Source organism: Stegostoma tigrinum, chromosome 4, assembly GCF_030684315.1.
Source record: "Stegostoma tigrinum isolate sSteTig4 chromosome 4, sSteTig4.hap1, whole genome shotgun sequence".
NCBI lineage: Eukaryota > Metazoa > Chordata > Chondrichthyes > Orectolobiformes > Stegostomatidae > Stegostoma > Stegostoma tigrinum.
Genome location: NC_081357.1, coordinates 116,348,233 through 116,492,411, shown reverse-complemented (window position 1 = coordinate 116,492,411; position 144,179 = coordinate 116,348,233). Strand labels below are relative to the sequence as shown.

The 144,179-nt window shown below is 41.5% G+C and overlaps 2 protein-coding genes across 3 annotated transcripts; one reads left to right on the top strand and one right to left on the bottom strand.

Moving 5' to 3' along the window:
• Nucleotides 1-49,879: 49,879 nt before the first annotated feature.
• Nucleotides 49,880-54,414, bottom strand: kcnf1a (potassium voltage-gated channel, subfamily F, member 1a). Of its 2 annotated transcripts, none has more exons than XM_048531251.1 (2): nucleotides 54,263-54,414; nucleotides 49,880-52,919 (listed from the first exon to the last, which is right to left on the bottom strand). In XM_048531251.1, exon 2 carries the CDS (start codon nucleotides 52,812-52,814, stop codon nucleotides 51,357-51,359), a length of 1,458 nt encoding a protein of 485 aa, XP_048387208.1. In that variant the 5' UTR covers nucleotides 52,815-52,919; nucleotides 54,263-54,414; the 3' UTR covers nucleotides 49,880-51,356. The 2 variants fall into 2 exon arrangements, with proteins under 2 accessions (XP_048387208.1, XP_048387207.1); XM_048531250.2 differs by lacking the exon at nucleotides 54,263-54,414 and adding an exon at nucleotides 53,042-53,702.
• Nucleotides 54,415-73,329: 18,915 nt separating this feature from the next.
• Nucleotides 73,330-143,758, top strand: LOC125452225 (protein disulfide-isomerase A6-like). Its single transcript, XM_059645707.1, has 11 exons — nucleotides 73,330-74,698; nucleotides 98,748-98,886; nucleotides 98,972-99,029; nucleotides 99,134-99,260; nucleotides 99,379-99,485; nucleotides 110,813-110,937; nucleotides 113,747-113,861; nucleotides 130,799-130,936; nucleotides 133,672-133,759; nucleotides 133,862-133,934; nucleotides 143,596-143,758. The coding sequence occupies exons 1-11, from the start codon at nucleotides 74,590-74,592 to the stop codon at nucleotides 143,756-143,758; spliced, it is 1,242 nt and encodes a 413-aa protein (XP_059501690.1). The 5' UTR covers nucleotides 73,330-74,589.
• The last annotated feature ends 421 nt before the right edge of the window (nucleotides 143,759-144,179 follow it).

The following is a 144,179-nucleotide window of genomic DNA, read 5'->3' as shown; positions in this document are numbered from 1 at the left end:
AATATTTAAGATTTTATTAAAGTTATATTTATCTTTATTGCAATGATTAGCTGCTCAAATAAATAATGCATATCAGTTTTAGACTGTGAGAATTTGACCAGTAGATGTTTTTCTGTTACTGATGCTGCAAGTGGTGGATGGAGTCTTTCTTTGCTAACTGCACTTCATGATATGAATATCCACTAAAGTGGGAGCCCTGAATCTGCCATTAGATTCTCAGCTGAAAGGAGCAATGTAAAAATAGGAAGCTGGGGCATGGCATTACTTCTTCATGGTCTGAACTGTTGAAGTGCCAAAAAAGAAGCATTATATTGAACAAACAGAGGCACTTCTACTCTCAAACATCTTAAATACCTGCTGAGTACAATTAATTTCTTATTCCAATAGTGTTGTAGCTAAATCTCATTTGTTGCCTTTCTGAATTTCAAGAAAAACAGAGACTTGAAACATTTTAGAAACAATGAGAGTTTGGGATTGAGGGAAGAATCAAGGTTGCTAAAAGTTCCACCACTTTCAAGGGCAAAGGGAAGCTGAAACCAACTAAAAGTAAAATGCTGCAGATGCTGGAGATCTGAAATAGAGTGCTCGAGAAACTCGGCGGGTCTGGCAGCATCTATGAAGGGTAAAAGAGAGTTAATGGTACAAGTCCAATGGCTTTTCTTCAGTTAGATTCTTTCAGGGAAGATAGGGAGGTCAAAATATTTTGTTTGAACTGGTCTCTTCTGTGTTACCTCAGCAACTAACTGACTTAAATTTGTAATTTTTAATTTGTTCAGAAAATTGCATTGCTGAACATTGAGTTGCATTCAACATAGCTTGTTCAATTGTCTCAAATGTATGCCGTTCACAGGTTCGCACATTGCATTTTTCCTTGCAAACCTTCCTTGTTCTTGCAATCTGTTCATTTTCAATGGCAGTGGAGAATCTACCAGTCTAGTCTAGTCACAGGTCCCGATGTTGACAACAGTGCAGGATAAATTTCTAATGCCAGCTTTGTTGATCTGGATTCATTCATTTGTTTAGGTTCCACCATGAGTTTAGTGAGCAGTATGAAATCTTTTTTACTGACTGTCCTTTGACTACTGGTTGTTCCTTGACTTTATATAGCTTGTCTCCTTCTGCCATTTGAAGCTGATCAAGATCAAGACATGCCTTCCCGCTCAATTGGGGGTTTGCATAGATTCCTACAGTATGCAAACAGGCTATTCAGCCCAACAAGCCCACATCAATTCTCCAGAGAGTATCCCACCCCCCTACTGTACCCCTGTAATCCTACATTTCCTTTGGTTAATCTACCTAACCTACACATCCCTGGGCACTATGGGTAATTTAGTATGATCAATCCACCTAACCTACACATCTTTGGACTGTGGGAGGAAACTGGAGCACCTGGAGGAAACCCACACAGACACGTGGACAACATGCAAGCTCCACACAGACAGTCACCTGAGGCTGGAATTGAACCTGGGCCCCTGGCACTGTGAAACTGTAGTGCTAACTACTGAGCCACTGTGCCGCCCAATCTTGATCTCCTAGTTCATGTAGGTTTTCTATTTTCTATGCCCTTTACTGAAGTGCTACTAGTCATGTACCTTTAATTTTAAGTGCCAAGCTTCCCAAATAGCAGGGGTTAAAATTGGTTATACAAGCTCTTGTTATATTTTCCTTATCAGTTGTGTTTCTAGTTCACAAACCATAAACTCCTTCAACATTGATGATGACTTGATCCACATAAATACACCCAGTTCTCACTCAAATATCCTTATTAACTTATAACAGTAGCCTGTATTGTGACTCAATCAGGCCTTGGGCATTCTTGTCAGACCTGACTCAATGATAATGGCTTGGATAAGAGTCACAATATTGTCGGCTGTAGACAATGTTTACTTAACTATAGCTCACTATCTGGCAATATAGTTGCCACTTTAATGATAATGGTCTTAAAATCAAATGCTCAGTGATTAATTCCATCAGTTATTTATTTGAATCATAACACTCATATTATGTTGTAGAAATTACAGGAAACAATTGACTTCTGTTGGCAGCTTGCAAACAAAAAGCAGGCCATTTGCCAGGAAGAGTTACAACATTGCATACTCAGTACCGAGTGCTAAAGGTGAATTCTCTTAAAGGGCAACATTGCCCTACTGAAAGTGTTTAACTATTCACAAAAAAAAAATTAAACCTACGAATCTTTAATATGTCGGTAACATGCTGATAAATGTGATGGTAACTTTATCTGCAGGACCCATCAGTTTTTCTCTCATGGACTGTAGTTGCTGTTTCAGAATTTTCTTTTCCTGATACATGACAACCAAGTTTGGTTCCAGATTAGGCACTGACTGATCTCATTCCTCAGGCAGCTTCAAATGGTTTCAACCTTCTTGATATGTATTGTTTTGTTCCTTTGGTCTTCTAGCTCACTTTGAACCTTCTGCTTTTACACCCTGGGTTCTTCTACTTCTATCAGTGATTCAGTGCAGCATATTTTCTCTTTCAATACCTACTGTTATAACTGTCTAACTTCTTCAACATTCCCTTTCTCCTCTGAAGTTTGAATCCTTTGCACTTATTAATTTGTTTTACTTCCTCTGCCTTGTTCAAGTTCTTTAAGGACTTCATTGCTGACATTTATTTCTATGAAAGGACACTGCTTGCAGCACCTTATTGTGTGCATGATGTATTCCCACCTGCTTTTGTAGGTCTGTAATTTTCTCCAGTACTGCTGTGGGCTCAAGCCAACTTTTCTATATTTGCTCCTGCTGATTTAAATCTGTTCACATGTGGAGTTGCTCCAGATTTTCCCCTAAACATCTTTATTGATGATTGAGCTTGTAGCTGTCTCTTTCACTCTTTATTACCCCTTTGTGAGTTGAGTGGGACTATCCTCTAAAGACATTCAAGAGGTAGAATTGTCAAGCCTGAATTTATCCTGAATTAATTGTTCAGTGTTCTTGTTTCCAAAGCAGAGAGCCAATGGATTTTAGCTCCACTAATTCAGAAGAAAGAGATCTTCTGTTCTTTCACATTCTGTTCTGTATGTGATTCTTGAATAATCAGCTGCAATTTCTGTTGTATATCTTCCTGTTGGACTGATTCCAAGAATTGTGACTAGTGTTAGGTCATGGTCTGCTGGTGGACCTGCAGGTTCAGTGTCTACAATGTAGAACAGCTGCAGTGTCCAGGCATTTTGACCAGACTTCCTCTCCAGCTCAAGTTTATTAGTGTTTCGAATTAGTGGAATATCAAAACACTTGGAAATGATGAGCATTGTTATGCTGTAAGTTGAAAATTTTTAGGCATTGTCATGGCTTCCCCTGTCTGTTTGCCTATGGCTACACATGTTTTTCAGAATTCTCAGGAGTAGTACATTCTTGCCACACCCCAAGCAAAGATGTTACAGTACAGTTACAACACTAGCATTTTCCCAAAAATGTGGAAAATTGCCCACGTATGTCCTGTACATAAATAGTAGGATAAATCCAATCCGGCCAATTACTGCACCATTAGTCCACTTTCGATCATCAGCAAAGTGATGGAAGTTGTCATCAACAGCACTACCAAGCAGCACCTGCTCCGCAATAACCTGCTCAGTGACGCTCAGTTTGGGTTCCGCCAGGGCCATTCAGCTCCTGGCCTCATTACAGCCTTGTTTCTAACATGGGAAACAAAAGAGCTGAATTCCAGAGGCGAGTTGAGTGTTACAGCCTTTGATATCAAGGTGCATTTAACTGAGCATGCCCTCAAAGACCCCAAGCAAAACTGGAATCAATGGGTATTGGGGAAATCTCTCCACTGGTTGAAGTCATACCTGTCACATAAGAAGATGGTTATGGTTGTTGAAGGTCAATCAGCTCAGCTCCAGGACATCTTTGCAGGAGTTCCTCAGAGTAGTGTCCTAGGCCCAACCATTTTTAGCTGCTTCATTAATGGCATTCTCTCCATCATAAGGTCTGAAGTGAGGATGTTTTCTGATGATTACACAATGTTCAGCACTATTCGTGCCACATCAGATACTGAAGTAGTCCATGTTCAAATGCAGCAAGATCTGGGCAATATCCAGGCTTGGGCTGATGAATGGCAAGTGACATTTGTGCCCCACAAATGCCAGGCTGCAGCCATCACCAAAAAGACACAATCTAACCACCTCCCCTTAACATTCAATGCTGAATCCCCCACTATCAACATCCTGAGGGTCATCATTGACTAGAAATTCAACTGGACTCAGCACACAAACAGTGGTTACAAGAGCAGGTCAGAGGCTAGCAATACTGTGGTAAGTAATTCACATCCTGATTCCCCAAAGCCTGACCACCATCTACAAGGCACAATTCAAGACTGTGATGAAATGCTCCCCACTTACCTGGATGAGTGCAGCTCTATCAACACTCAAGAAGCTTAACACCATCCAAGACAAAACAACGTACTTGATTGGCACTACAAGCATCCACTCCCTCCACCACCGATGCTCAGTAGCAGCTGTGTGGATTATATTCTTACTTAGAGTCCCTACAGTGTAGAAACAGGCCATTCAGCCCAACAAGTCCATACTGATTCCTTGGAAAGCACCCCCTTAACCTATCCCTGTAACCCTGTATTTCCCCCAGCTAACTCATCTAGCCTGCATATGCCTGGATGCTACAGGAAATTTAGCTTTGCCAGTCCACCTAACCTGCACATCTTTGGCCTGTGGGAGGAAACTGGAGCACCCAGAGGAAACCCATGCAAACATGAGGAGAATATGCAACCTCCACATCTACAAGCTGCACTACAGAAATTCACCAACAACCCTAAGATAACACCTTCAAACCTGCGACCACTTCCATTTAGAAGGGCAAGGGCAACAGATACATGGGAACACCACCAATTTCATGTTTCGCTCCAAGCCACTTGCCACCCTGACTTGGAAATATATCACTGTTCCTTCACTGTAGCTGGGTCAAAATCCTGGAATTCCGCCCCTAATGGCATTGTGGGTCAACCCACAGCAGGTGGACTGCAGCGGCTCAAGAAGGCAGCTCACCACCACCTTCTCAAGGGCAACTAGGGATGGGCAAGAAATGCTGGCCCAGCTAGTGATTCCCACATCCCACAAATCAATTCGTAACAATTTTGACATGGCAACTACCAATTTTTACCAATTATTAATAGTCGGTTTTCTGAGATGCCTCAGCTCAAACAGAGCTGTAGTTAATTTTTAAATTTGTCATTTTTCTAGCATGTATTACTGTGCTACTCTAAATATTCCCTGGGTCACCAAGAATATTTTAGCTATACACATGGAATCTTTTTTGCTTCAACTTGGATCTGCTCCCAAAAGCGGATGATGTGATGCAGCCTGTGTCCGTATTCAAGTCACTTTGCCTGGGAGTTGCTAACCCTCCCGTCACAATGCTTTCCCATTCACTGGGATATTCTCTCTTGTTGAGAACTGCCACAGGAGTTTCATCTGCACCATTCTTAAATCTTCAATTGTCCCCCACTGCTGACTGTTCTCAGTGAGCAAACAATTTAAAGCTGGGTCTGAAGACCTCACACCTCTGTTCACCAGCTAGTAAAAAAAGAGTCAAATCAAATCTGTACCATTACTCCTATGTTGTCTGAGCATACCTGCTGCACACTGGCATGCTGCTCATCATGAAGGTCATTGACACCGTTCTCCCGTGAACATAAGAAACCACAGAGCCTGCTTGACCTACTCTGATAGAGGAAAACCAGCTCCTATACTAACTAGAAGAGCTTGTTTTATTGAACAAGATGTGATTATTTGCACATTAGAATCTATTGGTATGTTGCGTTGACATGATAGACATTGTTACAGAGACTTTGAGGAGGACTGTTTTGGCCTTATCCTCTAATCTTAAGCTGTCCTGTCCACAAGTCCATATGACATCGTAGTTGGTAGTGATCATGTCATTCCTCAGTGATAAGCTTCTCAGATCCGTATAGAACAGATTACACTCTGCTGGGAAGAGCTCAAGGTTTAATGGAAGCTCATCAAAGGTGACAGAGGGAAGGTCAAAATAAACTTAAGGGAAAGAACAGGGTAATGGCTTCCAGCTTCTTGTGGCAGTTTGAAAGGGGATATTTGCAGTTCTAGTTTCAAAAATAGTCCTGAAAATCAGCAGTGATAAGTAGGCAAATTAAAGGTAGCTTTGTAATTTACATACACCAGTACCATGGTCGACGCTGAAATTAAAAGTAAGATCTGACTGATGCCTGGCAAAGATTCATTTATCTTCCCTGGAGAGAGCAATTAAATAAGACATTGAAATTTTTTTCACATTTCAGGATCCTTCAAAGGGTAGAATATTGGAAAGAAAAAAGACCAAATTTGTAATGATGAACTGTTGGGCAGTTTACCAGCTTGACAATTTTGGTTGAGAGAAGAAAATTGGCATTGAGGCCCAACACATAGTTTTATATCCTTCATGAATTACAAGAAATTCTAATCCATCAACACTTCCCAGAATTTAGTTTGTAGTCTTGCAGGTTTTCTTTTTCATTCTTACTCACACGTGGGATGGGAGCATCTCTGTCTAGGGCAGCATTTATTGCCGGTCCCTAACTGCCCTTGAGAAGGGCAAACTGCCATCTTGAACTGTTGCAGTCCATGCGATGCAAGTGGACCCACATGGGCATTAGGGAAGGAATACCAGGATATTGACCTAACTGCAGTGAAGGAATGTAGGCAGTATGAAGGCAGTATGTTTCCAAGTTAGGATGGTGTTATGGCATGCAGGGAAACTTGCAGGCAGTGGTGTTCCCATATATCTGCTATCCTTAACTTGAGCTACATGTCCAGACACTTCTTAAATGAGTTGTGGGTTTCTGCCTTCTCCTTTTAAGGCAATGCATTCTAGACCCTTTATACTCTCTGGGCGAAAAGTATATTCCTCGTCTCCATTTTAATGCTACCAATCACTATAAACCTGTGCTCCCCAGTCACTGAGCATACATTATTGCTTTGAGCCCTGACTTGTTCTTTTTGATGTTCTCACATTTCCTCTTCATTCTTAGGTGTCAAAATGCTGGGATCCTTTCCTCAGACCGTGCCACTTTCTGATTTGGCTAAGGACAATGACCTTCTTGGAACTGATGTCAGCGTGGCATTTCTTTCTGGCAGCTTTAACTGGAGGATGTTGGTGAGGTCACTTTTGGAGTACAGTGTACACTTCTGGTGACACCACTATACATGAGTATAGGATGGATATTATTAAATTGGAGATGGTTCAGGAAAGGTTTACAAGGATGCTGCCGGACCGGAGGGTTTGAGTTATAAGGAGAGGCTGGACTGTAGATGACATTAAGGTGGACAAGTCCCCAGGTCCAGATGGGATCTATCCCAGGTTGTTGAGGGAAGCGAGAGAGGAAATAGCCGGGACCCTAACAGATATCTTTGCAGTCTCCTTAGACACGGGTGAGGTCCCAGAGGACTGGAGACTTGCTAATGTTGTCCCCTTGTTTAAAAAGGGCAGCAAGGATAATCCAGGTAATTATCGACCGGTGAACCTGATGTCAGTGGTAGGGAAGCTACTGGTGAAGATACTGAGGGATAGGATCTATTCCCATTTGGAAGAAAATGGGCTTATCAGTGATAGGCAACATGGTTTTGTACAGAAAAGGTCAAGTCTTACCAACTTAATAGAATTCTTTGAGGACGTGACAAAGTTGATTGATGAGGGAAAGGCTGTAGATGTCATATACATGGACTTCAGTAAGGCGTTTGATAAGGTTCCCCATGGCAGGCTGATGGAGAAAGTGAAGTCACATGGGGTCCAGGGTGTGCTAGCTAGATGGATAAAAAACTGGCTGGGCAACAGGAGACAGAGGGTAGTAGTAGAAGGGAGTTTCTCAAATTGGAGACCTGTAATCAGTAGCGTTCCACAGGGATCTGTGCTGGGACCACTGTTGTTTGTGATCTATGTAAATGATCTGGAGGAAGGTGTAGGTGGTCTGATCAGCAAATTTGCTGATGACACTAAGATTGGTGGAGTAGCTGATCGTGAAGGGGACTGTCAGAAATTACAGCAGAATATAGATAGACTGGAAAGTTGGGCAGATAAATGGCAGATGGAGTTCAATCCGGGCAAATGCGAGGTGATGCATTTTGGAAGATCAAATTCAAGGGCGAACTATACAGTAAATGGAAAAGTCTAGGGAAAATTGATGAACAGAGAGATCTGGGTGTTCAGGTCCATTGTTCCCTGAAGGTGATAACACAGGTCAATAGGGTGGTCAAGAAGGCATATAGCATGCTTTCCTTCATTGGGTGGGGTATTGAGTACAAGAGTTGGCAGGTCATGTTGCAGTTGTGTGGGACTTTGGTTCGGCCACTTTTGGAGTACTGTGTACAGTTCTGGTCACCACATTACCAAAAAGATGTGGATGCTTTGGAGAGGGTGCAGAGGAGTTTCACCAGGATGTTGCCTGGTATGGAGGGTGCTAGCTATGAAGAGAGGTTGAGTAGATTAGGATTATTTTCACTAGAAAGACAGAGATTGGGGGGGACCTGATTGAGGTCTACAAAATCATGAGGTGTATAGACAAGGTGGATAGCAAAAAGCTTTTTCCCAGAGTGGGGGACTCAATTACTCGGGGTCATGAGTTCAAAGTGAGAGGAGGAAAGTTTAAAGGAGATATGTGTGGAAAGTTCTTTACACAGAGCGTGGTGGGTGCCTGGAACGCGTTGCCAGCGGAGGTGGTAGACGCAGACTCGTTAGCGTCTTTTAAGATATATTTGGACAGGTACATGGATGGGCAGGGAGCAAATGGACACAGACCGTTAGAAAATAGATGACAGGTTAGACAGAGGATCTTGATCGGCGCAGGCTTGGAGGGCCGAAAGGCCTATTCTTGTGCTGTAGGTTTCTTTGATTCTTTGTTTCTTTGACAAGATCCCCTGCAGAGACTGCGAGAAACACTGAATCGAATAAACAGGATGGAAACTAACACCAAAAGTACATTAACACCAACTGGCTACAAAAAGACACAACCAATACTCACCCATCTCAATCCACATGGACAAGGAGAACCACCACTTCAACTGGGACAACATCAAGATCCTGGGACAGGCTGGGCAGAGACAGGCATGAGAATTCCTAGAAGCATGGCACTCCACAAAGCATGCTATTAATAAACACAATGAACCTCAACCCCATTTACATTCCACTATGGAGGAAGCCTAGAAGTGAAGCAATCCATCTCAACGGACCCCAAAGTTTAAAAGCCAGGGAGGAAAATACACCAATGCTTCATCGGAGGCTGATCTGAGGATGTTACCAAGCATGGTAACGAAACACCTGCGAAACAAGAAACCAGCTTGGCAAGCCAACCAACCTCAACACCCACAGCCCAAGCTATAAATCTACTTCAAAACCTTATAGACGGTATATTTTAGGGTGGGAGAAGAAAGATTTAAAAGCAATCTGAGGGACAACATGTTCAGACAGAGGGTAGTTCATTATATGGAATGAACTGCCAGAGGAAGTGATAGATGCAGGTACAGTTACAACATTTAAACGACATTTGGATGAGTACCTGGGCCAAACGGAGACAAATGGGACTAATTGGGTTGGGGGAACTTGATTGCCATGGACTAGTTGGACCAGGAGAGTCTGTTCCTGTTCTGTATGATTCTATGAATTTATGACTCTATGAAAACTTAGGATCGTGCAGACAAGCAACTGTATCAAAGAAAAATTGGCTGTATAATGGGCTGCCATTTCAAGATCATCCATTCTGTGACTGTCTGAAGTTCACAACTACACCGAGCCTGTTGTATGCTGCACAACATTGTCACCTAGAGAGGTCTAACAGGGGTCTCATCAGACCAATGAATTAACAAACCTCTTCAGGTGAGCACAATGTAATATTCCAATATGTCTTCACCTGCTTTGGTTCTGCATAAATAAATCTGCTGTTGGTCTTGCTCCTATCAGCTGCCAACACTTAATTACAAACACTCTAAGACATAAATAATAGAACATAGAACTTAGAGCTTAGAACTTAGAACATAGAACATAGAACAGTACAGCACAGAACAGGCCCTTCAGCCCATGATGTTGTGCCGACCATTGATCCTCATGTATGCACCCTCAAATTTCTGTGACCATATGCATGTCCAGCAGCTCTTAAATGTCCCCAATGACCATGCTTCCACAACTGCTGCTGGCAACGCATTCCATGCTCTCACAACTCTCTGTGTAAAGAACCCACCTCTGACATCCCCTCTGTACTTTCCTCCAACCAGCTTAAAACTATGACCCCTCGTGTTAGCCATTTCTGCCCTGGGAAATAGTCTCTGGCTATCAACTCTATCTATGCCTCTCATTATCTTGTATACCTCAATTAGGTCCCCTCTCCTCCTCCTTTTCTCCAATGAAAAGAGTCCGAGCACAGTCAACCTCTCTTCATAAGATAAGCCCTCCAGTCCAGGCAGCATCCTGGTAAAACTCCTCTGAACCCTCTCCAAAGCATCCACATGTTTCCTATAATACGGCGACCAGAACTGGACGCAGTATTCCAAGTGCGGTCTAACCAAAGTTTTATAGACCTGCAACAAGATCTCATGACTCTTAAACTCAATCCCCCTGTTAATGAAAGCCAAAACACCATATGCTTTCTTAACAACCCTGTCCACTTGGGTGGCCATTTTAAGGGATCTATGTATCTGCACACCAAGATCCCTCTGTTCCTCCACACTGCCAAGAATCCTATCCATAAACCTGTACTCAGCTTTCAAATTCGACCTTCCAAAATGCATCACCTTATCCAGGTTGAACTCCATCTGCCACCTCTCAGCCCATCTCTGCACCCTGTCAATGTCCCGCTGCAGCCTACAACAGCCCTCTATACTGTCAACGAAACCTCCAACCTTCGTGTCGTCTGCAAACTTGCTGACCCATCCTTCAATCCCGTCATCCAAGTCATTAATAAAAATTACAAACAGTAGAGGCCCAAGGACAGAGCCCTGTGGAACACCACTCACCACTGACTCCCAGGCATAATATTTGAAATTTGCAATTGAAAGAAAATGAGCCTAAATATAATTTGATTTTGTTTTCGTCCAACCTCTTCCCCTTGGAGGCAATATAGGTCAAAAATTTGACTGCATAACCTTGGTTCAAATTGGCGGTAAGGAGACCTACTGCTGCTTCCAGGGAGTGTGGCGCCAGCTTTTGTGGCATTGCCACACTGAAACATTCACCCAAACTGAAATATGTAATTTTTTAAAAAAATCAACTGGGATAAGTAGAACTGGAAGTCAATTAATAATGGACATCAGCATCAAAGTAGGCCTGGAGGGTATAGAGGTTTCATACTCCATCTTACACTGGGATCACTTGAAGCATAAAACCATAAGACCATAAGACATAGGAGTGGAAGTAAGGCCATTCGGCCCATCAAGTCCACTCCGCCATTTAAATCATGGCTGATGGGCATTTCAACTCCACTTCCCTGCACTCTCCCCGTAGCCCTCGATTCCTTTTGAGATCAAGAATTTGTCGATCTCTGCCTTGAAGCCATCCAACGTCCCAGCCTCCACTGCACTCTGCAGCAATGAATTCCACAAGCCCACCACTCTCTGGCTGAAGAAATGTCGTCTCATTTCCGTTTTAAATTTACCCCCTCTAATTTTAAGGCCGTGCCCACGGGTCCTAGTCTCCTGCCTAACGGAAACAACTTCCTAGTGTCCACCCCTTCTAAACCATACATTATCTTGTAAGTTTCTATTAGATCTCCCCTCAACCTTCTAAACTCTAATGAGTACAATCCCAGGATCCTAAGCCATTCATCATACATTAAACCTACCATTCCAGGGATCATCCGTGTGAATCTCCGCTAGACACGCTCCAGGGCTAGTATGTCCTTCCTGAGGTGTGGGGCCCAAAATTGGACACAGTATTCTAAATGGGGCCTAACTAGAGCCTTATAAAGCCTCAGAAGCACATCGCTGCTTTTATATTCCAACCATCTTGAGATAAACGACAACATTACATTCGCTTTCTTAATTACGGACTCTAATATGATATGCTACAAGACGCTGTTCTATGTAATTTATTTACTTAATAGTGGCCCAGGTGAGAAATGCAATGTTTATAAATATACTTGTATATATATATAAGTTAGCTGTAATGAATGCTTGTTGGATCCTTCAGTACAACACCCATCTACAGTTTCTTATGTTACAAGGGATAACGTAAGCTTTGCCACATCTTGTAAAATACCCCGATAGCATCTACAACTCTCTGCTTTGCATATTCCATCAGAGAATCTCTTTGGCCAACATTCAAAGATAAATGACACCAGGCTTCACAGAATGGCTTTACACAACAACATTTTTGATTATACAAGCAGAAAAGAACAATTCAGAATCAAAAACAGAAATTGCTGGAGAAATGCAGCAGGTCTGGCAGCATCTGTCAAGAGAAAGCAGAGTTAACATTTCAGCTTCAGTGACCCTTCTTTAGAACACATTCTACGGGTGCCTTTGCCTGGTCTCGATTACCTCTACAATTTCACTCATCAAGTGCTGCTTCCCTTTGAACTGCGGCTGAGATTTGCTGGTAGGTGCTGCAGATTACTTTGCACAATGCTGTTGAGTTGCTCTGGGCCTTGAGAGTACCTCCTTGGCTTGACTGACAACAGCATGGACTAGCTGCTTCATGAAGGGCTCTGGTTAAGTGTCAGAGGTGGAAACGTGAATGTTGTTAGCGTAACAGAGGAGAGATGGGTCATCCTCCAGTAAATCACTGCCATAGGGAGGCAATTCACTGTTCCCAGTAATCTGATGGAGAACAGATTACTGGGCTACTGTAAGAGCCTAAATGCCCCTTTTGTGTAATAAGATGTTCGCCCATAATTGTAGCACTCTGAGCCTGAGTGGCAAGAACTATGAAGCTTATGATCTTCGCCTGAATGTCCATTGCAGACTTTGGGAGATTGCTGCCTCTGCAGATAGCATCACCAGGCTCTGTACCATAGGTGGGCCACATTCTGCCAAGGAAAGGATGAGCTTCACAATGTTTCTCTGCCATACTGGAGCCTGTCTCCTCCATGTTCTCCAACAGTGACAGAAGGCTGTCTGGTAGACACGCCCATGCTTTGGCTATCTTGGTGTGCATTGCCAACTGCATTTTCCTGTGTGAACCCATTCAAAATCTCTGCAGCAGAACATATGACCTTGCCCTCCAGACAGATGGCATACCAGGTATCTGTCCTTTTCTTTGGTGTCCCTGCCATCCACTCAGGCTCAATAATACACTATGTGCTGGCTTTAGCTGTATCCTAATCTTAAATTTGTAGAATGGCATAACCCGTCACTAGTTCAGCTAGTAGATGAAATTTAAAGATCATACAACAAGCAGAAAGAAAAACAAATAAAACTGGCAAATGAGACATGTTGGCCCAACTTATCTCATATATTTAAAAATGGTGGACGGGTATGATCAGTATGTTTATTTCCAAACCACATTGTTTTCTCCTCTGGGAATTACCTCCTCATTACTAATGTAGCTGCTTTTCCTTTTCATTGCCCCTTTGAGGCTGCATAGACTGTGAGTCTTCTATATCTGTAAATATACAGGCATCAGAGGAAGATTGTGGTAAGCCAAAGGATAATGGAGAGAGTCAGGAGACCCTATCTACAGCTGCTACTTAATGCCGTGTCTCAGGTAAGCATAGAACCGAGTGGGATCATTTGTCATGATCTTGGACAGCCTCTGTGGCAGCAGATTGCATGGGATGTGCCAACTGGAACAGGCCTCCTGAGGGTGTGTTTGTGGAAGCAGCTGCGTGGGCATTCTCCTGCTTGCTGGGACATTTTAGTCTGGTGCACAACCTTCTCTTGCCAGATTGAGGGTAGACAATAACTGATGCTTTGGCACTTTATGACCTGAATTTTATGCCTGCCCAAAACTGAATAGGTAGAAACCTGGAGGCAGAAAGAGATGGGTGTGGTGCAGTATGTGAATGGATATGAGTCCTACCTGTCCAACTACTACTGGGTGAGAAATAACGATGCCATGCATTGAGTATAGTGAGAGGTTTCCATCTGCATTTTCCCGTCTGCACCCCATTAAATGGTGGGCGTGAGATGTAATCTGAAGATACATTCGTTCATCAACCTTGTGAAGACACAGACCTTTTTGTTGGCATTGCTTTCTTTGGTCTCACAGCATTGATCAAACCTGGCAGTGTTTACCCATTCCCTGCTCAAGTTGGTGTGAGGGGGTTTTCTGCCTAACAGGGGAACAGTTTCCACTGGACTCAACCTCAGTTAGCCAGCAGAGACTACAAAGCAGCATTGTTAAATTCAAGACTGTGCACCAGTCACATTCTTTTCAGCTGATTGACTAATTGCCTGTACTATAAAAGGGAAGCTGCCCTTTAATATGGAGACTGCCTTTATAAAGTATTATGGACAAGACCAGAGCCCCTCAGAATGTTTTAAGAAGATAGCCTAGACCCTAGCTTTTTCTTATTTTAATGGCAAAGGATATGTGCTATGTTCCAGATGCAAATCAATTGGTCAAACAACTCAACGTTTAGCAAAATACAATTTATTTAAGCACAATAGTTAAAACGCAACAAAAGAAAGAACTTAGAATAACTGTTGGACAACTTAACAAAATAATAAATATAGTAACTATTAATAATTAACTGTTCCAATGCAGTAGCTTCCCATAACCACACCCTTTGGCAAAAATGCAAATTTGGAAAACGTGATTTGTCTCACAGGTGACCCAACAGTAGAGAGAAACCCAGCTTCTGGCTATAACTGAGAGAGGGAAAATATAGCTTAGATTTCTTCAAGCCTAAAACAACAATTGATTAAAGCTAAACAATAAAAACCAAAAAAAACCTAGAAATCCTGGTCTCCGAGTTCTGGCCACGCCCAGCCAGGCTGCTCCTATTGTTCTAACTTTAAAGAAAAACACCCAAGGGCTCACAAGCTGTTTACTCTCTTGGCTTAGATAGACTGCTCAATACCTCTGCCTTACATCTGCTCTTCAAAAGATAACAGGACAAAATAACTTATTGAAACCATAGTATCATCAAAAAAGGTTTTGTAGCAACATTGTCTGGGTATCCTGCACAGGACCATGACAGTACGTAGGATTAGGGAAAAACAAAAGTTGGTAGAGCCATTGTTGCAATCATTTAGATTATTCAAATTCTAACCCCTGGATTGGCAGCAATTCCAGTTTAGTTGTGGCAGCAAGTTACAATTTAGAGGGAATCCTGAGAAGTTGAGTTTTCATCCCAGTTAAATTCATGGCTGTCGCTTTGTTTGATGATTTGTTCCTGGTATTCCTGTGCTAATAAACATTTAATTTCTAATGAACACATATGCCACAGACGTGGCTACAGTAGTTTATATTTGATCAAACATATCCCCTTATAAAAGTAACATAACTGCTCTTTCATTTGAAATGATCAAGGTTAAAGAAGTATTGTAGTTAATTTCATTCATAATTCAAGTGTCTTTGATGTGAACATTGCTTTGCCAGAAGACATTTCATATTTATTGACTGTTTGAGATGTGACATCTTCCATGTGAATGTATACTAAATAATTCTAACTCTTATCGCTCGAGGACATTTTTGTTTGTGTTAAATGAATCTCTTGGTACAGTTTTCTTTTCTAAAGCATGGCTGTGGAACAGTAAGTATGAAATAAATCAGAAAATGCTGGAAATCGAGGTCAGGAAGCATCTATGGAGAGGAAAACAGCAATCTTTCAGATTGTGACCCTTATAAGAATAAAAATAAACACTGGAATTAAAACCTAGTGTTATGACCAAGTGAGGAAGGGTAATTGCAACTCTTCTTTCCAGCCCTTTATCAGTCAGTTGTAACATTTTTTTTATTAAGCACACAGCTATCATGCATCAATGAAAGACTTAGTTAATTAGATCTAAATAAAGAAAGTCAATTACAGTGTTTCTCAAATGAAAACAAAGATGAATTTTATTACGTACTAATGCCAAGAAATTCCTCCAAAATTTGGGGAAGTTGCACCCAATTGGAAAATAGTCTATGTAACTCCTTTATTCAAAAGAAGAGAGAGTTAGAGAGAGGGTAACTGCAGGTTGGTTAAAATCTTAAAATCTATTAATAAAGAAGATATAGTAGTTCATGCAGAAAAGATCAAAGCAACCAGGTAGAGAAAACTTGTTTTTGTGAAAGGGAAATCAAGTTTAATCAATTCATTGGAATTTGTTGAAGAAGTAATGTGCTATGGAAAAGGTGAAGTGGACATAATGGACTTGGATTTTCAGAAGATATTTGAGAGGGTACTGCATTAAAAGATGTTGCAGAAAATGAAAACATTGCCTTTGTAGCTAGCCAAGTATCACCAGTACAGAGAGATCTACTGGAGAGGAGCCACCCTCTCATTGTTTTGAGCCAGGGCATGTTGATTTGATTAACTTTAATTAATTGTAACATAGCTTAGATCTACGATACATCTGCTACCAAGAAGTGACCATCCGCCATCTCCTTAAGTTCAGTGAAGGTGAGGTTGCCTCTCCATAGCAGGAAACCCAGGCCAGAAGAATGTGACAAAATTCCCCCTGAAGAGATCAATGGTTGATGGGTCATCCATCATTAGCATTGACTATATGTACTGGATGTGGCATTCAGCCTTCCTGCAGAGCAGCAGGTCGTCCTTGATCTTCGCATAGTTGATAGACAGCATGTATTGGATTTAACGCACATTCATGAAAACAAACCTTGGACCATTAAGACTGTGTGTTGCTTACCAGCCTAGCCATCTGTGATAGTCTTGCACATCCATTGTGTTATGCATGTTGCACAGCTATACAGTGGTTTCACTGCCCCACTGAGCGACCATTGCTTACCTTCACCACTTCACTCCTCTTGTTGAAGAATAGAAGCTCATATGTATGGAGTCGTGTCAACATGTACAGTGTCAGCGAAAAGCAACAAAGTATACATTGAAGTCAACCCAAGTGAACTAGTCAGTGCTCTAACTGACGTGGTGACAGCCACTCGTGGCCACTTTTACATGGTTGTCCCTTTGTAGCTTTGGCTGAAGAAGAGGCAACTTGGTCCCTTGCGACTTCATGTGATTTAATCACTCATGATGGTTGAACTGGTCATGGAAGTGCCATGAGCTGACTTCCAGAAGTTACTTCATTGGTGTCATGGGGCTGTGCTGCATGGTTCCTCAGTCAGTGGGAATCACGAAGGCACACTCTCTCATCACCAAAGGAGATGTCCATTGGTAACATCTGGCATCTTGGCACCATCACTGCCACTGACCTGTCCACGGTATAGAGCATAGCATACATTCTGTGCATGTCAATGTCTACTCTGACATCCATTCCAAGTGCTGACGTGTTTCATTTTCTATGTGTTTTACCGCACTCTCATTTTTTTAACAGCCATGTTCACCAGGCGGACTTGTTGGGCAAACTTCAGAATGGGTCATGAACCTTTTCACTTTTATCCAAAGTTAAAGACATGAGGTTGAGACAGATGAGAAGAGATCTTGACAGGATGGCAGTACACCAGAAGACCACCACCTTTCTGCCTTTGCCTGAATCTCCACATGGACAGGCCCAAGCTCATCTTCCCACCCTGCCACCAACTGAGGCCCTCATGCTCAATTAATGGCCAGTTTAAGGATTAATCTCATCTGGGCTGGAATTATTTCAGCTCAAGGTATGACAAGAAAGAGTTGTCCTTCCTGACTGACTGACTATTTTAGGCAGGTAGGCTGTCGGTTGTTGGGGGAAGTTGGTGTATCCCTCAATCCACACTAATCTGTACATGATAAAGGCATTGAGCCTGGGGAAAGGGTGGCCATTGAGAACCATTGCCATTCCCTTTCTTCAAACCCATTTTTTTAAGTAAATTGCTCAACTGGGAGCCCAGGCATGTGACTAAACCTGCTATTTGTTTGAATAACCTTCAATTATACAAAGTGCAATACAGCACTGAACATGTTCTTCGGCCTACCAAGCATGCACAAATGCCTTTCTAAACTAAAAACCACTTGCCTCTGACCATATTTCTCTATTCTCTCCCATTCATGGTGTTGTCAAGATGCCTCCTAAGCATTGCTGTTGTATCTGCTTCTACCACCACTGGCAGCACATTCCATGCACCTACCATCCTCTGTGTAAAAAAAACCTGCCACTCACATCTCCTCCAAACTCTCCTCCTTTTACCTTAAACTTATGTACCTTTATAAATTGACACTTCTGCCCTGGAGAAAAGACTCTTGACTATCCATTCTATCTTTGCCTCTGATAATTTTGTAAACTTCTCTCAGGTTGCACCTCAGCATCCAAAGTTCTAGTGAAAACAAAACAACTTTGCCTAGTCTCTCCTCATAGCCAAACCGCTCCAAACCAGACCACCTCCCGATAAATATTTAACTCTCTCTAAATATTTCGCATCCTTCTGGAAGTGCGGTGAGCAGAACTGTATGCAATATTCCAAATGTGGTCTAACTTAAGTTCTGTACAGCTGTAACATGACTTGCCAATTTTTATACTCTATGGCCTGTAAGTTTTAGGTTTTCTCACTTAGTCTGCTTTTTATGCCGTTATAGTAAACAGTAAAGAACCCCAAGCTTTCAGCCTGCATATAGTCTTGACCTCTCTCAGAATATGATTTTGGAATAGATCCTGTACCTTGCTTGAAAATGTAACTAATTCCACAACTTACAAGAGTTTTATTGCTATAACATCAACCGAGGTCACCTTCATCTGAGCTTCAACTAAAAGGAATACTGCCAGCCCAGCCAACTGAAAAACTTCATTGCACATTGAAACACATAATTCACACGGATTAATGCAGATATCTCTGATTTTAAGTTATTTGTACTTGTCTACCTAGAAGGTTAACATCAGCTCTCATGTCAGGTCAGCTACCAGAAGGAAGAAGCTTCTTAAACCACTTGCAGCACTGAAGCCAGCTGTAGCTGATCACAGTCCTATGACTCCATTTCAGCCATCTCCAGCCAGGCCTGCTATTTCTCACAGGGTGCTCTTCTCCTCCTACATTCTGGAAATAGGATCTTGCTCCTAACAGCCTCCAGCATAATTTGAAATGTGAAATGTAAACACCTCTGCTCTGGGTGTCAGGCTGCTGCCTCTACTTCTGGTGAATTGGAATGTGCACATTGATCTAATAGCTGCCTCAGTAACGACTACCATCATACATTTAAATAGGACCTGGACTTTACCGATCCCATTTGCAGTGCACACTTGTCACTACCAATTGGCTTCCAAAAGCACTGTCGACTGAACAAAAGTGTCAACTATCCATTGCTTCACTGTACCATATCACCACACTAAGTTTTGAACACTAAAATGGTTCCAGACGCTGTATTTCCAATCTTGGAGGCAAAATAGTGCTAATGTGTTAATTATTATTACAGTAGCTGAAACATGGATATTGTTAAAACAGAAGGTCTTATGCATTACATGACAGGTAGCTGCACAAAATTTCCTTTAACTGAACATGAAAAAGATCTATTTTTGTACTTAGTCTTTATTAAAACCTTCATAGAGCTGTTTTACATAACTGAAAGTAATGCCAAGGAAAGTAATTTTCTATCTAATACCAAATAATGAAAGATATGGCTTTCATCTTAAGCAAACTCTTGGCACTGCCTTGTATTTTCACTGAAATCTCTTCTGTCGCTGATTAGACTGCATCTCTTGGGACCAAGAATTTATTAGAATGTTAGAATGTAAAGATCACGTACGATTAGATTCTGATGAGCCTTGTAATCTTAAAAAGCATATCTCTGCAAACAGCAAGCAGCACTGTGGGTGTATCTACACCTGAAGGACAGTAGCTGTTCAAGAAGACAAATTACGACCACCTTCTTCAGGGCAATTGGTTATGGGCAATAAACACCAGCTAAGCCAGTTAGAAAAAACTTTAATATGTAGCTGATAACAATAAAATCTGAAATGGGCATTCAGATTTTGTAATTGACCAGTCGTTAGAGAAAATGGGGAAAAGGTTCTTAATAAAAAGAAACTACTACAAAAGCAAAGCTGAAATAAAATTAATGTCTGTACTGCAAAGTATTTGAAGATGTGAAGTTTCTTGATGTTCTCAATGTGCTATAAGTATTTAAAAAACCAAGCCATTTTAACTTACCTGCCTGTACAAAACTGACACGATCAGCTCTCCAGTTTACACATGGTTAAAAAAAATCAATAAAACATTAAGTTTTATTTCATGTACAATAGGCAGTCAGGTCGAAATTCCATTTCACAAGTTAGAATAAAATAATTCCAATGTATTTTTCTTAAATTATTGTATACTTAGAAGTAGTGTTGGATTGTTTTAACAGTATTTAGAGAGTCATAGAGAGCTACAGCACATTATAAAGCCCTTCGGCCCATCATGTTCATGCTGGTTGAAAACAAACACCTAACTTCTCTAATCCTATTTTCCAGCATTAGGCCTATAACCTTGTAATGCTTGCCATCACAAGTGCACATCTAACTACTATTTAAACCCATGAGTGTTTCTGCCTCTGCCAAACTTTGTATTGTTATCTACCTGCATTTGGGAGTGATACAGTCAAGCCTCAATTAAAATTGTATTTGTACAACATTTTCAAATTTTCATCTTGGGATCACCAGAATCTTTTTAAGGTCAATTCACTTGCTTAAGAAGTCTGATAAAAAGCGTTGTTACAGGCGAACTTGATTGGCTATTTGTCTTTCTTTTAACAATGACAGTACATTTATAATATTCCTGTAACATTGGAAAACATCCCAATGTGCCAATACTGGAGGAACCATAATATTTCGAGACCAAACCAATTAAAGATATATGAGAAGAGATGGCCAAACATTGGTCAAAAAGGATTAAAGGAACACCTTGAAGGAAGAGAGATGAGTAGAAATTTGGAGAAATTTAGCCTTGGTTTTTAGGCCCCATTGGGGCTGGGATCACTAGCTGGGGGGTTGGGGGGGTGTTTGTGGAGAAAGGAGCTAAAAATAGCCTGTCTGCCTGCGCCGTTCCCATGCACCAATCTGCGTCAAGCTGTCTTTGCACAGGCAAATGGAAGGAGATGTAGGAAGCCTACATGTCTGAAAATGGCAAGTAGCTAACTCAGGACTTTATGTTCTTATAGTGTTGGGGTCAGGTTTTTGTGACTGGAGGTGAACTCCTAGAAGCAGGGCAGAGCCAGAGGATGGATGGAGTTGTTGTCAGTGCTTCAGCAAAGTATAGAACAGCAGCCACAAGCTTCCCTTTAGAGAAATCTCTTCATATCAATGTGGTAGCTTTGCTGCAAAGACACTTTGTCATCCAATTAAGGCAATTTTGAAGTCATTTCCCCTTACTTAGTAGGCATTGTAGCCTGCTGCTTTTTTCAAACTGGAAAGCCATTAATTAATAGAGAGCTCACCCTCTGCCTCCCTCAGACATGAACTCAGCGAGTGCCTTTCTTACTGCCACACCATCCTTATTGGGTGACAAGCCCACCCTCTGGCCATTAAATGGTCACAACGGGGAAAATCATAGAGTGACTCTCCATGTCTGAACTTCTGACCACATTCCAAGTTGACTGCGAGGTTCAGAAGGCTGCAGGAAAATTTTCATCTTCAGAGGGCAAATTCCAAGCCTTAATGAGCGCTAGGTCAAAGGCATGGCAGCCTGAGGTAGGCGGAATTCTGAGACACGATCACTCAACCTAAAACATTAACTCTGATTTCTTTCCACAGGTGCTGCTAGATCTGCTGAGCCTTCCCAGCAATCTCTGTTTTTGTTTTGTTGTTGTAGCACGAGATAAGGGTGGACAGAGGGAAGGAGAAGAATGGCTATGGATTGGAATTCATCCAAAATGTCAGCAGGTTGTTTTTCTCCCATTAAAAAAAGGCTGAATTTTAGATTAAGTGAAGCACATACTTTTGCATTTTAATAAATAACTCTTGCAAGTCTTCACTACCCCTTAGTTAAATCATGTTAACAAATTACCTTTCAATTAGTTATCTACTCATTATCACATTGATGTCTATAGGGGCTTTCTGTGTGCAAATTGGTGCCTCATTTCCTACATTCCTTTAGTGACTTTACTTCAAAAAGTTCATTTCATCATTGATGGTAAAACATTTTAAAATGTTCTGAACCGATTGAATGGTGCAAAATGAATGTATATTTGCCTTTTGTTATTTCAAATAGATTGTATAAACAAGAGTTCAGTCATTTCTTTTAATTTAAATTTAATCAAAGAACAAGTAAACATATGTTTGAAAACATGAAGAAAAATTATACGACAAATTTTAAAGAATTTCCGATTTGGAAAGCAAAATGCCTTGCTCACAAGATTTACTGTGAATACTGATCATACTGTTTAGTACTGTGAGTAATAAAGGTTTAGATGTTTATATATAAAAAAGTTATTATTTATATATATATAGGAATCTCCATTTTGAAAATCACAGGGAACCTGGAGTTCTAACCATTGTCATTCATAGTACTTAACTATTGCTATAGTAACAAGGAAATGAATTGTTTAAAGCATTTACAACATTGTGTGCTTTTGAGTCACCTTCAAAATACATTTATGTTGCTGCTGTTTTTATGTTGCATTTACCAATTTAAATAAGACTGCCTTCTGAGAAACAGCGTAATGTAGCTGTGACAAGTGTGTCAGAAAATGATCCATGATGGCATTTCAATTTACAGCCATTTCATGTATACTTAGTTTTGATTAGTGATAGTTTATTGCTGAAAATAATTAGGATGACTGGAACAGTGCAGAATATGTAAATAATTTAAAAAGGCAATATTGCATCAGAATTGGAAAAAGTGCATTGAATAACATCAGATACAATGGACAAGAACAGGCTAGGTAATATCAAAGAAAGTGACAAATAACAGATACAAATGATGACAGCTCAAGCTGGTTTGAATGGTACTGTAACTGCTCTGCAGTTCCTTAAGCTGCTGATTTTAAGTCAACAGTGGTAATTAGCCTTCTGTATTTAATTATCTTATTTTCAGAAGTTGCTTTATGCACAGTTGGTTTAATTGAAAACAAAATGATCTATTAAAAATAATATAATACAATGCTTAAATTGCAACTTGCTTTTTAACATCAAACTGATAATTCTGCTTTTAAAAATAGTGTTTTCTTCACTTGACAGATTTTCTAAATTTGTGACAGGTTACTTGCAGCAATCGTATTGCAAACACACATTTTCCAAAACCACTATTAATAATGAAACACATGAAGTAGAAAGGATTAACTATTTGTATATACTATCTGACTGTGAAAAATCAGTTGTGCAGAGCAAAGAGATGAAAATCAACGAGCATGACTAACAGAACCATCTCCATTTATTTTCATTTCTGCTCATATGACTTGATGGCGTACTTAGATTTCCAATACAACTGTGAGGTGTCTAAGGTGCTTCTTAAACGTAGGATGTTGTTCCGTTTAAATTACAGAGAGGAAAATCCAGTGTGAGAGAGGTGACATCCTACCAGCTACAATTACATTTCTTTGTTGCTCCCAGGAAACAAAAAACAAAGACTACATCTCAAATAATACATTCAGCGAAATGGTCACATAGTAGGTAAAGAGTGCATGGACACAGAGGGAAAGGGCAGAGGAAAAGCATTGCAGAGCAGGGATCCCTACAACCATCTCGCTCTCTCTCTTACAGGTATCCCATTTGGATGCTGCTAACAGATAATTTATCAGGGTAATACAGTGAAAACCAAGTCCATGGCATGAGGAGTGACTCAGTTGGTGAATGGGGGAAAAAAATAAGAGTGCAACAGAAATACGGATTGTACTGTAAGGAGAATAGACAGGTGCTTCTGTGGCTGCAGACATGATATCAGGTTGAAATATTGCTTCCTGGTGCCAGGATCAAAGATATCACAGAGCAACTGAAGGACATTCTGAAGTGGAAGAAGTTGTTTCGCAAGGTTGGTGGTAATGACTTAGGTAAAAAGAGGGATGAGGACCTACAAGAAGAATATACTGAGCTAGGAAATAAATTAAACATCAGGACCTCGATTACAGCAATTTCAGGATGAATCCCAGTGTCACATGCTTGTGAGATTGGGAATAGGAAAACAGCCTGAATGAATCTGTAGCTGGAGGATGCTGCAGGAGGGAAGGACTTAGATCCTGAGGTATTGGAAATTACTCTGAGAAAAATGGAACCTGTACAAGCTGGGTGAGTAACACCTCAGCAGAACCAGGACCAATGTCCTCACAGGAATATTTTCTAGGACAGTGAGGGCAGTTTTAAACTAGAGTGGCACTGGAATGGGAACCTGAGCAGAGGGACATAAATGAGAGAAACAAAGAATGAAATGAGAGATAGAAAAGTAGAAAGAAAAAGTAGAGGGTAGAATGAACCAGAACTAGAAACAAATAGAGCCACAGCATTGGAAAAATTTAAGAATGTCAAAAACATGAGACAGTACACTCCTGTTAGGGCAAAGGACAAGGCTTATTAGTGTAGGGAATGTTGGATGACGAGAGGAATTGAGGTTTTGGTCAAGAATATGAAGGAAGCATATGTCAGGTATAGACAACAGGGATCAAGTGAATCCCTAAAGAGTATAAAGGTAGGAGGAGTATACTTGAGAAGGAACTCAGGAGGGCAAAAAATCAGGAAAAAAATTAGGACGGAGAGAATTGGGGCCCCCTAAAGACCAGCAAGGCTGCCAATGTGTGAAACCGCAGGAGGTGGGGGTGAGTTTGCATCAGTGTTTACTGTGCAGAAGGATATGGAAAATAGAGAATATGAGGAAGTAAATAGCCACATCTTGAAAAATATCCATATTACAGAGGAAATGTTGGGCATCTTAAAACACTTAAAGGTGGATAAATCCCCAGGACCTGATCACGTGTACCCTAGAACCCTATGGGAAGCTAGGGAAGTGTTTGCTGACCCGTTGCTGAGATAGTTGTATCATGGATAGCTGCAGGTGAGGTGCTAGAAGACTGGATGTTGGTTAATGTGGTGCCACTATTTAAGAAAAGTGGTATGAAAAAGCCAGGGAACTATAGACAGATAAGCCATTTATGGTGACAAGTGTTGGAGGGAATCCTGAGGGAAAGGATTTACATGTATTTGGAAAGGCAAGGACTGATTAGGGATAGTCAACATGGCTTTGTGTGTGGGAAGTCATGTCTCACTAACTTGATTGAGTTTTTTGAGGAAGTAACAAAGAGAATTGATGGGACAGCATGGTGGACATGATCTGTATGGACTTCAGTAAGGTGTTCAACAAGGTTCTGCATGGTAAACTGGCTAGTAAGGTTAGATTACATTGAATACAGGGAGAACTAGCCATTTGGACACAGAACTGGGTCAAAGGTAGGAGCCAGAGAGTGGTAGTGGAGGATTACTTTTCAGACTGGAGGCCTGTGACTTTTTGGTGTGCCATAGGATTGTTGCTGGGTCCACTGCTTTTTGTTATTGCTATAAATGATTTGGATGTGAATACCCAAACATATGGTTAATAAGTTTGCAGATGACACCAAAATTGGAGGTGTGGTGGAGAGTGAAGAAGGTTACCTCTGAGTACAATGGGACCTTGATCAGATGGGCCAATGGGCCAAGGAGTGGCAGATGGAGTTTAGTTTAGATAAATGTGAGGTGCTGCATTTTGGACAGGCAAATCAAGGAAGGAGTTATACACTTAATAATAAGGTCCTGGGGAGAGTTGCTGAACAAAGAGACCTTGGACTGCAGGTTCTTAGTTCCTTGAAAGTGGAGTCTCAGGAAGACAAGATAGTGAAGAAGGCAATTGGTACATTTGCCTCTATTCATCAGTGCATTTAGTATAGGAGTTGGGAGGTCATGTTACAGCTGTGCCAGACATTAGTTAGGCCACTTTTGGAATATTATGTGCAGTTCTGGTCTTCCTGCTAATAGGAAGGATGTTGTGAAACATGAAGGGTTCAGAAAAAGTTCTCAATGATGTTGCCAGGGTTGGAGGATTGAGCTATAGGGAGAAGTTAAATAGGCTGGGGCTATTTTCCCTGGAGGCTGAGGGGTGACCTCAGAGACATTTTAAAGCTCATGAGAGGAATGGATAGGATGAATAGCCAAGGTCTTTTCCCCAGGGTGGAGAAGGCCGAAACTAGAGGGCACAGGTTTAAGGTGAGAGAGGAAAGATTTAAAAGGGACCTAAGGAGCAATTTCTTTCATGCAGAGGGTGGTGCATGTATGGAATGAGCTGCCAAAGGAAGTGGTGAAGGCTGGTACAATTACAACATTTAAAAGGCTTCTGGATGAGCATATGAATAGAAGGGATTTGGCAAATACTGGCAAGTGGAATTAGATTAACAGGATATCTTGTCACCATGGACAAGATGGTACGAAGGGTCTGTTTCCATGCTGTACAGCTGTATGACTATGACTCAGTGGCATGTGTGGGATCATGTTCAATGGCAACCAAAATCAGTGAGCAAAGAAAACAGCCTCTTTATTGAGCATCAACAATGGCATAGTTCAAGGTGGCGAAGAAATCCTAAGTACAGATTTACAGCAGCCTCCTTTATACACAGGTTTTACATACATTAAAATTTTAGATTTATGGTGTCACATAGTTGAAACTTTTGTACACAGGTTTGCATGATGTATGTCCTGGGGAAGCAGGATATGGTTTAAACATTTTCTAAATGCTAGTTGTTACTCCCGATGGGATTAGAATGCCTGCCCTATCTCAGCTTGCATAATTAACAGGTTTTAGTCCTTTTGTCTATAGAGTTAATATGTTTTGTAGAAATTAGACCTATATGACTTAAATAAGTGCAAACTAAATAAATGTATAAACGATATTAAACTGATCTCCCACAGCTGGGTTGTGAGATTTCATCGACTATTGCCAGTTTTTGACAGTCACTACGCATTCGTTCATGCAATTTCACAGAAGCGCTGTTTTAATGGTAAGTTTGTTAAAGAGAGTAGTAGCCCCATTTACTATGTATTTAAAAAATATAAATCTGTACTTTAGTACAAGATGATACTCCTAAATAAAAGTTAGAAGTAGGTAGTACAGTGTTCTAGGAATAGGTGGTGCAATTTCAAAGAAATAAAAAACAGCACACTGTAGGGACATGCTGGTAGAGGAAACTGTTTGATGCCCTGCAGCCTGTTCTGGTCCTGAGAGATGGTTACCAAAGGCTAATTAATATTATAATCTTTCCATGTTTTTGAGCGAGTTATGGAGACACGATGGTGGGGATAGCATTGTTCTGATTAGGTTACGGTATTAACATTTATTCAGGGGTGGCCTTTGATGCAGAAGCAGGTCTAAACATTGCTTGCAGCATTGGGCCAATAAGAGTTAAAAGGTGTGAAGAAACAGTAATGGGTTGGCAGTCTAGGAATTAAAGTTTAATTTAGTTTATCTTCTAAGAGTAAAATGCACTATAAAAATGTGGATTTATGAATGTATGAATGGAAACATGCCATAGTAAGCATAGGCCAATGTGAGTGAGCTCGTAAACAGAATCATAATACAATATTTCAACACATATGAAGGATCCAGATCTGAATGCATGCAGCATTCACAATAAAGTAGATTAACTAACAGCACGGTTGTATGAGTATGGAATAATTTTAATTATGGAAACGTCTGCAGGATGTTTGAAGCTGGGAACTGAACATCTAAGAGTAGTCAATCTTTATGAAGGGCAGATAAAAAGAAACAGGTTGTGAGATGGTGTTCTTATGAAAAATGAAATCAGTGCAATAGTGAGAAAATCTTGATGTGGAATCAGTTTGTGTGGAACTAAGAAGCAACAAAGTACAGAAAATATTGTCCATAGATATCCAAACAGTTGCATTATGGTCAGGGATGGCATTCAACAGAAACTTACCAATGCATTCAATAAGTGTGTTAGTTATCATGACTGATTTTAATCTACATCTAGGATAGGCAAACCACATCTGCAAAAATACATGGTAGATGAATTCCTGGAGTGTACACAATTTTTTTTTAGACAAATGCACTGCGGAACCACCTAGGGAACAAAACCTAGATTTGGCTTTGTGAAATGAAATGGGGTTAATTAATGACATTGTTGCGAGAAGTCCTTTAGTGGCCAAAATATGATGGAATTTTTCTTTGGGATTCAAAGTAATGTATTCCAATTGGAATGTAGTGGCCTAAATCTAAACAAAGAAAACTACAAAGAAAGGTGAATTGGCTGTGATTGACTGGGTAACTAAATTGAAGGGCATAACTGTGAATAGGCAATAGATAATATTTAAGGAATGAGTTAGATATTTCTTTCAGGCAAAAACAAAACACAACATGAAATTAAGCCAAGGATGGCTAACAAAAGAAATTAAGGGTACTTTTTGTCCAAAGAGGAGTCATGTAAAGCAGCTATATAAAGTAACAAGTGTGAGGGCTGGGAACTTTGGAAATCAGCAAAAGACAAAAAGCTTAATTAAAGAAAGGAGAAATAGAACAAGAGTAAACTTTCAAGGAACATAAAAGCAGACTAAAAGTTTCTATGTAAGCAAATAAAATGGATTAAAGAAAAATTTCTCAATCATTGGATAGTGAATTTGTGGAATTCTGCATCACCGAAGACTGCAGAGGCCTGGGAGAAGATAACAATGGAGATTAGCAAGAATGGGTGCAGTGTTTGAAGAGATTTAATAATGTCCTTGGCATCTTCAGGGTAAATCTATCTGAATGTTGAGTGCTGTGATGTGCATGTTGGCAACACCAATATACAAACAAGGAACAAAAGTAAGTAACTCAGCCATTTGATTCTGCTCCGTCATTCATGAAGGTCATGGCTGATCTGATTTTACCCACAATTCTGCATTCCTGGATATCCCCAATAATCTTTCATCCCCTCTGCAATCAAAGAATCTATCCACCACTGTTCAAAAAATATTTAAAGATTCTACATCAACTGGCTTTTAAGGAAGGGAATTCCAAAGACAACACCATCAGAACTTCTTTTCCTTATCTCTGTGTTAAATGGGCATCCTTTTATTTTTAAACTGTGACCCCAGCTCCAGATTCTTCTACAGGAGGAAACATCCTTTCAACCTCCACCTCGTCAAGTTCCCTCAGAATCTTCTGTTTCAATTAAATCCTCTCTGACTCTTCTAACTTCGGAGGACACAGATCTAGCCTTTCTAGCTTATCCTCATAAAGCAGTCTACTCATTCTGGGTATTGGTTTAGTAAACTACCACTTTCCATAATATTAACATTCTTCCATAAATCAGATGGCCAGATTTGTACACTGAACTTCAGACATAGTCTTATCAATGGCCTGTCTGTTTGAAGTATAACCTCACTACTCTTGCATTTAATTTCTCTCACAATAAAACACTCCAAAACACATAATTGCTCTCACCACAAAGAAGGAAATAGCAAGTTGGGAGGGAGAAATAATATGCCCCAGTGGCAGCTGCCTCATGAGCAATGGCTGATGTGTGTGACAAACCCCTACCTCCCAATGCCAGCAGCTTCTAATTCCCATGAGACGTCCTGGATAACACACTACATATCAAAGAAATTCTAGCTGATTGGGAAATGAATTGATCATTGTGTAAAGCTTCTAACTTTCCTCTTCTGTGCGCAGGGTAAAAATGGGCCTGCAATAGCAGGTGTAGGTGGGTGGAGGTATGCTAGACATCTGTACGTGTGCCAACGATCGAGAGGCTCAGTACCTGAATTAAACTGAAGTCAGGCTACATTGGATGGCACAGATGGGAGGACAGAATGGGAAGGACTTTGGTCCTGATTATTTGTGCTATTCACTGCAGCTTTTCTTTACTCTGAAGGGACAGGCTTCTCACTCAACAACTTTCCTGAAAATCCACTTCTGTGCTAAACAGCATAGAACCTTCAGAGAATGCAACATCAAGTCATTGCCCCTCACACTCTGATGGAAGCTGTGACAGCTCACACCCAGAGGACTATTCGAGACCCGACCCAAGATAAGCCCCAAGTCGGTGTTGGCCAGATAAAAGCAGTTGGAGTTGCAGCATCAGATAATGGAACATGTGGCCAACAGTCTATATACAGATGATGGAAGAATACACATCCTAGCCATAGGTTCTGCCACATCGAAAGTGAGTTCATATTTTCCTTCAACAAGAAGTTGGCAAAACCCATTCAGCAAACACCTCAAGGGTTGTCAACTCGCACATTAATCTGCATCAGTTCAACCATTGGCACGATTCAGCTGTGACCAGTCCAGAAGGAGGCAACTGAACTCCCCTCCATCTCTAGTAGATATTGCACACCGAGAGGTAGAGGGCAATACCTGAGTGGTCCTCATAGTGTGACCTAATAATGTTTAGATGTTGGTCAGACCCTCCATCAATGATCCATCCGCCTCTAGCAGCCACAATGACAGAAGAGGCAACTGCACCTAAACAGGAGCACCTCAACTAACTGGGACCCCTTATACATTGAGCATCCAGAGATACTAACTAACGTTAACTCAACCACAAGTTATAGTCATCAACCTGCCTTCAACTTAGCTGCCAATTCCAGGAGGACATTGCATCAGAGTACTCAGAAGCACATTAAATTAACAGCAAGATGTACCAGGTTGGTGCAGGTGTTTTTATCTTGCATGTTACTGTTTGGTGTTTGCACTTCATTGAAAATGCTATTGCATTTGTTCTTCCATCCTTGTTGTCTTCTGACTTGCAGTATGAAGCCTTTCACCATCACCTGCCTGTCCATAGAAGGGAATGCAGAGTTTGCCCACTCTCTGAAAGGGATAATGGGCATGAAGATGCAAAGTGATTGGCCCTTGTAAGCAATAAGCAATTTTGGTTGGAGGCCTGACACAGGAGCCATCTCTGGGGATGAGACTGACTATAGATAAGAGAGTCTGAAAATCACTGTGACAAGGAACCAAGTAATTGTAGTACATTTTATGATCTGTAGTGAAATGCAAATTCTTGCAGACCCATTTAATGCATGAAATTATTAAACTTCAAGTGGTTAGAAACCAAAATTTTCCTTTTGTTTACCTTCTATTACTATCAAAGCTATGAGTTATGATATTTGTATGAAATCTCAAAGTGACCTCCATATTATAGCATTCACTGCTGTTAGTACATGTAATAGGAATGGAGGCTATACCAATAACAGAACATAGCCTTGCAGTAAAACAATGGAAGTGAAACAAAGGAATATTTTCTAATGTGGCCCTTTTAGATCACCACTATCTCTCAAGGCCAATTAATGTTGGAAAACAAAGGCTGGTCCTGTCCAGAAATATTCACATTCCATGAACAAATATATCAAAATTAACATAAAAAATGGAAAGCACATTTTGATATGTTATTATTGATGTTTATATGTTATCGATCAACATCTAATAATACGTCAAAAATAAAATTCTGTACTGTTAGGGTACTTTGTAAACAAAAACTGTCTAACACACTCATGTCAGTTTCAAAGTCTCCCCAGATTCCATGGTGTGTAAGGTTCAGTATAGGCACACTACCTCCACACTTGTTATAATCAGCTCCTCTCTCCTCATCACAAAATCCTCTTTCCAACGTAATTCAATCACACACTCACTCGCCCACCAGTCTGTCTTCCCAAATCTCCCACTCCTATGTATACACTCAGTCAGCAGTAACTCATTCCATTTCCACCTGCCCCTCGTCCAAGTATACCCTCTTGCTCCAGCAATATTCCCCCCTCCCCACCCCCAGCGCCACCAACCCTGGCAAGTTGGGGACTGTGCCTCTTCCTTCATCAATGGGTTGGATGACACTATAGTCCTGAGTGGGCGTATCCAGAAATGATGCAAGACGATGGCTGTGGTGGAGGACTGAGTATGGATATGACAACCGCTGGTTGGAAACTCCATTCCAGTACAGGGTGGAATCCAATTATCCTAAAGTTGGAATTCTGTGAATGTTGGAAATTTCTCATCTCTGAAAGCATGTGGATAATGAACGGGTCAGCAACTTACTATTCGGGACCAGCCTGATTTGAAATGGCATTGTTTCCCTGATCAGAGACAGTCCATAGAACCTAGTCCTTACTGTAGTAATGTTGACTTTATCAATCCTAACTGCGATCTCTTGTGTATCATTAATGCTCTGCAGCAAAACTGGAGTTTTCTTTCCAAGGCACAAACATATCTTATGGGGATAAAAGAAAGAAGTGCAGATGCTGGAGATCTGAAACAAAAACTGAAATTGTTGGAGAAACTCAGCAGGCCTGGCAGCATCTGTGATGAGAAACACAGCCTCCGTTTTGAATCCAGTGGTCTTTCATCAGAACTGAGGATGTATGAGGACTCTGGTCTGGCCAACATTTACAATTGCTGCAATCTTTGCCCAGGCCTTTAGCTGGACAATTCAAGTATTTGATAAATTCAGGAGGGAAATCAATTTAATATATTCAAGGACACGTATAGGTCCCCCTTTTCCATTTCAGGTCAGTATTGAGTAGGCACCCATGGCCAAATATTCCAGCAAATTTTATATGCTTATATATTATGTCACTTCTTCAAAAATATCCATAAACCCAGTTGATAAATTACATTTAAAATACTTAAGTAAAATGTTGGGCTATTATTTCTGTCGGAGCCATACATAATTTGATTTTAAACCACCATGAAGAAATGATGTGATTGTATTTCCAACATTATTGGCTTATTGAAATGTAAATGTTACATGTCACAAACATACAAAGCATGAGGGGGTGAATAAAATCAACTTATACACACACACACACACACACACACACACACACACACACACACACACACAAAAACACACACATAAATATCATGAAGTTTAAAAGTTCAGATCAATTTATTCTGTAATTCTGTAAGCTGCAGATTCAGAAAAATGAAAATATGGGCTACTTTTATCATAATATATGTTTATCTCTATCCTGCATTCTCAAGACTGAGAGGGTTCTTTGTCTTGCCTTGCAGACATTAGACCTGTCAAGTATAACACCTTTTATATTAATTTACTTTCTTCTAGTGACAGCAGCTATTAAGGCTTCCATTATAATCCTACATGTGGAGGTTAGGTTTAGGTGCGTGGGTGGACAAGGAGCGGGCGAATGAAATGTTCTGTTACTTTTACCGCAATTCTAATAACAGATAATAACAGAGATAGGCAAATATGCTTGTAATTACTCTACTAGAATAAATTTTTCACTTGTATATTATAATTCTGAAGCTTCTCGAAACAGAACAGTCAAATTTTCTACCATAGTACAACAACAATCTTGATATTAAAGATACCCTGAAGGGCTCCAAAGATGGGTCAAAATCAGCAACAGCAATTTCCAAACTAATTGACAACACCAAACATACCTTTTCTTGAATGTAATGTGTGGGCACAATGACCTCACCCAAAACTGGCAGCAAGCTAATTATATGATAGTGACAGTGTAATTATATGAACGATCTAAGTGCGAAAAAAAATGCAGATCTTCTCAAAACATCGCATTGTGAATACCAAAGTTAAAAAAAATTCACAAGATATTTTCCAAATAATATTTTTGAATATTGTAATTTTGGCCATTTTCAGCTATTTCTTTGTGAGTTAGTTCTATGACTTTAAGTGCCAGCTTCAGATCTTATTAGGAATCAATTTTCATATTCCTTGAAGTGAGGGGGGAATGGTGGATACTGGATCTGCTCAGTCGGTTAAATGGCTGGCATGTGATTCAGAAGAACACTGAAGGTGCAAGAGGGTTAGGGTTAGGATTAGGGTCAGGGTCAGGGTCAGGGTTAGGGCTATGTTCGGGGTTGATTCCCATTCCAGGTGAAGTTAACTTGAGGCCTGCCTCCTTACCCTGCCCTGGTGTAAAATCACACCATATGGCATGGCTCAGCAATCCTCAAGGAAAAAAAAATCAAGGATGCTATCTGCAGAAGAAGCCATGAAAGAGATGTATGTTATTTCCAACATAAACATTACAGCATCAAGTAAGTATCCCATTGGAGGCAAAAATCACATCATAGTTGATAGCGGTGTTATTTAAAAAATAAACCAAAATGTCTTTGTACATGTTTGCAAAACTAATAGACTATCTGGACAACAAAGAATTCAGACAATTAGCAACATCAGTTTCTTTAAGAACAGATAGTCATACAGATGTGTAGATAGGGTACTGACCAACATGAGCTGATTTCTTTTTGATTCTAAGAGTACTTCAAGTTGAAAATAAAATAGCTAAATTTACAAAAACAATCAAAAGTAAATGCTACAGACCCATATTAAAATGCACACCTCTCTCTCTTTACAATGGCAACGACATGACAGGCTTCTGATTGTAAGAAGACAATGCAGCTTAAAAGCAATATAAAGCTAATTTATGTAGTTAAAGGTCTTACCTGTATTTAGATCTTGTCAGTTCGGTCATTCTCCTTTTTCAAATTGGTGCAAGGCTTATCACTCCCTATTCAGCATGAGTATCACCTTCAAGCAGCTACCTTCAATTCTTAAAGTTTTAAAGGGACCAAAGCCAGATCCACCAATAGATAAATCTTTTTTGCCATTGGCATGGCGATGCTTCACAGAATTATGATATATTCAGATAATCTGTAATGATCTGCGCAGTTCTAGAAGATCAGAATTAATTTCAGGATTAACAGATTAATTTAGCTCATGTCATACTGGAAGATGCCACAGCAAACAGAATGAGTATGACTTTTCTAAAGAGGAACTGTCAGGGAAGCTCTTGAGTTAGTCATCACCTGTCCAACAGTTGAAGCTTTTTCAGAAAGAAGGATCATATCATTGATAATAAGGTGTAGAGCTGGATGAACTCAGCAGGCCAAGCAGCATTGTAGGAGCAGGAAGGCTAATGTTTCAGGCCTAGAGAAGGGCCTGCTGTGTTCATCCAGCTCTACGCCTTGTTATGTCAGATTCTCCAGCATCTGCAGTTCCTATTATCTCTCATATCATTGACCCATTACTTGAGGATAAGTGAATGTATAAAGGCATAACAGCACACCAATTACACTGGCGTGCTTTAGCTGCAACTGAGAATTGACACAGTTGGCAAAGAACTCAAAACCAACAAAATGTGTAACAGATGTGCCCCTACCCAAAACAATCCAGATTTTCTAGATAGCTGAAAGTATATGGTACCAAAGGACATTGGGCATGTATGCAGGAAATCTCGTTCCAAAGGCTAAGACAGGCACAAAAGCAAAACACAGATGACCAACAAAACCACAACCCTGGCAGCAAAGAAAGCGTTAATCAGATGCATAAATGCAAATGCATTAATGAGATTCACAGCCACCGTAGCAAAAAGCAAATTGCGGAAGATAACCAAGTTTTCTAAATTATTACCTCACACACCATGTTGATGGTATAATACCGTCAGAAGCTTTTACAACTATTAACATCAACTGTCCTGAAAATGCAGGATGTCACAACCTGAAGACTAAAATCAACAAAGTGCCAACATATTACCAGTTTGCATCCTGAGATGTACATACCTCAATGAGTGGCTTATCCTGGCACAGCCTACAAGACACTGTCCCACAACAAATAATGGATTACCAGTCTTCAGCATTAGCAGAATCACAATGTAGTGTCAATATACAACTCACCTTTGCTTCCTGAAATTTTCTAGTATAGTTGCTAAATTTGCTGATGACATAAAGCTATAGGAGACCAAGTTGTAAAGAGAACATAAGGAGACTGTAATGGAATAGAGATAAGAGACTGTAAACGGATAGAGATAAGTTGGGTGAGAGGGCTAAATTCCTCAATGGAGTATAACATCTGAAAATGTGAACTTATCCATTTTGAATGAAAGAATAGAAAATCAACATATGATTTCTGTGGAGAGAAATCTGCAGTATGAGGTAACATGAGTACTCTGTTACATGAACACAATCATAAATGGTTAACATGCAGGTACCACAAGTAATTAGGAAGGCAAATGGAATGTTGGCATCAACTGATGCGTCTATATCTGGAATATTGTGCACAGTTTTGGTTTCCTTACTTAACAAAGGATATAAAAGCATGATGAAAAGTTCAGCAGGTTCATTTGAATGATCCCTGGGATGAAGTGGTTATTTGCAACATCTACGATCCTGAGGGGATGCTGTGAGGGTATTTCCAATTATGGGAGAGATGCAGTTTAAAAATAAGGACCCTCCCACTTAAGGAGCAAGGCGAAATGTTTTCTCTCAGGAGTTTGTTAGTCTGTGAAATTCTTTTTCCCAGTGAGCAGTGGAAACAACGTCATTGAATATTTTTAGGGGTGAGTTAGATAGATTCTTGATTGATGAGGCAGTCAATGATTATAGGGTACACAGGAAAGTAGAGTAGAGGCTACAATAGGATCAGCTCTGAACTTATCAAATTGATTACTACTGTCTGTGATTTGAATAAATACTTCCCCATTTTTACTGCTATTTAAATAATGGACCTTTTCTATAGTTTCAAAATTTCTCTTTCCGTTCAACCTTTTCTGCTCACTAAAATGCTCCCTTTAACATTTTAATTCTGGCTTTGAAGCAGTCTGCAACCTCATTTTAAATTGCTTTTGTGGCCTTGTATTTCCCTTACTGTAAGCATGCCCTATAGTGTATGTTCACTATGGCAGCGACATTCCAAAAGAACTAAAAATGTTTTTTTCTTGAGCCTGTAAATCTGCTTTATACTTTCCAGCTTTCTGCTTGCAACCAGAGATTTTAACTGTACTCATGGGGCCTCCAAGTCTGTTTGCTGTCGGGAAGAAGCCTGACGTGGTACCATTTGTACAGCTCATTGGCCTCCAGTACAACCTGGAACAATCTTGGATTGACTAATATTCCAGCTCCTGAAGTCCGAAACGCTTTCTAGCTGCAGCCACCTCTTTCAAGGTCTGAAACGCTTTTCCAGTTGACTGTAGATTCTATATTGTTGAATCTTGCCATGAAGTTCTTTTTAGTAACATTCTTTGACAGTCATTTTTTTCAGCTGCCAACTGTCTGGATGAGCAGGCTTCCTATAGCTGTGTCTGAAGAAAACTTTAGACTTCCATCACATCTGCATTGAATCTGCATTGCTTACCATCATGTTTGTTATCAGTAATCTGAAGCACTGCTCATCATTTTGTATGAGTTCTCTGTACATTGCATTGCTCACTATAAGGCAGATTTCCTGTCACCATCCTCTTCCAGCATGGGGTCTTCAGGGCTTTCTTGGTCTTGTGTGGTATCGGAAAATCAATTGGTAGTCTAATGAGAAGAAGCTCTTTTCTTAAACAAGATGTAGTTTATTTCATCACAGCAACAACATAGAAGTTATAATAGTTACTGAATATGTACAAGAATATGATAGGCATTGTCTCAGAGTCTACGAGGAAGATCCTCAATACAGGTCCTACTCCTCTGAGATCCTAATCTGCTCTCCCTCCAAACGCACTTGACATCATCACAGTGGGATGAACATCAGCATCATCCTTTTCAGACCCTTACATCTTTATGAGAAGAGGGAGAGATGGCAGGAAGTAAAGTCCATGTAGTTAGTGACAGTGACAGTGCCAGTAGTGGGGTAGGAGTAGCAACAGCTCAGTCGTCTACTAACCAGAGCCAAGCAGCCAACTAAGTGAATTAATTTCCCTTTTAATGGGCATTTTGCCAAACTCACAGCATTTTGCCAGTTTTGAACAGCCTTCACAGTCACTGGTGGTGTGTTTGTCAGTAGTATTGAAACAGCTGCGTAGTATCTTCCTATGTTCCCTTCTTTTCTGAAGGCTTCATGCTCACGGTAGGGATTCTACAGGCAATGGTTTCCCATGCTATCACTGGAGAAGTCATCCCTTAAATTTCCGGGGCGTACCTGACTAACTAATAATTTGTTGCACAATATGTAGTTCCAAAAAAGCCTGTTCTCTAATTGTTTCTTTACTGTACTGATCAAGACAAGTACCTTGTACACATTCTATTAACCCAGCCTGCACAATATTACTACAATGTTTTCTTTGTTCTACATGAATGATTATTGTATTATACTTATTACATGCATCTCTAATTTCCAGATTTATTCTCAGTCCTACAACTACTGTAAGGGGGAACACAAGTAATTGTCATCAATGTATTCTGCCCCATGCTGTTTCTTTGTTCCATTCAAACTGATTCTACTCCTTTATATACTGTGTTAAGGTCCTTTCTCTCCACTGTCTCTATCAACCCTTTATCATCAGGACTACCCCTCCTGTTTTCCTATTATGCTTAATCTTTCTAAAAGCTAAACATCATGGGATAGTTCATTCCCAGTGTGGTTGCTATGCAAACATGTCTGTGTGATGTTTGTTAGATCGAGCCTATTAATTTCTGTCACTTATTCATTCAGCTTATTTGATGTATGCGCTTTGCACGTTCAGATAGAGTGTGCCAGATTTGTGTGGAGAGCTTGAAAGTTTGAATCCTGTTACGTCCCAGTGGTAGACACGTTCTCTTTAAAAAGCAAACCCCACCATTTGTCATACATTCATTGCAGCAAGGCAGAGGCAACATGCAATCAGGTCTGCCACCTCTGGATGCAGGCTTAGAGCAGCAAATGGATGTTAATGGATATTAAGGATAGCTTACCTGCCTCCACTTACTGGTGCATTAGTCCAGTTTTAGTGAAGAGTATAAGGTTGTGAAGCCCTCACCCCGATTGCATGACAACCTTTGGAGGGAGCCAAGGTAAAGGCCCAGAAGTCTGTCAAAAATTAAAGGATTGCTCTTGACTTGTACTTTTCCACATTTGTTGAAAAACACACACATTACGATGCTTTCACAGAGTAAACTTATAAACCCTTAAGTACTGCTTTTAAACTGCTTGCATATGCATTGATGTGGTGCACTCCCTGCATGTCAGTTAAGGTGCAGAGAGGCTGATTTTTCTGCTGCATGGCTTTCAATGGCAGCTACCAGTTGTCCTCTGGCTGTCTAAGGCATGGGGTTCCTCAGCAAATTGGAGGTTTCTTGTTTAGGTGACAGAGAGGCTGAGGGCCTGGAGCTATGTGGAGAATACCCTTGGGAAAATATCCAGGTTCTGCAGGCAGCCATTATCCCAGTCTTTCAGGGCACATGTCTCTTCCCATTCACTTGATGAGTTTGAGGACCTGGTAGTGACGTTAGCACTCTCATATTCTTTCTCGACCATCTGCTGCTCACTATAGTTTATGGAAGTGGAGATGGTATGAAGATTCATAAACACTTCCAACATCGACTGATGTGCTGAATGTGACTCTCTATTAGTGTTGCCACTCTCTATGGCAAAAATTACGTCAGCATATGCTAAAGATTTGTTTGCACAAATAGCCTGGTAAATTCTTCCATTGTTTGTGCATGGGTCTGCATTGCCTTTGAAATCTCTACCAGATTACACACTGCAGATCCAGCATCTGCCACCTTATTGATAACATCAGAGGCCATCCTAAAGTTTGGCATCACCCTGCCATCCTGCCACCCTTCCAGTGTGAGAAACCTCAACTGTCATTGTCTCCATCAGCTATTGTGATGTTTATTAGCTGTACCCACTATATAATGATTGCACATTTAATTGCTAATACAAGAATTTGTGTGCCAGAGGGAGTTTCAAGGGAATGAAAGTGATGGTGCACATTCTTGGGTCTCCCCATCTCATAAGTGGACAATTGTCCCAACGTCTTGTCAACTGGCTGCTCTTGTCTTGAGCAATTAGAGGATATGCTCGTCAAATTAAGTCTTTACGGCACTCCTAGTGTGGAGATCCATGTTCTCAGTATAGACATATAAGCATTGTGCCTCTTGTTCACCTGAAGCTCGTTTGTGCCCATTTAATCCACTATTCAATTTCTCAGGTCTTCATGCCCATCTCACCACCAGCAATGGAGCAGGCCACTTCAAGGATGCAGCAACAGAAGTTCTTCCTCATTTCATTTCTGCATTACAAAGAAAGGGACCATTACCACCCTTCTTGACTTTCTCCTTCACATTTTACATTGTCTTCTTCCGCATGTACATTAATGTCTATTGCTAATCACTTGCCAAATTCCTATCTATGTGCCAACCTGACTATCTGTGTTGCCTCTTGCATGCAGCCACACAGAAGTAGCAGGAATCAACCGTGGTACACTGAGCCTGTTCACAAGGAGAGTAATGTGTATCTGGCAGCCAAAGCTACTGACTGGGCATTGTCAATGACTGGGTGGACATACACTTTCTAACAATCTCACATGTAAGGCTGAAGGGTAAAAAAAAGTGCTGCAGTCATTTCGGCAAAGCATGAGACGCCGAACCTCTTATGACATTGAAGCTAGGTTCAGTGGATGGCTCCATAGCTGTTGATCTTGTCTTCAATCTCTGACCAAGTTTCCTTCACCTTTGGTTAATTTCCTCCTCCCACCCCAGGGGCGAGAGGATTTTTCTCCTTTGTCAAACAGCCTGGAGAAGAACTTGCAGGGAATCATCGTAAACCATTGAACCACCTTGAATCGTCTTTCTGACACACCAATAAATGAATTTACTTCAAATCTTCCTCTGTATGATTCCAACAGCATGACTTCATGATGGCCTAACAACCAAGTGAACTACTGCCCTGCTGCAGTCAGTTGTGACATAATTGAAAAATATAGCGTCCCCTCCACCTGCTTCTGGCTTCTATCACCAATGGTGCAGTCTGAGGCCTTTCTATAAAATCCAGATGAAATGTGCCAATTCTTCATCCTTTACCATAAATTAATAACCTAAAATACATGATAGTGATATATTGTGAGAAAAGTCATGTTCTCAATTTCTGCAATTTTCATACAGCAGAATGTGAAAGATTTGAATTAAGTTTGTAAATGGTAGACATTTTATTTTGAACTGATGAATTATTTAAAATGCAAATTGTAATTTTTCACTGGCTTTTGTTTCTAATAGCTTAATAGATAGATTCAATGTAAATTGCTTCTTTTAACACTGCAATTCAAATCAACATATGATTCACTCAAAGAAGTGGAGGACTTAAATTAACTGCAATTATCATTTCATTATTATCCAGTATCCCTTTTGCAGCTTATAAAGGGAAAATTACTGATATTAACTAAGCAGACTTGCTAGACAGATAATTGATCCCTAATTCAATGAAACCTTGATTTGTAATTATACAAGATATACTGTGGCAGAGCAACCTGCAACTCAGCTAGATAAAGAATTAAAACAATATCAAGTGTTGTTTAAACTAATAGTGTTGAAAGAGTTAATGTTGGACAATGCATTGCGCACCATCTAATCTGATGATATCACAAAGGCTTGGGTGGAAAAAAGATGCACATCTTAGACCTATCCTCTTTGAGATCCTAACATTCCTGGTTGTTGAACTCAATATCTTATTTACTAATGTAACTGATTGCTATCATGCAATAAATGACATACTGTTTAAAATAAGAATACTTCTTGTTAAGATGCACAACTGGTTTTCCTATGTCACTGTTAACAAGTGGGTCCTTAGAACCAGTCAAGGAGAGGGATGATAGCAATAAATTACATGAATCACAATCTGGTAACTTGCATCGCAACGCATTGAACATTAAGCATTACTAACTTTCTTTGATACTTAGATTTTTAGTGAGATGTCCCTGGAGAGCTTAGAAAGTGGGAATGTCACTGTCTATGATGTGGGGAAGCCATGAGGGGCTTGGAAGAAGCCTCTGAGGATTAATACTTCAGAATGGCTGAGAAATTGGGGTTTGAGAAGCTGAAATATAATATTAATTTCATGCGACTGAGCAATATTGGAACAGAGGGAAAAATCCAGGGGAACTTTAGTTTGTTTGAAGCTAGCTGTCAATGAAGACCTGGAGTTATGCTTGTGAATGAATACTGGAGTAAAGTTTCAGAGACCAGGGAAGCATAGATCCAGGAAAGGAGTGAGATCTACAAGATTGGAAGCAGCCATGAAGGCAATCAATGATGGAGTGTCACTATAGAGGAATGTCTGGGGCAGACGGGCAAAAATGAAGAATTTGATCCCTTCTGAAGTTTTATGAGATTTCATGAACTGCCACATTACTAACATCTGAGAGTAAGTGTTGAGAAATCTGTGGGATCTGTCTTGATTGTGTTTGCTATTTAATGCACACTGTGGGGGGAAAACTTACAATCAATTACTCATGTTTAACACATATTAATTCTGGGGTGTTGGAAATTAAGTTGTACATTTTTGGTTGATTGTATTACAATTCTAATGTGGCATACTAAAGTTTATTGTTGCATAAATGGAACTCACACTTTGTCTATTTAAAAGTAAAAGTAGCCGTTTCTTTCCCCAGATCTTAACATAAATTTAGTGGCCTCATCTAGAATTGTAACAATCTGTTTCATTGTGTAACTCTCTTTTTACATAGCAGTGGGAAAGGTAGAGGAACCCTATCATACAATATTGCTTGCAATAAAATGTTAAAAGCAGAAGAAGGGTCATTCAACCCAAAACGTTAACTTTAAATTTTCTCTACAGGTGCTGCCAGACCTGCTGAATTTTTCCAGTTATTTCTGTTTCTGCTTCTAATTTACAGCATCCACAGTTTTTTTTTGGTTTTTACTTAGAAATGTTCCAGATTCAGTAGTTAGACTGATTCAAGTTAGCTAATCGCATCTGGACAACATAGTAGGACTACAATTTGATAAAATGTGAGGCTGGATGAACACAGCAGGCCAAGCAGCATCTCAGGAGCACAAAAGCTGACGTTTCGGGCCTAGACCCTTCACCCTCTCTGATGAAGGGTCTAGGCCCGAAACGTCAGCTTTTGTGCTCCTGAGATGCTGCTTGGCCTGCTGTGTTCATCCAGCCTCACATTTTATCATCTTGGAATCTCCAGCATCTGCAGTTCCCATTATCTCAGGACTACAATTTGCTTTAGTTCCCCAGCATACGAAGAGAAAAAACCTAACAATTACTCTATTTCAGATCAGAATTAAGTGATCACTGCTGCCCTTAAGAGGACATAATCAAACTTCCTTGTGATGTTCTGGGTGAATATCCTATCGTTAGACAAGGCTAACATGGAAAGATTGACCAGGTGAATGTTGTATTGGTACCAAAGGCCCATGAAATTTATACTTTTAAACAAGAAGTAACTTAGAAAAAATATAAACTGTCCCAGTATTATAAGCAGATCATACTGCTGTTGATTTTTTTTAACACGTTGATTTGGCAAACAAATAGACATTTTGAACCAGATACACAGAAATTAATACAGCTAAGATTCAAGTTAGATGCTCAGAGGTATTTTGAGATCAAACACAGATGCTCTTGTCCCAGATTAGTAAAGGGCCCTGACTTGTTAAAGTTGATATGAAGAATTAATTAAGCATAGCTGGCAATTCCGGATCTTGTAATGAATTATAGAATCACAGAATTTTACAGTCACATTTGTTGTGAAAATATCTAATTTCATGATTCAGGAGATAGCAAGAACTGCAGGTGCTGGAAGTCAGGGTCAATACAGTGTAGAGCTGGAGGAACACCAGTCCTGATAAAGGGTACCAACCCAAACATCAACTTTCCTGCTATCTGATGCTGCTGACATGCTGTGTTCCTCCAGTTCCACTCTAATTTCATGTTTCATATGTTTTTGGAGCATAGCTTAATGGAGATTGAAATGATTAAATCTAAGATAACAGAAGTACCTGGTGAGAGGCTGGTAAACAGTCTTAACTTGTTTGCAATCGAAAGGTTGGCCTGTATTTATTTAGTTATGTCAGAGTTGGAAGTTAGAAAACAGTAAACACTTCCTGAGCAAAAGCAAACTACTGAGGATGATGGAAATCTGACATAAGATCAGAGAGATGGAGAAACTCAGGAGGTCTGGCAGCAACTGCGGAGAGAGAAACAGAGTTAAAATTTGCAATACAACTTCTTCAGAACAAGAAAAAGTATTGGGTATTTGTGATAAAGGAATCACAATAATCAGGAGTGAGTTAAATCAGATTGGTAAATTGGCAACAGTAGTCTGGATGAGGAGTTCAAAGAATGCTTTTGCAATGGCTTCATTGAACAACATGTTCTGGAACCAACCAGTAAATATGTTATATCAGATTTAGAACTGTGCATTTTGACAGATTAGTAAATGACATCAGAGTAAAGGCACCTCAAAGCAATGTTAATCACAATATGATTGAATATGATTGCATTTGGCATTCAGTTTGAAATTTTAAATTATAATAAGAGGAACTATATGGGTATAAAAGCTGAGCTAGCTAAAGCGAACTACTGGACTAGGAGATAATATGTCAGAATACTCAGAATAAGCATATTCTTATCACAAAGAAATATTCCAAGGAGATATGCACCATCAATGTTTAACTAAAAAATAAGGAATGCATCAAATATAAGCAAGATGGCTCAAAGATGTGTAATGCTAATACTGATGAGAATATAAAAAAAACACCAGCGAATAGCTAAAATGTTCTTCAGAGCTAAACAATTTGAGCAAAAGAGGAAGATAGCTACAAACGTCAAAATTAAGAACAAGAATTTCCAAAGTCATCTAAAAAAGAAAGAAATAAATTATGTGGGCATTGTCCTCTCGAGTTTGAGAATGGGGAATTAATAGTAGATAATAAGGAAATAGTTGACTGAATGAGCAAATACTTTGCTTCTGTCTTCATGATAGAGAATACCAAAGTAAGGTCTGTGGCGGTGGAAGGAAGACAGGAAGTAGTGAGATTACAATCGCTGGTACTAAACAAATTGATGGATTTGCAGGCTGATCACTCTTCGGGTCCAGATGGAGTTCATTTTAGGATTTTAAAAGTGTTGGCTAATGAGGTATTTGGTGCATTGGTGCTAATTTTTCAAAAACTGCTAGATTTTGGAAGGGTTTCATCAGACTGGACAGTAGAAACTATAAACCCTTTGCTGAAAAAGGAACAGGCAAAGCAGCAAACTATTGGCCAGTTAAATTGACATCTCTTGTGGGGATGTTGATAAAACTGAATATTAAAGAAACTGTAACTGTACACTTAGAAAAGTTCAAGATAGTTGGGAAGAGTCAGCATGGTTTTATCAAAGGGAAATCACAAGGGGAAATGTTTAACTATTTTATTGAAGCTCTTTAAAGAAGTAGCTTGCATAAGGGGTTAATACCTGAAAAGAAATGAAAGCAGAGTATACATAAAGTGGTTCTTGGCTCTTTGGCTGGATGTGGGAATTGGTGTCACTGAGGTCTATGGTGGGGCTTCAACTTAATACAGTTTTAATCAATGACCTAGATAAGGGAACTGAAGGCATAGTATGTAGGTGACATGAAGATAGATAGTATGTTGTGAAGAGGACACAAAGAGATTGCAGACCTGTATGGAATGGGCAATAATATGTCAGATGGAGTATAACACAGGAAAATGTGAAATTGTTCACCTTGGCATAAAGAATAAAAAGTTCAGAGTATTACCTAAACAGAGAGTGACTGTAAAATTTTGAGGTCCAGATTGTGTTCTAGTGTGTAAGTCACAAAATGTTAGAATGCAGGTACAGCAAGTAACTAAGAGGGGTAATGGGATTTTATCCCTTATTGTGAGAGGAACTGAACATACACGTAAAAATGTTATTCTTGAGTTAGACAGGGAAATGTTTAAATTCATGTCAAATACTGTATGCAGTTTTAGAATACTTATTTAAGGAAGATTGTAAATATACCTCCTCCCACCCACCCTCCTGCAAAAATTCCATCACCAGTTTCAAAATCTCCCCTTCCCCTACTGCATCCCTAAACCAGCCCAGCTCGTCCCCTCCCCCCACTGCACCACACGACCAGCCCAGCTCTTCCCCCCCACCCACTGCATCCCAAAACCAGTCCAACCTGTCTCTGCCTCCCTATTCCCAATTCCTCCGCCTGCGCCGCATCTGCTCCCACGATAAGACATTCCACTCCCGCACATCCCAGATGTCCAAGTTCTTTAAGGACAGCAACTTTCCCCCCACAGTGATCGAGAACGCCCTTGACTGCGTCTCCCGCATTTCCCGCAACAAATCCCTCACACCCTGCCCCCGCCACAACCGCCCTAAGAGGATCCCCCTCGTTCTCACACACCACCCTACCAACCTCCGGATACAACGCATCATCCTCTGACACTTCCGCCATCTACAATCCGACCCCACCACCCAAGACATTTTTCCATCCCCACCCCTGTCTGCTTTGCGGAGAGACCACTCTCTCCGTGACTCCCTTGTTCGCTCCACACTGCCCTCCAACCCCACCACACCCGGCACCTTCCCCTGCAACTGCAGGAAATGCTACACTTGCCCCCACACCTCCTCCCTCACCCCTATCCCAGGCCCCAAGATGACATTCCACATTAAGCAGAGGTTCACCTGCACATCTGCCAATGTGGTATACTGCATCCATTGTACCCGGTGCGGCTTCCTCTACATTGGGGAAACCAAGCGGAGGCTTGGAGACCGCTTTGCAGAACACCTCTGCTCGGTTCGCACATAAACAACTGCACCTCCCAGTCGCAAACCATTTCCACTCCCCCTCCCATTCTCTAGATGACATGTCCATCATGGGCCTCCTGCAGTGCCACAATGATGCCACCCGAAGGTTGCAGGAACAGCAACTCATATTCCGCCTGGGAACCCTGCAGTCTAATGGTATCAATGTGGACTTCACCAGTTTCAAAATCTCCCCTTCCCCCACTGCATCCCTAAACCAGCCCAGCTCGTTCCCTCCCCCCACTGCACCACACAACCAGCCCAGCTCTTCCCCCCCACCCACTGCATCCCAAAACCAGTCCAACCTGTCTCTGCCTCCCTAACCGGTTCTTCCTCTCACCCATCCCTTCCTCCCTCCCCAAGCCGCACCCCCATCTACCTACTAACCTCATCCCACCTCCTTGACCTGTCCATCTTCCCTGGACTGACCTATCCCCTCCCTACCTCCCCACCTATACTCTCTCCACCTATCTTCTTTACTCTCCATCTTCGGTCCGCCTCCCCCTCTCTCCCTATTTATTCCAGTTCCCTCTCCCCATCCCCCTCTCTGATGAAGGGTCTAGGCCCGAAACATCAGCTTTTGTGCTCCTGAGATGCTGCTTGGCCTGCTGTGTTCATCCAGCCTCACATTTTATTATCTTGTAAATGTAGTGGCAGCTTTTCAGAGGGGGTCTACTAGATTGGTGTATGGAATGAGCAGATTGCCTTATAAGGAACGGTTAGACAGGCACAGATTGTTTTCACTAGAGTGTAGAAGAATGAGGAATGACCATTTTGCAGTATATAAGATCCTGACTAGCTCTGACAAGGTGAATGTGGAAATAAGATTTCTTCTTGTGGGTGAGACCAGACCTGCAGGGAATAAATATAGAAAGAACAGGATATAGACCTGAGGCTGCAGCATAAGGTGAGGAAACCAACAACAGGGGAAAAACATATTTGACCTTATCCTCACCAATCTGCCTGCAGCATATACGTCTGTCCATGCTATGAGCATACGAGTGACAATCACATAGTCCTTATGGGGACAAAATCATGCCTTAACATTAAGAATAACTTCTATTGTATTTTATGGCACTATCACCATACTAAATAGGGTAGACTTCAAACAGATCTAGTGACTGAAGATTGGACATCCAGCTGGGGGCAATCAGCAGCAGCATCCTCATGGTCAAGCATATCCACACTTAATCATTATCGTCAACCCTAGTTCAATTTGTGTTTGGTGGAGGAACTGTAGATGAGAATGTGTTATTTGAAACACCAATAGATCAGATATGATCTTATTGAATGGCTTGAGGCAAATGGCATGTTTCTGTTGCAAACTTATATGTTTTTATAACATGCAATCGTGTGGAAGGCAGCAAGTGCTCTAGCTGGAATTGCTCCTTTTGTTACCGGGACAGCTGGTACTGCTCTCAGCAGAGATGAAAAGTGGAGTTGCGTAAGCTGCTCCTGTGCTATGTTGAAGTCTGCCAACTGCGGCAATTACTGCAGGCCAGTGAAGTGTTATACTGGAGAAATACCTACCAACAAGTTGGCAATAGCCTATACAGCAGTGAAGGCATTCTGAGAGAACAAACATTTTGACAAGCAGGCCATTGTTAGAACTTGGCTTTACCAAAGCCATCACAGCTTGTCAGTTTCGCTGAAAAATCTTTGCCTGATGTGCACTTGCCTCCCTGATGAGTCATTGACACACATTAATGATTCAGCATTTTTTTTTGTTTTAAGTACCTCAACAAATTCTTAACTGTTCACTGAACAGGTCTCACTGGGTCCATCACTGGCAAATATCCCATGGAAACTGGGACAGGGTAAGGAGCAGAGATAATGGGAACTGCAGATGCTGGAGAATTCCAAGATAATAAAATGTGAGGCTGGATGAACACAGCAAGCCAAGCAGCATCTCAGGAGCTCCTGAGATGCTGCTTGGCCTGCTGTGTTCATCCAGCCTCACATTTTATTATCAGGGTAAGGGGCATTTGGGATTGTGTTCCATGCTAAATTGTAAGATTTTCCCCCAACTCACATCCACTAAGCTGGGTGAATTCTGACCAATGTGTTTTTTTTTATTTGTTCAATCGATACGTATCTTTAAAGCAGAATTTTGTGCAGTAATCAACACAGCTTTTGTCATTCACAAAATATGCTACATCCTTGTAATCTTCTGAATTTGAACAAAACATGTCAACCTTAACCTAAATTAGTGCAGTTTTCATCTATCAGAGTACTTCTCTTGCAATATGTGTTCTATTGAACTATTAGTTTCAACAAGTTCTAGAACCAAGTAAGCATTCAACATGCCATGGTGAGCTCAGCACATTCAAGAAGCCCAATCTATTCCAGGACCAAGCAGCCTACTTAATTGACACCTTATCTAACACTGTAGATGTATATTTCCCCCAGCACCAACCTTGAGGAGATTACAGAGATAGAGGGTCAACTTCATTTGAAATATGGAGTTGTAAATGGCGAAGGGCAGGTAGAATAAGGGGTGGATTTGCTTACTATGGAACACAATCAAACGGCGGTCAACGAGAATAACTTTACTGTTCTCAGTATTTAATTTCTCTCACAGCATTCACCACCTTGCTGAAGAAAGTATAGGGAGGACAATGGCAATGGGATCAGAAAGCTCTGAGTCCAAGTAACTGATGTTTTATTGCAACACACAATAACCTTCAATATCACATTTTGTTTACAGTATTCCATTGTTCAAACCTTGTAGGCTAGAGTCGTCAGCCACGTCATCAAAGTAGAGCCCTCATCACCCAAACATCACCTTCTGTTTTCATGAGAGCTCAATTGCAGGAGAAATAGTGGACTATCAGTAATTTAAGGCATTATATTTGCCACTAGGGCACCTGACGTTCACCCCCAATGTACATGGCATGTGGTCATATATCAAATTGACACTGAGAAACTGGAATCCTTTTCAGTTATGGTCCATCTCAGGATTAACATGCGCTGTCTTCAAAGTGACATGGGTATAACTGAAGGTATCCAATACACTGTGGGGGAAACCTAACATCCTCTAGGCCCGAAACGTCAGCTTTTGTGCTCCTGAGATGCTGCTTGGCCTGCTGTGTTCATCCAGCCTCACATTTTATTATCTTGGAATCTCCAGCATCTGCAGTTCCCATTATCTCTCATCCTCACAAAGTTATGTGATTGATCTGCTGCAACTCAAATGCATTCAGCTCTCTTGGAATACATTCTGTTATTTTCTGAAAGAATTATAAATTCTGTGGTCATCATTAATATTAGAAGTTGTCCATGGGATCATGTCATGTAATTACACCCTCCTGTCAGTGATGGCATTGCAGGATGATGAGTTTGCAAGAAATATTTCTATTATAGAAATGGACATAACAATTTACAATGAAAAAGCTGATACAGAGTTTGCACTGATGCAATTTTTTATTGCATTATAGATGAATGCAATCATTATGTTAGACACATCTGTTACATTTGGCCTGTATTCTCCAATTAGCACTAGCATAATGTGTGCAAGTTGCAAGTAGCAGTGACATTTTTAACTATTCAAAAGCACACTTGAAAATGCACATACTATAAAGTCAACTAAATCAAACAGAAAGCAGTAATACACGTATAGCCAATAAAGACTGACACTGTGACAAGATCAGCAGAGAGATAATGTAAATATTGCACTATGGACATTTCTAAATAGGAACTGGACATTATGGGAAACTGCCATTCCAAAATAACATGTGCCTGGATTTTGGAGCATTAATTCAATTAGCAGTTAACAAAGAATATCAAGAATATTATTAATACCAATAAATATTAAAAAAAATTATTCTAAAAATAATTTTAAACATAAATAAATTTGCCAACATTTTACTTGTATAAAACTGGAAGTGATCTGCACACGCATTTTGCATTATTTGGCTAACAGCATTTTCATTATTCAAACATTGCATGCTGAAATAATTGCAGTCTGTGCCATATATTGTGCTGAACCCTCCACCAATATTGATTCTGAATATTTATTAGTTGGTTTTCTTAAATAAATTGTATATTCAAATGGATAAAGTGTCTAAACTACAAGTTCATTGCATGAATATCAAGCACTTCTATTTTATTTTATGATTCCAGGCATTAAAATAATATTAAAAGCTTCCAAATAATTATTTATAAACATTTTATATATTTTTAAAATGAACTTTTGATTCAGCATTGACACAATGTCTATAACTTGCCTTTTCCCTTCACAGATGTTGATTTCTACACCATTTTCCTACTGTAGTTTAGTTTCAAAATTTGGAGTTTTTTACAGTTTGAAACATGCTCATTTCTTTGTCAATGATATACAGGCATCGATTGGCAATTATTCCTTACAATTATCACTTGACAATGATCAACATTTATCACAAAGCTCTTATGCTGGGTCCCACAAAGCTCATGATACATTTGGAATTTATACTTTATTGCAATACCATACATGTAATATAATTTCACAGTCTGCAAATATAAGTAATGACGTTAAAATGTGCTAACCACTCCTTACATTCATCATGGTGTTATTTTTTGTCTGGAGAATATCATCCTGTGTAACTTTATGGAACAACTCAAATTTATAGGTCTCTATCCACTTAATTATAACTAAAAGCTAACAAAATGCCCAATGGAAAATTTTCAACTGTATTTGGTGCTAATGAGATTTCCTTTGTAAAAAGCTAAAAGTTGAATTATAATCCTCGATGCCAAATGATTACATAAGTAGTTTATTATGACTGTTTATAACATTGACAGTATCTGATGTTCATTCATAGTGATCTTTGTATCAGCATGCATTGTTATAAATGTCTGATGGGTCCATACTTGACAAGGCCTAAGACGATCGAAATTCTACATTCTGATGCATATAATAGACCGCACGTGTCCAAATTTACTATATTAGCTTAGTTATTTTACTTGCAGCTTTGAAGCCGATTTCGATGCATTTTTTCCTCCGATAAAAGTGGTATGAAAGTGTCATTGTAAGAATTTAACAGACTGTTACTCAGCGATAGGTTGCTACTGCTATTGGTTTTAGTGACCACAATGTCTACATGTTCCTTTCCAGAAAGTCCACTCTCTTCATTCTTAGCATTCAACTCCATTAGTTCAAGTTCGTGTTTTGCAGCCGTTTCCAAGACCTTTTGTTTGTTGTAGTAGCGTACAAAATTGTTTATAATAGGGTGGATTGGCAATGCGATGGCTATTATACCGCAGAGAAAGCTAATCGCCGCATTGAGTTTCCCCAAAGTTGTCTTTGGGTAAATATCCCCGTATCCAACAGTGGTCATGGTGATTATTGCCCACCAAAAGGACTGGGGAATACTTTTGAAGAGGGTTTCGGGATGGCTCTGTTCCATGGTGAAGCCCAAAGCGGAAAAAACGAAAATACCAACCGCCAAGTACATGAGCAATAAACCCAGTTCTTTGAAGCTTCTCTTCAGTGCGTACGTGAGTGTTTGGAGACCGCTGGAGTGGCGCGCAAGTTTAAAAATCCGCACTATCCGCATGATCCGAAGGGCCTGGATCGCCTGCTGTACATTAGTCAGCTCCATGAGAGATGCCCCTACTGTGGTCAAGATCAGGCTCACATAGAAAGGCAGAATCGTTAGCACGTCGATAATGTTCATGAAAGACAGGACAAATTTGAGTTTGTTGGGGGCTGCCATCAGCCTCATTATATACTCGGCTGTAAACCAACCGATACAAGCCGTCTCAATGCAATCGAGAATTGGATGCTCCACCGGACTCCCTTCCTCATCAGTTACTTGTAGATCAGGGATAGTGCTAATGCACATCACCACGGAGGAAATTAAGATGAACAGAAAAGATAAAACTGCAATCACTCTGGCCAGACAGGACGAGTCAGGTTTTTCCATCAGTTTCCAGAGGAATTTCTGAGATTTCCCCCAGCAACTATCAGCCGATTTGCCCCGGTCGGCCAAAATAAGCTGCACTTGTTTCGCGATTTCTTCCAGCTCTTCGTTTTTCTCGCCTAAGAGGCATTTGCAACATTCGTCCAAAAAGTCCACTTCGATCTTCCAGAAGTCCAGCTCATTTTTGAAACAAATGGGGCAAACTCCCTTTTTCATGTGGATTTCCCCGAAATAATAAGCGTCCATGACACATTTGAAAGAGTCCGGGTCTCGGTCGAAGTAAAACTCTCCTTTGCTCGGATCGTAGTCATCGCAAAGGGCGAAGATCGCTTCGTAGCCGCTGCAATTGAGCAGTTTCGCCAGCCTGCTCTCTGGGTATCGGTTCAAAACATCCCCGTACAGAACGTGCCGCACGCCGCCAATGTTCACCACCATCTCCTGATCTTCCGAAGCGCTTGACTGAGCAGAACACAGGCTTCTCGATTCCGTCCCCATGCTTTTGAGTATTTCACACTAAATCGAGTTTAACCAACACACTTCTCGCTCGTTTAAGACATGTCTAAACGCGACCCCAACTTGCATCGATGTTCTCGGTATTTCCTGAAATGTATACATGTACATTGACACACACACACACACCAATCCACAGGAATGCAATCGGGAGAATTGGCTTCACAATGGGGGAAATATGGTTAAGAAAGCGTTTCGAATCAAAAACTCACCGTTGGAAGTTGGAATCGCCTACTTACAAACCTCAGATGAGAGCCATCCAAGTACGTCATCCTCTCTAGCATTTGATTAATGATGTATATTCAATTAACGGGACATCAGGCAATCTGTCATGTTGCTAATCTCGTCAAACCAGAACAAAACCGCGGAAACGTGGGTTTGAAGAAAGCTATCTTTCTTGCAGCCAGTCTGATTTTTTTTTTAAAAAGAGGGCTGCAAGACGATTATTTGACGACAGTGCATCTGTAGCGTTGCACAGAGTGAAGCGAATTTTGTCACTGCATCCACAGCGCTGGAGAATGTCAACAGTTCGGATCAGAAAGGTAACATAATCTGTCTCTTGGGCACGGATTGAAAATGTTCCCTTCCACATGAGATAATATGAACCAACTGTAGCAGCTAGAAGCAAGCCACACTCCCTGCTGGTGAAAAAACTGCACAGCTATTGAAAACCGTTAACGATACGGTAAAATCGATTACACTCTTCATATTTTATAAATCAAAACGCAAAATCATCAAGCCCATTACAAAACTACAGCTAAGTGGTGGTGAGTCATACGCAAAGCGTAATTTTATACTCCGCTGAGCTAATTCAATACAGGTTTTTCTTCTTTTAAGAACGAATTAGTTACCTTTCATGGCACTGTTGTTTACTACTGTCATGTTCAACACCACAGTCAGCTTCCCTACAGTGTTCAATTACATCAATTGACCAATTATATCAAGTGTCTAGACATTATCGGGGCAAAATATTTAGTTCACGAAGCTAACATGCAATTATACACGTTTCCTTAAATATAATGAAAAAGTTGGAAAAAAACGACCCAATATGCTATTACAAAATCGGAAGTTGCTGGAAAAGCTCAGCAGGTCTGGTAGCATTTATGAATCAGAGTTAACGTTTCGGGTCCAGTGACCCTTCCTCAGAAAAATATTATTTGACTATAGTGTCAAGAAGGCCTCAGTCGCCGAATTTGAACTGAATACACAGTTCACGTCTTTTTAGCAGCAGCCTCAGAAGATCATTCTAACGTTACAAAATTGGGGAGAACGAAACCCTAACTTAAAATAATAAAAATGAAATTCTTTAGCATCTTCAGCAGGATAAATCTCCACTGTTCATTGCAAGAAGATCTAACAATAGTTAATTCATCCTGTAACAATTTGTTTTCTAATGGGATTCTTTTTAGCTTCTTGTCTATATTTTACTGTACCTCCAGGGTTTTCTATGTATCTTGCATTCACTTTCTTTCTCATCTTATGCGTTCAAATTTCTTCATAATTTCCCTTTTTGTAAGTCTATTCTTCCAACCGTCTCACCTCTTCTGCTTCTCTCCTTTCTGCCTTTTAGCCACAGGTCCTCGTGATACTGTTTCCCTTATTGTTGGAGAATAATCATGGCGGTTTTAGGAAAATACTGTAAGTGTCACAGCAGTTTTCAGATGACCCATATTCAACAGCTTGATCAATTACTTCCTCCATGATAGCATCAGCTGCTTGATGGTGATTTCACAACATTCCACCTCTGATAATGAAACATTTAGGTTTGGGCTGTTAAATGACAGGTAACATCTTTATTGACTTCGAGCCAGTTCTGACTAACTCAAAAACAAAGATATACAAACTTTCCTTAACTTCAATGGCAGTGCTGTTTCTGAATTCTTATTGTGCTTCAGATTTCCAAAGCCTTTTCTCATTTAGAAAATAGTTTATGCCTCTGTTCTTCCTATGGAAGTGCATAAAGTACACTTTGGCATTGCATTTCATTGTATCACATTTCTGTGCCCATTCAACTATCCTGTCCTTCTGCAGTCTCTTTGCCTCCTCAAAACCATCTGTCCCTCCAACTATATTTGTGTCATCTGCAAACTTAGCAACAGTGCCCTTAGTTTCTTTGACTAGATCATTAATGTATAACATGAATACTTGTGGTCGGAACACTTACTTCTGTGGTACTCCACTAGTCACCAGCTGCCTTCCTGAAAAGGACCCCTTTATCACTAGTGCATTCTGCATTCTGTTATTCAACAAATCATCTAACCATCCCAGTACCTTACCCCACAACAGCATGAGCTCTTATGGTATTTAGCCGCCTCCTGTGTGGCACTTTGCTCCTGGAAATCCAAATAGATCACATCAACTGGCTCTCTTTTGTCCAACTTGCTGATAACTTCTCAAAGAATTCCAATAGATTTGTCAGGCATGAACTCACCTTGACGAAGCTGCACTGACTCAGCCCTATGTTACCATGCACTTACAAGTATTTCCAATCTCATCCTTGAAAAAAAATGGCCTTAAGGGGCAACTTTTCATGCAAAGAGTAGTGCATGTAAGGAACAAGCTGCTATAGAAAGTGGTGGAGGCGGGTACAAATACAACACTTAAAAGGCACAGGGATGGGCACATGAACAGACAGATTTAGAGGGAAATGGTCCAAATTTTGGCAGAGGGACTAGATCAGTTTAGGATATCTACTCAGAATGGATGAGTTGGACTGAAGGGTCAGTATCTGTGTTCTATAATTCTCTGGCTCTATAATAATGGATTCTAAAATCTTACCAATGACCAAAGTCATGTTAACTGGCCTATAATTTCCAGTCTCCAACTCCCTTCCTTTCTTGAAAAGGGGTTTTAAATTGGTTATTTTTCAATCCCCAGGAGCCTCCCGACTTCAGTGACTCCTGAAAGATCATCACCAATGCCTCCATAATCTCCCTAGCTACCTCCTTCAGAACCCATCTGGTCCAGATAATTTAATCACTTCAGTCTTATAGCTTCCCCAGCACTTTCTCCTTAGTGATGGCCAATACACTGACCTCTGCCTCCAAACTCTCTAAATGGATGAGCTGGAATCCAAGCTTCAGACACGGCAGCACATTTGGGAGGGGAAGAGTCATCTTGAGACTACGTTTGAGGCAGTAACACCCTGTAGCTTAAATATTTCAAATTTGGCCACTGGTAGGGGACAGGAAATTCCTTGCCATGTTGACACTTACTGCAGATGCAGCTCAAAATGGACCAGTTCCACATAAAGCAAGAATAACATATTGCCTATTCTGCCATTCGCAGTATAGTTAATTAGCTTTTATTTATTGTTAAAACACATTATTCTCAGATTGTCTTGAAATTATTTATACTGTTTTCTGAATCTACCACTGTTTAAGACCAGTCTCTAGCATACATCCCATACCAGCCAATGAGACCACAGATTCTCAGTGATGTCACTTTCACACCTGCCCTTTCCCCACTTCGGCAAGTTTGGACACGTTCTCTGCTCCTTTCAGACTGCATTTCCCCAACACCAACTGTCAGGACACCCTTCCCAAACTGCTTCACTGCGAAGCCAACTGCCAGGACACCCTTCTCAGACCACGTCACTGTGACATCAACTGTCAATATCTTGAAATTCTTATGGAATCTCCATCAGCAAAAGTATTGCAGCAGTTTAAGAAAAATGCGGTTCTAACTTCCAACAGGTAAGATCTCCAAGGTTCATTCACTCAATATTACAATGGTTTAAACAATTCAATTGCTGGGATTATTGTATGGAAATTCACCAATTCCAGCAGTCCAATTCGATCAAGAATTCCCCTCCACCACACCTGAAACAAAGAGCCGCCATTAGAGGAATTACATCTGAGGTGGGTGATTTAGTAATTTCCTTATTCCTGTTACCTGGAATGTTGACCAGAAATTACCAAATTGCTTTAAAATCCCACCCAGTTCACTAATATACACTCATCTGTGCCCAGGACTGGTAGGGAAGCAGTGTCAAGTGAAACTGAATCCCACCTTTCAGTTAGTGATCAAAATGACTTCATGATCAATGACTGGGTAAATTGACCAGATGAGGCAACATAATAAATTGGAAGTAATATGACCAGTGGGAGTGACCCTGGGAGTTGTCAAAACTAACTACAGATCCCATGGAATCTCTTGGTATCAAATCAAACACAGGAAAGGAAACCTGGTGAATAATTCACTGACTGATAAGTGTTCCACCATGTTGAAAAGCAATTGGAAGAAGCACTGCAAGCAAAGTATACTGGGTGGGAGAGTTCACCAATTTCATCACAATGAGTGGTTTAGTAGTACTTAGCTGGAAGGAAAAGCTGCCAGTCAAGTCCTGCAGCAGATGGCTCTGTCCTCATCAAGCTAGCTATCACAGATACATCTTCCAATGACAATATTGGTAGAAGTCACCACTATGCAAATCTCGTGGAGATGATAAGTGCTCACACTGAAAAATTCTCCTTTATATTGACTGTCCTACTACTATGTTAAACAAAATTAATTTGGAACAGATCTACCATTCAAAATTGACATTCCCAAATTGTTGTGGCCAGCAACAACAATTATATTCTACTACAATCTTAAACCTCATGAATTGACATCCTCCCATCTGTGAGAAATGATGGAATGCAGCCTCAGAACAGAGATCATCTCCTGCATTTTGATGGCTGAATAAATTGATTCTAAAAAGGCAAAGTCTGCCAAAAGTGCCACACATGAAGGTATCCTTTGCTGGTAGTGCAGGAAGATCTCTGCTTACATTTTTTGTTTGCACAGTTGGCTTCTTCTTTGGAGCTTTTGAAACCATATGTATAGTAGTAATGAATTCCTGCCCATAGCTAATGCCATGATTTGCATCAATTATAAGCTAGACTAATTTTGAGAGTTTTCATGCAGTCTTGAAGTGTCTTCTCTATTTGTCTTTTGGTTGCATAGCTTGGGCAGTATTATTTGTCCAGTACCTGCTTCTTCCTCCTGATCTTATACAGTGGATCTAGGTGAAGGACAAGATTTTCTACATCTGGAATGTTCTCGAATGGAAGACAGCTGGAAGGTCTTGCTCCCACCTGCTCCCACCATGGACCCAGTATGGTTCACATGGTGGTGATGAGTGAGTCCAACACACTCAGGTGAGCCTCTCACTTTTTGAGGGCATTATAATCAGCACCAGCTACATCGCGTAGGCGACGTATGTCCAGTAGCGAAAGATGGCGCCTGATGGTCAGTGACTTTGTTGTTAGTTGGGTCCAGAGCTGGCAGTGGCAAAAGGGCATCACAGTGACATCCATGAGGTAGGCCCAGTGGCGAGAGATGTAACTCTGACATTGGTGGATCTGGTGCAGGTGGCAGCAAGGCAGTGCTGAAGGAGAATCAGCCCTATGGCAAAAGATTGCACTTGAAGAGTGGTGATTTGAACACTGGGTTGAGTCTGGTGTAGACAGCGGTGAGGTGGTTGGGGAGGGATAGTGGCGAACGAGTCATTGTTGACGAGCTGACTCAGGACTGGTGGACTCTCTTTAAGCTCTCTCCTTCTATCTTTTATCTCATTCTGAAAGTATTCAAAATGGCACTGGATCATGACAACAATGGAAAAGTTTTTTACTGTATTTTACTGTTTTTCCGACTGTAAACTACACATTACAATGAAAAAAAAATCATCATTCATTCATAAAAGAATCACGAGCCACCACAGGACTCTAGGCCAGTGCCTTGACTCTCCTAAGCCAGACAAACAAGCCAGTGAGAACAATTTCATCTATTGCTGGGACGTGGTTGATAGATACCAGAATCTTGGAGGAAACAATGTGAAACCTCATGGAATGGTATATCCATCACTATCATTACTATTTAGCCAAATGACAAAACCTGAATCAATAAGAAATGCAGAAGTGCGTGCTAGGAATAGCTCTGGCAGAACTAAATAAATGATGCTTTCCACACAAGACAGCAAGTAAGTTGAACAGTGCAATCAGCATGCTGTAGACAGATCTAAGTGTTTCCATAATTAACTGACCAGATCAAACATCTACAGTGCTTCTACATGAACTCTTGAATGGAGTTGTACAATTAAGGAACTATCAGGTGAAGGAGGCTCCATTAATGTCCCCGTCCTGAACAAATGCAGGGCCTGGCATATGGATATAAAAAGCAAGGCTGAAGCATTTGGCACTATCGTCATTCAGATATGTCGAAGAGATAATCCATCTCGGTTTTGGTAAGATTTTAGGATCTACGATTAAGGATGAGTTTGGAAAAACTGGGAAGTGTATGGTAAAATAGTGTTACGATGAGGAATGGCCAAAACTCTCAGATAATTATACTAAAACACATGCCCCAATCTGTTATGTCAGGGGTAGGGGTTCCTGCTAAAATAAGTATCCTCGAAACACCGATAGAAGCTTGTTTTTCACTCGTAATCTATCAAGAGTAGTTAAAAGAAAGGAAATCTCTGATCTTCACTTTATAAGTAATGAGAAACAATTTATTTATTTATCACAAAAACGAACAAATTAACAAAATTGTGAACAAACCAACAATTCCCCTCAGTCTACAGACCATTCCCTAACTGGTCTAAATTCTAACAGAATGCTGTTTAAATAAAAACAAGTCCCAATGACATAAACCCAATTAATGTGAAATTATAACTTAATCTCTCCAAGTTCACACAGACTGTCTTCTAGAATATTCTGTCATCTCCGCTCTCTTCACAAACACCTTTCTTCCATTAATCCTCCTGGCAGGGATGCTTTATGTGTACAATTTCTTCAACGAGGACTTTGAGCTAAAATACCACAGTACCTTTGATTAATTAGATGGGCTTTCTCTGAGAGCTGAATGGTGCTGACTCTGACAGGTGGCAAGAACAAAGAAAATTACAGCACAGGAACAGGCCCCTCAGCCCTCCAAGCCTGCACCGATCGAGATCCTCTGTCTAAACCTGTCACTTATTTTTTAATGTTCTGTATCCCTTTGCTCCCTGCCCATCCATGTATCTGTCCAGATACATCTTAAAAGACACTATCATGTCTGCGTCTACCACCTCCGCTGGCAATGCATTCCAGGCACCCACCACCCTCTGCGTAAAGAACTTTCCATGCATATCTCCCATTAACTTTCTTCCTCTCAGTTAGAACTCATGACCCCTAGTAATTGAGTCCCCCACTCTGGGAAGAAGCTTCTTGCTATCCACCTTGTCGATACCCCTCATGATTTTGTAGACCTCAATCAGGTCCCTCCTCAATCTCCGTCTTTCTAATGAAAATAATCCTAATCTACTCAACCTTTCTTCATAGCTAGTGCCCTCCATACCATGTAACATCCTGGTGAACCTCCTCTGCACCCTCTCCAAAGCATCCACATCCTTTTGGTAATGTGGTGACCTGAACTGTACATAGATAAGCTGCAGAGCTGGGCTGAGGTGGCAAATGGAGTTTAATGCAGACAAGTGTGAGGTGATGCACTTTGGTAGGAGTAACCAGAAGGCAAAGTACAGGGCTAATGCCACCTTCAGGGAACAATGGACCTAAACACCCAGATCTATCTCTACATGAATTTTCCCCAGGACTTTTCCACTTACTGTATAGTTAGCAGTGTAGATGAGCAGAGAGATCTTGGTGTCCATGTACACAGATCCTTAAAAGTTGCCACCCAGGTTGACAGGGCTGTTAAGAAGGCATACAGTGTTTTAGCTTTTACTAATAGAGGGATCGAGTTCCGGAACCAAGAGGTTATGGTGAAGCTGTATAAAATTCTGGTGCGGCCGCACTTGGAGTATTGTGTACAGTTCTGGTCACCGCATTATAAGAAAGATGTGGAAGCTTTGGAAAGGGTGCAGAGGAGATTTACTAGGATGTTGCCTGGTATGGAGGGAAGGTCTTACGAGGAAAGGCTGAGGGACTTGAGGCTGTTTTCATTAGAGAGAAGAAGGTTGAGAGGTGACTTAATTGAAACATATAAAATAATCAGAAGGTTAGATAGGGTGGATAGGGAGAGCCTTTTTCCTAGGATGGTGACGGCGAGCACGAGGGGGCATAGCTTTAAATTGAGGGGTGAAAGATATAGGACAGATGTCAGAGGTAGTTTCTTTACTCAGAGAGTAGTAAGGGAGTGGAACGCTTTGCCTGCAACGGTAGTAGATTCGCCAACTTTAGGTACATTTAAGTCGTCATTTGGACAAGCATATGGACGTACATGGAAGAGTGAAGGTTAGATGGGCTTGAGATTGGTATGACAGGTCGGCACAACATCGAGGGCCGAAGGGCCTGTACTGTGCTGTAATGTTCTATGTTATATGTTCTAGTACTCTAAATGTGGCTGAACCAAAGTCTTATGCAACTGCAACATGACCTGCCAACTCTTGTACTCAATACCCCGTCCGATGAAGGAAAGCATGCCATATGCCTCCTTGACCACTCTATTGATCTGCATTGCCACCTTCAGGGAACAATGGACCTAAACACCCAGATCTATCTGTACATGAATTTTCCCCAGGACTTTTCCACTTACTGTATAGTTGGCTGTTGAATTAGATCTTCCAAAATGCATCACCTCACATTTTCCCAGATTGAACTCAATCTGCCATTTATCTGCCCAACTCTCCAATCTATCTATACTCTGCTGTAATTTCTGACAGTCCCCTTCACTATCAGCTACTCCACCAATCTTAGTGTCATCTGCAAACTTGCTGATCAGACCACCTACACCTTCCTCCAAATCATTTATATATATCACAAACAACAGTGGTCCCAGCACTGATCCCTGTGGAACACCACTGGTCACAGGTCTCCACTTTGAGAAACCCCCTTCCACTACAACTCTCTGTCTCCTGTTGCCTAGCCAGTTTTTTTTTATCTAGCTAGCTATCCCTGGACCCCATGCATCTTCACTTTCTCCATCAGCCTGCCATGGGGAACCTTATCAAACGCCTTACTGAAGTCCATGTATCTGACATCTACTGCCTTTCCCTCATTAATCAACCTTGTCATGTCCTCAAAGAATTCTATTAAGTTGGTAAGACATGACCTTTCCTGCACAAATCCATGTTGCCTATCACTGATAAGCCCATTTTCTTCCAAATGGGAATAGATCCTATCCTTCAGTACCTTCTCCAGCAGCTTCCCTACCACTGACATCAGGCTCACCAGTCAATAATTACCTGGATTATCCCTGCAACCCTTCTTAAACAAGGGTACAACATTAGCAATTCTCCAGTCCTCCGGGACCTCACCCGTGTTTAAGGATGCTGCAAAGATATCTGTTAAGGCCCCAGCTATTTCCTCTCCTGCGTCCCTCAACAACCTGGGATAGATCCCAATCAGACCTGGGGACTTGTCCACCTTAATGCCTTTTAGGATACCCAACACTTCCTCCCTCCTTTTGCCAACTTGACCTAGAGTAATCAAACATTTATCCCTAACCTCAACATCAGTCATGTCCCTCTCCTTGGTGAATACCGATGCAAAGTACTTGTTAAGAATGTCACCCATTTTCTCTGACTCGACGCATAACTTTCCTTCTTTGTCCTTTAGTGGGCCAATCCTTTCTCTAGTTACTCTCTTGCTCTTTATATATGAATGAAAGGCTTTGGGATTTTCCTTAACCATGTTTGCTAAAGATATCTCATGTCCCCTTTTAGCTCTCTTAATTCCTCATTTCAGATTCACCCTACATTGCCTATATTCTTCCAAAGCTTCGTCTGTCTTCAGTTGCCTAAACCTTATGTATGGTTCCTTTTCCCTTTTAGCTAGTCTCACAATTTCACCTGTCATCCATGGTTCCCTAATCTTGCCACTTCTATCCCTCATTTTCACAGGAACATGTCTCTCCTGCACACTAATCAACCTCTCTTTAAAAGCCTCCCACATATCAAATGTGGATTTGCCTTCAGTTTCTTCCAATCTACATTCCCCAGATCCTGCCAAATTTTGGTTTGTTGGCCTTCCCCCAGTTTAGAACTCTTCCTTTAGGACCACTCTCATCTTTGTCCATGAGTATTGTAAAACTTTACCTCCCTCTCCACCCACCTGAAGCATCGATATCCTGTGACATCTAGTTGCCAATCATGCCCTTCCCTCAACCAAGTCTCAGTCATAGCAATAACATCACACTCCCAGGTACCGATCCAAGCCCTAAGTTCATCTGCCTTAACTACTACACTTCTCGCATTAAAACAAATGCATCTCAGACCACCTGTCCCTTTGTGTTCATCATGTGCTCCCTGCCTACTCTTCCCTTTAGTCACGCTGACTTCTTTATCTCGTTCCCTACAGACTTTAGTTACTACCTCCTTTCTGTCCAATACTTGGTTCCCATCCCCCTGCCACATTAGTTTAAACCCTCCCCAACAGCGTTAGCAAAAGCACCCCCATGGACATTGGTTCCAGTCTGAGATAATGGGAACTGCAGATGCTGGAGAATCCAAGATAATAAAATGTGAAGCTGGATGAACACAGCAGGCCAAGCAGCATCTCAGGAGCACAAAAGCTGATGTTTCGGGCCTAGACACATCATCAGACCCTCTGATGAAGGGTCTAGGCCCAAAATGTCAGCTTTTGTGCTCCTGAGATGCTGCTTGGCCTGCTGTGTTCATCCAGCTTCACACTTTATTATCTTGGTTCCAGTCTGGCCCAGGTGTAGACCATCCAATTTGTAATAGTCCCACCTTACCCGGAACCGGTCCAAATGTCCCAAAAATCTGAACCCCTCCCTTCTGCACCATCTCTCAAGCCATACATTCAACCTGGCTATTCTTTCATTTCTGCTCTGACTAGCACATGGCACTGGTAGCAATCCTGCGATTACTACCTTTGAGGTCCTACCTTTTAACTTGGCTCCTAACTCCCTAAATTCTGCTTGTAGGACCTCAACTTGTTTTCTACCTATATCGTTGGTGCCTATATGCACCACGACAACTGGCTGTTCACCCTCCCGCTTCAGAATATTCTGCAGCCAATCTGAGACATTTCTGACCTGTGCACCTGGGAAGCAACATACCATTCGGGATAACAAAGTGTGGAGTTGGATGAACACAGCAGGCTAGGCAGCATCTCAGGAGCACAAAAGCTGACATTTCGGGCCTAGACCCTTCATCAGACCATTCGGGAGTCTTGTTTACGACTACAGAACCGCCTAACTACTCCCCTTACAACTGAATCCCCAATGACTACAGCCCTTCCACTCTTTTTCCCGCTCTTCTGTACAGCAGAGCCAGCCACAGTGCCATGAACCTGGCTACTGCTGCCTTCCCCTGGTGAGCTATCTCCCCTAACAGTATCATAAACGGTACACCTGTTTTGGAGGGAGATGACCGCAGGGGACACCTGCACTACCTTTCTGCTCTTTCTCTGCCTCTTGGTCACCTATCCCCTTTCTCCCTCAGCAATCCTAATCTGCGGTATGACCAAATCACTAAACGTGCTATCCACGACCCCCTCAGCATTGCGTATGCTCCAAAGTGAGTCCATCCGCAGCTCCAGAGCCGTCATGCGGTCTAACAAGAGCTGCAGCTGGACACACTTCCTAAACATGAAGGAGTCAGGGACCCGTGTCCCTGAACTTCCACATTGAGCAAAAGGAGCATAACACGGGTCTGAGATCTCCTGTCATTTTTAATCTTAAACTTAACTTAGATAAATGAATAAGGAATGAGAAAAGTTTTTAACCAATAACACGATATTAAAAAAATGAAATAGAAAAAGCCCTATCCACACACCACTGAGTCCTTTATTTGGTTAGAAGAGGAGGGTGGGTGGGTGACACTACACGTGTAGTGTCTCGGGTTCAGCTGCTGCCCAAATAAATGAAGGCCACTCCCGCTCGTGGTAAGCTTTTTAAAGTGGGAAAACTTACCTTCCTGGCAGCCTCCTGGCGCTCTCTCTCTCACTCCTCCTGACAATGAAAGCCGTTGTCTCTCTTGTTCAGATGGCAGTTGGCTCTCCCTAATTTTTCAAATGCCCTCGCCTTATACCATCAAATTTTGATTCAATTGGCTTTCTGTATCTAGGTGCTTCATCTAAATTAATTTGCCGAATTCAAACTTGTCACAATATCAAAACAAGGCTGCTGTCTTGCCTGCCACCTTGAGGTGTTTTTTTAATACACTTGTTTCATTTTTAGAGACTCTGTACTGACAACTTCAGATGCTACTCACAGACATTCTATTTTTTTACGTTTCTAGGTACAGAGCACAAACCTCTTAAAGGAACCACACATTTTAGTTCAGAGATAGCAAGAACTGCAGATGCTAGAATCAGAGTCATAGAGTATGAAGCTGGAGGAACACAGCAGGCCAGGTGGCATCATAGGAGCAGGAAAGTAGATGCATCCAGTCAGGACTTCCTACCTTCCACTTCACAGTTACTCTACAAACTTCATAACAACAGGACTGAGTCAGCATAGCTTCATCAAGGAGAGGTCATGCCTGACAAATCTACCTTGAATTCTTTAAGAAAAATACAAGCAAGTTTGACAAAGGAAGGCCAGTGAACATGATCTAGTTTAGAGTTCCAGAGGGACTTGACAAGGTATCAAATAGGTGGCTGCAAAATAAGAGCCCATCGTGTTAGTGGCAAGGTACTGGTGTCGATAGAGATTAGGTTGAATGACAGAATACATACAGTGGGGATAAAGGTGTCTTTTGCAGGATGGCAGCTGGTGACTGGTGTAGTTCTGTAAGGATCAGTGTTGGGACCACAACCATTCATGTTATACATTAACGATTTGGACAAAGGAATTAAGGGCATTGCTGTTAAAGTTACAGATTACACAAAGAAATGCTGAGGAAGCAGGGAGGCTGCAGAAGGACTCGGACAAGCTAAGAATAGATAAGGAAGTGGTAGGTGGGAATACAATGTGGGAAAGTGTGAGGCTTTACACTTTGGTAGGAAGAATATAAGTGTATACTATTTTCTAAATGGAAAAACGGCTTTGGAAATCTGAAAAACAAAGCGATTTGGGAGTCCTAGTTCAGGAATCTCTTTAGGTTAACATGCAAGGTCAAATGCTGTTAGTAAGGCAAATGTGATGGAGCATTCATTTCAGGAGGGCTAGAATATGAGAATAGGGGTGTACTGCCGATGCTGTATAAGGCTCTGGTCAAACTGCATTTGGAATATTGTGAGCAGTTTTGGAACCGTATCTAAGGATGTACCAACCATGGAGGGAGTTCAGAGAAAGTTCACCAAAATGATTCCAGGAATGAAGGGCTTATCGTGTGAGGAGTGGTTGAAGGCTCTGTGTCATTATTCAATGGAGGTAAAAGGGTGAGGAGTAATCTAATTGAAACTACAAAATATTGAGAGGCCTGGATAAAATGGACATGGAGAAAACATTTCCACTAGTAGGAGAGACTGGGCTCAAAGGGCACAGTGTTGGAGTGAAGAAATGACCCTTTAGAACTGAGATGGGGAGGAATTTCTTTAGCAAGGTGGTGATGAATCTGTGGAATACAGGAGGCTATGGAGGCCTAATCATTTCTTTGTGTATTTAAGACAAAGACAGATGGGTTCTTGATTAGTAAGGGGATCAAGGGTTATGGGGATAAGGCAGGACAATGGGTAATTGGAACATATCAGTCATTGAATGGTGGAGCACGTGATGGGTTGAATGGCCTAATTCACAATATTTTCTGGTTTCCTTTTGAGGGCTGATAGATTTAAGACAGATGTCAGAGGCAGGTTCTTTACTCAGAGAGTGGTAAGGGCGTGGAATGCCCTGCCTGCCAATGTAGTTAATTCAGCCACATTAGGGGCATTTAAACAGTCCTTGGACAAGCATGTGGATAATGATGGGATAGTGTAGGGGGAGGGGCTTAGATTAGTTCATAGGTCGGTGCAACATCGAGGGCTGAAGGGCCTGTTCTGCGCTGTATTGTTCTATGTTCTCAAAATTCCAAACTTCATTGTTGGCCCCATTAACATTCTAGATCTAGGCATGAAGTCTTATATCCCAGAATGAATTTTCCAATAGTTAACCTGTCCAGGGACAGCTACAACATTGGAGTTAAACCTGACAAAATGGTAAATTACTGATCTATGTCCTGTCCATAATGACAGGACAAATCCAAACTGGGAAATACCAACTCACCATTTTATGCTCGAGATTAACAAAGTGATAAAATGTGTCACTGATAGTGAAATGAGGAGCAATCACTCCGCTCAAAACTGCTAATTTATGAGCAGTTATGGTTCCACAAGGGCCACTTAGCCCCTGAACTCATTATACCCTGACCAAAAATACTAAACAGAATAGGTGAAAATGACTGCATTTGATATCAGGGTAACATTCGTCCAAGTGTAGCATCAAGGATCACTGAGAAAATTGAAATCAACAAGAATCGACATAAAATGTTCCATTGGTTGGAGTATGTATAGAATAAAGGAAGATAATTGTGATCATTAGAGGCCAATTATCTTAGTTCCTCGATGTTACTGAAGAAGTTCCTCAGACTAACATTCTAGGATGCACAATCTTCAAATATTTCATCAATTCTTTCAAATATTGTGAGAGATTAAACGTGTTGTTTCTGCAGGTAAGGATGAATAGTGGAATCTTGCAGGAGCAGAAATTCACAAGATTTTGTAGAAGTTTATCATTAACCAGAGACTGCAAAGATGGCAGTTAGCACGACCAGAAACATTCTTTCTGCAGACAAGGACATGGTACAGATAAGGGTGTTGTAACAGAGGCTTATTTCTGCAAACCTGACAATTCGCACGAACAGCATGTCTAGTGCTCTTTAAGATAGCCAAATAAGGACTGCAGTAAAAAAAAGGAATGGGGCCTTCGGCCGGCAGAAAAGGGAACAATAAACAAGGGCTGTCAGACAGGATGGGGAATAATAGGATAAGACCAATGGGAGCAGGGAGGCGTGATTCTGCAACTCGTAAATTGTATAAGAATGTTTAACTTTCTTTGTGTGTGTATGCCTGTCTAGCAGACACCCTTTCTTGCAAGATCGTACAGAATAAAATTGTCTTGTTTCCAAGGCTTTGTCTCGGGCTGAATTTTGTGAGCAGGTACTGTTTCTCGCAACTGGGGGCTCGTCCGGGATCCGACACTCCAACCGTTCGACACTCGTGGGACGACGGGAAAGGCGCGCCTTGCCGATTTCGGCGATCTCCAACTCCCTTGTTTGTCATTTGCGGTTTGGGCGCGTGCGATCCGGACTGGGAGACCCTGGAAGCAAGACAGGTAGACACGGCAGGTCCGGTCGGGTGACTCTTGTGCACAAGACCCGGGTCAGGAAAGGTCTTAAAGATCTGTTCGGGCGACCGGGGGAGCAGCGGTACTTGCTGCAGGTATTGCCGCGGGGACGTACGGGGAAGAGTTATAACGACCAGGTAACTCCACGCACGGACCAAGGTAAGAAAGCTGACCTTTAAGTATTGCCTTGGTGGTCGGGACGTACGGACAGTACAGGGAATTGGCGAAATATAAAAAGTATATAATTGGCCTGATTAATCGGACGAGTAAGGTGTCTGCCTGATTCAAGCACCCAGACTTAGACCGGTTGTTAAGAAGGGAATTCCCCCACGCGAGGGTTAGGACCCTGAAGTGGGTGTGCAAGAAGGCGCCACCGAATCTTGACAAGATTAATTAAATTAGCAACAATGGGAGGCAAGGGGAGTTCCCTGAGTAGCGATCGATCTGCAAATAACTTCAAAGTGGAATATATTCCACCCGACAGCCCTTTGGGGAGAATGTTGGGCAGTTGAGAATATGGCTCCCGGACGCGGGAGAAAGACAAGACTATAATGATAAATTATTGTTGTTTTGTTTGGTCTAGAGAAAGCATTAAGGTACCTAATATTTTTTGGCCCAAATATGGGTCCGATGAGGATTGGTTGTGTCAAGAATTAAATGTGTATGTCAATCGGAAAGAACCATTTAGTCAACAAGAGTCAGACTATACAGCTTGTTGGATAGGTGGTGCGAAGGTAGGACTATATCCTATGACTACAGAAGGATCAGGGGGAGGACAGGGAAAGGATGAACAAGAAAAACCACAGTGGGATCCCCTAACATGTTTGCCGCCTCCATATCCCCCCTCCTTCCCACCGACGGCCGTGAGTAGCCTCTACAACCAGCCCACAGCCCCAGAACAAACGCCAGCACCTGAAAAAGAGCCAGACTCTGAGGTAAAAGACACGGAACCTAGGAGGTCCAGAATTACACGATCTGCCACACGTAGAGAAGGGGCAGAAGCAAAGGAAAAGGAAAACTTATACCCTTTAAGGGAGGTCCCGATTGGGGATGGTGAAATTGGGTATGTGAACGCTGCCTTAACCAGTAGTGAAGTTAGGATCTTTAAGAAAGAAATGAAAACTTTAATAGAGGATCCAGTCGGACTGGCCGAACAGTTAGATCAATTCCTAGGACCCAATTTATATACCTGGGGAGAACTGATGGCAATTCTAGGAACCCTATTTTTGGGGGAAGAACGAGGTATGATTAGGAGGGCGGCCTTACAGGAGTGGAAAAAAAGGCACCCAGCGGGACTAAATGTAGTCCTGGCAGATCAGAAATTCCCGAATGCCGATCCTCACTGGGATAATAATAGAACAAATGATAGAGAATCAATGCGGGATCTGAGGGAAATGGTAATATTGGGAATTAAAGAGGCAGCACCCAGATCGCAGAATTTTGCTAAAGCCTTCGAAGTATGACAGGAGAAGGATGAAACTCCTTCTACATTTCTTCAAAGGCTCAAGGAGGCCACAAGGAAGTATTCGGGGATGGATCCCGATGATCCGGTAGCTCAGACACTCTTAAAAGTCCAGTTTGTAACTAAATCGTGGCCGGACATACAAAAGAAATTACAGAAAATAGAGGGATGGAGTGAGAGACAGATGGAGGAATTACTACGAGAGGCGCAGAAGGTATAAAGTAAAAAGGGAGGACGAGGAGCAGAAACAAAAAGCAAAAATGATGGTCGCCGCCATTAAAGAAGTAACAAAGAAAGAGAGAGAGACAAACAGAAGAGGCAGATACTAGATGCGGGAAACGACAGGCAGGATGTTACCGTTGTGGAAGAGTGGGGCATTTTAAGCGGGAATGCCCAGAGTTAACACGGGAAAGGGAAACGGTCTCCCTAATGGCCCTCGACGAGGATTAGGGGAGTCAGGGGTTCCTTCCTCCTAAGGCCCACCGGGAACCCTTGATAAACTTAAAGGTGGGACCTGAATGGGAGGAGGCAGTATTCTTGGTGGACACTGGTGCGGCACGGTCATCCCTAAGTTTTATACCTAATAGTGTTAAGTTGACTAATGAGTATCTTAGAGTTTCCGGAGTAAAAGGCGAAGGATTCCCAGTACCTATTTTTGAGCCAATCCTAATTAGAAACGGTGATAAGGAAGTAACAGGGCAGTTACTATACATTCCCGACATTGGGAGTAATTTACTGGGTAGGGATTTGATTATATTGCTGGGCTTAAAAATTGGGGTAGAGAATAGTGCGATAGCTGTAACAATGGCTATGTTAACGCCTAGGGAAGAACAACAAATCAGTCCCGATGTGTGGGCGAGGGCTGATAACGCAGGGCACCTAACTATTACCCCGTTGGTAATCACACTGACTCGAAAAGATGAGACGGTTCGGGTTAGACTCTTTCTTGGGTGGAAAAAGGGAATTACCAACTGTAGAGTACAATGATAAGTTTTTAAAGAACTACATTGTGGCGCTCGGTTCTTCTTTGTCTGTCCTTAGGAAAAAGGGTCTGTTGACCCAGACACCTCCACTAGAGTTCGCAGTACATCAGATACGACCGGGTGACTGGGTCTTGATCAAAACCCAGAAAGATGTCAAACTACACCCAACTGGGAGGGACCGTTCCTGACCCTCCTGACTACTGAAACAGCCGTCCGTACTGCCGAAAAAGGGTGGAGTCATCAGACTCGTGTTAAGGGTCCGGTGGACGCTCCTTCCCCTCCAACCGAGTGGCAAGCTCATCCTGCAGACAACCCTTTGAAAGTCAAACTGAGCAGAAAGAATGAACTGAATTGATATGAGAAACTCTAAGTATTGGTTAAAATTTTTTTTTGAATTGTAAGCGTTGCACGAACCCACGCCTCCCGGGTACTTAAAGGGTTAGGGAATAGACAGGTGGGGAGGTTGGGAAGCTGAAATGAGCAGTCAGCTTTATGTTGTTATGATAATATTGGTGCTAGTTGCCAAGGGGGTTGGGAAGAACCATTTTACCACGTTATGTCACAATTATGCTAGAGTAACGGGACGTACCGACTGTTGAGTATGCGCTGCGATCCCACACCATGGAGAATCTGGAATCCCTCTCACGGTAGTACCATTTACCAATAAAGAGGTGTACGAGGTACAACAATTTGACTTGGGCTCAAATGATACAAAATGGAGATCGGAAAGGGGTGATTATAAATTTGCGGGATGGTTCCCACGACCAGCTCCGAAAACCCTGGGTGCTATCAACGGCCTTAGGGTTTCCCCACTGAAAGGAGTAGTCAATACTACTTGTTTCTGCAATCAGAATGACAGCGCACCCTTCCAGTTAGGAAACTCATCTTGTGTCGCCACCAGCCAAGCTACTGGCACAAACGTACCCCACATATTGAACGGGACATATTGGATATGTGGCCTAGAGGCCTATCCCTTTATCCCCGGGGAAAGGTACATTCGGGTGACCGAATGCATAGGAAGCGTAGAAATGATTATTTTGATCTAACGCTGCCTCAAAGTCAGAAAATCTGGAGTGGCTGCTGCTACCTCACCTACCTAATTCCCCATCTGAGGCTGTTAGATAAAACCCCAGAAATAACTCAGAATGGGCAGGGAGGGAAGCGGACACCCTGAGAAGTAACCGAAGGGGATCGCTTCCTCTGGACTTTGATACCTACGTATGAGCAGGAAGAGAAATACAAAAGTTGGCTCCTTCCCTGGAGCAGTTGGCCAACAATACTGCCGATGCGTTGGCCGAGACCCAATCCCAAGTGGCGGCCATAACGACCGAAATGATTGCCACCAGGCTAACGACTCTTCAGAATAGGATGGCTCTAGATTGTATTCTGACAGAGAAAGGTGGTACCTGTGCACTAATTGGGGAAAAGTGTTGTACATACATACCTGACATTTCCCATAACATTCTGGGAATGGGGGAGTTGGGGATTACCTGGTTGGGGAGAGTGGTTGGTTAATTTGGCCATCTATGGATTATTGATATTAGTGGGTCTGGTGGTGGGGTTTAATGTCCTCAAATGGATACTGAACTGATTAATGACATCTCTAGGGGAACGAACCCTAGTACATCAATATAAAGTCAGACGTGGCTGCTTGCCGCCAATTGCAGTGTTCCGTTCCATTTGTAGTTCCTCAGAATTTGACGCAATCCATGTTTATATTCAGCAAGCATGGACAAAAGTAACAATGAGTGCAATGAGCATCTCCAATGACCAAGAGAGATTCTCACCTTGACGTTCAATGGCATTATTATCACTAGAGCCCAGTCATCAAAATCCAGGGGTTTGCATAAACCAAAACAATAACTAATCTCGCTGTATAAATAATGCGCAACTTAGAGGCTGAGAACTCAATGGAAAGTAAATCATCTCCTGAATCCCTGCAATGTGTCCACTATCTACAAGACAGACGTCACAAATGTACGGAATAATCTCTATTTGTTTTAAAACTGTGGCTCCAACAACACTCAAGAAGTATCCAGGACCAATGAGCTTGTACTAACCACCTTAAGTATTCATTCTCTCCACTCTCAACACCATGGACAAGATGCACTAGAGCAACTCACAGAGGTTGCTTCTGCAACAGCTCTCAAACCCTGAAGCTCTATTTTCTTCCAGCAGCATGGACCTCTGAGGTCTTTGCAAAGTGACGACTTCTGGAACTGAAAATCCATACATTTGCATGTCAAATGGCATGTGCAGACCATCCAAGAGAACAAACATTGTTTCTGAATCTCCTGTACACAATGACACATTGGAGATGCAAAAGATCCACTAAGTTGCACTCCAAGTCGCACACCATCCTGATTTGAAACTATATCGCCATTCCTTCATCATCACTGGATCAAAACCTGGGAACACACTACCTTGAAGTCTGTGAGATTAGCTTCAGCACAACAACTGCAGTGGTATAAGAACGTAGATCATCACCTTTTTCATGAGCAAGTAGAGATATGCAATAAATGTCTTCCTGTGATATCAATATCTTGTGAATGAATAGGTAAAATTAGTGTTATAAAACTACATGACTGTCATTAATGAGATAACAAGGTGTAGAGCTGGATGAACACAGCAGGACAAGCAGCAGAGGAGCAGGAAAGCTGACATTTCAGGCCTAGACCCTTCTTCACAAATGGGGGAGGGGTTCTGAAATAAATAGGGAGAGAGGGGGAGGTGGATAGAAGATGCATAAAGGAGAAGAAAGGTGGAGAGGAGACAGACAGGTCAAAGAGGTGGATATGGCACCAGTAAAGGTGAGTGTAGGTGGGGAGTCAGAGAGGGGATAGGTCAGTCCAGAGAGGATGGACAGGTCAATGGGGTGGGATGAGGCTAGTAGGTAGATGGGGGTAGGACTTGAGATGAGAGGAGGGGATAGGTGGGAGGCAGCCGCCTCAGTCATAATTGCAGACATGTAGTTTTAAAACACTAATTTTACCTATTCATTCACAGGACATTGATAGTCAGCAACATTTATTAAAGGAAAATCATAGTCTACTGAGTTTTTGATTAGGTGATGGAATTGATGAGGGTAATACGGTACTATTTTTCTTATACAAGATTGAAAGGAAGTTTGTTAGACGCTTTTAAAATCATTAAAGTTTAAAATACTTGTGGAGAAATTAATCCCTTTGGCAGTAGGATCACAAACCAAAGGATGGGATTTAAGGGATTGGCCAAAAGAAATAAAGTCAAATTGAGAATAAGCAATTTATGCAACAAGTGATTATGCTATTGAATGTGCTGTTTTAGATGATGATTGAGGCAGATTCAATCGAGCGCTTCAAAACAGACTTGAATAATTATCTGGATGGGAAAAAATGGAAAAGAGAATCTTTTTTCTTGCAGAGAGCCAGCGTAGACACAACGGGCAGAATTGTCTCGTTCTATGTTGATAACAATCCATGATGCTTGAAAGAACTGGCAGATACTGCAACTCTTATAAGACGAAAAACTGGTTAAAAATGAGAAAAAGTTGTCATTGTATACGTAATTAAAATGTTGCATAATTTATGAATGACTGGTGATGTTAAACCACTTGGTATCAGGAGTGACATTTATGAAAGTTTCTGATTACACAAGATGCGATGCATTTCAGTTACTGCCTGGATTTTTTTTATGGACATGAATCAATAAGAAATCTCAAGTTTTGGGCACCCGCAACCACGAAGAGAAAAAAATACGAACATGTCGGGAGTAAAACACCAAAATAGGAACTAGACGAGGAAGTTATTCCTTTGGCTTCGAATCCTCATATCTTCCACTCACTCTGCATTCAATACGATAATGTGTTTCTTTTTCACATCCATTGAAGAAAAAGTGTAGAACTGTTGTCACGCTTGCAAACGAGGGGTTATGAACGAGGACGCCTCAAACCATTTCCTCTGGAGCACGGGGGCTTCTTCGCCAGCAGCAACAGCGCCAGTTTCTTCGTCATCTTCGGATCGTCGCCTCGCGCGCCAGCAAAGCTCGCGCCGCCAAGGTCCGTTAGTGAAGGAGCCTCGCGCGCGGGCATGCGCACGCAACCACCCCCATTCCTAACCGCCTTATGCTAATAAACGGCAATTTGAATCGTCCAATTGCTCAGTGCGGCCGGTGCCCGGGTCAGCGGAGGGCGGCAGCCGTTTGCGTTGGCAGCATGAGGTCCGGCGGATTTGGTGAGTTGGCCCAGTGGGGTGCCGGGAGTCCCTGTAGTGTTCTCAACTCTGCAGATGTACAAGACAGAGTGAGATCTTTAAAATCAATCTGTTCGGACGCGTTGTGACGCCTGTGGGGCAATTGGGACTTGCGCAGGACTTGTAGCACCCATTCAATATTTACTGTCTCCTGACTTTTTTTATTTTTTTCTAAACAGCCTGTTGAGAGATGTAATTGCACACCTTTGGAGCAGTTGCGACTTGAACCTTATGATCCAAAGAATAGGGATGTGCCACATGAGGGCAAGCACCAGGAATCCCTTTGACCATTTCCTTTTTTCTCTCAACAACTGGCATCTTCTCCCAACTATTTAACTGTGTCCTCTTGCCCCGGCCCCAGTCCCCCATCACCAGAATAAATACCACCCAGCTTCTTTCACTTCAGATTAAAGTCACTGGACTCCAAATGTTAACTTTCCTTTTGCACTCCACGGATGCTGAGTTTCTCCAACACTATCTGCTACACAACAGAAACTCTCCACGGATATTTGTGCACATCACCTGGAGTGTAGAAAGTGCATTGCTAGGGCCCCTTCTTGACGGACCAAATGGTCTGTTCAACACTTAATTTCTGTGTTTCTCCTGGGCAGATAATGGAGCTCGCCATGGAGAGCAATTTGTCAATGACGAGCAGGGGGCCAAACTCAGGCTCCCTTGCAGTTGGTGTTGATGAATAAGTGGCCCTTGGATGCCCCCTGCCCAGGTTTCTCCCACTAATGTAATGGATCAAAAATTATAAATAAGAGCCTGAGTAGATTCCTGCAGGGCTCAGAGGCTGACAATGTGATTATTCCAATGTGGAAGTGAATCACTGTCTCTGCTGATCTCCTCACGGGTCAGGGTGGGAGGCAGGCAAAGGCTTAGTGGTATTATCACTGGACTCTTAATCCATAGACCCAAATAATTTTCTGGGGACCTAGGTTTGAATCCTGCCATGACAGGTGGTGGAATTTGAGTTCAATAAAAATATCTGGAATTAACAGTCTAATGATGACTGCAAACCCATTGTCAATTATCAGAAAACCCAACTGGTTCACTAATGTCCTTTAGGGAAGGAAACTGCCATCCTTACCTCATCTTGCCACCATGTGACTCCAGACCCACAGCAATGTGGTTCACTCTGAATTGCCCTCTGGGCAATTTAGGGATGGGCAATACATGCTGCCTAGCCAGCAATGCCCTCATCCTGTGAATGAATAAGGAAAAAAAAGGTAATTCTATGTCCTGGCATGTATTTAACGCCACAAGACTTTATTCTGGTGATCGGAACTACTGAATCTAAAAGTTTCATAACAGTGAATCATGTTTCAGCTTTATCTCAGAGAATCATCAGTAGCCAGGATTTGAAAAATATGGCTTACCAGTTGAAGTTTTTATTTTTCCTGCTGCTACTTTGAGGTATTTGAGGAACAGGAATTATTATAACCCCTTTCAACCTCTTCAGCATTTTATTATGATTAGCAGTCATCGGGGTGATAATGATTGCTATCTATGCCTAATTTTTCATGACGGCAGTTCATCTGTACAATCCTCTCACAACTTGAGTATTGTAGTCCACTTTTTCATTCTACCTCTCCTTTTGTTTCATTCCCCAGTTCCGAAATAATTTTATTTTCTAGTCTGAAGGAATGGCCAGCAAGATTAATCTCTTTTTTTCTTTGGTGTTGTTATTTTGCCTCTGTCTCCAGACATTTTCAACAGCCTTGTTAAGATGCCATCTAGTTTAGTTTCCAGTTACTTCATAAATGTCTTGAGTGTCAACACCATATATCAAACCTACAACTCCATACCATTTCTGAATATCTTAATCATTCTGTCCAATAATTTGTGCTTCCTAATTCTAGTCATCAAAGAAAAACTGATTTATATTGGTATAACATATCTTCCTCTGTTATTCCAATCCATTACCTTAAATATTTAATATCAATAACGTCCTGTAATCCTTTTTTATACCATATAGTTCCCATATAGTATTTTGGTTATTTTTGTTGGGAGACCAATTAGTGTTGCTTCATTTTCCAACTTGTTTAATAACTTCTGCCCAAATGATGGTACAACACACCTTTCTTTAGAAAAATGGAAAAATTGTACTACATGTTGAAACATTTAATAGTCTCCAATCACACCATAGAATTATGGTGGTAACAATAATCTAATGTAATAGCTTCAAGATCAAATTAACTTCTCAACTTTTTCACAAGTAACCTGGCTGACGCTGCTGCCAGGCATTTTGTTTGCACAGAAGACATCCATCTAGCAGCATATGATCAGTAATTCCGTCACCTAGTCGTTGATAACATACTATTTGGTAGACTCATAATTAAGGCCAGAGTATGTGAGATCTACTTAGATTTAGCAGAATGGATAGCAAGCTAGAGAACAGAAAACAGTCGTGTGGATAAAATCTGAGGTGAGTAATCAGTTACTCAAATGATATGAAATAGTTTTTCACATTATTTGGTTCTTGGCCTGTTGATGTTCACATTTAGCAAAATGATTTGGACTGAAGAAACAGAAATGCAATTTCAAACTTTATGGGTGACACCAACTAATGAAGTATAATTAATATAGAAATGGATGGTGATTTAAAATACAAGAAGACAGTAATGTATGTACATAATATATGTATGATTGGGAACTAGGCTTCAGTATAGATAACTGTGTTGATATATTTTGGGAGAGAGAATAGAGAGACCACAATCTTCTTCGAAAGCAGGTGCTTAAATGGATAAAGAGTTGTGGAGGGGATCATAGGCCTCTCTATCTATTAAAGTCAATTGGTTATATATATTGAAGGGCACCATTTGACGAATTGACCTACTGTTATTATTCTGAATTCTATTACTAGCCATCTAGTCAACAGCACTGACCATCTCCTATGATCTGAAAGTAAAAAAATACAAAACAGTCAAAAGAGAGATCGGGAATGATGATGAGATTTAGTTATCAAAACAAAAGCTAATAATGGAGTTAATTTCCAGAAGGACAGAGTTGAGAAGTAGATTAGGTATGTTAAACTAGCACTTAACATCTTGGTTAACTGCATGGAAGTCCTCTGAACAGCCTGGTGAAAATATAAATAAAGTTTACACAGATTATACCAGAACCTAATCTTGAAAGATTGAACCAGCAGTTTTTTTTCTAGAAATTAGAAAGTGGAGGATGACGATTAAAATAATGAAAGGTTTGAGAGATTTGATATGGTGCAGATGTTCCCACTTGTGAATACTAGGTACCATAATTGTAAAATAGAAATCAATTCAGGAAATTTGGGAGAAAACTTTCCTCAGAAAGCAAGAAGAATGTAAAACTTCTTTTATATTTTTGTTCGCCCATAAAATGGTGAACAAAGCTGACAAAGCCAGCATTCATTATCTATTCCTAAATACCTTTGGGAAAGCAGTGAGCTACCTTCTTGAACCATTACAATCTATGTATTGAGTGTCTCCCACAGTGCTGTTAGGTAGCAAATTTCAGGGGTTTGAGCCAATGATAATGAAGGAACAATGATATACTTGGAAGTCAGGACGCTGTTTGATTTGGAGGGCAACTTCCTGATGGTGTTGTTCCAATGCATCTGTTGCTCTTTGCTTTTTGGGTGGCAAAGGTCATGAGTTGATAACATGTTGTTGAATTTTGTCTTGTAGATGGGCTGACTCAGCAGCATGTGGTTTTCCAGCGGTGGGGGTGTGAACATTTAAGGTGGTGGAAGGTGTGCTGATCAAGTAGTTTGCTTTGTACTGGATGGTGTTGAGCTTCTTGAATGTTGGTAGGGGTGTATTCATTCAGGTGAATAACGATTATGCCAGCAAAATTCTCAATCGTGCCCCGTAAGCTAGAAAAATTCTGGGAAGGTGGAAGATAGGTATTCACTTATTTCATAATACCCAGCCTCTAACTTGCTCATAACTATAGTATTTATTTTGGTAGCTCAGTTACATTTCTGATCAATGGTAGCCCCTATGATGGTGGTACAAGATCAATTATGGCAATGCTATTAAGTGTCAAGAGGAAGTCATTAGACTCTATCTTGTTTGAGATTGACACCAAGATGAAGTTCAACAATATATTTGGGCTATCTCTGAGATCTCCTATTTCCATCTATGATCTGGTATGATTTCACCATAGTTGTCCATTGTTGAAACCTCCATCTACATCATTTTTGCCTCTAGACATGAATGTTCCAACTGGACTCTGACATTCTACCCTTTGTAAAGTTGAGCTCTCCTGCCCATGACTTAACTCACATCAAACTTCGTTCACTTATCACTCCTGTTCATACTGACCTAGATTAGCTCTCATTCTAGAAATAAATTGATTTTAATGTTTTCATTCTTGTTTTCAAATCCTTCTTAGGTCTCATTCCTCCCTATATTTATAATATATTCTCATCCCACACCTCTTCAGGATATGTGTGTTCATCATATTGTGGCTCTTCATAATCCTCAATTTAATTATTCCAGTATTGGATGCTAGACATCTAAGCACCGGAATGTCTTTCCTACTGCACCTTACCTCTTTTCTGCTCTTAAAACCCTTTCTTTGATCAAGTTTAAGGTCATTTTACCTGATATCTGTGTTTGTATCTTGTCTTTTTAATGCACCATATTCCTGGAAGCACATTGGGAAGCATTATAAACAGTAAAGGAGCTAGCGAGTTTTGAGAAGATTTGTAGCTCAGGTTGAGGTTCTGGATGTAAGTTTGCTTGCTGAGCTGGAAGGTTCGTTTTCAGACGTTTCGTCACCATTCTAGGTAACGTCATCAGTGAGCCTCTGGTGAAGCGCTGGTGTTATGTCCCGCTTCCTAGAATTCCTAGAAGCATGGCATTCCAACCGGAACTCCATCAACAAACACATTGATTTGGAGCCCATCTACCACCCTCTGAGAAAAAGAACAGGAAATGACATCACCAACACAAGAAATGACATCACCAACCCAAGGAAACCTAAATACAGAAATAGAAAGCGGGACATAACACCAGTGCTTCACCGGATGCTCACTGATGATGTTACCTAGAATGGTGATGAAACGTCTGAAAACGAACCTTCCAGTTCAGCGAGCAAACTTACATCCAGTAAAGGAGCTGTGTAACTTATTACCATTGCCTGACACATGAGGCATTAATGTCATTTATAAGCCCAAACCTGAATTTCTTGCCGCATGTATGTGTGGAATGCTTCATTATCTGAGAAATTGTGCATAGAAATGAACAAAATCCAATCAGCTAACATTCCCACTTCTGACATTATAATGGAGGGAAAGTTATTGATGAAATCGGACTAGGTGGTTGAACCTATGGATCTGCCCTGAGGAATTCCTTCAATGGTATTCCAGGCTGAGGTGATTGGCCTTCATTAACCACAACCATCATGATTTCTCCTGGTATTACTCCAACTATGGTGAGCTTTCCCATTTCTTCCAATGATCAAATTTATTTGCACTCTTTCGCGTGTTTGAGGCTATTTCTTTATGTCAAAGCCAATCATTCACATCTCGTAGAATTCAGCTGTTTAATCCATACATACAGCAAGACAGTAATTAACCTGGAGTCAAAATTAGCGTTGATCAACAAGATTCTCAGCTGATGGAATTGTTGATAATCATTGCATAGCTGTCTTATTCATATTTGATCTGGTGGCGTGGGAGTTTGTAGAGTCCAGAATCAATGTTGAAAACTTCTGAGGGGACACCCTGTCAATTGTTTCCCAGTGTCACCAGCTCAGCTAGCTGGGTCTCCGTCTTATCAACACATTAGCACATCCAAAGGAATGACGACAGAGGCATCAGGAATGTTGGTTGAAAAGTATGATGCTGTGAACATATTTCTGTCACGTTGTTGCTTCACTAGTGGATGGAATAGTTCTTCAAATTTGACATAAGATTTTGTAGTGTTGACTAGGAAGATTTTGTCTTTGTGTCAGGTGGATGGACCAATGGTGGGAGATCTGTCCAGTTTTGTCTGTATGTCTGTAAAGTTTTCACTCCTTCAGAGGGCATTTGACCGTGATCTATGTGTGTGCCTCAAGTCACAGACTGATGAGGATGGTGAAATTTCTCTCCTAAAGGGCATTACATTATCAGATTAGATGGCGTTTAGTGCAGTTTCTAACATTAACCCTTTCAGTGCTGTGATCTTGTACAAGAGAACAGTACCAATTTGCACTTTTAATGTGATGAAATATCTGAAGGTACTTCCCAAAAACAAACTTTTGGCACTGATTCTCAGTAGGGTACACTTAGGTGATTTTGGTAAATGCTTCAGAAGCTCAGTTCAGTGTCAGATAGGACAATTTAACTTCAAGACAATGAGAAGGGAGAGAATTGGAGCTGGTAGGTGGGAGCAATGCTTATGGGGAGCACTGAAGTCAGTGGGGAGCAATGCTTATGGGGAGGACTGAAGTCAGTCAATTGTCTTGTAATATTCTGCAACAAGAATTGTACGTAATTGTCTTACCAGATTAGTGTCAGCAGAGGGACAGATGCTGAGTAATCTGGTGCGAGGGCACCTGTAACCACCATGAAATATATATTTTCCTTTAATCAGCAAAATTCACCCTAGAACAGATATTGTGCAGTTTAAGACAAGCTGAAATAGAAATGGGATATTTGCATCCATTTTCCTAATTCAGCCAATTACTGTACCTACAGATTTGAATGGGCAAAGGGAGCACTCTAGTGGTGTAACTGAAACATTCACTATACATGAACGTTTTAAGTTTTGAAACAATTTAAGGGGATTGTTTTAATCAGGGACATTCTGAAGGATTTGAAAAGCCTTAACATTTCTCCAATTTAAGCTTTTAGGAGGAAAATAATTCATTTGTGTAGCGATGCTTGTACATACTTAATGTTAATTGCTTCAAAGCAGGCAAAGCATAGTTAACTATCTGAAGAGCAGAATAAATGCAATTCAATAAATAAGAAACATTCTAAGGGACATACCCATTATCCTTGTTGAACTAAAAAGTAAAAATTGGTGCCAGAGTCAAAGAGGAGACATAATTTTGCAACGATAGGTGGCACGTCAGAAGATTGGACAGAATATTAAAAAAAAAATTATCAAAGAGACTTAATAAGGAGAAAAAAATTAAAGTTTGAGAGAAAGTTGGTCAAAAATATAAAGAAGAGGAACAGTTTCTTCAGATATTTTTTTAAAAAGTGATGATCCTATAGAAGATGATTCTGGGGAATTAGCAATGAAAGATATAGAGCTGGCCAATGAATTGAACAGATATATTGCACTAGTTTCACTAAAGGGAACTTAAGTGGTTTTCATAAGTAGCTGGATGTCAGAAGTTGAAAGGGAGGAACTGAAGAAAATTGCAATTAGTAGAGATGTAAGACTGAGTAAGTTGAGTATATAAATACATTCTTGACCTGAGCACCATCCAGGCTTGGGCTGACCAGGGGCAAATAACATAGATGCCACACAGGTGGCAAACAATGACTATCTCCAAGAGGAGAGAATCTGACCATTGTCTCTTGAAATTTGGAGGTGATTAACATCGCTGAATCTCCAACTGTCAAGAACATAGGGGCTACTATTAACCAGACACTCAACTGCGCCAGCCATATAAATATGATCACAAACAAAAACAGAAATTGCTGGAAAATCTCAGCAGGTCTAGCAGCACCTGTGGAAAGAAATCAGAGTTAACATTTCAGGTCGAGTGACCCTTCTTCAGAACTGATGGTAGCTAGGAAAAGGTTGTTTTTCATGCAGACAGTCGGGTGGGAGGAGGTAATGAGTAAACAGGAGGAAGAGATAGAGCCAAAAGAGAGAGAAGAACAGTTTGACAGACAAAAACATAGATAACGGTCAACCGAGGAGAATGATGGGGACTATGATTGGTTAACAGTGGGTCATCTGCAATAATAGACCATGTAATAACAAGACCTGGTGTCTGGGGGTTGGGATAAGGAATGGGAAAAGATACCTCTAGCCCTAAAATTGTTGAACTTGATTTGAGTCCAAAAGGCTGTAGAATTCCCAAGCAGAAAAGGAGATGCTGTTCTTCAGCTTGCACTGAGCTTCTCTGGAGTACTGCAGCAAGCCTGTGACAGAGATGTTGGCCAGGGAACAAGGTAGTGTTATGAAGTGGCAGGCAACTGGAAGCTCAGGATCTTTCTTTGCAGACAGAATTCAGGGATTCCTCAAAGCAGTCACCCCAGTCTATGCTTTGTTTCCCCAATGGAGAGGAGACCACATTGTGAGCAGTGAATGTAGTAGACTAGACTGAGTGAAGGTTTCACCTGGAAGGTGTGTTTGGTCCCTTGGATACTGAGGAGGGAGGAAGTAATTGGGGAGATGTTACATCTGTGGTTGCAGTATAAGGTGCTGTGAGACTGGGTGGGCTGGTGGAAGTGATAAGGAGTTGACCAGGGTGCACCAGAAGGAACAGTCATTCTAGAAGGCTGACAAAGGAAGGGAGGAGAAAGTGTCTGGTGCTGACATCCTGTTGGAGTTGGCAGAAATGGTGACGAATGATCCTCTGGATGTGGAAGCAGGTGGGATGATAGCTGAGGGAAGAGAGGGGTTGAGGGCTAAAGTGTGAGAGTTGGGTCAGATCCATCTGAGGGCTCTGTCAACTATGGCGCTGGGGAATCCTTGGTTGAGGAAGAAGGTTGACATTGTGGAGGCCTATTTGTTGAAGTTGGCATCATTAGAATAGATGTAACGGAGACAGAGGAACTAGGAGAATGGAATAGAGTCTTTACAGGAAGCATAAATATGATGGCTACAAGAGCAGATCAGAAACTAGGAATCCTGCAGTGAATAACTCAGCTTCTGACTCTTCAAAGCCCGTCCACCATCTACAAGCTTGCGTCAGGAGTATGATGGAATACTCATTACTTGCCTAGAAGAATGCAGCTCCATCAACACTCGAGATTCAATACCAGCCAGGAAAATCAAGCCTCTTTGATTGGCACCATATTTACAAATACGCAAACCCCCAAAGCACAGTAGCAGCAGTGTATATAATATTCAAGGTGCATTGTAGAACTTCACCTGAACTCCTTAGATAGTACCTTGCAAACCCAAACTAATACAGTCTAGAACAACAAGAGCAGCAGATACATGGAACACCATGATCTGCAAGCTCCTCTAAAAGTCTAATGATGATCTACAAAAATTGTTTATTCCTGTCTGGTGTAAAATTGCAAAAGAGAACGGTGGGCAAACCATGGCTGAGGAAGGCTGTTAGTCATAGCTTTAGATGCAAAAAAGAGACATACTAATTGGCAATCAAGAACAGTAGACCTGAAGATTGGGGAAAGTTTTTGTAGTCGGCAACGGAAGATCAAGGGATTGATTAAGAAGGGGAAAATAGTGTGAGAGTAAGCTTGCAGGAACATAAGATCTGATGGTAAAAGTTTCTACAGATATGTGAAGAGAAAAAGATTGGTGAAAACTATTGTAGATCTCTTGCACTCAGGAATCAGCGGTGGGGGGAGGGAGTTTATAATAGGGAACAATGAAATGGCTGACAAAACAATAAATTCATACTTTGCTTATGTCTTCATAATGGAGAACCTGAATAAAGTGCCAGAAATTATGGGAAACACAGGGTTTAGTAGAGAAATGGTGTTGGAGAAACTGGTGGAATTAAAGGCTGATAAATTCCAAGAGACTGATAATCTACATCCCAGAGTACTTAAGGAAGTGGCCCTAGAGGTAGTGGTGTGCATTGGTGGTCAGTATCCAGGATTTTTTAGATTCTGGAACAGTTCCTACAGATTGGAAGGTCGCTAACGTACCCCTGCATTTACAAAGGCAGCTGGCAAGAAAACTGGAAATTGCAGATCAGTGAATCTGAAGTCATTAATGGGGAAGATGCTTGACTTCATTATCTAGGATTTTATAGCAAAGTACTTAGAAAAAAATGATAGAATCATACACAGTCAGCATGATTTACAAAATGGAAATCATAATTGACAAATCTACTGGAATTCTTTGAGGATGCAACTAGTAAAGTTGAACAGGGGGAATCAGCAGATGTGCTTAATTGAGAACAAAAAGAGATGTTTGAAAAGCTAAGAAGGTCTGGCAGCATCTGTGAAGAAAAACCAGAGTTAATGTTTCGGGTCCAGTGACCCTTCCTCAGAACTGCTTGCTGGGAAAATGTCGGTTTATATGCAGAAAATAGAATGGAGGATGGGGTAGGGAGTAAATGATAGGATAGAGCCCGAAGAGAGAGGAGAGCAGTTGGATAGACAAAGGAGTTGATAACGATCTATCTAGGAGGGTGAATAGTTGTTAATGGGGATGGTTAGTGACTAACAATGTGTAATGTGTAATGGCAGGCTGTGATAACAAAGCCTGGTCTGTGGGGTAGATGGTTAGGACATGGGAGAGTTGAGGCCCTAAAGTTATTGAAGTTGAAATTGAGTCTGGAGGGATACAGGGTCCCTAAGTGGAAAATGAGGAGTTGTTTTTCCAGCTTGTGTTGAGCTTTACTCGAATACTGCAACAAGCCAGATACAGAGATGTTGGCCAGGGGTCAGTGTGGTGTGTTAAAATGGCAGGCACCCGAAGCTCAGGGTCTTTTCTGAGAGCAGAACATAGACATACTGCGAAGCAGTCACCCAGTCTGTGCTTTGTTTCCCCAGTGTAGAGGAGACTACATTGTGAGCAGCGATTGTGGTAGACTAGATTCTATGAAGTGCAGGCGAAGTGTTGCTTCGCCTGGAAGGTATGTTTGGGCCCTTGGATACTGTGGAGGGAGGAAGTAAATGGGCAGGGGGTGCACATTTTCCAGTTGCAGGGAATGGTGTTGTGGGGTGGGGGGATGTTATTGGGGTTGGGGGAAGAATGGACCAGGGTGTCTCAAAGGGAATGGTCCCTGCAGAAGGCGGACAAGGGAAGGGAAGGGAGAATGTGTCTGGCGGTGGCTTCTTGCTGGAGATGGCATTGGATGATCTTCTGGATGTGGATGCTGGTGGGATGGTAGGTAAGGACAAGGGGAACCCCATCGCTGTTGCGGGAGGGAAGAGTAAGGGTGAGGGCAGAAGTGGAAGCGATGGGTCAGACCTGGTTGAGGGTCTAAACTCTCCCATGCACTAGCCCCCACCCCACACACTAGGCCTTGTTATTACATTGCTGACCATTACCCACTACTCATTGTTAGTCATTAACAATTATTCACCCTCCTAGCCCGATTGTTACCAATTCTTTTGTCTATCCAACTGCTCTTCTCTCTCTTTGGTCTCTCTCCTATTGTTTACTCCCTACCCCATCTCTTTCAATATTTTCTGCATATAAACTGACGTTTTCCAAGCTACCATCAGTTTTGAGGAAGGGTCACTGGACCTGAAACTTTAACTGCGATTATTTTTTTCTTCACAAATGCTGCCAGACCTGCTAAGCTTTACCAGCAACTTCTGTTTTTGTTCCTGATTTACTGCATCCATGGTTCTTTTGGTAGTTTATTTTGACTTTTGATAAAATCCTACATAAGAGGTTAATGTGTAAATCAAAGCGTATGGGTTTGGGGTAGTATATTGAGATGGATAGAATGTTGGTTAGCAGAGAGGAAACAAAGAGTAGGAATAAATTATTTTTCTGAATGCAGAGAGTGACTAATGGGATACTGTAGGGATCAGTACTAGGACCACAATTATTCACAATATATGTTAATGATTTAGACAAAGAAACTAAATACAATATCTCAAAATTTTCAGACAACACAAAAATACGGTGGAAAGGTGAAGAGCATGCAGAGATGTTGCAGTGTGATTTGGACAGCAGTAGAAGTGAGTAAATGCATGGCAGGTGCAATACGATGTGGATAAGTGGGAGCTATCGACTTTGTTAGCAAAAATAGTAAGGCAGCTGATTATTTAAATGGGAATAAATTGAGAGAAGACCTGAGTGTCTTTGTGTACCACTCACTGAAAGGAAAGGTGCAAGTCTAGTAGGCAGTAAGAAAGGCAATCTTTATGTTGAACTTCATTGTGAGAGGATTCAAGTGCAGGAACAAAGGTATCTTGCTACAATTATACAGGTGAATTCACACCTGCAATATTGTGTGCAGTTTTGGCCTCTTTATCTTGCTATAGAGTGAAGTTTACCAAGTTGATTCCTGGATGGCAGGATTGACATGTGATGAGAGATTGAGTTGTGTTTACTGGAGCTTAGAAGAATGAGGAGGGGGCATTTCATAGAAACCTATAAAACTCTTAAAAAAAATAGACAGGTTAGATGCAAGAAAGATGCTCATGATGGTGTGGTTGTCTAGAACCAAAGGTCTTAGTTTAAGGATAAGGGATGACCTTTTGGGACAGAGATGACAGGCAGTTTTTTTTCGCCCAGAAAGTGGTGAACCCATGGAATTCCCTACCACAGAATATGGTTGAGGCCTAAATAGTGTTTTCTTGAAGAAGTTAGATATAGCTGTTGTTGCTACAGGGATCAAAAGGAATGGAAGGAGGGCAGGATTAGGGTATTGAACTCAGTGATTATCAATGATTGTATTGAATGAAGGAGTAGGCTCAAGGGACTGAATGGCCTACTCCTGCTCCTATCATTGTCTATGTTTCTAAGTTACTTATCATCCCGACTTGGAACTTTATCACTGTCCTATCACTCGCTGGGTCAGAATCCTGGAACTCCCTCTCCAACTGTTCTGTGCAAGTACCTACACCAAATGGACTGTCACAGTTAAGAAGATCACCACCTTCTGAGGGTCCAGTTAGGGATGGACAATAAATGCTGGCCTATCAAGGAAGCCACCATCTCCTGAATGAATTAAGAAGAACTAAGAAATCTTCACGACTTGCATGCCTTTATAGCTTGAAGAAAGTTAGAGTAATAGGATTAGTGTGACAATCAACAAAAGACATATTGGGTAAGAAAAAAATGAGGACCAGAGAAAAAGAGGACAGAAATCAGAGGCAGGTTTGTTCACATGATGCATTAGTTGAAATATTATGAGAGATAAGGAAGGACTGGTGTCCTGATTCAAGAGGGATCTCTGGCCCAAATCATTAGGTCATAAATGACACAGTCAAGGTGCGCCTTTTTATTGTCGCAGCTTTACTGATAACCTGAGCAATTGAAAAAAAAGTAATTTCAGGAGTTACAAAACCAAAACATGACTAAGTCTGGACTTTGAGTCTGTACCATACATTTAAATGGACAATGAGATGATTGATGTTATTCAATGAGTGTATTAATGAAATTTAATCATTTTCTATATTTAAAAGAAAGCAAGTCTGAATAGGGAGAAGGGGCAGGGTTTTCATGTTTAAGGCAGGAGTCATGATTCAGGAAATTTCTTGGCTGGGCTTTTGCCTCAGGCAGGATTTTCATCAGAGAGACGTGGGATAGAATAAGAGATGAGCCTGCTGTGGCAGCATAGAGATGTAAACTAAGTGCAGGCAGGCCATTTCTTACATGGATTTGATGAAATCGTTGCCCCCAGTACTGTTTTTGTGCTATAAGAATTTAAAGGTTTGCACTGAAAGAATGAAGTACTTTTGGAAGTGCTGGTTGCACTTCAAACTGCGAGTTAAGAAAATATAAGTATTACTATCTTTACTGACCACTTGTGCCATGTATAAGTTATAATTGGCTCAACATGAAGGAACCCACAGTCAACTCCCAACCCATTTCTGGCTCCCTGAGTTCCTGCTCTGCTGCCTCAATAAATGTTCTAAGTGACTGCTGCCTGGCCTGTGTATCTGCATTTCAGTATATTTTTGTATTTCATTTGCATTTGCAGTAGGCCACAACACCGTAATGCAACTGAGTACAACAGCCCAACTTGGGAGTTCTTCCCAATAGTAAGCCCTCAACTGAATCCTAACATGGTACATTTGTTCTTATCACAATGCAGAGGAGGGGGCAACCATTGAACATTCTTTGTCAACTCCGAACACCTCATCATTTCAGTGCAAGTACCTCCTTCAAAGAGTACCTCCTCCAAGAACCTTGCTATACAACATCAACACATGCCATGCTTTCATTCATGCACTGACAGTGAATCCATCAATCCTACAAATAGTAAACCTATCATTGGGATTCAGACTACAAACTACTAGCCCTTGTTTCATTTTTATCATGTCAAGCTGCTGATACACCCTGCCTGTAAATAGAGTCAGTGACCCATGTGTTTAATATACTCCAATGTCAAAATGTCATAGCAGTCCAGCAGCCAGGAGAGCTGCTCAGTTCCATGATTCTCTGACTATGATTTGGAATTACTGGTAAACGTAGTGAACAAAAAAAGGAACATCTTTTACCTTGGTGAGAAAGCTGAGGTGGTGAACACTTCTAGGGAACATTGCTGAACATGAATGCAGTGTCAAAAGAGGTTTCATCACTATTGCACTCTGGAAAGATTAGTAGGACACTCAGTTGTTCATTATATCCACCCGCGCACACTGCAGCTAGAGAACACAGGGAGAATATAGTTACTTTTAAATTTGGAAGAGTTTGTGCCCAGTGGTTTAGTGTCCAATACATAGGGGTTCCCCCACTGATGTGTAAATGATGTCTCAAACTACAAATAGGACCACCTTTCTCTGCCTTTCCATAATCCTTCCCTATTGCCCTTGCAGGAGAAGTAGGCATGCAAGACCTGTGAGATGGCAAAGTCTAATTTAGGTTGAGAGACAAAGAACATAACCAAGATCCCACTGCAAGAATGAATTGTTAACTGATTTCCCATTCCATGTTGCTAGATGAGAAGCTGATGGGAGCATGATGCCTGTGAGTGGGAGGAGGTGGGTGATGCAAAGAGTCCGTTGAAATTCTAGTCTGACAGCACACTTAGTAGTGTGGATACCCCCATCATTGTGGAAATTGCAGAATCTGTATACCTGCCTTTCATGATTTTTTTTGTACCTTACACAGGACCTAGTGGTGTATGATCATCCCTGTGACCCACAAAATCCCTCCAGCATCAACAGAATGAAGTCATGGTCAAGAATGCAGCATCACATCAAACTAGTACACCAGGCACTGACACCTGTTGGTGACTCCCAGCTTATTTATTGGAGTCTGTGACATTGCATGAGGAGCACAGCACAAATGTGTAGAAACAGACATTTGAGGCATACATGTGAAGACAGTCTCCCTAGATGGAGAGACAGCAATCCCAGTAACACTCCACCACTTTCATTAATCGAGGGATCGAGTTCAAGAGCTGTGAAGTTACGCTCCAGCTATTAAAAAAGCCTGGTTCAGCCACATCTGGAGTTTTGTGTCCAGTTCCGGTCACCTCATTGCAGGAAAGATGTGGAAGTATTGCAAAAGGTGCAGAGGAGATTTACCAGGATTTTGCCTGGAATGGAGGGAAGGTCTTATGAGGAAAGGTTGAGAGAGCTAGGGCTTTTCTGTTTAGAACGACAAAGGAGAGGTGACTTGATAGAGGTGTACAAAATGATCAGAGGTATAGGTAGAGTGGACAGCAGAGACTTTTTCCAAGGGTGGAGGTAGCTGTTACAAGGGAGCATAGTTTTAAAGTGAGTGGAGGTAGATACAGGGGAGACGTCAGACGTTCTTTACTCAGAGAGTGGTAGGGGCGTGGAATGCATTGCCGGAGAGGGTAGTGGAATCGGCCTCATTAAGGGCATTTAAGCAGCAACTGGATAGGCATATGGATGATAGTATAAGGTAGGGGTGAAGGTTAGATATACCTTAGGTTTAGGGTAAAAGTTCAGTACAACATTGTGAGCCAAAGGGCCTGTACTATGCTCTACTGTTTTATGTTCTATGTTCCACCAAGCAGTGGGAAAGGCCTCAGGAGTCACTTTATGGAGCTCAGTTCTTGGAGTAATAAAAACAGATGTGTGGGCATCATTCATAAATCTCTCATAGTGCATGATCTAATGATATTTAATGGGAAGATTCTGTAGAGTAACTGAGCTTAGCCATGTTTTGGGACTTTGAGTGCAAGATCTCCTCCCTTGAAAACATGGTCAGCCTCATCGAGTGACCCATGGCACCAGCAGTGCGTGCGTCATGTTCTGTACATGGTGCAGGATCTGCAGACCCTGAACAGGTCTCATGCACAGGTGCTCCAAGTATGGCAGTAGGAATGCCACTTGTACCCCAGCAGCAGACTGCTTCAAGCCAGTGAGAAACCTGACCAAAAGCCAAGGATGCTTAAGACCATAAGACATAGGAGTGGAAGTAAGGCCATTCGGCTCATCAAGTCCACTCCGCCATTTAAATCATGGCTGATGGGCATTTCAACTCCACTTCCCTGCACTCTCCCCGTAGCCCTTGATTCCTTCTGAGATCAAGAATTTGTCGATCTCTGCCTTGAAGGCATCCAACGTCCCGGCCTCCACTGCACTCTGTGGCAATGAATTCCACAAGCCCACCATTCCCTGGCTGAAGAAATGTCATCTCATTTCAGATTTAAATTTACCCCCTCTAATTTTAAGGCTGTGCCCACTTGTCCTAGTCTCCCCGCGTAACGGAAACAACTTCCTAGCATCCACCCCTTCTAAACCATATGTTACTTTGTAAGTTTCTATTAGATCTCCCCTCAACCTTCTAAACTCTAATGAGTACAATCCCAGGATCCTTAGCCGTTCATTATACGTTAAACCTACCATTCCAGGGATCATCCGTGTGAATCTCCGCTGGACACGCTCCAGGGCTAGTATGTCCTTCCTGAGGTGTGGGGCCCAAAATTGGACACAGTATTCTAAATGGGGCTTAACTAGAGCTTTATAAAGCCTCAAAAGCACATCGCTGCTTTTATATTCCAACCCTCTTGAGATAAATGACAACATTACATTCGCTTTCTTAATTACGGACTCTATCTGCAAGTTAACCTTTAGAGAATCCTGGACCAACACTCCCAGATCCCTTTATACTTCTTCTTTACGAATTTTCTCCCCATTTAGAAAATAGTCCATGCCTGTATTCTTTTTTCCAAAGTGCAAAACCTCACATTTACTCACATTGAATTTCATCAGCAATTTCCTGGACCACCCCTAAACTGTCTAAATCTTTCTGCAGCTTCCCCACTTCCTCAGTACTACCTGCCTGTCCACCTATCTTTGTATCATCGGCAAACTTCACCAGAATTCCCCCAGTCCCTTCATCCAGATCATTAATATATAAGGTGAACAGCTGCGGCCCCAACACTGAACCGTGCGGGACACCACTCATCACCGGTTGCCATACCAAAAAAGAGCCTTTTATCCCAACTCCCTGCCTTCTGTCAGACAGCCAATCCTCAATCCAAGCCAGTAGCTCACCTCGAACACCATGGACCCTCACCTTGCTCAGCAGCCTCCCATGAGGCACCGTATCAAAGGCCTTTTGGAAGTCTAGATAGATAACATCTACTGGGTTTCCCTTGTCTAACATACTTGTTACCTCTTCAAAGAATTCTAACAGGTTTGTTAGGCACGACCTCCCCTTTCTAAATCCATGCTGACTTGTTCTAATCTGACCCTGCACTTCCAGGAATTTAGAAATCTCATCCTTGACAATGGATTCTAGAATTTTACCAACTACCAAGGTTAGGCTAATCGGCCTTTAATTTTCCATCTTTTGCCTTGATCCTTTCTTAAACAAGGGGTTTACAACAGCAATTTTCCAATCATCTGGGACTTTCCCTGACTCCAGTGACTTTTGAAAGATCACGACCAAAGCCTCCGCTATTTCCTCAGCCAACCTCCCTCAGAACTCAGAGCTTAAGAGAATGATGAGCATTCAACAAAGCTGGTGTGACTGTCATCATCCTCAGCTTATCTGATAAGAGAAAGAATCATATGGTTCAGATCTCAGTAACAACAGCTTTCATTTAGATACAAGCAGTATAGGAACTCCAAGAGGTCTCTGCATGACAAAGCTGACTGCCTCAGACCACACAGTACCCAAGCTATAGACATGAGCAGTCCACCTCCTCCACCTTCAAGGCAACAATAGGAGCATTTCCAAGAGTGTTCATGTTTGCAAGGCACATTTGGCCAGTGTGATTTCTTATCTGTATGCAGATAACCCTCTTTGAACGTTGTGCTTTGAGCATCATTTTGCTTGGATATGTTTAGGGCCTGGTTCCTCATGTTAGGTTAGTATTTTTGATTTATGTCATACATTAATACATCATCCTATGTCCCTGTCATCTGAAGTTGGGACCTGATCTTAATTTACCAATTATGAGAAGGCCAACAGTCATAGACAGGCTCAGCTCAATTTCTGGCTATTGTAATTTCTGTTGGTTTTAGGGTGGAAGTAATACAGGGCAATTCACTTAAGACCCAAGAATTAAAATGGCCCAGATTTCATGCAGAAAAGTCACAAGGATGCTCGACTAGCCTCATGGTATGTTCATGTGAGCTATTTCTGGTATAACAATTAAAATGAGTATTTTGAAGCCAGAGGAGTCAGCTGGGGAATACCATGGACATGTTGTAGAAATTAAGTTACACCAACATTCATACAATTTATATAAAGAATGATTGAATAGCTTTGGTTCAGATCTGCTCCCCTAGTAACAAATTCAGTACTGCTGTAAGGTTTTAAAATTGTGGGATTTGGATTGAAACATTTGTATTCATTTGGTATCTGTTGAATTTCTGTTATATTCAGTAATTTATTTTTCAAGTCATTTCACTTAGGGATGCACGGTGCTGCACGTGTACAGTACAATATTTCTCTGGGCAAAAAAATGTCTGATGGAGCTTAACTCTGGCTCCAACATAGGTTCCCAAAAAAATAAATGATTCACTTAAAGTCTCGGCATGAGAACTAACAAGGTTAACTGAGAACTACCTGGAGTCTGTAAATAATTTATTTTATCCATGATTTAAAGTAACTGTTTATTTTGTTTAGTATCTCTTCACAGATCAATGTCAAGACTATTCACTGTATGCAGGTATCTAATTGGTACTCGCCAGTGCCAATGGAGACTGCAGCCATAATGGACATTCATGTGGTAATAGAATTCTGAATGGGTGTTGGCATCCTTCTAAAGGATTCATGCTGATGTACTGCCAGCTTTGTTTTTAATGGTGAACCACTCAGAGACTTTCAGCTGACATCAATGTCCAGCTAGTGTGTGACTGCAGAAAGAACTTTACATTAACATGTATATATTTTCCAGATATTGATGCCAGCATGCATCCTTCTCCTAGTTCCAAGGCCTGACAAATGTCTTCTTTGAGTTGCTTAGCCACGTTACTCCTTTGTGTTATCATAGAATCCCTACAGTGCAGAAAAACACCATTTGGCAAGTCTGCACTGACTCTGAATATAAACTGACGTTTTCCCAGCCACCATCAGTTCTGAGGAAGGGTCACCAGACACGAAACATTAACTTTGTTTTCACTTCCACAGGTGCCTGTAACCCTGTATTCATCATGGCTAACCTACATAACCTGCACATCCCTAGATGCTGTGGGGAAATTTAGCATGGCCAATCCACTTAACCTGCACATCGTTGGACTGTGGGAGGAGACCGGAGTACCTAACAGAACCCAGGCGGACCCAGGGAGAACGTACAAATTAACCACATTCAAGGCTGGAATCGCAATCGGGTCCCTGGCACTGTGAGGCAGCAGTGCTAACCACTGAGCCACTGTGCCATTTGCTCCTTATTCTTTGATTTTGTGTCTTCACTACATTGTGGTCTTCAATCGCTATAATTTGCTGTGCCAAGCTGTGCATCATGCAGCATGGGAGACACCCTGTCCCCACCGTGTGTTATATGAGGCTCTCCATCAGAGTGGTCAAGGCATCAAAACCTCATCTTGGGCCTGAGTTCTGGCCATTGACAGTCCTGACCATTGATTAATTTGATTTATTATTGTCATATGTACCCGAGTACAATGAAAAGTTTTGTCTTCCAAGCTGTACAGGCAGATCAAAGCAAATGAGGACATTCAGATCATAGGGTGCTTAGACATAGCAAGACATACAAAGTAAAAACTAAAAGAACTGTTGATGCTATAAATCAGGGACAAAAACAAAGTAGCTGGAAAAGCTCAGCAGGTCTGGCAGCACCTGTGGAAGTGAAAACGAAGTTAATGTTTCATGTCTGGTGACCCTTCCTCAAAACTGATGGTGGCTGGGAAAACGTCAGTTTATATTCAGAAAATAGAGAGGTGGGTGGGGTAGGGAGTAAACGATAGGATAGAGCCCAAAGAGAGAGAAAGACAGTTGGACAGACAAAGGAGTTGCTCACTTTCCCAGCCTGATCATTAGCAACTCCTTTGTCTGTCCAACTGTCTTTCTCTCTCTTTGGGCTCTATCCTATCGTTTACTCCCTACCCCACCCACCTCCCTATTTTCCCAACCACCATCAGTTCAGAGGAAGGGTCACCAGACCCAAAACGTTAAGACATACAAGATAACAGCTGCATAGGAGGTGCACAAAGCAAGATCAACACTAGATTTGAAATTAGAGAGTCCCATTCAGCATTCTAATAAAAGTAAGGAAGAAGTTGTTCTTGAACCTTTTGGTGTGTGTGTTCACGCTTCTCACTTCTTCTTTTCTGCCTGACAGTAGAAGTTGGAAGAGAATATTACCGGGCTGGGAGGGGTCTTTGATGATATTGGCAGCATTTCTACAGCAATGCAAAGTGTAAATGGAGTCCGTGGATGGGAGTTTGGCTTCTGTGATGGCCTGAGCTATGCACACAATTTTCTGTAGTTTCTTACCATCCTGGGCAGAGCAGTTGTTGTACCAAGCTGTTATGCACCTGCCTAGAATGCTTTCTATGGTGCATCTATAAAAGTTGCTGAGGGTTCTTATGGACATGGCCGTGGTATCTAGATAGCGCTCATGATAGCGGCTTTGGGTTCTGTTTGTAAATCTCACAGGGGTGTAGGGAACCACCAACTTAATGAGTAGCCTTGATGTCTGGAATCCATATACTCGGAGGTTGGGGTGGAAGAGCTGTGGCAGGCTTGACTTTCTTAATAGAAGAGTGTGGTGGCAACACTATGGAAAACATATAGATGTGAAGTTCTTTCTGTGATCACACACCAACTGTACATTGATGAATGATAGGCCTTCCTGTTCATGAATCTGTCAGGCCTGTCGTTTCTTAAGAGCAACATGGATGCAGTTCAGCATCACCTTGGAAATTCTGGCTTTTGTGGAAAAGCCCATGACATGCTGCTCTTGGGAAGCCACCTCCATTGGGAAGCTTGTAAAGTCAGCCATACTTGGGAAGAGGGAAATTGTGACAACATAGATGCAGCAGTGATCCACCGCGTGAGAGATAACATAGACCAGAAGAACCCTGAGGTGAGCCCATAGATATGGAATTGAGTGTCACTATCACCTTTTGTGTCACTGGCAAAACCCATTAATGACTAATTTGTGTTAAGAAATCATCATTAAAGAGCATCTAGTGCTCCAGCTCCTCAGGTAGTGACAATCTGCTCCTGCTGTGGTGCTCACATATTTCAAGGTAGGTAAGCATGTTGAGGTAGATTCTGTGCTATGAGTAATCATGTGTCTTCCTCCTTGGTTTCTGACTTCTGTCCTCTTGTTGTCCAGGACCTGTTTTCTCATGCTGAGCTACACTACTGTGCTATTCCAATGGCATATAGGTGCAATGAAACTATAGCTATTTTCAATGGCAACTTTATTCCTAGAGATAGTTTGCACAATTGTGCCTGAATGGCCTTATGCTCTATTAGTTTAGCCTTATACACTTTACTAGCCCAAATTGCCACAGGTGTCAGCCCAGCCACTTCCATCCTCCTGTATGCAACTTGAGCACTTTCCCAGAATCTTTCAACTCACTTTCATGCAAAGGTCTGCTTAATTGCACACCTTCCAGAAATGCTCCAACCTTTAGAACGACTTCCCATGCCATTTATGACAGTGTGATTTAAACAGCCTTCTGACTATGTTGCACCATATGAAAATCTGAATTGCAAGTTCAGCACTTGGGTTGATGGTTCGGACATTTCTCACACTGCACGCAGGCTCCTAAGACTACTCCTGCACTGATGAAAATGGTTGACATTTGAAATGGAGGGGCTGGGAGAATTTGGAATCTGTACTGAGACAACATTTTGATCAAGAGAGGGAGGAGGAATTGCCGATGCTGGAGTCTGAGATAACAAGATGTAGAGCTGGATGAACACAGCAGGCCAGGCAGCATTAGAAGAGCAGGAAAGCTGATGTTTTGGGTCTAGACCCTTCTTCAGAAAAGATTTTGATCAAAATGTAGAAGGTTTCAACGGACACTTCGAGGGTAGGCTATGGGTTCAGATCAGGAAGTTCAGCCATTTACTACCAAAACTACAAACAGCATAACAAAGCTGTAAATTATTCCATATACTACTGCCACAATTCTGGAAAATATCACGTCTTAATAGTCTTGAATGAAGTTTAATCATGGCCTCCAAAACCGGTCAATGTCAAATCGTTGTCGAATCATCCTCATGTTAAACCCTAACAATATAGAATTGTTACACAGAATGAAATTATTTGGTCTTGTGTCCATACCACCTTTCCAGAAGAGTAAATCGCTCAGTCCCACTCATCCGTCTTTTCTCTGTAGCCCTGTAAATCTCGTTTGTTCTCATATACTTGTGCTATCCACTTTTGAAAGCCGCAATTGAATCCACCTCCACTGCACTCTGACACAGTGCACTCCAGATCCTAATCACTCACTGTGTAAAAGTCTTTGTGGCTTCATTTGTCATTCACCTTGAATCGCTGCACTCTGGTTCTCCTATCTTTATCCAATGGGAACAGCTTCCTATTCATTGTGCCCAGACCCCTGCTGAACATTTTAGCTATTTGCCTACATATTTATTCGCCTGTTTACTACTAATGTCTGGCTGTTTGTAGTATACTTGCAACAATGTACCAGAAGATTCTTGGAAAATAATGTCTGAGTGAATTATAAGAAAATACTTTGTGTAAAGATGTAGAGGAAAAGAGATGTTGACAAGGAGGCCCTGTTCCTTAAACCATAGCTTTTGGTGAGCATACTGCTACAGTTGCTGGCATTTTCACCATTCATTAACTAGTCTTAGCTGAGGCCAAGTACTGCAATGGATTTTCCTCAGCCCTGCTTTCATGCATGTTCATGGGGATTAATCAAGAATACCTCTGAGACCCCTGACTGAAAGAATTATTAGGAAGGAAAACTACCTCTGCCACTTTTACAGAGGGCATCTACCATTCCCTTTTTTTCTTCCACCACCAGTATATTGCCATATTTTAGAATGTGTAGTAATGCAAAATCCAGGCCAAGAATTCTACGGAGCCTCAGGTCTATTACTGTTGCTGTTTGGCTGATCCCTCCTTTCCAGATCAGAGCCGAGCAAATTTAGACACTTACTACTTTACAGGAATAGTAGGGGCTGTGCGTAAATAGGTGGCAGTAGTGGAAATTGCAAGTATGATATAATCATGTCATTATCACCTTTTTTAAAGAACAGCACACTTTATACTATGAAACAGAACTTGTTGGCAAAATTCATCAGGTCTTGCAGCATCTCTGGGAAGAAAGCAGAGATGATGTTTCAAATCCGGTAACATTTTAGATTCTGCCACACAATACAATTATTAATAATAAAGTCTTAAATGGGATGAAGGTCTAAAAATAATTAGGGAAAAAGAATAGAAAAATACACAACTTTTCCATGGGTAATAGCCACTTCCTATGAATAGCCATTTCTCTTTATAGTCAGTCTGCTACATGTATGGGATGTATGGCACAGAACCAGGCCATTCTGCCTATCCAGATTATGCTGGTGTTTGTGCTTCAACCATGCCTCTTCATAGAGTCATGTGATGACCAACTATCATTATAACCATCTCCCTTATGAAATCATTTAATTTTCCCTGAACTGCATCTACATTATTCACTTCAAGTGCTCCTCAGAGTAGCAAGTTCCAAATTCTTATCACATTTTACATGGATAAGTTTCTTCTAAATTTTCTATTGCATTTCTTTGTGAGTACCTTGTCTTGAACTGAACTGTAGTTTTCAACTTCAAGATAACTACAAAGATGAAAGTAAGAACAGATTCTGAAGATTACAATTCTTGATGTTTTATCATTTCAGGTATTATAACCTGCACATGCCTTTTGACTGCAAATGCATTCTACTCATCAAGTAATGTGATAAAATTAACTTCAATAAATTTCAATTCTCAAGTTATTCAGAGTGACAAACTTTGGCTAGTAAAATTCTATGTTCATTGGTAAGTAAGTTGTTTCTTAGTTGGCCTTGAAGTTCATAAATGTGAATATGAACAATTATGAACATCATAACTCCTTATATTGCAGGTGTGAACATTGTGAGCAGTTTGTTTCAGAATGGAATAATGTAGCTACTGCTTTGAAGGTAGGATAACTAGGTCACAAGTGTATAATTAGTTATTTTTCTTTCCTTTTACTTAATTTATGGTGTAGACTGAAATTTTGAAAAAAAATTCTTTTCATCTACAGGGTATTGTTAAAGTTGGTGCAATAGATGTGACTAAATATGCATCAATAGGCCATCAATATGAAATAGAAGAATTTCCCACTATCAAGTTCTTTGGGCCCAATAAGAACAAGCCAGAAAAATATTATGGTATACAATACTCTTTATTAATAATGGTTGCTATTTTGACACATTTATTATCAGAAATATTTTACAGACTTGTTTTAATGTAGCTCAGTTTAAAATGACATGGAATTTGATTACTCAGGAGGAAGGTCAAGTACAGCTATTACCAATGGAGTCCTTAATTCAATACGGTTCATAGTAAAGGAGAGACTAAATAAACAAGACAATCTATGTGCAGCTGGAGGACAGGTGAAAAATACTATTTTGAAATTTATGCATTATCATTCGAAAATTTTATCATTATCTCTAATTTTCTTAAGAGAAATTTTTAAAGTATCTGCTACACTGATGCGAAATGAGCTATTGAACACTACAGTATTGAATAATTTTTGGTGAAGAAAATGTAAGTGTGAAAAGATAGGTAGGAATAATAGGGATGTCATTTTTTTTGGAGAGTGTCTAAGTCAGGAGAGGAGAAAAGGAACTGAGCAGTAAAAGTATCAGAATTGATGGGTCATAAAAAAATCAAAGCACGTGGTTTAATTTCTGGGGGGAGTTTTCAGGCATGTACGTTAAATTGAATATAAAAGAACCTTGGCGAAGCCACACTTAGAATGCAGTGAAGAGTTCTAGGTATGGACTTTTGCTGAGTCAAGTTGATCAGGAGCCCTTTTAAAAATGGCATTCAATATCCAATTTTGGATTTCCAATTCTATTCCTGGGTTTTCTGATTTTCGGTAGTGCCTTTTAAAGATATAGTCTGGTTCAGGTAGAGAGCCCACATCCAGCACTCCTGATCTGGTAGGCTGTATTGTGGCAATAGGCATGTTTTACTCCTTCACAAGATCTTTGAGTTGACTCAGATGTTGAGAAGATTTTCTTTCATAGCATTTCAGAAATGTTGTGAGCTATGGTCTGAGTGAGGAAACCTTTTGTAAGGTAACTTCAAAAGGTCTTCCCTATGTCAAGGTAGCACTTGCAAACAATCCCATATCCCAACATGCCCCCATGTCAGGCTATGCTCCTCCTCCCACCCCATTGCATACTATGATGAGCTGTGACACTTCCATGTTCATTCATCCACTATACACTGTATAGAAGCAATATATAGAATAATGGTTGTATATGTTTACAAATGTATCTAAGAAGTGACATTCCATTTAGAGTCATACAGCACGGAAACCTAATCTTCAGTCCAATCAGTCTATGCCAAACGTAATCCCAAATGAAACTAGCCCCACCTGCCTGCTTCTGGCTAATATCCCTTCCAACCTTTCCTATTCATGTACTTATCCAATTGTCTTTTAAAGATTGTAATTGTACCTATATCCACTACTTCCTCATTCCACACAGGAACCACACTCAATGTAAAAATTTTGCCCCTCATTTTTTCTTAAATCCCTCTCCTCTGACCTTAAAAAGTGCCCCCTGGTCTTGAAATCCCCCAGCCTGGGGAAAAGACAACTACTATCAACTCTATCTATACCCTTCATTATTTTATAAATATTTATAAGGTCACCTCTCAACCTCCTTCACTCCAGTGGAAAAAGGTCCCAGCCTATCTGTTATGTTAAAAGCACTCAATTCACTACAGTTCAGTAAGTGTCAATTATGCAGACCCCTTTAAGGTTTTAGTAAGTGAGGCTGCAAGGTCCCACTTTACCATATGTAAATAAATATTGTGAATTTGTCAACAGCTGTCAGATAGCCAAAGCTGTCAATCAGACAGGAGCACAGAGCCCCCCTTCATTTTCACCATGGACGTCCAGTCCCTATACACCTGTATTCCTCATGCAGATGGCCTCCAGGCCCTCCGCTTCTTCCTGTCCCTCAGGCCCGACCAGTCTCCCTCAACCGACACCCTCATCCGCCTAGCCGAACTCGTCCTCACCCTCAACAACTTCTCTTTCGATTCCTCCCACTTGCTACAGACAAAGGGGGTGGCCATGGGCCCAAGCTATGCCTGCCTCTTTGTAGGTTACGTGGAACAGTCCCTCTTCTGCACCTACACAGGCCCCAAACCCTACCTCTTCCTCCGTTACATTGATGACTGTATCGGCGCCGCCTCTTGCTCCCCAGAGGAGCTCGAACAGTTCATCCACTTCAACACCTTCCACCCAACCTCAGGTTCACCTGGGCCATCTCCAACACATCCCTCACCTTCCTGGACCTCTCAGTCTCCACCTCAGGTAACCACCTAGTAACTGATGTCCATTTCAAGCCCACTGACTCCCACAGCTACCTAGAATACACCCACCCACCCTCCTGCAAAAATTCCATCCCCTATTCCCAATTCCTCTGCCTCCGCCGCAGCTGCTCCCAGGATGAGGCATTCCACTCCCGCACATCCCAGATGTCCAAGAACCGCAACTTTCCCCCCGCAGTGGTCGAGAACACCCTTGACCGCGTCTCCCGCATTTCCCGCAACACATCCCTCACACCCCGCCCCCGCCACAACCGCCCAAAGAGGATCCCCCTCGTTCTCACACACCACCCCACCAACCTCCGGATACAACACATCATCCTCCGACACTTCCGCCATCTACAATCCGACCCCATCACACAAGACATTTTTACATCCCCACCCTTGCTTGCCTTCCGGAGCGACCACTCTCTCCGTGACTCCTTTGTTCACTCCACATTCCCCTCAAACCCCACCACACCCGGCACCTTCCCCTGCAACCGCAGGAAGTGCTACACTTGCCCCCACACCTCCTCCCTCACCCCCATCCCATGCCCCAAGATGACTTTCCATATTAAGCAGAGGTTCACCTGCACATCCACCAATGTGGTATACTGTATCCATTGTACCCGGTGTGGCTTCCTCTGCATTGGGGAAACCAAGCGGAGGCTTGGGGACTGCTTTGCAGAACACCTCCGCTTGGTTCGCAATAAACAACTGCACCTCCCAGTCGCGAACCATTTTAACTCCCCCTCCCATTCTTCAGATGACATGTCCATCATGGGCCTCCTGCAGTGCCACAATGATGCCACCCGAAGGTTGCAGGAACAGCAACTCATATTCCGCTTGGGAACCCTGCAGCCCAATGGTATCAATGTGGACTTCACCAGCTTCAAAATCTCCCCTTCCCCCACCACATCCCAAAACCAGCCCAGTTCGTCCCCTCCCCCCACTGCATCACACAACCAGCCCAGCTCATCCCCTCCCCCCACTGCATCCCAAAACCAGCCCAGCCTGTTTCTGCCTCCCTAACCTGTTCTTCCTCTCACCCATCCCTTCCTCCCACCTCAAGCCACACCTCCATTTCCTACCTACTAACCTCATCCCATCTCCTTGACCTGTCTGCCTTCCCTGGACTGACCTATCCCCTCCCTACCTCCCCACCTATACTCCCCTCTCCACCTACCTTCTTTTCTGTCCATCTTCGGTCCGCCTCCCCCTCTCTCCCTATTTATTCCAGTTCCCTCCCCCCATCCCCCTCTCTGATGAAGGGTCTAGGCCCGAAACGTCAGCTTTTGTGCTCCTGAGGTGCTGCTTGGCCTGCTGTGTTCATCCAGCTTCACACTTTGTTGTCTTGGATTCTCCAGCATCCGCAGTTCCCATTATCTCAGGAGCACAGAGTTTTTCAGCACTTTGGTGAACACCAGAGCTCTCAGTCAAGAATGCATATTGAGGCTTGGAGTAAAACAAAGATGGATGTGGATGAGAATTGTAGGAGTACAAACATTTGGGTCTTTTAACCGAGACCAGTTACTTTGCTGTATATTCCATGACAATCTATATAACAGCCTAGGGAAAATAAGCCAGTGAAGTTAATAGACAACAGTCAACCTCATCAGATTTCCTAAGTCAAATAGTCCTTTACTGATTGATTCTAAAGTCATTTTGTTGATGATACTTAAAGTCTAATGTTCTTCAGGGAAGAAAATTTACAAACACTACCTGGTGTGTTCTACATGTGACTCCAGACCCACAGCAATCTTAATGCAACCATGTCAATTCCACAAAGTCACCCATAATAACATCTGGGTTGGCTTCTCAAATTGAGAGAACTGTCCCATAGACTAATCGAGCAACAGCCATAGTGAAGCAACATTATCATTCTCGCAAATTCATATCATACAGACAGTGTCCAAGCACCACACCACTATCCATAGGCATGTCCTGTCTCAGCAGCAGAACCTGGAAGAGTTTCCAAGGCAATGGTATGTATGGCAAGATGTAATTGCACTGGGGGTCCAGAGTCAACGTTGAGGACTCCATGAAGCCTAATACAAGAAGTCAAACACGGGCAAGAAAACCTCTTCTGGACTAACATGTACCACTACCCTGGAGCTTATTAACCCAATACCACTCAAAGTACACCCATCCCCCACCCGCCCCAAACAACCTGGATAAAATCTATTTGACATCACCCGTACTAATCTTGCCGTTGCGGGTGCATCTATCCTTGACAGTATCACCTCTTAGTGATTGATCACCTCTTAGTGCTTGTGGAGATGAAGCCCTGTATTCACACTGAAGATACCCTGTATGTTGTGTGGCAGTAGCAACATAGTAAATTGAACAGATTTCAGTCAGTTCTAACAATTCAAAACTGGTCATCCATGAATTGTTGTGGGTCATCAGAAGCAGCAAAATTAAATTTAATCACAACCTGTAACCTCATTCCCCAGCATATCTGCACTATATCTTCACCCTCAACTCAGAAGATCAACACTGGTTCAATGAAGAGTGCAGGAGGGAATAGTAGGAGCAGTACCAGGTATATCTAAGAATGAGGCAGTAACCTCAAACTACAACTCAGGACTACTTCCTTCCCAAACAGGAGCAGGAGTAGCAACATGCAGTAGTCAGGTCTAAGCAATCCAACCACCATTGAATTAGAGCTATGCCCTGTAATCCTGTTGCATTTATTCATGAATGGTGACAGACAGTCAAACAACAAGGAGAAGCAGTTCCAGAAATATATCCATCCTTCAATAATGGGGGAGCCAAGAACATAAGTACAAAAGCCAGATATCCGTCATGGGTCAAAACTGCTGAAGAAACTCGATACTGCAAAAGCTATGGGCCCTGACAGCATTCCAATGATAGTACTGAACACTTGTGCTCTAGAATTAGCTATACCCTTACCAAGCTGTTCCAGTATAACTACAATAAAGTCATCTACATTACTACCTGAAAATTGCCCAATATGTCCTATACGTAACAAAACAAGATAAATCCAACCCAACAGTCATTACCTTATCAGTCTACTATCAATTATCGGCAAAGTCTTGGAAGGGGTTGTTGACAGTGCTATCAAGCAACATTTGCAAAGGAATAGCCTGCACAATGACACACGGTTTGGGTTCTGCCAGGACCTTTCCTTATGACATTACAGCATAGATTAAAAGATTGATTGATTTATTATTGTCACATATGCTAAGGTCCAGTGAAAAGTGGTGTTTTGTTGCTATTCAGGCAGATTGTACCTACAAAATACATCAGGATAGCAGCAGAGAGTTGAGAATACAGTGTTACAGCCACAGAGAAGGTGCAGGTAGAAAGATCAGAATTAACAGAAGGCACAACACCTCCTCTTCCTCAGGTGGCTGAGGAAATTAGGCAAGTCCATAAGGACCCTCACCAACTTCTATAGAAGTACAATTGAAAGCATACTGCCCAGGTGCATAATGGCCTGGAATGGCAATTGCTCTGCCCAGGACCATAAGATACTACAGAAGGTGAAGTGCGCAGCCCAAACCATCACAGAAGCCAAGCTTCCATCCATGGACTCCACGTACATGGCTCGCTGTCACAGAAAGGCTGCCAATGTCATCAAAGACCCGTCGCACCCTGGTAATCATCTCCTACAACCTCTTCCATCAGGCAGATGATACAGAAGCCTGAACACACGCACCAGCAGGTACAGGAACAACTTCTTCCCAGTCATTATTAGACTGATGAATGGACTTCCTAGCCTCAAATAATGCTGATCTTGCTAACGTTGATCTCACCTAGCACACGCCCTGTGCAGTGTAACCTGTATGTCTCTGTCTAAGTCCTTTTGATCTGTTTATCCTTGCTTACTATGACCTTTCTGTACGGCTCATAAACGAAGCTTTTCACAGAACTTTGGTACATGACAATAAATCAATCAATCACTTAAGAGGCCCATTCAAAACTCTGATAACAGCGGGGAAGAAGCTGCTCCTCAATCTATTTGTATGTGTTTTCAAAATTTTATGTCTTCTGCCCGACTGAATAGGGTGGAAGAGGGTGTAACTGGGGTGTGAAGGGACTTTCGATTATGTTGGTTGCTTGCCCGAGGCAGGGGCAAGTATAGATAGAGTCAATGGATGGAAGGCTGGTTTGTGTGATGGCCTGGACTATGTTCACAACTTTCTATAATTTCATGCAGTCTTGGGAAGAGTAGTTGCCACACAACACTTCTATAAAAATTGGTAAGAGTCCTTGTGGACATGCCAAATTCCCTTAGCCTCCTGAGAAAGTGGAAATTTTGTTGTGCTTTCTTGGCCATCACATCAAGTGTGGCTGGACAGATTGTAGGTGATCATCACTCCCAGGAACCTGACGTTCTCGACCATCTCCACCTCTGCAGCATTGATGCAGATGGGAGAGTGCCCTCCACTCCACTTTCTAAAGCCAATGATCAGCTCCCTTGTTTTGCTGACATTGATGGAGAGATTGTTGGCTTTACACCATGTTGCTAAGCACTAAATCTCTTTCCTATGTTCTGTCTCGTCATTTGAGATCCAACCGACAATGGTGGTATCATCAGCAAACTGGTAAATGGAGTTGAGGTGGAATTTAGACACACAGTTGTGGTTGTATAGGGAGTGTAGTAGGTGGCTGAGTAAGCAACCTGGCAGGGCCCCTGTGTTGAGGATTATGGTGGAGAAGGTATTGTCATCTATTCTTACCAATTGCAGCCTATGGATCAGAAAATCAAGGACCCAGTTACAAAGGGAGGAGCTGAGATCTAGGTCTTGAAGTTTAGAGATGAGTTTGTTTGGAATTGTGATGTTGATGGTGGAACTGTAGTCAATAAGTAGGAGTCTTAAATAGGTATCCTTGTTATCCAGACGTTCTTGGGATGAATGTAGAGCCAGGGTGATGGTGTCTGCTGTGGGCGTATTGTGCCAGTAGGTGAATTGCAAAGAATCAAGGCAGTTTGTTAGGCTAGAATTGATGTGAGCCGTGACAAACCTCTTGAAGCACTTCATAATTGTGGAGATCAGAGTCATTGGAGAAAGATGGATAAAAGGCAGGAGTAAGTGTTCTTGATGTCACTACCACATTTGACTGAATATGTTATTAAAGAACCCTAGCAAAAGTGTAGTCATGGAAATTGGGAGGGCTGGTTAGAGTTATATGGAACACAAAGGACAATGGTTTGTGGTTGCTGCAAGTCAAACATATCCAGGAAAAAACAATCTGTTTTACTGGCTCCCCATTCACCACTGCTGACATTTGCTTCCTCCAGCAACAGCGCAGATTGGCAGCAGTGTGGATTATGCTGCAGTGATCCCCAAAGCTCCTTTAACAGCCCCTTCCAAACCTCTGCCACCTAGAAGGACAAGGGTAGCAGACGCATGGGCATGTTTATTACCTACATGTTCCCTCCAATTCACACATCATCTTCACTTTGAACTATATTGCTGTTCCTTTAATGTCACCAGATCAAAATCCTAGGATCGCTTTTCCTAGCAGCACTAAGTGTGTCCCTATCCCCCTCAGAGAACATCTCTTCTGAAAGGCAGCTCATTGCCACTTTTTCCAGGCCAATAAATGTTGGTGAATAAATGCTGGCTGGACCAATGACACCATCATCCCAATGAAGGGGCAAAGCAGCTTTACTAATTTGAGTTTTGTTACAATTCCAAACCAAAAGCGCACATTCCTTGCTTCCGATTATCCCTAGGACATATACAAGGGAACAGTACCAAAATTCTAGCACAACTAAATTTATTAACCTCCCAAACCAGCCAAAAATTCAAAATTGCCAAACTATCAACCAATATTCCTGTTGTCTATTAGCTTCAAGATAGACTGTCCATTCCTGTAGTGGATCAAGCCTGACTTGGAACATTTTAAAAATGGACCAAGTCCATTTTCAGCAAGGAAAAACTCATGGGATCAAGTACTCATATGGACCTTTTAGCAATGGTCCTCAAAGAAGTCTTAAAAACAGGTGACTTGATCTTCCTGTAACATATAAGCCTATTTGGTACTTGACTGATTTATCGGCTCTTAAACAGTCCTCCTTTCCTGGTTTGCTGACTAATGAACTGGCTACTCTGGCACAGACAGTTCAGTTTTCATATGGAAGACAAGACTAGCGCCTGGCAGAAAACAATGGATGAGCTACCCCACTGTTAACCCTGTTCAACCTGTACGCTAAGTAAACTACCCCAGCCTCGATCCTGAGATTAATCTGCACAGATTATATTTGCTGCAGTATACTGATTTTGGTTTGATACCATTTAAGACGAAGCCCATTTGATTGGCATCTCATCTACAAGCATTTTGTCTCTCCACCACCAAAGTATAGTAGCACAGTGTATACCATATACAAGAGGCACTGCAGAAATTCACCAGGGCTTCTTAGACGGCACCTTCCAAACTCACAGATAATGGGAACTGCAAATGCTGGAGAATCCAAGATAACAAAGTGTGGAGCTGGATGAACACAGCAGGCCAAGCAGCACCTCAGGAGCGCAAAAGCTGACGTTTCGGGCCTAGACCCTTCATCAGAGAGGGGGATGGGGAGAGGGTTCTGGAATAAGTAGGGAGAGGGGGGGAGGCGGACCGAAGATGGACAGAAAAGAAGATAGGTGGAGAGGAGAGTATAGCTGGGGAGGCAGGGAGGGGATAGGTCAGTCCAGGGAAGACGGACAGGTCAAGGAGGTGGGATGAGGTTAGTAGGTAGGAAATGGAGATGCAGCTTGAGATGGGAGGAAGGGATGGGTGAGAGGAAGAACAGGTTAGGGAGGCAGAGACAGGCTGGGCTGGTTTTGGGATGCAGTGGGGGGGGAGGGGATAAGCTGGGCTGGTTGTGTGATGCAGTGGGGGGAGGGGATGAACTGGGCTGGTTTTGGGATGTGGTGGGGGAAGGGGAGATTTTGAAGCTGGTGAAGTCCACATTGATACCATTGGGCTGCAGGGTTCCCAAGCGGAATATGAGTTGCTGTTCCTGCAACCTTCGGGTGGCATCCTTGTGGCACTGCAGGAGGCCCATGATGGACATGTCATCTGAAGAATGGGAGGGGGAGTTAAAATGGTTGGCGACTGGGAGGTGCAGTTGTTTATGTGCGAACCGAGCGGAGGTGTTCTGCAAAGCGGTCCCCAAGTCTCCGCTTGGTTTCCCCAATGCAGAGGAAGCCACACCGGGTACAATGGATACAGTATACCACATTGGCGGATGTGCAGGTGAACCTCTGCTTAATATAGAAAGTCATCTTGGGGCCTGGGATGGGGGTGAGGGAGGAGGTGTGGGGGCAAGTGTAGCACTTCCTGCAGTTACAGGGGAAGGTGCCAGGTGTGGTGGGGTTGGAGGGGAGTGTGGAGCAGACAAGGGAGTCGTGGAGAGAGTGGTCTGTCCGGAAGGCAGACAAGGGTGGGGATGGAAAAATAGCTTGGGTGGTGGGGTCGGATTGTAGATGGCGGAAGTGTCGGAGGATGATGCGTTGTATCTGGAGGTTGGTGGGGTGGTATGTGAGAACGAGGGGGATCCTCTTTGGGCGGTTGTGGCGGGGGCGGGGTGTGAGGGATGTGTTGCGGGAAATGCGGGAGACGCAGTCAAGAGCGTTCTCGACCACTGCGGGGGGGAAGTTGTGGTTCTTGAAGAACTTGGACATCTGGGATGTGTGGGAGTGGAATGCCTCATCGTGGGAGCAGAGGCGGCGGAGGCGGAGGAATTGGGAATAGGGGATGGAATTTTTGCAGGAGGGTGTGTGGGTGTATTCTAGGTAGTTGTGGGAGTCAGTGGGCTTGAAATGGACATCAGTAACTAGCTGGTTGCCTGAGATGGAGACTGAGAGGCCCAGGAAGGTGAGGGATGTGTTGGAGATGGCCCAGGTGAACTTGAGGTTGGGGTGAAAGGTGTTGGTGAAGTGGATGAACTGTTCGAGCTCCTCTGGGGAGCAAGAGGCAGCGCCGATACTCCCTTGTTTGTTCCACACTGCCCTGCAGGAAGCGCTACACTTGCCCCCACACCTCCTCCCTAACCCCGACCCTAGGCCCCAAGATGACTTTCCATATTAAGCAGAGGTTCACCTGCACATCCGCCAATGTGGTATACTGTATCCATTGTACCCGGTGTGGCTTCCTCTACATTGGGGAAACCAAGCGGAGGCTTGGGGACCGCTTTGCAGAACACCTCCGCTCGGTTCGCACATAAACAACTGCACCTCCCAGTCGCGAACCATTTCAACTCCCCCTCCCATTCCTCAGACGACATGTCCATCATGGGCCTCCTGCAGTACCACAATGATGCCACCCGAAGGTTGCAGGAACAGCAATTCACATTCCGCTTGGGAACCCTGCATCCCAATGGTATCAATGTGGACTTCACCAGCTTCAAAATCTCCCCTTCCCCCACCGCATCCCACAACCAGCCCAGTTCGTCCCCTCCCCCCACTGCATCACACAACCAGCCCAGCTCATCCCCTCCCCCCACTGCATCCCAAAACCAGCCCAGCCTGTCTCTGCCTCCCTAACCTGTTCTTCCTCTCACCTATCCCTTCCTCCCATCTCAAGCCGCATTTCCTACCTACTAACTTCATCCCACCTCCTTGACCTGTCCGTCTTCCCTGGACTGACCTATTCCCTCCCTGCCACCCCACCTATACTGTCCTCTCCACCTATCTTCTTTTCTGTCCATCTTCAGTCCGCCTCCCCCTCTCTCCCTATTTATTCCAGAACCCTCTCCCCATCCCCCTCTCTGATGAAGGGTCTAGGCCCAAAACGTCAGTTTTTGCGCTGCGGAGATGCTGCTTGGCCTGCTGTGTTCATCCAGCTCCACACTTTGTTACCTTCCAAACTCACAGTCACTACCACTTGGCAGGACAAGTATCGTAGATACATGGGAATACCGCTACCTGCAAGTTCCCGTCCAAGTCACTCACCATCTTTACTTGGAACTATATTACTGCTCCTTAGTGTCATTGGTTTAAGATTCTGGAATTCCCACCCTAACAGTATTGTGGGTACACTTGAACCACTGCAGTCCATTTGATGTAAGAATGCAACTTAGCACCCCCTTCTCTAGGGTATTAGGAATAGGAAATAAATGCTAGCCCAGCCAGCAAAGCCCACATCCTCTTAATGAGTTTTAAAAATCCTCTCAAAATAGTTGTGGTAAAGACCAAACAATGACTCTTGCTGTTGAGGATTGTCTGCTAACTAAACTTGAAGGTGTACTTAAAGAATTCCAGTTTGTAACCAACAAGGCTAATGCTTCGCTCTGTGACTATGCACATGTTAAATACACAAATAGCCCTTGATATTTTAATCAGATTTTACAAGTTAAAACTAGAATGTCAGTGCCTGTTTATTATTAGCTCTTCTCAATAAATCAGCAAGATTTGTCTTTTCTTTGATACAGTGTAGAAGAATAAACAATCAACATGTGTTTGACTTGAACGATAGCAACTTTGATAATCAATTGGCGGGGGGTGATGATTTGTGGATCGTAGAGTTCTATGCACCTTGGTGTGAACATTGTTTAAGGTGGGTAGCACAACAGCCTTCAGGTTTTTTTTACATAATTTTACATAATTTAATAAAATAAACATCCTAGAAGTTCAAAGGGTCACATTACTTTTTAAGTTATCTCATTACATGTATAGATTTACGTTGCTGTTTTCCATTTTGTGCAATTGATTAATGTCACATAATAATTACTGAATCAAATGCTCATTCTTGAACTGTTGGATCACAGAATAGTGAACTAATTGTGAAGCAGTTATTCAAAGAAACATTTTGAACATTTGATATTTAGAGTCAGATCTTTGCTGAGTTTCAATAACCCAAAAGCCTTTTAAAAACTGTGACCAGGACTCAAATCTGAGATTCCTGACTCCATTCTCAGGCTTTCTGATTGTCAGAAGTACCTTTTTTAAGGGTACACCCAGCACCCCTGGCCTGGATGGCTCCATTACACAGATAAGCACAGCCTGCCCTTCTACAGGTGTTCTGGTATCAAAGTAGGTATTTAACGAGTTGTGATTCAAGATAAATCAGAGATGTTCAAAACTTCCCCTTCATCCGACTATAGGGCATTGGAAATGTCATTCATCCACATATTTTGGATAGTGGGAACTGCCAATACTGGAGAATCTGAGATAACAAGGTGTAGAGCTGGATGAACACAGCAGGCCAAGTAGCATCAGAAAATTCTGAAGAAGGATCCATACCCAAAATATCAGCTTTCCTGCTCGCTGATGCTGCTTGGCCTGCTGTGTTCATCTAGTTCTACACCTTGTCTTCCACATATTTTAAAGTTTTCATACCTGAAAGCAATATTCTTAACCGTGTATAAACAAACATCATGAAATTGACAGCAGAGATTGGCCAGCGAGACCTGTAAATGCATCACAAGATGCAAATGTTTCAACCCTCTAGTCGATGACTGTGCCAAAAATAAATAATGAGGCTTTGCATTGGAACTAGATATCCATTATTCACTTGAAATGCCTTGAATTTTCTGAAGTCATTCTACCTACTTCAAGGATAGAATACTAGCCCATAAATTAAAATCAAAAGCAGAAATTGCGGGTCTGGCAACATCTGTGAAGAGAAATCAGAGTTAATGCTTTGGGTCAAGTGACCCTTCCTCAGGACTTCCTAGGAAGGGTTGCCGGACTCAAATCGTTAACTCTGATTTCTATTCAGAGATGCTGGCAGACTGGCTGAGCTTTTCCAGCAATTTCTGGTTTTGTTTCTATTTTACAGCATCCACAGTTCTTTTGGTTTTTATTTAGCCCATTATTTACTTGTGTAGAGTACACATTTTATGTAACCTGTGGTAGGCTGGGTCAAGTGACTTTTTCTTATTTATTGCTTTATTCATAAAGGATAAGAAAAAGTCTGGACAAAAGTCTGGATAAGAAAAATTCTTGGGATAACGTTTATAGTTAGCAGGTCAGGTAAACACATCATAACTTTTCTGTTTTCTGTATTCTGCATTGCAAAGGTCAAGAAAATCTACACACATCATTTAAATTAGGATATAATTTTTTTCAAATTTTTCAAGGAAAAGCATTTTGACATACAATTATTGTAAAGGTTTATAGTGGTAATGAAACTGATCTATTTTGCCATAATACAGATGAAATTGTTATCTTTCTGAGTAATTAGATATTTAATAAATGCCCTCCTAATTGTTTTGAACTTTTCAATAGGACATAGATTTTTATAGAAAATCAATAAAAGTATAAAAGTAGATAATTTAGCCAGGTGATTCTTTGAAACAACTATGAACTGTTCATCTTCTTGGTCTGCCATGTCACCAAAACTTCTAAAAATTAAGACACGAAAGCTTCACCTTCTGGTTTTTCTCGCTAGATTCCTTTGTACTTTCTCTTTTACCATCCTCCTAAAAACCCAAGTCTTTGTGAACTTTCTCCTAGTATCCTCTTTGAGTTTATGTACGTCTTACACATCTGAAAAAAACATTGGGCATGTTTACCTTCAAAGAACTTAATTGAAGTTATTATTGCTCATATGCAATTTTTGTGACCAATGAGGATTGTAAATTTTGCAATTGAAATTGTTGTGTTCGCTGAAAATGAAGGTAATTAAAGATATCCATTGCAAATAATTCAGATTGTGTTATTTACTTTAAAAATATTTTATTCCAATTGCTGGATGAGCAAGTCTTCGCCTGCTGGTAGAAAATATTCCAGTATTTCAATGCTTTAAAAGGAAACTTTGATATACTTAGAATTGTGTTAAAGCTTAAGGATTAATGCTTTGATTACTCCATGTAGCAATGTGGTTCATGAAGTATTTTATAGTTGACATTTTGAGCAATCTTGTAAATAGATTAAAGTTTTCAAGAAATCATTATACAAGTACTCCAAGTAACTTAAGCCCCATTACCTTGGAATTAGTGTTGTTGTATGACTTAATGTAGAACATCGGAAAAAAAACGCTATGCTAATTTAAATTGGGACCACCATGGTCAATTAGGAAATAGCTTAGAAGTAAAAGCTGCTTATTCCTTGACAATCCCATGTTGGTAAACTCAGCAACACGACAAAAAAAATGTCACTTCCAACAGTTCTTAAGTATTTGGGAAGATCATAAGAGTTAAGGGACCATAGTAACAAACACATTTGAAAGAAAATATTTAGGACACAGGTAAGTAGCAATGCACTTAAGATCATTTTTATTTCCTTTTAAAATGTTTATAATCTAATCTTAAAACAGTTGTCTTTTCCATCTTATGAATGTTATTTTTGCAACGGAATTTTATTCACCCAGTATTTCTGTAATTCACCAATGCAGAGCACTGAATAATCTTCTCTTTTTACAGCCTTGAACCTGAGTGGACTAATGCAATCATTGAACTGACAAGACGGACTAAGGGAAAGGTCCATCTTGCAGCTGTAGATACTTCAGTAAATGGAATATTAACCAGTCGATATGGGGTGAGCATGTACTTGGTACTTTAACTGTTTAATCCACATGTTGCCCATGTGTTAGCTGTTGCTAAATTAATACAAAACTAACTCTGTTGCCTTGCTTTCTTCCATAACCATGAATTTTATGCTTCAAAGAGAAGCAATTCATTGGTCAATAACTTCCTGTAGTAACACATTTTAGTTTCCAGCAGCTTCTGCCTAAAGAAGTTTCTCTTGTCATCTCACATAATTTGTTGGGTGATAATGTTTTAATGGTAAGTACTTCTTAATTCCCCAACCAGGGAAATATTTCCATGTGTATCTTCATAACTGTATTCATACACATTCATACATGTATTCTAAGCCGAAAGAATATGTCCACACGTAGCCCTTTGTTCACTGAAAAAGTTGCAATGCAGACTGTCAATTCTGCCACATTTCAATGACACGATACTGACTAATTAGAGTAGACTTGCTGTGTTTGAACTTAATCAGTTCACTAAGAAAGTTAACAGTTCCCTCTGTGTTTCCATGACACTCATTGTCCAATCAATCAGTATCCACTTCTCATGCTGTAAAAAAAGGTCTTTCATTTCTAAAGTTGATTTTCTTACATTTCAGTCTTGAGTGCAAGATGAAGAACTTTGACTTCACTCTGTATTTGGCAATATTTGATAGTCCATATAAAAGATTGCAGAAATTTGATTTGGAAATTTCTTTTTCAATATTTTTTAACTTTCAAATTGTTGGATTTTGTTATGTGTTGTACATGGATAGGGCTAGTCTTAACTAGAGTTAGGCTCTCAAAAAGGGACATGCTTTTCAATCAGATCTGATGGTTTAAAGGAATTGCTAAGAAACCGTCATTTCCAGCAGCCTTCCTGGCACAGATGGGATACCCAGAAGTATATAGAGTCATGCAGCATGGGAACAGACCCTTTGGTCCAGCTAGTCCACGCCGACCATGTTCCCAAACTAAACCAGTCACACTTACCTGCATTTGGCACATATCCTTCCAAACCTTCCCTGTTCATGTACTTATCCAAATGTCTTTCAAATGTTGTACCTGTAACCACCACTTCCTCTGGCAGTTCATTCCATATACGAACCACTCTGTGTAAAGTTGGAGGTTTCAATGGTCATACCTCTTGAGATTGCTCAGGTATGGGCACAAGAATATTACAGAGAAGAATTACAAGCAAAAGAAATAAAGATAGAGACATTTTTGGTAGATTTGGTTGACAACAGGATTGGAATAATAAAACAGAGCTGTGACCCCAGAAATGCCAGGAGCTACAAATGTCAAAATGTCATTAGACAGTAAATTGCCCAAAACAAACAAAGTACAGGGTTTTGAAGACAGCATGCGATGTTGAAAGTTCAAAAGCGGAACATGATGTTGATCAGTCTGAGAGAATAGTACTGGTCACAAGGAGAGTAGTCTGAAAATGAGTGTACTAATCTGATTCATTTTATTGTGTTGGGTGGTACAGTGGTTAAGGACCAACAGTATCTGAAACAATTGTTGCAATGTTATTTAGATTCACTAAGTGGTAAGGTTTGAAATAAGGATGTAGAAATTCCATTTTCTTCAAATTTAGGAATGATAATATGTTGCGGTTTCTGAAAGGAGTGGTGATTCAATGCTGAATAATATGCAAAAATGTTTCATGCAGATGTCTCAGATAATTCACTGAAGCTTACTCCATCGTATAAATCTGTCAGAGGTAAACTTTATTGCTGGGAATTTAGTGTACCATAAAAGAGAAGACTAGAAAGAGTGGAAAAATTTAAATAAAAAGAATGGATGTGATAGGAAGATTGTAATTCTCAAATATGGAGTCAAACTATTAGGTCCTTTCATCAAGGTTAGTCAGGATTGATTTCAGGATTCGAACAATTAGTTGAAAGTGGTGAAGCACCTTGTATCACATATGCTCATTTATTTGATGTAGTATATATAGTTATATAGTAGATAAGGGCTGGATGATGATAAAATAGTAAAATCAATGCAAAACATAGGACTATTGTACTCAAAAGACCATTGTCTAACGTCTCCATATTAGAACTGGAAGTGAAACTGGCACTACATGATGATCACATACTGGCAATGCAACTGCTAATCATGGGAGAGAGAGATTCTGTAGCAGTAATTCAGAAAGACGTAGAAGAGCGATTAGAGGTGTAGAATTGAGCAAAAATCCCCATCATTTAAAATACTGGGTCAAAACCCTGGACTTGCCAAAAACTTGCACAAGTGAAAGAAAAAGACAGCTGGGCTGAAAGCTCTAGGAAAAATACACACACAGAGATGGCTGCTTCGAACCATCATTCAACCTGAAAATCCCATTCATACTTTCACTCAAAGAGAACAATTAACCAGATTTAACACTCTAGACTGAAACTAACTTTTACCCTTTGGGCTACCCCAACCCAGACATTACGGAGCCTATACAGATACCAACACATTCAACTTCAATCAATATTTATGCACAGAGATACCAGATATTCCATTTGATCAAAATACATTTACACCTGCTCTTAACTATCAGGAAGCCAGTTGCCTCAGAGGATACCAGAAGCACAATGCAAGTGCAGATTTGGCACAAAGATAACAGGCCCGCAATTAGTATAATTGCAGGCCCTAACCTCACCTGAGAGATCAATTCGTCCTGGGAGCTATCCCCGCAGCTACAACCAGGAGAAGGATCTGAAAGAGCTAAGGCCAGAGCACCATCGCACAGCTATTTCCAAAAGATCCCGACGGCAATCCCGAAATCTACGGACACAGGCCTGTTCCGTACCAGGGCAATCAATGGCAATTAACCGCACAAGCAGACTTGACAACTGACGAACTCTGAAAATCACCAACCAAACTGACAAGGCCTCAGACACATTCTGAGGTGAAAACCAGCTCACAAAATCACCACAAAGTAGGAAAACCAAATACCCACCCGATAAATCCATAACACATCCTTCCGCATTAGTGGATTCAACCCAGACTGAAGGCCTACACCATTTGAAGTCTTCACTGAAGCACCAGCTACAGCAAGCAGGAATAGCCAGCTGTATTTCAAAATCATGTTTATCCCCTGTGGTGAGCTTATATTCTCGAGTCCCCAAAGTATCCAACTTAGCTATCAGGAAGGGGAAGGTGGGTGGTGACAGTGCAGAGAATCCTAAGGGTAGGAAGCCTGATAAAAGTTTTTGTGATTAAAGCTACTGTTTAGCTTATAGTAGTGTTTAACTTGTGTTTAATTTAATAGTGTATTTAAGTACTGTGCTGTCTATAATTCAGTGTCATTTTCACTGTTTTGTATTTGCCTTTATTTCTTGTAATATTCTCACCTTTTGTATTAAATAAACCTGGAGATTCTTTTGCCCTGAAACACCTATCTACTGCCTTCTTCATTTCACATTCCTAAGTAAGTTCACTGTCAGGGCCAGCGATCAGGGGTGATTCAAATGACCTAAAAATCAGATTACTGATTGCAAACCTGAACACTACAGATGTTGTAGTTTGACTAGGATATGTGCGAGGACAAGAACTACAGAACAATCAAGGAACACTACAAGAAGTAGAAGCACTTAAGATTAAGTACATACAGGGGCAGAGGGACCTGGGGGCATAAGTACATAGTTCATTGAAGGTGGCAAGAAAAGTGGAGATAGCAGTTAATAAAGCACACAGTATACTGCAGTTATTAATAGTGCCATACAAGATCAAGGAGGTAATGATCAAGGAATTAATGCAAGATATTTTTGAGACTTATCTGCAATACTGTTCACAGATCTGGGTGCTAGTCTACAGGAAGAATGTGACTGCGTTGCAGAGAGTGCAGAAGAGATTTACAACAATGGTTCCAAGAACAAGAAACTTCAATTATAAGGATAGATTGGTAGGATTAGATTGTACACCTTGAGGTGGCTTGGATGGCAGTTGGGGTGGGTTGGAGGGGAGGTGGAGATCTGACTGAAGCTTTTAAAAGTCTTGAGAGATCTGGATGCAGTAGAAAGGGCGAAATTGTTTTGCTCATAAAAGCGTTGAGAATAAGAGGGTATAAATTTTAATTGGTTTGCAATGTAGCAAACAAGATGTGAGGAAAAAATACTATTGCGCAAATGAATAATTTGGGTCTAGAATTCACTGTCTAGAAGTGTTGTGGATGCAGACTCAATTGCGATAATCAAGAGACATTGCAGATTATTTGAATAGAAACAACATGCAAAGATTCAAGGGAAAAGGCACAAGTCATTATGCTCATTTGCAGAGTCAGGGCAAACACAATGGGGCAAATGATCACCTCCTGCTCTGTAACACTTCTATTTTTCTGTGAAAGTTGGAAGATCTTGGCGGCTGCAAACAAGTCAAGATAAATCAATATGAGATGAAGGGTTAGATAGGGTGGATAGGGAGAGCCTTTTTCCTAGGATGGTGACGGCGAGCACAAGGGGGCATAGCTTTAAATTGAGGGGTGAAAGATACAGGACAGATGTCAGAGGTAGTTTCTTTACTCAGAGAGTAGTAAGGGAATGGAACGCTTTGCCTGCAACGGTAGTAGATTCGCCAACTTTAGGTACATTTAAGTCGTCATTGGATAAGCATGCGGACGTACATGGAATAGTGTAGGTTAGATGGGCTTGAGATCGGTATGACAGGTCGGCACAACATCGAGGGCCGAAGGGCCTGTACTGTGCTGTAATGTTCTATGTTCTATGAAACAATACAACAAAGTTGTATCATTGTAACGAATTTGCTGTCTACTCTGAAGTGCCAGCATATCACACATATGTAGGAAAATGTTCTCCCAGATTCGGCACAGAATGCTAATGCAAGACTCAAGTTTTCAAAGTGGGTAGTGGTCACATTATTAAATGGATTCCCCAAAGCAGGAAAAGCAATCTTGAACATTTCTTGTTCTCTTAGCCTCTCTATGCATGGAAATGTAGGTGAGTTGGTATATTTGTCATGTAAAAATTTCAAAATGAAGTATTTTTGATACCACCTCTAGAAACAAGTAATGTAGAAGTGAAGCAATGGAAATTAAACAAATGTATTTGTGGATCAAGCAATGTGTCAAGGATATGGTATTTCTCAGTTAGGTCAGTCTTTGTGAAAATAGGTTATATTCTGCTGAGAGCAGATTCAACAATGTTCTGTCAGGGTCATGAAGAAACTCTCAGGCATCTTTTGATGCATACCAATAATTTTCAGTGGGGAGATTCTGCAGAATTTGACCAATTTGATTTTGGGAAAATAAAAGAGAACTTAAAATCCTAAGTTAGCTTTCTGGGTCCTTAAATATATAGGCTTACACATGAATCAGAATGGATCAGGAGTAATCTTGATTCAACAATCATGGTGGAGGTGTAAATCATACTTCAGTAAGTTAGGACAGGAAAAATGATTTTGCAACCAAAGAAGAAACAGAGCAGTTAAGAAGCTTGATTGGACAATTAAATTGCCTGAGTTTTCAGACAAAACCCAATGCCAGTTATGATATATTGGAACTAAGGGTGAGACTTGTATAACTGAGGATGTTTTGAAGGCTAATAAAAGATTAAAGAAATTTAAATGCAAAGAAATGTGTACTCAGCATTCAGCCCAAGGTGACTCAAAAGATATGAAATTAGTTCTTTAGTTGATAATTAGTGTATTTGAGTTCATGAAGATATTTCCACCATCCATGGTTAAAATTCACTGTAACGAGGCACAGGACTCTTTAGCACTGCTGTTCTGCATTATCACAGTTTTGTTAGTACTTCTTTGTTATCAAGTAGTCCTGTGAGCAAAAAATCTGAGGCCTTATTTTCCTTACTCAGAGTAAGTCCTGACAATGGCCAGTATGATATTCTAAAAGGATGTCGCCTAGATACGTTCATTGTAATCCACTTTACAAACCTGGCCAACATTCAGTTCCAAAAGTCAGATTACCTGTGACAGTCATTTTAAAGATCAATCATGTTCTTTTATAAAAATGGTTTTTTTTAAATTTGTAATGTCCTCCTCTTTGCTTGGCATAACAATGGATTTTGCTCTGAGGGTTTGGTTGATCAAAAACTTCATCACAAACCTATAATTGCCTCATGATGATATGACTGCAAGTGTCCAAGCAGGAGATCTTAAACACTCACCTTTAAATTTAAACTAACGTAAGCCAATGCTATGTGATAGCTTCTGTACTATTTACAATCTACTTGACCTTGGATAGTCACTGCAAAGATCAACTGTTTTCTGATATAAATATTAAATACTAGCTATATGGAAAATTCTTTACCCTCATTTGCTACCATACCTAAGCCAAACAAGGCACTATAAAGGGTCTAGGCCCGAAACGTCAGCTTTTGTGCTCCTGAGATGCTGCTTGGCCTGCTGTGTTCATCCAGCCTCACATTTTGTTGTCAAGGCACTATAAACATGCATGATCTACAGTTTATTGATGATTGATATCTCATTGCATTCTCTGCAGCAGATTTGCAAGTCAGTCTTCATGTATCCTTAAGTCTGCATTCAAGAGACTCTGCCTCCCCTTGAATATTGTGAGAACTAAACTGAGATCAAGCTACAGCTGGTCAGCAAAATGCTCCACATCTCATTTACAGGAGAGAGTCCAGGATATGTTGAGCTCTTCCCACACCTTCAGAACCACCTTCGTAAAAAGGCCACCATTGACAAGGAGATCCAACACTGGATTGCTGTGCCTTCTTCAAATTATAGCCGCAGATATTTGACAACAAAAATCTGCACAAGTTAATTGTAGTCTTAGTGTTCTTGCTACCGCAATCCTGTCTGCTAAGACCCAAGCTGTAAATCAGTGACATGTCAGAATAGAAGAGAAATTCCATCGGCAATTCCTCTGCTGTGCCTGCCAGTTTAACGGTAAGATCAATGAACAAGTGTTAATTTTTCAAGACAGCTTCGCGAGGATTCAGGCAAAACTCCCGCTGAATCAATTTGGATTGATTATATCGCATTTCGCTGGCCAAAAGCAAGCCTATATCAGGTCTCGTTTTCCTGAACTCACAAACAGCCACTGTTCTGAGATAACAAAGGAAATGCTTCAAAGATATTTGGAAGCTGTTCTTGAAGTTCAAAGGCTTTGACATTATTCTCTAGGCAGAGGCTAATACTAGTTGTTCAAAATGGTGACAACACATCCATTGAGTTGCATCAAGCCTCCAGTCCAAAGCCTTAATGATGAGGCAGAATAGCAGCAGAGAAGGAAACAAAAGGAAGCAAATCCTGCGGAAACACATTCTGTCCAAAGTTAACATTGAATCCAAAATGATTCCTCTTCCAAACCATATGGGATGGAAATCTGTATGTTTCATCACATGAAGACCTACCTTCCCTCTAATTCTTTTTTCTTCTATGGAGATCTCCAAGGTCCATGTGTTCCGCAACTTCCAAAGCCACAAGTTAATGCTGGGAATGGTGTCAACATATTGATCGGTAAGCGCAGACCCTTGAAGCAATGCCACACGGTTTAGAGGGAATGCTGATGAAGACCATTGGCAGAGACTTGCAAGCCTGGGCCGGTACTATCTTCCAATTGAGGGACAGTCAGTACCACCTTCTGTTGTATGGATCTTTCAGTGGTATTGATCAGGTAAAGATGTTTGAAATGGAGACAGTTGCATTTCAATTGATGTTCCTTGTTGTTCTATGTTTGCTTAACACAAATTTACCATTCTCCCACTATGTCTAGTAAACTGAAAATAGGTTCTGTTTATTTGAAGTTATTTAACAGGAGAGCTCACACACAGATTCATTATAAAAGGTTAAGCAACAATGGTGACAGGAAAGTATAGCTAGGAATTATGTGCCACATAACTTACTTCCTGTGTCCACAATGATTACCCAACATCTATAAAAAAACTAATGGAATACACCCCACTTGTCTAGGTGAGTGCAGCTGCACTAATTCTAAGAAGCTTGACGCCATCCATGGCAAAGGAGTCCACTTGATTGGCACCACATTCACCATCTTCAGCATTTACTCTCTTCACCATTGACATACAATGGCAGCAATGTATACCATCTGCAAGGTACACTGTAGTAAGCCACTAGGGCTCCACTGATTACACCTCCCAAACCTGTGACCTCTACCAGCTGGAATGAAAAGGGTGACATCAGATGCATAGGAATATCTACATTCACCTCCCTTCAAGTCACACACCATCCTACCTTGGAATTATACTACTGTTTTTTTTCAGTATTGCTCGGTGAAAGTCTTGCAACTTCCTTTCTACCAGCACAGTGGGGTGTTCCTGCACCCCATATAATGCCGTGGTTCAAGAAGCCACTTCATTACCACCTTCTCCTTGGCAGTTAGAGGTGAGCAGTAAATGCTGGCACTCACGTGAATGAATAAAAAAAACTCCTTCACTCTACATACCACAAGCTACACTATGGAATGACTGCTGGTCATGTGGTTTGCATCCTGGTTATTGGCTAATTCACATATTCCCTCTTAAACAGACATTATTGCTCTCCTTTTCAGCTATCTACTCTGCTTCCAAGAGCTGAGGCTGTCGCCAAGTTGCATGAAAGTGCAACTCCTCATTTTCATCATCATCATCGTCATCATCATCACCAGATGTCTTCTGGGTCATTTGACTAAACATTTAAGCAGCAGGGAGCAGGGACCAAGGCTGCATCTGCGCTCATGTCAGTGCAGCAACCTCTGGACGAGTTCCGCTGGCACCTATACAACGAGATGTTCACTATGGACATCTCAGTCAGCAGCAGATACAAATGAGCAGACTGCCTTCGCCTCATCCAGAGCCACAAGGGACACACCACAAAGAAGTGGTTATGAGCAGATACTGTAACGTAACTGGAAGAGCACTAAATGATTCACTAGGGTTTTTTTTAACACAGTGTAGATACTGACACATAACGCCTCATGTACGAGCTTTCATTGTTTGATTGAAGGATGAGAAAAGAAGGAAGAGATGTTGAACAGAAACAAACAGCTTTGCAAGTAGAAACCTCTGGATCATTCACTGATGCAAGATTGAAACTATTCCAAACTGGATCTTAAATAGAATGACGCTCCGAGGCAGCTCACAGTGAATTTCGGACCATACCATCATCCTGGATTATAAGGATCCAACTAAAACAAAATGACTGGGTTAGGCGGTTATTGATTTCCCTACCAGATTCAGCCACCTCCTTGAGCAGCCAGGCACTTTTTTGTTCTTAAAAATCAAAAGAACTGTGGATACTGTAAATCAGGAATAAAAACACAAGTTGCTGGAAAAGCTCAGCAGGTCTGGCAGCATCTGCAAAGAAAAAATCAGAATTAATGTTTCAGGTCCGTGACTCTTTTTCATTCTGAAACGTTAACTCTGATTTTTTCTACAGATGCTGCCAGACCTGCCGAGCTTTTCCACTTTCTGTTATTAATTTTCCTTCTGTTCCATCACTTTTTCCACTGACTGTCATTTGAGTGCCTCACCTTTTTCAAAGTTCACTTATTTGGAGGACTATATTGTGAAGAATGCAGTACACCACCATCATGCTGACACCCTTTGAGGAATATACTGTAGGCCCCACCAAAGTGTCTTACCATCCCTTCAGCCTCATTTCAGCCTTAGTTCTAAACAGATGGCTTCAGTTTTAGCGCATCTTTGACTCGATCTCTGGGTCATGTAAAGAGTTGAGGAGACACCTATTCAAAAAGTAACTCTCGTCCCCGAGAATCTAACCTTTAGTTTGGGGAGTAGAATGAAGAGATGTGCTTTCTGGGCAGCTACATGATAAAAGGTTTTAGCAGCTGACAGGAAACTGCACGCAAACATTCAGAAAAATCTTGTCAAATTGTACACTGAGTAAATATTGTGGAAGTGGAAGCCCTTCAAGTTGATGAATCTCATTGACCTCAAAAGCCACATAAAAACAATCAATGATATCTTGCTGTGGGTGCATCCAGCAATAGAGACCGACCCCCTGCTCTTCATGCCCACGAGGCACCATCTGTCTGAAATTTTATATAATGTCCAGCTCTCACAAATAGGACAACAGTGACCTGCAAGATGCAGTAGTGTGCAATCATTGTGAGCGGACACTGAGGTGTGCAGTTTATTTTTAAAAGGAATGAGAACCAAAGAAATTCAAGGCCATGTGATAATGGGAACTGCAGATGCTAGAGAATCCAAGATAACAAAGTGTGGAGCTGGATGAACACAGCAGGCCAAGCAGCATCTCAGGAGCATAAAAGCTGACATTTGGGGCCGAGACCCTTCATCAGAGAGGGGGATGGGGAGAGGGAACTGGAATAAATAGGAAGAGATGGGGAGGCGGAGAGAAGATGGAGAGAAAACAAGATAGGTAGAGAGGAGAGTATAGGTGGGGAGGTAGGGAGGGGATAGGTCAGTCCAGGGAAGATGGACAGGTCAAGGAGGCGGGATGAGGTGGTAGGTAGGAAATGGAGGTGCGGCTTGAGGTGGGAAGAAGGGATGGGTGAGAGGAAGAACAGGTTAGGGAAGCAGAGACAGGCTGGGCTGGTTTTGTGATGCAGTGGGGGAAGGGGAGATTTTGAAGCTGGTGAAGTCCACATTGATACCATTGGGCTGCAGGGTTCCCAAGCGGAATATGAGTTGCTGTTCCTGCAACCTTCGGGTGGCATCATTGTGGCAGTGCAGGAGGCCCATGATGGACATGTCGTCTGAGGAATGGGAGGGGGAGTTGAAATGGTTCACGACTGGGAGGTGCAGTTGTTTGTCGCGAACCGAGGGGAGGTGTTCTGCAAAGCAATCCGCAAGCCTCTGCTTGGTTTCCCCAATGTAGAGGAAGCCACACCGGGTGCAATGGATACAATATACCACATTGGCAGATGTGCAAGTGAATATCTGCTTGATATGGAAGGTCATCTTGGGGCCTGGGATGGGGGTGAGGGAGGAGGTGTCAAGTGTAGGACTTCCTGCAGTTGCAGGGGAAGGTGCCGGGTGTGGTGGGGTTGGAGGGGAGTGTGGAGCAGACAAGGGAGTCACGGAGAGATTGGTCTCTCCGGAAGGCAGACACGAGTGGGGATAGAAAAATAGCTTGGGTGGAGGGGTCGGATTGTAGATGGCGGAAGTGGCGGAGGATGATACGTTGTATCCGGAGGTTGGTGGGGTGGTATGTGAGAACAAGGGGGATCCTCTGGGGGCGGTTGTGGCGGGGGTGGGATGTGAGGGATGTGTTGCGGGATATGCGGGAGACGCGGTCAAGGGCGTTCTCAACCACTGCAGGGGGAAAGTTGCGGTCCTTGAAGGACGTGGACATCTGAGATGTGTGGGAGTGGAATGCCTCATCCTGGGAGCAGATGCGGTGGAGGCAGAGGAATTGGGAATAGGGGATGGAATTTTTGCAGGAGGGTGGGTGGGAGGAGGTGTATTCTAGGTAGCTGTGGGAGTCAGTGGGCTTGAAATGGACATCAGTTTGTAGCTGGTTACCTGAGATGGAGACTGAGAGGTCCAGGAAGGTGAGGGATGTGTTGGAGAGCCTCCAACCTCATTGTTCCCCAACCCCACAGGGCCTGTTTCTATCTCCTTCCCAAAATCCACAAACCTACCTGCCCTGGTCGACCCATTGCCTCAGTCTGTTTCTGCCCCACCGAACTCATCTCCACCTATCTGGACTCCATTTTCTCCCCTTTGGTCCAGGAGCTCCCCACCTACATCCGTGACACCACCCACGCCCTCCACCTCCTCCAGGACTTCCAATTCCCTCCCTCCAACACCTCATTTTCACCATGGACATCCAATCCCTATTCACCTGTATTCCTCATGCAGATGGTCTCAAGGCCCTCCGCTTCATCCTGTCCTGCAGGCCCGACCAATCCCCCTCCACTGATACCCTTATCCGCCTAGCCGAACTCATCCTCACCCTCAACAACTTCTCTTTCGATTCCTCCCACTTCCTACAGACAAAGGGGGTGGCCATGGGCACCCACATGGGCCTAAGCTATGCCTCCCTCTTTGTAGGTCACGTGGAACAATCCCTCTTCCGCACCTACACAGGCCCCAAACTCCACCTCTTCCTCCGTTACATTGATGACTGTATCAGCGCCGCCTCTTGCTCCCCAGAGGAGCTCAAACAGTTCATCCACTTCACCAACACCTTCCACCCCAACCTCAAGTTCACCTGGGCCATCTCCAACACATCCCTCACCTTCCTGGACCTCTCAGTCTCCATCTCAGGTAACCAGCTAGTAACTGATGTCCATTTCAAGCCCACCGACTCTCACAGCTACCTAGAATACACCTCCTCCCACCCACCCTCCTGCAAAAATTCCATCCATTATTCCCAATTCCTCCGCCTCCGCCGCATCTGCTCCCAGGATGAGGCATTCCACTCCCGCACATCCCAGATGTCCACATTCTTCAAGGACCGCAACTTTCCCCCCGCAGTGGTCGAGAATGCTCTTGACCGCGTCTCCCGCAACACATCCCTCACACCCCGCCCCCGCCACAACCGCCCCCAGAGGATCCCCCTTGTTCTCACATACCACCCCACCAACCTCCGGATACAACGTATTATCCTCCAACACTTCCGCCATCTACAATCCGACCCCACCACCCAAGCTATTTTTCCATCCCCACCCTTGTCTGCCTTCTGGAGAGACCACTCTCTCCACGACTCCCTTGTCTGCTCCACACTCCCCTCCAACCCCACCACACCTGGCACCTTCCCCTGTAACTGCAGGAAGTGCTACACTTGCCCCCACACCTCCTCCCTCACCCCCATCCCAAGCCCCAAGATGACCTTCCATAGCAAGCAGATGTTCACCTGCACATCTGCCAATGTGGTATATTGTGTCCATTGCACCCGGTGTGGCTTCCTCTACATTGGGGAAACCAAGCGGAGGCTTGCGGACTGCTTTGCAGAACACCTCCGCTCGGTTTGCAACAAACAACTGCACCTCCCAGTCGCGAACCATTTCAACTCCCCCTCCCATTCCTCAGATGACATGCCCATCATGGGCCTCCTGCAGTGCCACAATGATGTCACCCGAAGGTTGCAGGAACAGCAACTCATATTCCGCTTGGGAACCCTGCAGCCCAATGGTATCAATGTGGACTTCACCAGCTTCAAAATCTCCCCTTCCCCCACTGCATCCCAAAACCAGCCCAGTTCTTCCCCTCCCCCCACTGCATCACAAAACCAGCCCAGCTGATCCCCTCCCCCCACTGCATCCCAAAACCAGCCCAGCCTGTCTCTGCTTCCCTAACCGGTTCTTCCGCTCACCCATCCCTTCCTCCCACCTCAAGCCATGCCTCAATTTCCTACCTACCACCTGATCCCGCCTCCTTGACCTGTCCATCTTCCCTGGACTGACCTATCCCCTCCCTACCTCCTCAACTATACTCTCCTCTCTACCTATCTTGTTTTCACTCCATCTTCGGTCCTCCTCCCCCTCTCTCCCTATTTATTCCAGAACCCTCTCCCCATCCCCCTCTCTGATGAAGGGTCTAGGCCCAAAACGTCAGTGCTTGGCCTGTTGTGTTCATCCAGCTCCATACTTTGTTATCTTAAATTCAAGGCCATAATGACTTTCACAACTATTGGCAGGGCAAGGCATGCATTGCTGCAAGTTGTGAGGTCTTCGATGAAAGGGATGAAATGGACATCTACATCAATAGGCACAGTTTTACATGCCATCGGTTCCCCAGCGTCTCTAGGTAGCTACATTCGTAGGTCCTATGTTGCATGTATGCCCCCATCTCTCTCCTTTGCCCTCCTCATGCCCTGAGCTCTGCCTCTGATCCTGACAATGTTGATCCTCATTGCCACTAGATTCAAGATCAAAAAAAATGCTCCCTTGCAAGCTCCCTTGCACTCAGCAGTACTCCTAACAATGATTGTAAGCCTTGCCCTTTCTCTTCTGTCCCTATGATGCTATGACTCTCTGCCCTGCCTGAGTGTATATAGAACACTCCTTCTGCAACCTGTGCACATGCAAAGGAGCTGCTTGCAATGGATGAATTCCCCTCTCAGACATTTTCCCTTTTATGGGCTCAACTAAGATGGTGCGTTAACTCATCTTTTGCCACCACCATACATCTTGTCTGTACCTGATCCAGTACGCAGCCCTGGTGTTCTCACTAAAACCCCGTCTCCTTACACAAGCTTATAGACAGCTCATTAACAATGTTAATTGTCTTGATCCCAAAATTGGATTGTTTTCCATGGCCCACCTTTCTCTTTCCTAAGGAAGTTCTTTGCTGGCAAAAGCAACAATGGGAAACCAAGCCAGAAGGCAACACTCTGCGACTTCTGCTCCTACCCATATTGGGGCCGAGAAATCCTGCCCCAAGCACAGTCAGATCAAACAGACAATTTAGTTTTCAAATTCTGGTGATACTTTTGGTTGATATTTACAGTTAAAAAGCAATGCTAATGATAATTGGGAATTGCATTGATTTGAAGCATAGAAATATTGAGATAGTATTGACTAGAGTTAGGAGATTTATTGTTGAAGTAATGTGGCCCCACTGGTGAAAGGGTGTAATGTAAAATCATTGGTGAAATAGCTGATTTCAACTGTAAGTATGGCCATAGAAATATATAAGTCCTTGAAAGTGTGTACAGATGTAAGACTTTTAATATATTTGGATATAAATGTGTTGATTACCTATGCAAAAATAATTTGTGTAACTGGTTTGGCTTTTTAATACTCAATCTTCTCTGTAAACACAATGGTCATTATCTGCTAAGATGATAAATGCAAAGCAATTGGATCGATGTGCTTGGCCAGTTTTGTTACTGCTTTGTTTTAATGCAAAGTGATTTAGAATGCATATTAGTGCAAAAATAGTAGCACAACTTGGGGAAACAGCCACTGACTGCAAAACAGTTCAATACACTTGGGCAACACACCAGATCATCATGATGTGTGGTTGAAAGTTTAGTTTATAACTTTGTAACCAGCAATCCTGTAACTTTGAATTAGTTAAGTCTTTTATACAGAACTTTATCAAAATCATTTTGGAAGTTGATGCAACATATAGCACCATAAAGCTTTTCACAGCACATTTAGATTGTCGCTTCCTTGAAAAATGTTGAGGAAGATGATCAGTGTATACTCCCTTTTTGAATCATGCTAACTATAGTTAACAAGATTATTGTTGTACAGAAGATTCTCAATTTCTCCTGATACTTTTGTTTCAGATAAAATGATTGCATTGATTAAGAATAATGTTTCCATATTTGCCTCAGCTAGTTCCCATTGCGAATGCAGATACCATATTTGTCTATTTGCATAGTGCTGGTACCTTTTCAGTCTTGATTTTGTTAATAGTAATTGTCAATACTTCATGAATTTGCTGTCTGTCCTCTATCAGCACCCTGGAATAAATACACACAATGTGTAGAAAATTATGGACAGGACTGCACCACTCATTCTAAGAAAAAAAATCTGAACCCATAACCTAATAAATCAATATAAAACAAATGTGTCAATGTGGAGTTCTGAAACACACAAAAACAGAAAATGCTCTGCAATGTCAAGTTATGAAAAGGGGTCAGGATAATCTATGTTATGACATTAGCTGAAGTGCTAATGACCTAGAATCTCACCCCCATCTTGGGAGGAAGGCCCACCCTCTGAAGTTGCCAATTGATTTGAATGATTAGCAGCTCCAATAGTGGGCAAAATGGCACAACTCAGTAGCAGATGCTATCGGCTGAGGCAGGCCCACAAAGGAGACCTCATGGTTCTGGTGAGTTGGGTCAAACGTTTTTAGGTGGGGAGTGTTTCCCCATCTCAGTGATGGGAATTTGTGGGCTTTGAAGTATAGACAGTCTGGAAGGAAGTTTGGGCAGTATCTTCTTGGGGATGTCTCAGGTGAGCAAAGGTTAGTCTCAGAATATTATACCCTTTTCTTTCTGTTGTTTTAAAAACTTTATTGTGAAAAAGGACCATCCATTCTGCCGAACCACCTTTGTCAACCGCGTTGTGATATGGGCAAGGTTATATGCTGTTCAATCGTTTCCTAATTATTTATTTAAGAGTAATTGACAGGCTAATGATTTTGCTGCATGCCCACCCACCATATAGAAGGAAGTGGGAATTGGCAAGCTACCCACTCTCTTTTACATGCTGCCTACTGAAAATTCACTTGGTGGAGCACCTAATATCCAACACTTTGGGGAACATTTGATATTCTTCTGTTGACGTAACATTTTCTGATTTGTATGAATCTTTCTCTTCTTTTACAATATTTAGTGATCTGCAAAACATTAGTCTTGTCTTGTTCTTCCGATACGTTTTAAGGAATTCTATTTGGACCATTTCCCTACACAAAAACTGACTAAACCATATTTAACCAGAGAGTAATATATTGTTCCAATATTACTCTGACTCACTTTCTTCCAGAACCGCTTAAAAGTTTATGTCATGCATGATTAATTGCCGATTCTGACCCAGCAGCAACCGTATTAACCTCCTTGGCCACCTCTGAGTGTGGTCCTTGAAGGCCTCTTGTCCAAGCTCCACAAGTAAAACCTCCAGCATGATTCATGCCACCCAGAACCTTCTTTCTGCCTGAGTGTTCAACTTTCCATTAATTAAAACACACAAACATCATTAATTGCAGCATGTCTTTAAGAAGGGTAGCTTGCTTTTAAAAAGAACCCTTTGGCTGCCCCACTTATTCCTCTGCCAGAGAATGGAGATAGCCAGCAATGTGAAGAAAGAAGAAGCAACATGGGAGCATCTTGGCAAATGCTACAATCATGCAGGTGAGATGGTTGGACCAATTTTTGCCAGTTGGTGACTTTGGTCAGAATCACGAATCGCAACACCTATATCCAAAGAAATAGATAACATATTTCTAGCCTGCCAAATTTTAAAATTATAAAAGCTGTATTTAGATTTTCTGCATCTTCAAAACGTTTATGATTTGACATTTTATTTGGTGTCAGAGGAAGCATAATTAATTCCAAGCTAATTTAAGATATCATTGCTTCTTAGATTCAACGAGTTCCAACAATTAAGATATTTCAAACATACAATGAAACTGTTGACTATAAAGGTGAAATAACTATGTCCGGCATTATTGCTGAAGGTCTTGATTTGTATGCTAAGATGCCACTATATAAACCATTTGAGGTAAGAACCTAGGCTTAGAAAGAACCATGATATCCCCACTCAAAATAAGTATGATGATTTTTGTGAATGACAAAATATAATGTTATAATTTCCAATAAAAATTTACCATGACTATATCAGGCACTCCTGCTACCATGTAATCGGAAAATTTAAACTGCATAGTGTAAGTAATTTACAGTGGATTCATTTATACATTGGTGATAATGGATAGATGCCCATTGAAAAATATATCCATCAGACATTTTTGGTCAGTTTTTCTACATCCAAAAGGTCATCTGTAGTGTCAACAGAATTTATCATGGTAATTTAGCAAACTAACTCAAATGCTAGATTCCTTCCAGTATTTCAGAAAATCAAAAGTCAAATCAGAGCAATTTAAACATGAAAATTGCTATCTAAGGAAAATAGCAGTTGATGATGTAATAATAACATTCTTATTTTGAAACATAAGCACAAAATTTAAAATAAATCATAGCATTTTACCCCACAAGAAGGCACTTTTAGATTTGGGCTGTAAATTTTTAATTCATATGTAACATGTCAAACTGTTGCTTCTGGTCAATCTAATATACTGGATATGATCAGATACAGGAAATAAACAACATTAGGCTCTCAAAAAATGTTAAGTCACATGGCCGTAAGTAATACTGTACTCTTAGTCTTATACAAAATGATCTGAATTATATTGTTCATGCTTTTTTTGTAAATGTCTGCTTTTAAAAACCATTTAACAAGATAAAAGAAGTATGTTTTTGTATTGTTACTGCCCGTTTAAATTCGTGGGAATTTTCATTGCCATTGGAGATTTTTTTTCCATAATGCTTGGATGCCCTGTCTGTTGTTTGCCTTTTTTAGCATTTCTTACTCATAAAATTTTCCTGACATCCTGTGCTGGATGAACTAAGATTTCCGCAATATAACATTTGGAGAAACTAAAGACATTCAGCCTCCAGCTCATAGATTGTATAAGATATGCAGCGCAGAGATAGGCTACTCTATCCACGCTGGTGTTCATGTTCCATTCAAGCCTCTTTCCATTTTTTTCTCAAATAATTCTGCCAAGGATTTGTGCCACATCCACAAACATTCATTCCCTCCAACATCAGTGTAAGTAGGACCAGTGTGTACCATCTACAACATATACTGCATAATTCTGCAAAGTTGCCTAGACAAAATCTTCCAAACCCTCGACCACTACAATCTAGAATGACAAGGGCAACAGATGCATGGAAATACTATCACCTGAAAATCCTCCTTCAAGCTATGTCACCCTGACTTGGAATTATATTGCCATTCCTTCAGTGTTGCTGGATCAAAATCTTGGAACTTGGATTAAATGTTTGTGGCTGTGGTGCCAATCAAGCAAGCTGCTTTCTGAATGGTGTCAAGCTTCTTGAATATTGTTGGAGCTGCAATCATCCAGGCACTTGGTAAGTATTCTATTAAACACCTGACTTCTGCCTTGAATTTGTGATCAAGCTTTGGCGAGCCAGGAGGTGAGTTACTTGCTGCAGTATTTCTAGCCTTTGATCTGCTCTTGTATTTATATAGTGAGTGTTGTTCAATAAGAGAAAATGGTGCACAATGCCAATCAAATATCAGCCAACAGAGTACGATGTTGTCAATATGAAATGTCTCAGATTCTATGAGTAAAAGGCTGTGAACCCATAGTCAGATACTTTGCATTTGCTGTGGGAAAATGGTGTCAGGAGGAGATTGCCAGAACTAGTTTAATGAGTCAGCATATGCATGTTCACATTGCCCCCATGTCCATATGAATTGCTATGTCTCCTCTCTCAGGAAATACTCACTATGATCATTGAAACTTTCTATTGGTCTGAAGCAAAGTGAATCTTGGATGATATCTTTGTGGTATGTCAAAGTCCAAAATATAATTTCCAGCTGCAGAAATTGCTACTGAAACTGTCCACATTCTTCAGCTGATCCTGGCAAGGCTACTCTTACACTCTTTGGTGTAACTTTGCTTGAATGGCAAAACAAAAAGCTCTGGGCCACTGTTTAACTAAGGTAAATTGGGATTTGGTGAGAGAATTGTAAAACGAAACAAAATGCTAAATGGTTTCAGATCAGTTGGAATTGAATTCAATTTCACTTTTTATTATCCTCCTGTGCCCTTTTACCTGACTAGGGTCTAAAGTTAGGCTTATGATTCCAATTGGAAGAATATATCCACATATCATTCCTTGTGGAGAATTTTTTTTAATGTAATGTCAAAGTTACTTCTGTCTTCTAGTTTTATGACTGCAATCTAGATTCAAGTAGTTTGCGGTTGTATTGTGTTTCCCTGTCTGTATCCTCTCAAATTTATTTTCTGTAGTGAAGAGTGTTTCAGTTTTTTGAGGCCGGCTTCATAATTTCAAAACCTCAGTACTGAATCATTCATGAAATTATTTTGTAAAATTTCCCATCAATATGCTTGAAGGTTAAGAGACCAAAAATTACTAAGCTCAAAGGTTTTACTGTATCTAGAAAAATACTAGAATTATTGTTTCCAAGTTCTTTAAAGTATTAGAATTATTTCCTTCTGAAATCCCCATTAAATGCCTTTTGAAGAGACTGATGTTAAATTTCTGAAATTAGTAAAGAAACAATACACAGAGGTATAGAGTTTCTCTTTTAGACTGTTACATATCCTTTTATTAGGGGAAAAGAAAATCAGCACTAAGGAAATCAGAACCCTTTCAATATAAACTAACATTTTGTTTTGTTTTTAGCAAATGCTCAATGAAGAAGTTTTAAAGACAACTTGTAATCATCAACTATTATGTATTATTGCTGTGCTGCCCCATGTTTCTGACACAGGTATATGATCAAATGAAATGGTATGAAATATGTTATGCATTTTCTATATCATTTTTAAACAAGATTGCATTTAACTTTTTAATTAAATTTTCCTTTTGCCAGGGTCTAGTGGCAGAGCTGATTATCTGACCTTATTGGCAAAAATAGCAAGCAAGTACAAAAAGAAAAAGTGGGGGTGAGTAATTTCCACCAGGAATTTTTAGTTGAGGAGTAGTAGGAGTTTATAGTGAGAAGAGCATTAACACAAATTGTCATGATAATTGTATATTCTGTCCAAGTATCCTAAATATATAGGCTGAATTTTCCCATTTTTTGACAGTGTTATTTTAGGGTCTCCTGACATACTAACTCCGCCACCCAGGCTATTTGTGTACAGCTCACATTGTTTCAAGCAGCATCACCATTCAATGGCTCTTGCCCACACCATCACCTCCAAACCACTAAATATGTCCCCTGTACTTCCTATTCACACTGGGAACATCTCATTAGCTTTCCTGCTCTTGGCACCACCACTAATAGCTCTTCCAGATACTTCCATCTCACTCAATCCCTCCATCTCTTGTTGGAAAAAATATCACACAATAGGGAAAAGATGGCAAAGATATGTGGTTGTCATTCCTCACCCCATGAGGAAACATTTCTTGAAATGGCAGGATAGAACTGTGATTGCTTATGTGATGATGCTGAAACTTTCATTGTCAAGCTAACTCAAGTAAGCTTCATTGTGATGGCTGCGCTGCTGTCCCCCTACCACCAAGATGTTTAAGTGTCAATGCCTATTGCACATTCATTAGCTTCTCTTCAGTTATGTGAGAACCAGCAGCAGCCACACACATCCTCAGTCTCAAAAAAGCCAGCCCATCAGCTCCTCCACCACCACTGAGGAAGAAGCCACGGATACCTCAGAGAATTTGCCAGCAAATCTTTCTCTTGCAGCGTCCACCAGTTCAGAGACTTTCAGCTCAGTCGGTTCACTTTCTAAATGAGATTCAGAAGCACATTCTAGTGAGCACATCACTAGCACCTTTCTGCAGCCGCTTGAGAACAACTGCCCCAGAGTGGTAACGGGGAGACCACGTACCTTTTCTACCAGCAGCAGAAGATGATGTCATGGTGTCAGCTATTAATGAATTTGTCTTCAACAAAGCTACTTCCTGTGTAATTGCCTGTGCATTTGGACAATCAGTAAACTGGATCAAAGGATTAGGGGAGACTACCAACATTATCTATACCATCCTAGCTCCAGTCTGCCTGTGTGTGGCTGTTGTGTGGATATTGAAAGCCAGATCCAGCAGAAAGTTCAGTGGCTTTCAGATATACATGCAGACCTGCACCCCATCTGCTGAGCATGAACAGCAAGACAAGATTGGGATGATGTACCCCAACCTCACTTTAGGTGCCACCCAAGGAGACAGTTGGGTGCCAGCACCTATCCAGACAGAGGAGAAACCATACATAGTCACCCCTCAACCCCCACATACACATACACACAGCCCCACCCCATCCTGCACCACCAAAAATTCTTATCTCAGGGCAGCATCCAGGCTCCTGTGCCCAGACTTGTCCTCTTCACCTTCTTTTCCTTTTTCCTTTTCTCTCCTTTTCTCAGTTTTATTTACTTTTTGCCTAAACTTACCTGATAAAGCGAGGTCTTCAGTAGGAAGGTGGCTTTGGTGGGTTCTAGAGCGGCAGCATTGTCTACGGAGACAGCGTGGCTGCAGTTGAAACCTGGTGCGGGACACACACTTCTGCATGGAGTCGACCTCTGGAGGTGGCAATAATGTGGGCTGGTGTAGCCCAAAGCAGGACTCTAGTGGCAGTATGGCATGGGCTGGTGAAGCCTGGAGCGGAGACTCTGGTAACACCATGACATGGGCTGGTGAAACCTAGACCAGATTGTAGCAGCAGAGAAGGAAATATCAGACTCTCTTTAAGTTATCATTTTCTTAAATTTTATTTTAAGTTCATGTGAATGGCACATTTGCATGGCAAAGGTACACACTTTTCACTATTTCATGTAGAATGCATGTGACAATAAATTATGTAATTCAATTCAACTCCATCTCCATCTTGCCTGTAACCTCCAACCCTGTGGAAGGTGCAGCGAAGGAGGCAATTCGGGCAGGACACTCTAAACATGTCTGAGTCCGTTAGACACAAATGGGGCCATCTGTCCAAATCTATCAGGTCAAAAATTAACACTACAAATCAAGCTGTTTCCTCACCACAGTGGACCTTGGGACTGCACCTAGACATAACCTGAGGGCAAGGAAATTTTTTAAAAATGAGTGCACATGATTGGCACAGTGATAATTCCTTTCAATGTGTCTGATCAACTATCATTTTAGCTGTAGAACCTGGCTAGGTAGCTATCATGTCAAAGTTAAACGTCACTTCATGCATCCAAAGGAGGATAAAAGTTATAGTGGCCAGGCATTACTTACCACTGAAAAGCATCCTGAATTGCAACGTGTTTTGACCATGCTGCATCTTCTATGTTCATGAGTGCAGCCAAGATTTAACACTGTGAAGAAGAGATCAGAGGCCAAAGTTAATGGCAGCAGTCTGTAATATATCCTTACCTCCATGTTTATGGCCACAGTGTTGAGTGACTACATCATCGTTCATGAGTACACAGTTCTCTGAGAGCAAAGATTCACTTTGCCCATGTGTACGCTCATTTAAGGATGGGTTATATCCAATGCTTTATTGATATCCAAAATCCACCTCGTAGAATGTTTTTCTTATGGGAAAAGATGCTATTTACTTTAGAAATTGATGTGAAGTATACTTAAGCAGTACATAGTCATTCAGCAGAGTATGCCGAATGACATATGGCTGAAGTTGGACAACGATTGGACGGTCAATAAAATCTGAATCAGAATAACTCTGAAACTACTCTTGGCCATAGGAAACTAGATAAATGACTATGAATGAACCATCAGAAATTAACTTTCCTTAGCATCATACAGAGTTTCAACCTTACCTGAATGAGTGCTCCTCTTTGCGTAACGTCCATCAGAACATGCAACATTCTCATTCTTTGACATGTGAGCAGCAGATGGTATAAAGCAATTCAGGCAATTATTACATGACAAGAAAGGAAGGAAAGCAAAGAAGCTGTATTTACTTTTTCCACTAAACTTTGCATTTGCAACAAAAACAATCTAAATTATCTGAAAGATGTCTACATCTAATTCATTTCTTTTGAAAGCGGGTATAAATGCCTAGCTTGTCATACCTGATGTTGCATCATTTTACCATGAAACTGGGGACTGCAAAAACAATGAGAAAACTGACCATGGCACCTTGATACAGGGAGTCATTCGAGTGGGTAGAGTTAAGAAATAAGACGGGGAAGAAGACATGTGTTTGTAGGGAAGATGATGGCTGAGTGGTATTATCACTGGGCTACTAATCCAGGGATTTAGGTTTGAATCCTACCATGGCAGAATTTGAATTCAATTTTTTAAAATTAAGATTCTAAAGGAAACTGCCATCCTAAGCTGGTTTTGGCCTACATGTGACTCTAGACCTACAGCAACTTGGTTGATCCTTAACTACACTCTGGACAATTTGGGCTGAGCTCATCCCATGAAAGATGCTTTAAGTTATTTATTTGTAGGCTCCTAATAGTAGTTACATGGTAGAACAGGGAATAAATCAAGGTATAATGAGTGTATATAACTAAAAGCAATATATTAATTGTGGCTAACTTTAATCTTCATGTAGATTAGGTAGTCAGATTGGCAGAGGTAGCCATGAGAAAGATTCATAGAAATGTATTTGGGGCAATTTCTTAGAACAATATAATGTGATCTGACCAGGCTATTTTTAGATCTGTGCTGTTTAATGCAGCAGATTTAATAAATTATGTCAAGTAAAGGATAGCGGCTAGGTCTCTGGCACTGAGCCTGGCTCTGTGGCTCAGAAGGGAATGGGGGAGAATAGGAGAACAATAGTGATAGGAGATTCAATGGTTGGGGGAACAGACAGGAGATTCTGTGGCCACGAATGAGACTCCCAGATGGGATATTGCCTCCCGGCTGCCAGGGTCAGGGATGTCTCGGATGAAGTCTACAGGATTCTTAAGGGTGAGGGTGAGCGTCCAGAAGTCATGGTACACATCGGTACCAGTGAATATAGGGAGTTAGGTTGGAAGCTCAAAGGCAGGACGAGCAAAACAGTAATCTCACAATTACTACCGGTGTCACGGGCTAGTGAGGCTGGGAATAGAGAGCAAGTGCAGCTGAACACGTGGCTACAGAGCTGATGTAGGAGGGGAGACTTCAGATCTGTAGATCATTGGGATACCTTCAGGGAAAGGTAGGACCTGTACAAGAAAGACAGGTGCCTGAGCTGGAAGGGCACCAATATCCTGGGCTGGAAGTTTGCAAGAGCTCTTCAGGAGGGTTTAAACTAGTTTGGCAGGGGGATGGTAACCCAAGCTATGAATCAGAGGATGGGGGAAGCTGGTATACGAGCAGATACAGCATGCAGAGAGTCTGTGAGGAAGGATAGAAAGTTGGTAGGGAAAAGTGGCAGTCAGTGTGACAGGTTGGAGTATGCCTATCTTAATGCAATAAGTGCCAGGAATAAGGGTAGTGAACTTGGAGCATGGATCAGTACTTGGAGCTACGATATTGTGACCATTACGGAGACTTGGATATCACAGGGGCAAGAATGGTTGTTGGATGTTCTGGGGTTGACATGTTTCAAAAGAAATAGGGAAAATGGTAAAAGAGGTGGGGGAGTGGCATTGCTTATCAGGGATAGTATCACAGCTGCAGGAAGGGTCTAGGAGGGTTTGTCTACTAAGTCAGTATGGGTGGAAGTCAGAAACAGGAAAGGAACAGTCACTTTATTGGGAATTTTCTATAGACCCCCCAGTAGCAACAGAGACACTGAGGAACGGATTGGGAGGCAGATTTTGGAAAGGTGCAAAAGTAAAAGTGTCGTTGTCATGAGTGACTTCAAGTTCTCTAATATAGACAGGAAACTCCGAAGTGCAAATAATTTGGATTGAACAGATTTTGTCAGGTGTGTCCACGAAGGATTCCTGACTCAATATATAGATGGGCCAACTAAATGGGAGGCCAAATTGGATATGGTGCTTGGCAACGAACCAGGCCAGGTGTCAGATCTCTTGGTGGGAGACCATTTTGATAACAGTGTTCACAACTCACTGACCTTTACTATAGTCATGGAGAGGGATCGGAGCAGACGGTATGGAAAAATATTTAATTGGGGAAGGGGAAGTTACAATGCTATTAGGCAGGAACTGTGGAGCATAAATTGGGAATAGATGTCCCAAGGGAAATGCATGACAGAAATGTGGAGGTTGTTTAGGGAGCACTTGCTGCGAGCGCTAGATGAGTTTGTCCCACTGAAGCAAGGAACGAATGGTAAGGTGCAGGAACCTTGGATGACAAGGCATATGGAACATCTAGTCGGCTGTACTGTTCTATGTTCTAAAGGATCCCCTTGGAAACCATGGTAGAACTTAGCATTTAGTTTGAGAGGAATAAACTTGGGTCAGCGACAACTCTTTCTTAAGCTCAGTAGTGTAATGAGACCACAAAACCATAAGAAGTAGGAACAGGATGAGGTTATTCAGCCCTTCAAGCCTGCTCTGCCATTCAATAGGATCATGGCAAATCCTATATTCCTCACGTCCACTTTCCTGTCTTTTCCCCGTAACCCTTGATTCCCTTACTGTTCAAGCATCTACCTATATATCTGCCTACCTATCTATCTATTTATCTATCTATCTCAGCCTTAAATATACACAAGGAATCTGCCTGCCACACCCCACCCCTACCCCCAGGAGTTCCAAAGACACACATCAAATTTGATAGTGTCAGTTTGAAAGAGAAACATACGATGTGGCAAAGATTAGTGATAAACCAGAGTCTTTGAATCATATCCCATGGTGTTGGAGGAAGTTTATTAGCATGGATAGAGGATTGGCTAACTAATTGAAGATAGAGAGTTGGGATAAAGGGGGTGCATTTTCAGGATGGCAACCTGAGACTAGTGGAGTGCCAGTACAATCAGTGGTGGGGCCACAATTATTTACAATATATATGACTTGGACAAACAAAGTGAATGTACTTTTGCCAAGCTATGTGGGGTTGACACAAAAATAGATGGGAAGGCAAGTGGTCAGGGCAACACAAAGAGTCTGCAGAGGGATTTGGGTTAAGCGAGTGGGCAAAAACTTGGCGAGTAGCATATAACGTGGGAAAATGTGAGATTTCGCACTCTGATAGGAACGTAGAAGTATTGAATATTATCTCAATAGAGATAAATTGCAGAAAGCTGCAACATAGAGGAAGTTGATAATCCTGTGCTTGAATTATAAAAGCTAGTATCTGATTTTAGCAGGTAATAGGGAAGGCAAATGGAATGTTGGCCTTTATTTTGAAGGGAATGGAATATAAAAGAAGGGAGGTTTTGCTAAAACTATACAAGGCACAATAGCTGATTACCGTGAACAGTTTTGGGCCCCTTATCTAAGGAAAGATATACTGGCATTGGAAGCAGTCCAGAGAAGGTTCATAAGGTTCTTGACCAGATTTGTAGCTAGGGTTGTGGATGCTGTGGCTGGTTCACTTGCCGAGCTGGTTTACTAGTTCGCAGACGTTTTGTTACCCTGCTGGGTAGTGCACTGATGATATTACCCAGCAGGGTAATGAAACACCTGTGAACTAACGGACCAGCTCAGTGAGCAAACCAACCACAGTGAAGTTCATGAGATTGATTCTGGGACTGTCATGAGGAGAGGTTGGATAGATTGGTCCTGTATGCATTGGAATATAAAAGCATGGGAGGCAATATTATTGAAATATACAGGATTCTTGGGAGACTAAAAGGTGAGATATGAACAGGTTGTTTCCCTTTATGAGAGAGTATAATAACAGAGGGCTTAAGCTCAAAATAAGGGATCAAACATTTAAAACAGAAATGAAGAGGAATTTCATCTTTCAGAGAATAGTGACTGCTTGGATTTTTTTTTACCAAGGAGGGCTGTTGAGGCTGTGTTGGAAAGTATATTCAAGGCTGCAATCGACCAAGTTTTAATCAATAAACAAATTGAGAGTGTAGAGAAGAGGCAGGAAAGTGGAGTTGAAGATTATCTAATTAATAATGATCTCATTGAATGATGGAGCAGACTCGATGGACTGAATGGCCTTCTTCTTTTCCTATGTTTTAATCTCTTGGTGTAACACCAATTCATCCAGCCTAATAGGTTCGCAGTTAGATTTACATGCCAGGCTAGTTGATCTCAACAGTAGGACTGCTGCAATTTCCATTTAATATCTGAGCTGAGGAGTAGAAAAGTGATCCAGTATTCCACTGCAGATTTCTGTCTACAACAACAATATTATACAATCATATAGTGTAGCACTCAAATAGACAGTATCAAGCAACATTTGATATGAAGGCACATAATTATTAAGTAATAAGATGAAAACTTCTGTCAAAATGGTAGGGTTCAAGAAAAGGAGGATAGAGGTAGAATGCCTGAGATATTTAGGGATGAAATTCTAGAGCTTGGGACATTGGTGACAGAGTGTTCAGCTGCCAATGATGGCGCAATTAACTTTTGGACTGTGCACGCTAGCATTTAATAAAATAGGATTTAGCTTCACCAAAATCTCCTTGGTAAATAAATCTTGCATTCACAGTCAAGGTTCATGTAGAATGGCCAGTTTAGAGTGGTGCCAGAAGATATTCCTTCTTTTGTACTTAAAAACATTAGAATTTATAGTAGAAAAAAGTTACTTTGTTATCCATTTGAAAGTAAACTATTGCTTATCTAACAGTCTTTCTACTTAGAGACCCTTTTCAGAAATTTTAATCAGAATATGGTTTGTTTTACAAATCAGCATAAATTTTATTGATACAAACCAAAAGAGAATGGTGCAAAGAGAAAGATCCAATGGCTCATTAATCTAACGCTTGGCAAATAAGTATCTTGACTCTGAATTCATCTCTCCCACTCGTCGCCATTTAATCCCCTAAGGAATCCAAAACAAAACAGATTAAATGACATTAATGTAAATTTAAATGAGAAAGGTCTAAGGAAATTTCACTTCCACCTGCTAAAAGTGATCAAAATACAGCTTAAAGTTCGAATCCCACCGTGGTAGATGGTGGATCTGAATTCGATTTTTAAGAAAATCTGGAATTAAGAGTTCAATGATTCTTTATCATCCATTGTCAACGATCATAAAAGCCCATCTGATTTACTGATGTCCTTTAGGGAAGGAAACATCCTTACCTGGTGTGGCCTACACATGACTCTAGACCTACAGTAATGTGTTTGACTCGTAACTGTCCTCTGGGCAACAAGGAATGGGCAATAAATGCTGGCCTAGCCAGTGATGCCCTCATCCCGTGAGTGAATAAAAAAAACTAAAGAATACCTCATCCAACATTTTGTTAACTTGTTAAGCACAACTACTGGCCACCTTCTGGAACTAGAACACCTCTTTCTTTGAAAGTTCACAGTGAATTCACAATAGTCCACTGCCTTTTCTCAAGATCATTAATTACCTCTTCCAGAGATAATGTTTTAATTTATGTTTGTTATATTATTTATTTGTAGCCAATAGTTATAAAAGTTAATATATTTCAATGAAATTTGACAAATATTATGTTTCTTGGAAGAACATATTAGTCCTTAGTAAAGATTGTGTAGATTCTACAGTTTTTTTGAAGGATCCATTAATGTTGGGAGATAGGCAGATTGACTTCTTTTCGAATGTTGTGGGTTGTGTTATTTGGATATTGTTGACTTTTAGAATATTGTGGATTGTCTCAGCTATTCTAGTGGAATTTGTCACAGCTGTCAAAATATGACTAGAGTTTTTAAGGGAGATTGTTGGATCTGGATTGGCCTGAAACCTCCCTTAGCGCAATGTAACTTCTTCAGAAAATAAAAATATTTAGCTCTGTACTTACAGAATATCAACTAGGCAGCAAAAACTGCATATTTGTAGCAATGTTGAGTTAACACAGATGTGTGCACTCCACTGAGTGCTCTCTATACTTGTTTAGATTGTGAAATTCAAAGGTCTTAATATTAACCCTTGCTGGAGACCACTAATCCACATTGAATAGCTACCATTAATTAAAACCCTCTGCCTGTGAGAATATAACTAATTACTCATCAAATCCCATAAAGACACAATTTCATATAATAATCCATTATATGGCATTTTGTTTGTAGCTCTTTAAAAAGTCCAAATGTATATTTTATATCAATTAAACTAGTATCAGGATGGTAAGAAACAAAGCAGAAATTGCTGGAAAAGCTCTGCAGGTCTGGTGGCATCAATGAAGACAAAGTGACCCTTTCTCAGAACCAGGATGGTGCAACATGGCTTTGTTTTCCACGAACAATACTACAAGTCTCTAATAAACCCGTCACTGCCAAAGTTGGTTATTCAGTATCATCACGATTCATTCAAACAAATTTCTGACATAACCCAACTGGCCTATAAATGCCAAAATTCTGACCTGTTACTCTTTAAACTTCAGTAGAAAATCAGTCTTCTTTCAGATTGTAGGAACAATTCTGAAGCCCAAATTATAGGTAAAAGCAAGGAACTCATAGTACTACTCCTAATTCTGTAAGTAACTTTGAATGAATGAATATCTTTTGGAGATCAGATTTTTAATTTCTATAACCCCTTTTAACCTTCAACTGAAATGCTTGTGTCCAGCTACCTAGATATTTAGTATGCGTGATAATATGTAATTGGGAAAGAAAAATGGTTTTCATGTTGAATGACATGGTATAACAAAAATGCTTTCATCCATTTTAGCTGGCTATGGATAGAATCTGGTGAACAGACGAGACTAGAAAATGCTTTGGGTATTGGTGGCCTGATGTACCCTACTATAATAGCCATTGATTCAAGGAGAAAAAAGAAGGTACTCTTGAGGGGTTCATTCAGTGAACTTGGAATAGCTGAATTTTTTAGGTAAAAATCTGAACTTTTATTATATATATATTTGTATTTTTTAGATTGGTCTAATCAGAAATTGTGTTCAGTGTTGGGCTTCCTGCTGTTTCCTACTAAAAGAACTTTGCTAGTTCTTAGAAAAGAATGCAGAAGTGCATATATACTTCAGAGATTGAGATAATCTGCAATAAACATTTCAAAATATTAGAGAAGTGTCATCAATGGCATCTTCATAAGAACCTTCCAAATGCAGTAGCACTGAAGGCACACCAACAGCAGCATAATTTACCAGCCAACTCACAAAGTGTCAAGGCACTAATTATTCAAAAGCAATTCCATTGGGTGGGGCAGGATATATGGGAGGACCAGTTAATATTCCTTCAACCAGCCTCCCAAAGTAATGAGCGTACATATAAATTAGGAGCAAGAGTAAGCTTGAACTC

What these genes read in the sequence shown, in the direction of transcription:
- kcnf1a (XM_048531251.1), bottom strand. Translation starts at nt 52,814, where the DNA reads ATGGGGACGGAATCGAGAAGCCTGTGTTCTGCTCAGTCAAGCGCTTCG.
- LOC125452225 (XM_059645707.1), top strand. Translation starts at nt 74,590, where the DNA reads ATGCTAATAAACGGCAATTTGAATCGTCCAATTGCTCAGTGCGGCCGG. An exon ending in GTAAAATTCTATGTTCATTG is followed by an intron (nt 98,887 to 98,971) that starts GTAAGTAAGTTG and finishes CTTATATTGCAG; the next exon opens with GTGTGAACATTGTGAGCAGT. An exon ending in TGGTGTGAACATTGTTTAAG is followed by an intron (nt 110,938 to 113,746) that starts GTGGGTAGCACA and finishes CTCTTTTTACAG; the next exon opens with CCTTGAACCTGAGTGGACTA.